This window comes from Triticum urartu, chromosome 7A (assembly GCF_056163025.1).
Source record: "Triticum urartu cultivar PI428250 chromosome 7A, HENAU_Tu73, whole genome shotgun sequence".
Lineage (NCBI taxonomy): Eukaryota > Viridiplantae > Streptophyta > Magnoliopsida > Poales > Poaceae > Triticum > Triticum urartu.
Window position 1 is genome coordinate 259601579 of NC_141879.1, and position 144179 is coordinate 259745757.

At 45.6% G+C, this 144179-nt stretch overlaps 3 protein-coding genes and 1 pseudogene across 20 annotated transcripts; 2 read left to right on the plus strand and 2 right to left on the minus strand.

The window, feature by feature from the left end:
- Window positions 1-14769: 14769 nt before the first annotated feature.
- Window positions 14770-57827, minus strand: LOC147959247 (uncharacterized; annotated as a pseudogene).
- LOC125521344 (uncharacterized) lies at window positions 43244-61373 on the minus strand. 13 transcript variants are annotated; one of them, XM_048686410.2, is made up of 10 exons: window positions 60892-61373; window positions 60542-60600; window positions 60391-60452; window positions 60146-60223; window positions 59938-59977; window positions 59681-59817; window positions 58426-58669; window positions 57748-57882; window positions 57344-57433; window positions 43244-43873 (listed from the first exon to the last, which is right to left on the minus strand). In XM_048686410.2, the coding sequence occupies exons 1-7, from the start codon at window positions 61048-61050 to the stop codon at window positions 58599-58601; spliced, it is 606 nt and encodes a 201-aa protein (XP_048542367.1). In that variant the 5' UTR covers window positions 61051-61373; the 3' UTR covers window positions 43244-43873; window positions 57344-57433; window positions 57748-57882; window positions 58426-58598. The 13 variants fall into 13 exon arrangements, with proteins under 13 accessions (XP_048542367.1, XP_048542368.1, XP_087394159.1 ...); XM_048686411.2 differs by having other exon boundaries at window positions 43248-43873; window positions 60563-60600; XM_087538033.1 differs by having other exon boundaries at window positions 43293-43873; window positions 58426-58676; window positions 60892-61369.
- A 44496-nt stretch (window positions 61374-105869) lies between these two features.
- On the plus strand, window positions 105870-115897 carry LOC125525855 (serrate RNA effector molecule). The gene is made up of 12 exons (XM_048690861.2): window positions 105870-106213; window positions 106771-106820; window positions 107621-107675; window positions 112657-112731; window positions 112880-112954; window positions 113055-113102; window positions 113215-113283; window positions 113358-114128; window positions 114215-114263; window positions 114359-114573; window positions 114644-114874; window positions 115454-115897. Exons 1-12 carry the CDS (start codon window positions 105981-105983, stop codon window positions 115512-115514), a joined length of 1932 nt encoding a protein of 643 aa, XP_048546818.1. The 5' UTR covers window positions 105870-105980; the 3' UTR covers window positions 115515-115897.
- A 1219-nt stretch (window positions 115898-117116) lies between these two features.
- On the plus strand, window positions 117117-131225 carry LOC125521048 (calcium-transporting ATPase 5, plasma membrane-type). Of its 6 annotated transcripts, none has more exons than XM_087536593.1 (35): window positions 117117-117367; window positions 117465-117734; window positions 118422-118538; window positions 118621-118663; window positions 119492-119607; window positions 119693-119824; window positions 120607-120696; window positions 120842-120911; window positions 121013-121083; window positions 121180-121263; window positions 121346-121423; window positions 121536-121607; window positions 121780-121863; window positions 121938-122020; window positions 122084-122192; window positions 122280-122335; window positions 122408-122450; window positions 122527-122610; window positions 122938-123075; window positions 124028-124093; window positions 124177-124272; window positions 124942-125052; window positions 125123-125287; window positions 126523-126582; window positions 127042-127206; window positions 127436-127552; window positions 127655-127753; window positions 128208-128345; window positions 128512-128616; window positions 128726-128767; window positions 128856-128990; window positions 130000-130107; window positions 130194-130285; window positions 130575-130666; window positions 130753-131225. In XM_087536593.1, exons 2-35 carry the CDS (start codon window positions 117561-117563, stop codon window positions 130776-130778), a joined length of 3261 nt encoding a protein of 1086 aa, XP_087392719.1. In that variant the 5' UTR covers window positions 117117-117367; window positions 117465-117560; the 3' UTR covers window positions 130779-131225. The 6 variants fall into 6 exon arrangements, 4 of the variants coding, with proteins under 4 accessions (XP_087392719.1, XP_087392721.1, XP_087392720.1 ...); XM_087536594.1 differs by having other exon boundaries at window positions 117180-117372; XR_015611465.1 differs by lacking the exons at window positions 130575-130666; window positions 130753-131225 and having other exon boundaries at window positions 128722-128767.
- The last annotated feature ends 12954 nt before the right edge of the window (window positions 131226-144179 follow it).

Consider the following 144179-nt stretch of genomic DNA (forward strand, 5'->3'; position numbering starts at 1 on the left):
CATAGGGGACGACACTCATCTTTTCTCTATCTTCTGCCATGGTCGGGCATTGAGCCGTGCTCAATCTCATACCTTGCAATACAGGCAAGAACCCCTTCTTGGACTGATCCATATTGAACTTCTTCAATATATTGTCAAGGTACGTACTTTCTGAAAGACCAATGAGGCGTCTCGATCTATCTCTATAGATCTTGATGCCTAATATATAAGCAGCTTCTCCAAGGTCCTTCATTGAAAAACACTTGTTCAAGTAGGCCTTTATGCTTTCCAAGAATTCTATATCATTTCCCATCAATAGTATGTCATCCACATACAATATGAGAAATGCTACAGAGCTCCCACTCACTTTCTTGTAAACGCAGGCTTCTCCATAAGTCTGCGTAAACCCAAACGCTTTGATCATCTCATCAAAAAGAATGTTCCAACTCCGAGATGCTTGCACCATCCCATAGATTGAGCGTTGGAGCTTGCACACCTTGTCAGCATTCTTAGGATCGACAAAACCTTCCGGCTGCATCATATACAATTCTTCCTTAAGGAAACCATTAAGGAATGCCGTTTTGACGTCCATTTTCCATATCTCATAATCATAGAATGCAGCAATTGCTAACATGATTCGAACAGACTTCAGCTTCGCTACGGGTGAGAAAGTCTCATCGTAGTCAACCCCTTGAACTTGTCGATAACCCTTAGCGACAAGCCGAGCCTTATAGATGGTCACATTACCATCCGCGTCTGTCTTCTTCTTAAAGATCCATTTATTTTCTATGGCTCGCCGATCATCGGGCAAGTCAGTCAAAGTCCATACTTCGTTTTCATACATGGATCCTATCTCAAATTTCATGGCTTCCAGCCATTTGTCGGAATCTAGGCCCGCCATCGCTTCTTCATAGTTCAAAGGTTCACCATTGTCTAACAACATGATTTCCAGGACAGGGTTGCCGTACCACTCTGGTGCGGAACGCGTCCTTGTGGACCTTCGAAGTTCAGTAGCAACTTGATCTGAAGTTTCATGATCATCATCATTAACTTCCTCCCTAGTCGGTGCAGACACCTCAGGAACAATTTCTTGAGCTGCGCCACTCTCCGGTTCAAGAGGCAATACTTCATCAAGTTCTACTTTCCTCCCACTTACTTCTTTCGAGAGAAACTCTTTCTCTAGAAAGGATCCATTCTTGGCAACAAAGGTCTTGCCTTCGGATCTAAGATAGAAGGTATACCCAATAGTTTCTTTAGGGTATCCTATGAAGACGCATTTTTCCGATTTGGGTTCGAGCTTTTCAGGTTGAAGTTTCTTGACATAAGCATCACATCCCCAAACTTTCAGAAACGACAGCTTAGGTTTCTTGCCAAACCACAATTCATACGGTGTCGTCTCAACGGATTTCGACGGAGCCCTATTTAAAGTGAATGCGGCAGTCTCTATAGCATAACCCCAAAATGATAGCGGTAGATCGGTAAGAGACATCATAGATCGTACCATATCCAATAGGGTGCGATTACGACGTTCGGACACACCATTAAGCTATGGTTTTCTAGGCGGAGTGAGTTGTGAAACTATTCCACATTTCCTTAAGTGTGTGCCAAATTCGTGACTCAAATATTCTCCCCCACGATCTGATCGTAAGAACTTGATTTTCCTGTCACGTTGATTCTCAACCTCACTCTAAAATTCCTTGAACTTTTCAAAGGTCTTAGACTTGTGTTTCATTAAGTAGACATACCCATATCTACTTAAGTCATCAGTGAGGGTGAGGACATAACGATAGCCACCGCGAGCCTCAACGCTCATTGGACTGCACACATCAGTATGTATGATTTCCAATAAGTTGGTTGCTCGCTCCATTGTTCCGGAGAATGGAGTCTTGGTCATTTTACCCATGAGGCATGGTTCGCATGTGTCAAATGATTCATAATCAAGAGAGTCCAAAAGTCCATCCGCATGGAGTTTCTTCATGCATTTGACACCAATGTGACCAAGGCGGCAGTGCCACAAGTATGTGGGACTATCATTATCAACCTTACATCTTTTGTCATTCACACTATGAATGTGTGTAAAATCACGTTCAAGATTAAATAAGAATAAACCATTGACCAGCGGGGCATGACCATAAAACATGTCTCTCATATAAATAGAACAACCATTATTCTCAGATTTAAATGAGTAGCCATCTCGCATTAAACGAGATCTAGATACAATGTTCATGCTCAAAGCTGGTACTAAATAACAATTATTGAGGTTTAAAACTAATCCCGTAGGTAAATGCAGAGGTAGCGTGCCGACGGCGATCACATCGACCTTGGAACCATTCCCGACGCGCATCGTCACCTCGTCCTTTGCCAGTCTCCGTTTATTCCGCAGTTCCTGTTTTGAGTTACAAATATGAGCAACTGCACCGGTATCAAATACCCAGGAGCTACTACAAGCGCTGGTAAGGTACACATCAATAACATGTATATCACATATACCTTTGGTATTGCCGGCCTTCTTTTCCGCTAAGTACTTGGGGCAGTTCCGCTTCCAATGACCGTTTCCCTTGCAATAAAAGCACTCAATCTCGGGCTTGGGTCCATTCTTCGACTTCTTCCCGGCAGCTTGCTTACCGGGCGCGGCAACTCCCTTGTCGTCCTTCTTGAAGTTCTTTTTACCCTTGCCTTTCTTGAACTTAGTGGTTTTATTCACCATCAACACTTGATGTTCCTTTTTGATTTCCACCTCCGCTGATTTCAGCATTGAATATACCTCGGGAATGGTCTTTTCCATCCCCTGCATATTGAAGTTCATCACAAAGCTCTTGTAGCTAGGTGGGAGCGACTGAAGGATTCTGTCAACGACCGCATCATCTGGGGGATTAACTCCTAGCTGAGACAAGCGGTTATGCAGCCCAGACATTTTGAGTATCTGCTCGCTGACAGAACTATTCTCCTCCATCTTACAACTGTAGAACTTGTCGGAGACTTCATATCTCTTGACCCGGGCGTGAGCTTGGAAAACCATTTTCAGCTCTTGGAACATCTCATATGCTCCATGTTGCTCAAAACGCTTTTGGAGCCCCGATTCTAAGATGTAAAGCATGCCGCACTGAACCAGGGAGTAATCATCACTACGTGTCTGCCAAGCGTTCATAACGTCTTGTTCTGCAGGGAAAACAGGTGCTTCACCTAGTGGTGCATCAAGGACGTATGCTTTCCTGGCAGCTATGAGGATAATCCTCAGGTTACGGACCCAGCCCGTGTAGTTGCTGCCATCGTCTTTCAGCTTGGTTTTCTCTAGGAACGCGTTGAAGTTGAGGCGCTCGAGGAAGTCGTGGACGGCATCGGCCCCATGGCAGAGGAAGAGGCTCGCGTCCTTTCTTCAGCTGCGCTGACACGCGTCTTCAGCCACCTCCATCTTCGCGATCCTGCCGCCCGCCTTGACAAGCTGCTGGAGCATGTGGATGACGAGCGCTACGCAGCTGCTGCCGCAGCCATGAAGGGTCGGGTGGAGGCCCTGATGCAGAAGTTCTGCGCCTTCGCCCCCGTGCCTTCGACCGGCGGTACAGGTGAAGGCATCGCCACCTAGGAGGGGGCGCCTCTTGCGGGCGCCGATAGCATCCAGGGATGACTTGCTTGCAGCTCCTTTCCTGTTTAAGCTCCTGCAGCATGTACTGTGCCTCGTGGAGGCGCTTAAACTTGTGTTTGATACTCAGAGAACAATATGTCTTGTAATATTTGCTTTGAGATTTTATGATTTCTTTCCCATTTGCTTTACGTTCTATGTTGGAGAGCCCGACCCCGCGCATACCTCAGCCGCCATTGGGCCGACCGGATCACCCAGGACGGACCAAGGAGTGAGGGGCTACGTGGTAAGTTAGGCTCCTGAGTCGCGATGCTCAGGAGTCCCCCTTAACGCGCAAACAACTTGTGGAAAGGAAATGCAAGGGTAGGTCTAGTGTTCGACGTCGGCAGGGCCCGACCCCGCGCATACCTCAGCTGCCATTGGGCCGACCGGATCACCAGGACGGACCAAGGAGTGAGGGGCTACGTGGTCAGTTAGGCTCCTGAATCGTGATGCTCAGGAGTCCCCCTTGACGTTCAAACGACCTTCGTATCTTAGCTCCGCTTGGGAGGGTGCACGACGACCAGGTCCGAGGGACCTGGCGGGGTGGCGTACGCTTGGGTGTGACCCGAGTGCAGCCCCCGTGCCCAGCCCCCTCGCGCGACTCTCCCGAGGGGAGGTGTTGTGATGAGGCCAAACACGGAGCCCGGAGGCTCCCTGAGGTTAGTACGGCCGTGAGGCCGCCCTAAGTTGTTTATCAGTAGGACGAACCATGGTGCTTCCACACTTGCATGGGCATAGCCGCTCCTCGGCAGTGTCGACTGCCAGCATGGAGCATGGTGCTTCCACTGGTACGTGGGAGGGGACTCCCTACTGCGGAGAGCCCTCGGGGCGTGTACAGCCCCGCCCTGACACGTGGCTTGCACGACAGGGCTGGAGGACGTGTCTCTGGGCACTCGTGAGCCAGCGCGGGACTCACGAGGCCCTACCACAAGGCGGGTTGTGCCTGGTCTTGATTCTTGTTCGTTTTGGTGGCCCTGCGAGGTGGTTAGACAACCTGCGCCAGACGAATCTCCTGAGGTTATCGCGTGAGAAGGCCAAGCACCGACAGCCCCAGGAGGTGACGTGAACGGGGCCGGCCCGCTAGATAGAGCTCAGCCATTGGATTTATCAACGCTGGAGGGACGGGCCCGAGCACAGACGCCGTGCCTAACCTTCTCACGCGAAGGGTCCTAAAGAAAGACGGCCGGCGTGCGGCTCCCGTGGTAGGTGACAATCAAGCAGGTGATAGTCATAGATAGATTAAGCATGGAAAGCAAACATGCCACTGGGTCAGGCCTGAGCGGCTTGGGGATGATGCAGCCCGAGGGGCGCCCCCAGCAAGGTAAGCTAAATACATAAACAAGAAGCGATACATGCCACAGGGATGGACCCACGCGGCCTGGGAATGATGCAGCCCTGAGGGCGCTCCCAGCTAAATAAACTTGGAAAATGTCACCTGATTCTGTTGATGAAGGAATGTTGGGGCAGCTGAAGGTACGCGACGAAGGGGTTGCTCCACACGAGCCACCGGGGCCCCGAACCTCGGGAGGCTCCATGGGCCCAGGCGGTTTGAGGGAGTCCTGGATTAGGGGGTGTTCGGGTAGCCGGACTATACCTTCAGCCGGACTCCTGGACTATGAAGATACAAGATTGAAGACTTCGTCCCGTGTCCGGATGGGACTTTCCTTGGCGTGGAAGGCAAGCTTGGCGATGCGGATATTCAAGATCTCCTACCATTGTAACCGACTCTATGTAACCCTAACCCTATCCGGTGTCTATATAAACCAGAGGGTTGTAGTCCATAGGCAGTCAACTCCATATACAACAATCATACCATAGGCTAGCTTCTAGGGTTTAGCCTCCTTGATCTCGTGGTAGATCTACTCTTGTACTACCCATATCATCAATATTAATCAAGCAGGACGTAGGGTTTTACCTCCATCAAGAGGGCTCGAACCTGGGTAAAACATCGTGTTCCCTGCCTCCTGTTACCATCCGGCCTAGACGCACAGTTCGGGACCCCCTACCCGAGATCCGCCGGTTTTGACACCGACATTGGTGCTTTCATTGAGAGTTCCTCTGTGTCGTCGCTTTTAGGCCCGATGGCTCCTTCGATCATCAACAACGATACGGTCCAGGGTGAGACGTTTCTCCCCGAACAGATCTTCGTCTTCGGCGGCTTCGCTCTGCGGGCCAATTCGCTTGGCCATCTGGAGCAGATCGAAAGCTATGCCCCTGGCCGTCAGGTCAGATTTGGAAGTTTAAACTACACGGCTGACATCCGCGGGGACTTGATCTTCGACGGATTCGAGCCACTGCTGAGCGCGCCGCATTGTCACGACGAGCATGATCTAGCTCTGCCGCCGAACAGTGCCCTGGAGGCCGCACCCGCATCGGCTCCGACCCTTAATTCGAAGCCAACTGCACCGATCGAGGATGGGTGGTTGGACGCCGCCTCGGGGGTTGCGATCCCAACGGCGATCGAGCCGAACACCAGCCCCACACTCTGCGAGACTCGTGACTCCAAGGAGCCGGACTCCTCTCCGGACTCCGAACCCCCCGCGCCCCTGCCAATCGAATCCGATTGGGCGCCGATAATGGATTTCACCGCCGCAAACATCTTTCAGCATTCGCCTTTCGGCGACATCCTGAATTCTCTTAAGTCTCTCTCTTTATCAGGAGAGCCCTGGCCGGACTACGGTCAGTGAAGGTGGGATACGGACGATGAAGAAATTCAAAACCCACCCACCACCCACTTTGTAGCCACTGTCGACGATCTAACCGACATGCTTAACTTCAGCTCCGAAGACATAGACGGCATGGACGACGATGTAGGAGACGAACAGGAACCAGCACCTGTAGGGCGCTGGAAGGCCACCTCGTCATATGACATATATATGGTGGATACTCCAAAAGATGGAGATGGCGATGGAACAGTGGGGGATGACGCCCCCAAGAAACAGCCAAAGCGCCGGCATCAGCGGCGCCGCTCTAAATCCCGCCAAAGCAAAAATGGTGATTCCAACACGGGAAATAATACTACCCCGGATAGCGCCGAAGAACACCCACCTCAGCAAGATTTGGCACAGGAAGATGGAGAAGCCAGCCCTCATGAAAGAGCGGCAGACCGAGAGGTCGAGGATGATAACTATACGCCTCCCTCCGAAGACGAGGTAAGCCTCGATGACGACGAATTCGTCATACCATCAGACCCCGCCGAACAAGAGCGTTTTAAACGCAGGCTTTTAGCCACGGCAAGTAGCCTCAAGAAAAAGCAGCAACAGCTTAGAGCTGCCCAAGATTTGCTAGCTGACAGATGGACTGAAGTCCTTGCGGCCGAAGTGTATGAACTCGAATGCCCCTCCAAGAGTTACCCGAAGTGCAGGCCGCTGCCCCGATCAGAGGAGGAAGCACCTACATCACCAACGCATGACATGGCAGACCGGCCACCTCGCGGCCGCGACAGAGAGGCCTCTCGGCCCTCCACCCAAGCCATGCCCCGACGCCGCTCAACTAAGGCACGGGAAAATGCGCCCGACCTGCGAGACATACTAGAGGATAAGGCAAGACAAACAAGATCGATCTACGGATCGCGCAGGCGCCCTACGGCATGTGACAACAATCTTCACTCCGGATACAACAAATCCGGCCGGGCTGAACACAACAGACATAGCTCTTCCGAGCTGCGTCGTGATATAGCCCAGTATAGAGGCGCCGCACACCCGCTATGCTTCACGAATGAAGTAATGGATCATAAAATCCCAGAGGGTTTCAAACCCGTAAACATCGAATCATACGATGGCACAACAGATCCGGCGGTATGGATTGAGGATTATCTCCTTCACATCCACATGGCACGCGGCGATGATCTACACGCCATCAAATACCTCCCGCTCAAACTTAAAGGACCGGCCCGGCATTGGCTTAACAGCTTGCCAGCAGACTCAATCGGTTCTTGGGAGGACCTGGAAGCCGCATTCCTCGACAACTTCCAGGGCACTTACGTGCAACCGCCGGATGCCGACGACTTAAGCCACATAATTCAGCAGCCAGAGGAATCGGCCAAACAATTCTGGACACGGTTCCTAACAAAGAAAAACCAGATAGTCGACTGTCCGGACACAGAGGCCCTAGCAGCCTTCAAGCATAACATCCGCAACGAGTGGCTTACCCGGCACCTGGGACAGGAAAAGCCGAAATCCATGGCAGCCCTCACAACACTCATGACCCACTTTTGCGCGGGAGAAGACAGCTGGCTAGCTCGCAGTAACAACTTATCAAAGAACCCTGGTAATTTGGATACCAAGGACAAAAGTGGCAGGACACATCGAAATAAGCAAAAACTCCGCGTTAACAACGACAGCAATGAAGACACGGCAGTCAATGCCGGATTCAAAGGCTATAAATCCGGTCAGCAGAAAAAGCCATTCAAAAAGAATACTCAGGGCCCGTCCAGTTTGGACCGAATACTCGATCGCTTGTGCCAGATACATGGCACCCCCGAAAGACCAGCCAATCACACTAACAGGGATTGTTGGGTGTTCAAGCAGGCAAGAAAGTTAAGGGCCGAAAACAGAGACAAGGGGCTGCACAGCGACGACGAGGAACCCAAGTCGCCGAACAACAATGGACAGAAGGGCTTTCCCCCACAAGTGCGGACGGTGAACATGATATACGCAACCCAAATTCCCAAGCGGGAGCGGAAGCGTGCGCTACGGGACGTATACGCGATAGAGCCAGTCGCCCCAAAGTTCAACCCATGGTCCTCCTGCCCGATCACTTTTGATCGAAGGGACCATCCCACTAGCATCCGTCATGGCGGCTTCGCCACATTGGTTCTCGACCCAATCATCGACGGATTTCATCTCACAAGAGTCCTCATGGACGGCGGCAGTAGCCTGAACCTGCTTTATCAGGATACAGTGCGGAAAATGGGCATAGATCCCTCAAGGATTAAGCCCACAAAAGCGACCTTTAAAGGCGTTATACCAGGTGTAGAAGCCAACTGTACAGGCTCAGTAACACTTGACGTGGCCTTTGGATCCCCGGACAATTTCCGAAGCGAAGAGTTAATCTTTGATGTAGTCCCGTTTCGCAGTGGCTATCACGCCCTGCTCGGACGAACCGCATTCGCAAAGTTAAATGCGGTGCCGCACTACGCATATCTCAAGCTCAAGATGCCAGGCCCTCGAGGAGTAATTACGGTCAATGGAAACACCGAACGCTCCCTCCATACGGAGGAGCATACGGCGGCTCTCACAGCGGAGGTACAAAGTAGCCTTCTCAGGCAATTCTCCAGTCCGGCCATTAAAAAGCCAGACACTACCAAGCGCGCCTGGAGTAGCCCACAGCAGGACCGCCTGGCACACTCTGAGCAAGCGTAGCAATGCGGCCCCAACCCCAGCTTTCGCGACATAGCGAAACCAGTACCTCGCGTACATAACTACGCCCTTGAAATACCATGGGCACAGGGGAAGGGGCACAGTAACGGCAGGCCCAAAATACGGCTTAAAACGTACTAGGGGCTACCGGATTCTTTTTTTAATTTTTTCTTACTTTCAAGACTCCATACTTCGGACGACCTGTTCGGCAATTCGACTGCCGCACAAACGATGCAAGCTCCAGGGAGGCAGACAAGCCATGCCGCATTATGGAACTCCCAGGTGGTCTCTGTTACGAGCGGTATACCTGTTTTAAATACAATTCCGCGGCCTGCCCCTGGTCAGGACATACTAACTAGTCCAATATCTTTTGCTTACCGCACTATTTGTATCATTCGGCTTTGATAAATAGCCTCTCTATAAACAATGCATAGCCTTTGTCTATTTTCTGCATTACTCTCTTTTATATATGTTCATTAATGACATGTTGCACCCGTACACGGTGGTACGGCAAATACGCCAGGGGCTTCAGTACCCTTCAATATGGCGTGAGAAGTCCGTACACTTTCACAAGTGCGGCACTCCGAACTTATAGCACTATATGCATCGGCTCCGAATCATGATTTGGGTCAATAGTTGGGTTTGCCCGGCTCCTATGTTTTGGTGCCTTACGTTCCGCTATATCGGCTAAGGTAGCACTAGGAGAACCACTGCGATTGTGCCCCGGTTGAGCTGGGTTAAGCACCTCAGTGGAGAAAGCTAAAACTGACTGTCATGATGAGGCGAGAGACCGGTCACTGTTCAAGAGGTTTTTCGAGTCCCTAAAGACTTATGCCGCTTCGAGCGAGGAGCCGGATTTGTCTGGCCAAGGCGTGGATAGCGCCCCGAACTCGGTCTTCCGAACTAGGGGCTTCGCCGAAATTTAAAATTATAAAGTTCTATGGCTAAGTGAGAGTGTTCAAGCATTATAGTCCGATTGACTGGTTCGTTATGCTGAGCGCCTCCCTCGAAGGACCCAACTATGGGAAAAAGAGCGCTTAGGTTTATCCCAAACACCCCAGCACTAGTGGCATGGGGGCAGAAGCTGACGACTGGCCATCTCTCAATTTTTGATAAACGGCCGCACAGAAAATAATATTTTAAATTCAACAAGCATTGCTTAGCGCCTATGAACAAGTTTTCAGCGCACAGGATAAACACGAGCGAGTTCATTCAAAAATTACATCCTTGGTACATTCATCTGCCACAAGGCGGGCATCCGCAAGAACATCCTTATAGTAGTTCTCGGGATTGCGATGCTCCTTCCCCGGCGGCGGCCCATCCCTCACAAGGTTCTCACCGTCCAGCTTACCCCAGTACACCTTTGCACGGGCAAGGGCCCTACGGGCTCCTTCGATGCAGACGGACCGCTTGATGACCTCGAGCCTTGGACAGGCCTCCACCAGCCGCCGCACCAGCCCGAAGTAGCTCCCAGGCAGGGCCTCTTCGGGCCACAGCCAAACTATGAAGCCCTTCATGGCCTGTTCGGCCGCCTTGTGGAGCTCGACCAGCTGTTTCAGCTGGTCGCTCAGGGGCACAGGGTGTCCGGCCTCAGCATACTGAGACCAGAACACCTTCTCCGTCGAGCTGCCCTCTTCGGCTCGGTAAAATGCGGCGGCGTCGGATACACTGCGGGGAAGATCTGCGAATGCCCCTGGACAGCTCCGGATTCGGGTAAGTAACAAGTAGTTTACTTTTATATTTCTGCTTTGCATGAAGAATGCCTTACCCGCTGCTATCTTCCTCATCTCCTCCAACTCTTGGAGGGCCTTTTGGGCTTCGGCCTTGGCAAACTTGGCAGTCTCAAGGGACGCCGCGAGCTCGGACGCTTGGGTCTTTGACTCAAGCTCCAAACTATCATGTTTTTTCATGAGAGCCTGAAGCTCTTGCTGCACCTCGCCGACCTGAGCCCCAAGTTTCTCTCGCTCGGTGCACTCCGCGGCCGTTTTCCTTTCGGCCTCGGATAGCGCCTGCTTGAGGGTCGCCACCTCAGTCGTGGCCCCTACAATAAGCAGTACAATCATGTTATTTTTTGCAATCACGCCTCTCTATAGGCACTTTTTCTATAAGGTACTTCTTACCTTCTTTTTCCTCGAGCTGCCGCTTGGCCAGGCCGAGCTCTTGCTCGGTCCGCTCGAGGTCCTGTTTCAGGACACCCACCTCCGCCGTCAGTGCGGCAGTGGATAGCAGCGAAGCCTGCATACGCATATTGACTCTTTATTGTTAGACTCCTGCGAAATTTCATAGATCCTCTATTCGGCTTTTCTTTCTGAACGCCAAACAGAGCATCAGGGGCTACTGTCTATGCGGTAATATTTTTACATATTTTTACTTACCTCGAAGCCTGTTAGAAGGCTAGCACAAGCTTCAGTTAGTCCGCTCTTGGCGGACTGAACCTTCTGGATCACCGTACTCATAATAGTACGGTGCTCCTCGTCGATGGAGGCGCCTTCAAGCACCTCCAGCAGATTGTCCGGTGCCTCCGGTTGGACGGAGGCTGCCGGCTTAGAAGGCTTGCTCCTCTTGGAAGGAGTTCGCCTGCCGCGGTCCGGAATTGTTGAAGATTCCGGCACGGTATCCGGCTCAAAGACGGACTTGGAGCCCTGGGGGGTCTTGTCCCCTTTACTCCTGGAGTCCGGGGGGTTGCCTTGCGGCTCCTCCAGGACCACCTCCTCCTGCCCCGGAGCTTGTCGCGATGCCACTTCGGCGTCGTCCACAGTGTGGGGGGAGACAGCGAGCGGAACGGAGTTCACGTCCGATGAATCCAGGGATCCGCTCGACGACTCGTTGAGTTCGGCCCGGAGCAGGCTGCATAATTATGATCGACATTAGGGAAAGCTGCGCGACAAAGGAACATCATGAGTTACTCTGATATCCGAACTTACGATTTCGCTGGACGCTTGGCCCTGTCTGGCCACTCCTCTTCGTCCTCTTCGGCGTCGGGGAGTAGTCCAGCGAAGGGGTCTTCCTCTTCCTAGACCCCTCGGCCTCCCCCGTTGGGGCGGCCTTCCTCTTCTTTCCTCCCCCCGCTGGAGGGGGAGAGGTTTCTTCTTCCTCCTCCTCGTTTTCATGGGAAGAGGGCGTCTCGGACTCGTCGGATGACGAGTCCGACACCACCATATTACGGATACTCTTTCGAGTCCCCGTGGCCTTCTTCTTCTTGGCCTTCTTCTCCGGCACCACATAAGGCGCCGGAACCAGCAGCTTCACTAGGAGAGCAGGGGCTGGGTCTTCTGGCAAGGGAGCCGGACAGTGAATCGATCCGGACTGCGCCTGCCAAGCCTGTCAAAGGTGAGGGAGTTTAGATCCTGCATAGAGTCAAACTATGAAAAAACTTAACATCCTGTAAAAGGTGAAAATAGCTTACCTCGCTAGCGTGACGCCGCGAGCTGTATCCGCGGTCCTCGGAAGCGGATGTGGGAGCCTTGGCGCCTTTGGTTAGCACCTTCCAGATGTCTTCATACGTCTTGTCGAAGAGCCTGTTAAGGGTTTGGTGCTACGCCGGGTCGAACTCCCACAGATTAAAGTCCCGTTGTTGACACGGGAGGATCCGGCGGACGAGCATAACCTGGACTACATTGACGAGCTTGATCGGCTTGCTCACCAGGGACTAGACGCATTTCTGCAGTCCGGTCACCTCTTTTTCGTCGCCCCACGACAGGCCCGTCTCTTTCCAGGACATAAGCCGTGTGGGGGGTCCGGATCGGAACTCGGGGGCTGCGATCCATTTCGGATCGCGTGGCTCGGTGATGTAAAACCACCACGATTGCCACCCCTTCAGGGTCTCCACGAAGGAGCCCTCAAGCCATAGGACGTTGGCCATCTTGCCCGCCATGGTGCCTCCGCACTCCGCCTGGCTGCCGCACACCACCTTGGGCTTGACGTTGAAGGTCTTGAGCCAGAGGCCGAAATGGGGGCGGATGCGGAGGAAAGCCTCGCACACGAGATAAACGTTGAGATGTTGAGGACGAAGTTTGGGGCTAGATCGTGGAAATCCAGGCCATAGTAAAACATGAGCCCCCGGACAAATGGGTGGAGTGGAAAACCCAGTCCACGGAGGAAGTGGGGAAGGAATACTACCCTCTCATGGGGCCTTGGGGTGGGGAGAAGCTGCCCCTCCTCGGGAAGCCGGTGCGCGATGTCTTTGGACAAGTATCCGGCCTTCCTTAGCTTTTTGACATGGCCCTCCGTGACGGAGGAGACCATCCACTTGCCTCCCACTCCGGACATTGCTGGAGAAGGTTGAGGTGGGAAGTGCGGGCTTGGGCGCTGGAGCTCGAGTGCGCAGGAGATGAATAGGCAAAGGAGGAAGAAGGCGTAGGTAAAAAGGTGGATCCTTATCCCCTTATATGGGCGGATGCGGTTGTGCGTCCCCACCAGCCTAGTAAAACTCGCTTGCCTCCCAAGCGCCGTGATAAATGGCGCGGTTGGGTTACCCACGTCCGTATTGATGAGAATCCCGTAAAGGGGGTACACGATCTCTGCTTTGACAAGACGTGCCAAGGAAACCGCCTCGCAAAACATGCTGAGGTGGAAAAGTAAAAACGATTCGAGTAAAGGACTTGGCCGTAGTGTGATGACGCGCTGCGGAATACGTCAGCAGATTTGATTTGTGTTAATATTATTCTCTCTATGGCAATATGTGGAAGCTTATTTTGCAGAGCCGGACACTACCCTTGGTGTTTACAATCTTCTATGAAGGACTTGGAGGAGGAACCCGCCTTGCAATGCCGAAGACAATTTGCGCGCCGGACTCGTCGTCATTGAAGCCTGGTTCAGGGGCTACTGAGGGAGTCCTGGATAAGGGGGTGTTTGGGTAGCCGGACTATACCTTCAGCCGAACTCCTGGACTATGAAGATACAAGATTGAAGACTTTGTCCCGTGTCCGGATGGGACTTTCCTTGGCGTGGAAGGCAAGCTTGGCGATGCGGATATTCAAGATCTCCTACCACTGTAACCGACTCTGTGTAACCCTAACCCTATCCGGTGTCTATATAAACTGGAGGGTTGTAGTCCATAGGCAATCAACTCCATATACAACAATCATACCATAGGCTAGCTTCTAGGGTTTAGCCTCCTTGATCTCGTGGTAGATCTACTCTTGTACTACCCATATCATCAATATTAATCAAGAAGGACGTAGGTTTTTACCTCCATCAAGAGGGCCCGAACCTGGGTAAAACATCGTGTTCCCTGCCTCCTGTTACCATCCGGCCTAGACGCACAGTTCGGAACCCCCTGCCCAAGATCCGCCGGTTTTGACACCGACACGGTTCCTTGAGGACTGTCGTCATCTCTGGCAGGACTGCATGGTGCCTGGCCTCCTGAGCCGCTAAGACGCGGTGCATATTGCGTTGGTAGGCGGATGTCATGCTCGGTAGGCCGAATGGAATGCGAACGTAGTTGTGTGGTGGGCCCTCGCAGCATCCCACGCGCGAAGGCCAGAAGAGCTCCCGAGACGCGGCCTTGTTGAGCCCTGGGACGTCGATGTAGAGGCGCAGCCCGGCATCCTCGCCTGGATGGGGAGCTGCTCCAGGTGAGCGGCGATCGCCGCGCATGGCCCTCGCATCCTGCAGTTCCTGAGTGGTCTTGGTAATGAACTCCTGAGCACTGGGCGCTCCTCGCCCTGTGTCCTCCCGAGGGAAATGCGCCACGAAGCATGCCTCCAAATGGTGCCCGAGCGCCTCCCTCATAATGTTAGCAAGGTCTGGGGCCCTCCAGAAGAGAGCCCCCGAGCCTTGCCCGAGGAGCGTGTCGGGCGCGCTTTCCTATGCAACAGAGGGAGGCGCCCCATGTGCGGGCGCTGATCCTGACGTGGCGCCACTTGCGGCGCCGTTCTCCTGAGGCCCAGCACGGAGTAACTGCTTCTTCTTCTTAGGGATGGCCTCAGGAGGGTACTTGCCCTTGCTCTCAGGGTCTTCGATTGCTGCAGCTGGGAAGGCACGCTCGAGGGAGCACACTGCGTCTCTTTCTTCATAGGGGATTGTGATGATCCCGCCGCTTCCTGGCATCTTGAGGACATTGTAGCCGTGGTGGGTCACCGCCATGAACTTAGCCAGGGCTAGATACCCGAGGATGGCATTGTACGACAGACGGATGTGGGCGACGTCGAAATTGATGAGCTCGGTGTGGTAGTTGTCACGCTGTCCGAAGTTGACTGGGAGGCGGACCTGTCCTATCGGGGTGGTGGAGCCATCGGTCACTCCTGATAAAGGCTTGGTAGGCTGAAGTTGATCATAGGGCACTTAAAGGTTGTCGAACATCTCGACGGACAGGACGTTAAGCCCTGCGCCCCCATCGATGTGAGTCTTGGTGACTTGCACGTTGCTGATGATGGGTGAATAGAGCATCGGGAGAGCGCCAGCGGTGGCCACGCACTTGAGTTGGTCTGCTGAGCTGAAGGTAATAGCGCACTTGGACCACCTGAGCGGGCGTGTAGCCTCGAGCTTGGGGAGGACCGCGTTCACCTCGCGAGCAAACTGCTTGAAGATACGATGTGAGAATGGGGCTTGAGCTCCGCCCAAGATGCAGGCGATAGCACGCGGCTCCTGGAAGCCCCCAGCCCCCTCATCTTGGTGGTGGTCGTCGTTCCTTCTTGGTGGTGGCGGCAGTGGAGGAAGCCCAGCATTTCCCTGAGGACGGTCCTCATGAGGCTGATCCCTCCAGGCACCTTCGCGAGGCTGATCCTGCCATCGGTCCTCACGAGGCTGGTCACGCCACTCCTAGCATGGGCCGCGGTCATCCCAGCGTCCTGCGCCACGTCCTCCTCCTCAGCCATAGCCTCGGTCGTTGCGCTCGGGGCGTCGACCGAAGCGTCCGTCGCGAATGGCCCTAAACTCTTGACAATCGTTGGTGTTGTGGATGTGCACGTTGTGGAAGGCACAGAACGGTCGACTGCTCTTGGATGACTCAGGCTGGTCCCTGCCGCGCTTCGTGTCTGGCTCTGCCGCGAGTACGGCCGCTCCCTTGTGCTTCACGTCCTTGGCCTTGGCTTTCTTCTCCTCCGGGTCGGTAGCTGGGAGCTCAAGAAGGGAAAGGCGCCCTTCCTCAGCCCTTGCGCATTTGGTCGCCAGGTTGAACAGCTCCAGGGATGTGCACAGCTCCTCGTGGATGGCGAGCTCCTCCTTCATCTTGACGTCGCGGACGCCATCGTAGAACGTAGAGATGATGGCCTCGTCCGTCACCTTGGGGATCTTGAGATGAACGTTGTTGAAGCGCTAGATGTACTTCTGGAGGGTCTCCCCTGGTTATTGTTTGACGCGGCACAGGTCACCCGCGGCCAGACGGCGGTCGCGAGTGCCCTGTAAGTTGGCGACGAAACGGTCGCGCATCTCATTCCAGGAAGAGATGGAGCCTGGAGGCAGGTTCAGGAGCCACGAGTGTGCGCCATCCTCGAGAGCCATGAGGAACCAGTTCGCCATGACTTTCTCGTCGCCGTTGGCCGCCTCGATGCTCAGCTCGTAGAGCTGCAGGAACTCCACGGGGTTGGGGTGCCGTCGTAGCACGGAGGCAGGTCTGGCTTGAACTTGCCTGCCAGGCGACACTATGCAGTTCAGGGGTGAAAGCGCGGCAGCCCGCGGTGGCCACCGGGACCCTTTGCTGATGCGGAGCCTGGCCTTGCGCCCTCGCACTGCCATCACAGGCGGCACACGTCTTGTCTCCATAGTTCTCGAACCCGTAGTGTCCGCACGCTTAACGTTCGATGATGATATGTATTATGAGTTATGTGATTTGATGTACCGAAGATAGTTCGGAGTCCCACATGTGATCACGGACATGACGAGGAGTCTCGAAATGGTCGAGACATAAAGATTGATATATTGGAAGGCTATGTTTGGACACCGGAAAGGTTTCGGATAAGTTCGGGCATTTTCCGGAGTACCAGGGGGTTACCGGAACCCCCCGGGGAGTTAATGGGCCTTAATGGGCCATGGTGGGAGAGACGAGGAGGCGGCCAAGTGAGAGGCGCGCGCGGCCCAGGCCCAATCCGAATTGGGAGGGGGGCCGGCCCCCCTTTCCTTCTCTCCCTCTCCCTCTTCCTTCTTCTCCTACTCCAACTAGGGAAGGGGGGAAACCTACTCCTACTAGGAGTAGGAATCCCCCCCTTAGGGTGCGCCATAGGAGGTCGGCCCTTGCTATGTCTTCAGCTTGCGTTGGTTTTCCCCGAAGAGGAAGGGATGATGCAGCAGAGTAGCGTAAGTATTTCCCTCAGTTTTTGAGAACCAAGGTATCAATCCAGTAGGAGGCCACGCTCAAGTCCGTTGTACCTGCACAAAGCGATAGCTACTCGCAACCAACGCGATTAGGGGTTGTCAATCCCTTCACGGTCACTTACGAGAGTGAGATCTGATAGATATAATATTTTTGGTATTTTTGGTATAAAGATGCAAAGTAAAAAGTAAAAGCAAAGTAAAAAAGCAAAGCAAGATTAAAGTGATGGAGATTGATATGATGAGAATAGACCCGGGGGCCATAGGTTTCACTAGTGGCTTCTCTCAAGAGCATAAGTATTCTACGGTGGGTGAACAAATTATTGTTGAGCAATTGACAGAATTGAGCATAGTTATGAGAATATCTAGGCATGATCATGTATATAGGCATCACGTCCGTGACAAGTAGATCGAAACGATTCTGCATCTACGACTATTACTCCACTCATCGACCGCTATCCAGCATGCATCTAGAGTATTAAGTTAAAAACAGAGTAACGCTTTAAGCAAGATGACATGATGTAGAGAGATAAATTCATGCAATATGAAATAAACCCCATCTTGTTATCCTCTATGGCAACGATACAATACGTGCCTTGCTGCCCCTTCTGTCACTGGGTAAGGACACCGCAAGATCGAACCCAAAGCTAAGCACTTCTCCCATGGCAAGAACTACCAATCTAGTTGGCCAAACCAAACGGATAATTCGAAGAGACTTGCAAAGATAACCAAGCATACATAAAAGAATTCAGAGAAGATTCAAATATTATTCATAGATAGACTTGATCATAAACCCACAATTCATCGGTCTCAACAAACACACCTCAAAAAGATGATTACATCGAATAGATCTCCACAAGAGAGGGGGAGAACTTTATATTGAGATTCAAAGAGAGAGAAGAAGCCATCTAGCTACTAACTATGGACCCGAAGGTCTGAGGTAAACTACTCACACTTCATCGGAGAGGCTAGGATGATGTAGAAGCCCTCCGTGATTACGGCCCTCTTCCGGTGGAGCTCCGGAACAGGCCCCAAGATGGGATATCATGGATACAGAAAGTTGTGGCGGTGGAATTAGGTTTTTGGCTCCTGTTCTGATCGTTTGGGGGTACATGTGTATATATAGGAGGAAGAAGTACGTCGGTGGAGCACCGAGGGGCCCACGAGGCAGGGGGCGCGCCCTAGGGGGGCGCCCCCCACCCTCGTAACCTCCTCTTTGATCCCCTGGAGTAGGATCCAAGTCTCCTGGATCACGTTCGGTGAGAAAATCACATTCCCGAAGATTTTATTCCGTTTGGACTCTGTTTGATATTCTATTTATCTGAAACACTGAAATAGGCAAAAACAGCAATTCTGGGCTGGGCCTCCGGTTAATAGGTTAGTCCCAAAAATAATATATAAGTGGAAAATAAAGCCCAATATAGTCCAAAACAGTAGAAAATATAGCATGGAGCAATCAAAAATTATAGATACGTTGGAGACGTATCAGGCATCCCCAAGCTTAATTCCTGCTCGTCCTCGAGTAGGTAAATGATAAAAAGAGAATTTTTGATGCAGAGTGCTACTTGGCATAATTTCAATGCAAATCTTCTTAGTTGTGGTATGAATATTCAGATTAGAAAGATTCAAGACAAAAGTTTATATTGACACAAAAATAATAATACTTCAAGCATACTAACAAAGCAATTATGTCTTCCCAAAATAACATGGCCAAAGGAAGTTATCCCTACAAAATCATATAGTCTGGCTATGCTCCATCTTCACCACACAAAGTATTTAAATCATGCACAACCCCGATGACAAGCCAAGCAAATGTTTCATACTCTAACTTTTTCAAAACTTTTTCAATCTTCATGCAATACATGAGCGTGAGCCATGGATATAGCACTATAGGTGGAATAGAAGGGTGGTTGTGGAGAAGGCAAAAAGGAGGAGAAGATAGTCTCACATCAACTAGGCGTATCAACGGGCTATGGAGATGCCCATCAATAGATATCAATGTGAGTGAGTAGGGATTTCCATGCAACGGATGCACTAGAGCTATAAATGTATGAAAGCTCAACAAAAGAAACTAAGTGGGTGTGCATCCAACTTGCTTGCTCACGAAGACCTAGGGCAATTTTGAGGAAGCCCATCATTGGAATATACAAGCCAAGGTCTATAATGAAAAATTCCCACTAGTATATGAAAGTGACAACATATGAGACTCTCTATATGAAGAACATGGTGCTACTTTGAAGCACAATATATGAGACTCGCTATATCATGGTGCTACTTTGAAGCACAAGTGTGGAAAAAAGGATAGTAGCATTGCCCCTTTTTATTTATTTTCTTTTTTTGGGCCTTCTTTTTTTCTTTGGCCTTTCTCTTTTTTATTTGGTACAATGCTCTATTGAATGATGATCATCACAGTTTTATTTATTTACAACTCGATTCTAAAACAAAGTATGACTCTATATGGATGCCTCTGGCGGTGTACCGGGATATGCAATGAATCAAGAGTGACAAGTATGAAAAAATTATGAACGGTGGCTTTGCCACAAATACTATGTCAACTACATCATCATGCTAAGCAATATGACAATGATGAATATGTCATGATGAACTAGATGGTGGAAAGTTGCATGGCAATATATCTCGGAATGGCTATTGAAATTCCATAATAGGTAGGTATGGTGGCTGTTTTGAGGAAGGTATATGGTAGGTGTATGATACCGGCGAAAGGTGCGCGGTATTAGAGAGGCTAGCAAAGGTGGAAGGGTGAGAGTGCGTACAATCCATGGACTCAAACATTAGTCATAAAGAACTCATATACTTATTGCAAAAATCTAGAAGTTATCAAAGCAAAGTATTACGTGCATGCTCCTAGGGGGATAGATTGGTAGGAAAAGACCATCGCTCGTCCCCGACCGCCACTCATAAGGAAGACAATCAATAAATAAATCATGCTCCGACTTCATCACATAATGGTTCATCATACGTGCATGCTACGGGAATCACAAACTTTAACACAAGTATTCTTTAAATTCACAACTACTCAACTAGCATGACTTTAATATTATCACCTCCATATCTCAAAACAATTATCATGCTTCAATCTTTTCTTAGTATTCAACACACTCAAAAGAAAGTTTCACAAATCTTGAATACCAAGCATATTATTATTAAGCAAATTACCATGCTATTAAGATATTCTCAAAATAATTTAAGTGAAGCATGAGATATCAATAGTTTCTTTAAAACAAATCCACCACCGTGCTCTAAAAGATCTAAGTGAAGCACATAGAGCAAAATTATAACACTCAAAAGATATAAGTGAAGCACATAGAGCAAAATTAACTAGCTGAAAAGATATAAGTGAAGCACATAGAGCAAAACTACTTAGCTCAGAATATATAAGTGAAGCACATAGAGCAAAATTATAACGCTCAAAAGATATAAGTGAAGCACATAGAGCAAAACTACTTAGCTCAAAAGATATAAGTGAAGCACATAGAGTATTCTATCAAATTTTAATTCATGTATGGCTCTCTAAAAAGGTGTGTACAGCAAGGATGATTGTGGCTACTAAGACACAAAGACACAAATAATACAAGACGCTCCAAGCAAAACACATATCATGTTGGTGAATAAAAATAGAGCTCCAAGTAAATTACCGATGGAAGTGGACGAAAGAAGGGGATGCCTTCCGGGCCATCCCCAAGCTTTGAATTTTTGGTGTACTTGGATTATCTTGGGGGTGCCATGGGCATCCCCAATCTTAGGCTCTTTCCACTCCTTGTTCCATCATCCATCAAAAGAATTCACCCAAAACTTGAAAACTTCACAACACAAAACTCAAAATAGAAAACTCGTGAGCTCCGTTAGCGAAAGAAAACAAAAGACCACTTCAAGGTACTGTAATGAACTCATTATTTATTTATATTGGTGTTAAACCTACTTTATTACAACTTCTCTATGGATTATAAACTATTTTACTAGCCATAGATTCATAAAAATAAGCAAACAACACACGAAAAACAGAATCTGTCAAAAACAGAACACTCTGTAGTAATCTGTAGCTAGCGCAAGATCTGGAACCCCAAAAATTCTAAAATAAATTGCTGGACGTGAGGAATTTATCTATTAATCATCTGAAAAAATAATTAACTAAATATCACTCTTCAAATCAAAATGACAGCAGTTCTCGTGAGCGCTAAAGTTTCTGTTTTTTACAGGAAGTTCAACAAGACTTTCCCCAAGTCTTCCCAATGGTTCTACTTGGCACAAACACTAATTAAACACAAAAAACACAACCAAAACAGAGGCTAAATAATTTATTTATTACTAAGCAGGAGTAAAAAGCAAGGAATAAAAATAAAATTGGGTTGCCTCCCAACAAGCGCTATCGTTTAACGCCCCTAGCTAGGCATAAAAGCGAGGATAGATCTGTTGGGGAACGTAGCAGAATTTTAAAATTTTATACGCATCACCAAGATCAATCTATGAAGTCATCTAGAAACGAGGGTGAGGTGAGTGCATCTACATACCATTGTAGATCGCGAGCGGAAGCGTTCAAGAGAACAGTGTTGATGGAGTCGTACTCGTCGTGATCCAAATCACCGATGACCGAGCGCCGAACGGACGGCACCTCCGCGTTCAACACACGTACGGTTGGGAGAGACGTCTCCTCTTTCTTGATCCAGCAAGGGGAGAGGATAGGTTGATGGAGATCCAGCAGCACGACGGCGTGGTGGTGGAAGCAGCGGGATCTCGGCAGGGCTTCGCCAAACACCAACGAGAGGGAGAGGTGTCACGGGGGGAGAGGGAGGCGCCAGGGACTTGGGTGCGGCTGCCCTCCTTCCCCTCCACTATATATAGGGGCCAAGGGGGCGCCGGCCCCTCTAGATCCCATCTAGATGGGGGCAGCGGCTAAGGGGGGGACTTGCCCCCCAAGTTTGGTAGGGCGCCCCCCACCCCCAGGGTTTCCAACCCTAGGCGCAGGAGGAGGCCCATGGGGGGCGCACCAGCCCACCAAGGGCTGGTTCCCTTCCCATTTCAGCCCATGGGTCCCTCCGGGATAGGTGGCCCCACCCGGTGGACCCCCCGGGACCCTTCCGATGGTCCCGATACAATATCGATGACCCCGGAACTTTCCCGGTGGCCGAAAGTGGACTTCCTATATACAAATCTTTACCTCCGGACCATTCCGGAACTCCTCGTGACGTCCAGGATCTCATTCGGGACTCCGAACAACTTTCGGGTTACCGCATACTAATATCTCTACAACCCTAGAATCACCAAACCTTAAGTGTGTAGACCCTATGGGTTCGGGAACCATGCAGACATGACCGAGACAACTCTCCGGCCAATAGCCAACAGTGGGATCTGGATACCCATGTTGGCTCCCACATATTCCATGATGATCTCATTGGATGAACCACGATGTCGAGGATTCAATCAATCTTGTATTCAATTCCCTTTGTCAATCGGTGCGTTACTTGCCCGAGATTCGATCGTCGGTATTCCAATACCTCGTTCAATCTCGTTACCGGCAAGTCACTTTACTCGTTCCGTAACACATCATCCCGTGACCAACCCTTAGTCACATTGAGCTCATTACGATGATGTTTTACCGAGTCGGCCCAGAGATACCTCTCCGTCATGCGGAGTGACAAATCCCAGTCTCGATTCGTGCCAACCCAACAGACACTTTCGGAGATACCCGTAGTGCACCTTTATAGTTACTCAGTTACGTTGTGACGTTTGGCACACCCAAAGTATTCCTACAGTATCCGGGAGTTGCACAATCTCATGGTCTAAGGAAAAGATACTTGACATTAGAAAAGCTCTAGCAGACGAACTACACGATCTTGTTCTATGCTTAAGATTGGGTCTTGTCCATCACATCATTCTTCTAATGATGTGATCCCGTTATCAATGACATCTAATGTCCATAGTCAGGAAACCATGACTATATGTTGATCAACAAGCTAGTCAACTAGAGGCTTACTAGGGACATGTTGTGGTCTATATATTCACACATGTATTACGATTTCCGGATAACACAATTATAGCATGAACAATAGACAATTATCATGAACAAGGAAATATAATAATAACCATTTTATTATTGCCTCTAGGGCATATTTCCAATAGTCTCCCACTTGCACTAGAGTCAATAATCTAGTTACATTGTGATGAATCGAACACCCATAGAGTTCTGGTGTTGATCATGTTTTGCTCGAGGAAGAGGTTTAGTCAACGGATCTGCGACATTCAGGTCCGTATGCACTTTGCAAATATCTATGTCTCCATTTTGAACATTTTCACGAATGGAGTTGAAGTGACGCTTGATATGCCTGGTCTTCCTGTGAAACCTGGGCTCCTTGGCAAGGGCAATAGCTCCAGTGTTGTCATAGAAGAGAGTCATCGGGCCCGACGCATTGGGAATAACTCCTAGGTCGGTAATGAACCCCTTCACCCAGATTGCTTCTTGTGCTGCCTCTGAGGCTGCCATGTACTCCGCTTCACATGTAGATCCCGCCACGATGCTTTGCTTGCAACTGCACCAGCTGACTGCCCCACCATTCAAAATATACACGTATCCGGTTTGTGACTTAGAGTCATCCAGATCTGTGTCGAAGCTAGCATCGACGTAACCCTTTACAATGAGCTCTTCATCACCTCCATAGACGAGAAACATATCCTTAGTCCTTTTCAGGTACTTCAGGATATTCTTGACCACTGTCCAGTGTTCCATGCCAGGATTACTTTGGTACCTTCCTACCAAACTTACGGCAAGGTTTACATCAGGCCTGGTACACAGCATGGCATACATGATAGACCCTATGGCCGAGGCATAGGGGACGACACTCATCTTTTCTCTATCTTCTGCCATGGTCGGGCATTGAGCCGTGCTCAATCTCATACCTTGCAATACAGGCAAGAACCCCTTCTTGGACTGATCCATATTGAACTTCTTCAATATATTGTCAAGGTACGTACTTTCTGAAAGACCAATGAGGCGTCTCGATCTATCTCTATAGATCTTGATGCCTAATATATAAGCAGCTTCTCCAAGGTCCTTCATTGAAAAACACTTGTTCAAGTAGGCCTTTATGCTTTCCAAGAATTCTATATCATTTCCCATCAATAGTATGTCATCCACATACAATATGAGAAATGCTACAGAGCTCCCACTCACTTTCTTGTAAACGCAGGCTTCTCCATAAGTCTGCGTAAACCCAAACGCTTTGATCATCTCATCAAAAAGAATGTTCCAACTCCGAGATGCTTGCACCATCCCATAGATTGAGCGTTGGAGCTTGCACACCTTGTCAGCATTCTTAGGATCGACAAAACCTTCCGGCTGCATCATATACAATTCTTCCTTAAGGAAACCATTAAGGAATGCCGTTTTGACGTCCATTTTCCATATCTCATAATCATAGAATGCAGCAATTGCTAACATGATTCGAACAGACTTCAGCTTCGCTACGGGTGAGAAAGTCTCATCGTAGTCAACCCCTTGAACTTGTCGATAACCCTTAGCGACAAGCCGAGCCTTATAGATGGTCACATTACCATCCGCGTCTGTCTTCTTCTTAAAGATCCATTTATTTTCTATGGCTCGCCGATCATCGGGCAAGTCAGTCAAAGTCCATACTTCGTTTTCATACATGGATCCTATCTCAAATTTCATGGCTTCCAGCCATTTGCCGGAATCTAGGCCCGCCATCGCTTCTTCATAGTTCAAAGGTTCACCATTGTCTAACAACATGATTTCCAGGACAGGGTTGCCGTACCACTCTGGTGCGGAACGCGTCCTTGTGGACCTTCGAAGTTCAGTAGCAACTTGATCTGAAGTTTCATGATCATCATCATTAACTTCCTCCCTAGTCGGTGCAGACACCTCAGGAACAATTTCTTGAGCTGCGCCACTCTCCGGTTCAAGAGGCAATACTTCATCAAGTTCTACTTTCCTCCCACTTACTTCTTTCGAGAGAAACTCTTTCTCTAGAAAGGATCCATTCTTGGCAACAAAGGTCTTGCCTTCGGATCTAAGATAGAAGGTATACCCAATAGTTTCTTTAGGGTATCCTATGAAGACGCATTTTTCCGATTTGGGTTCGAGCTTTTCAGGTTGAAGTTTCTTGACATAAGCATCACATCCCCAAACTTTCAGAAACGACAGCTTAGGTTTCTTGCCAAACCACAATTCATACGGTGTCGTCTCAACGGATTTCGACGGAGCCCTATTTAAAGTGAATGCGGCAGTCTCTATAGCATAACCCCAAAATGATAGCGGTAGATCGGTAAGAGACATCATAGATCGTACCATATCCAATAGGGTGCGATTACGACGTTCGGACACACCATTAAGCTATGGTTTTCTAGGCGGAGTGAGTTGTGAAACTATTCCACATTTCCTTAAGTGTGTGCCAAATTCGTGACTCAAATATTCTCCCCCACGATCTGATCGTAAGAACTTGATTTTCCTGTCACGTTGATTCTCAACCTCACTCTAAAATTCCTTGAACTTTTCAAAGGTCTTAGACTTGTGTTTCATTAAGTAGACATACCCATATCTACTTAAGTCATCAGTGAGGGTGAGGACATAACGATAGCCACCGCGAGCCTCAACGCTCATTGGACTGCACACATCAGTATGTATGATTTCCAATAAGTTGGTTGCTCGCTCCATTGTTCCGGAGAACGGAGTCTTGGTCATTTTACCCATGAGGCATGGTTCGCATGTGTCAAATGATTCATAATCAAGAGAGTCCAAAAGTCCATCCGCATGGAGTTTCTTCATGCATTTGACACCAATGTGACCAAGGCGGCAGTGCCACAAGTATGTGGGACTATCATTATCAACCTTACATCTTTTGTCATTCACACTATGAATGTGTGTAAAATCACGTTCAAGATTAAATAAGAATAAACCATTGACCAGCGGGGCATGACCATAAAACATGTCTCTCATATAAATAGAACAACCATTATTCTCAGATTTAAATGAGTAGCCATCTCGCATTAAACGAGATCTAGATACAATGTTCATGCTCAAAGTTGGTACTAAATAACAATTATTGAGGTTTAAAACTAATCCCGTAGGTAAATGCAGAGGTAGCGTGCCGACGGCGATCACATCGACCTTGGAACCATTCCCGACGCGCATCGTCACCTCGTCCTTTGCCAGTCTCCGTTTATTCCGCAGTTCCTGTTTTGAGTTACAAATATGAGCAACTGCACCGGTATCAAATACCCAGGAGCTACTACAAGCGCTGGTAAGGTACACATCAATAACATGTATATCACATATACCTTTGGTATTGCCGGCCTTCTTTTCCGCTAAGTACTTGGGGCAGTTCCGCTTCCAATGACCGTTTCCCTTGCAATAAAAGCACTCAATCTCGGGCTTGGGTCCATTCTTCGACTTCTTCCCGGCAGCTTGCTTACCGGGCGCGGCAACTCCCTTGTCGTCCTTCTTGAAGTTCTTTTTACCCTTGCCTTTCTTGAACTTAGTGGTTTTATTCACCATCAACACTTGATGTTCCTTTTTGATTTCCACCTCCGCTGATTTCAGCATTGAATATACCTCGGGAATGGTCTTTTCCATCCCCTGCATATTGAAGTTCATCACAAAGCTCTTGTAGCTAGGTGGGAGCGACTGAAGGATTCTGTCAACGACCGCATCATCTGGGGGATTAACTCCTAGCTGAGACAAGCGGTTATGCAGCCCAGACATTTTGAGTATCTGCTCGCTGACAGAACTATTCTCCTCCATCTTACAACTGTAGAACTTGTCGGAGACTTCATATCTCTTGACCCGGGCGTGAGCTTGGAAAACCATTTTCAGCTCTTGGAACATCTCATATGCTCCATGTTGCTCAAAACGCTTTTGGAGCCCCGGTTCTAAGATGTAAAGCATGCCGCACTGAACCAGGGAGTAATCATCACTACGTGTCTGCCAAGCGTTCATAACGTCTTGTTCTGCAGGGAAAACAGGTGCTTCACCTAGTGGTGCATCAAGGACGTATGCTTTCCTGGCAGCTATGAGGATAATCCTCAGGTTACGGACCCAGCCCGTGTAGTTGCTGCCATCGTCTTTCAGCTTGGTTTTCTCTAGGAACGCGTTGAAGTTGAGGGCAACATTAGCGTGGGCCATTTGATCTACAAGACATATTGCAAATATTTTAGACTATGTTCATGATAATTAAGTTCATCTAATCAAATTATTAATGAACTCCCACTCAGATAGACATCCCTCTAGTCATCTAAGTGATACATGATCCGAGTCAACTAGGCCGTGTCCGATCATCACGTGAGACGGACTAGTCATCATCGGTGAACATTTTCATGTTGATCGTATCTTCTATACGACTCATGTTCGACCTTTCGGTCTTCCGTGTTCCGAGGCCATGTCTGTACATGTTAGGCTCGTCAAGTCAACCTAAGTGTATTGCGTGTGTAAATCTGGCTTACACCCGTTGTATGCGAATGTTAGAACCTATCACACCCGATCATCACGTGGTGCTTCGGAACAACGGACCTTAGCAACGGTGCACAGTTAGGGGGAACACTTTCTTGAAATTATTGCGAGGAATCATCTTATTTATGCTGCCGTCGTTCTAAGCAAATAAGATGTAAAACATGATAAACATCACATGCAATCAAGTAGTGACATGATATGGCCAATATTATTTTGCTCCTTTTGATCTCCATCTTCGGGGCGCCATGATCATCGTCGTCACCGGCATGACACCATGATCTCCATCATCGTGTCTTCATGAAGTTGTCTCATCAACTATTACTTCTACTACTATGGCTAACGATAAAGTAAAGTAATTACATGACGTTTATGTTGACACGCGGGTCATAAATAAATTAAGACAACTCCTATGGCTCCTGCCGGTTGTCATACTCATCGACATGCAAGTCGTGACTCCTATTACAAGAACATGATCAATCTCATACATCACATATATCATTCATCACATCCTTTTGGCCATATCACATCACATGGCACATGCTGCAAAAACAAGTTAGACGTCCTCTAATTGTTGTTGCAAGTTTTTACGTGGCTGCTAAAGGTTTCTAGCAAGAACGTTTCTTACCTACACCAAAACCACAACGTGATATTCCAATTTCTATTTACCCTTCATAAGGACCCTTTTCATCGAATCCGATCCGACTAAAGTGGGAGAGACAGACACCCACTAGCCACCTTATGCAACTAGTGCATGTCAGTCGGTGGAACCAGTCTCACATAAGCGTACGTGTAAGGTCGGTCCGGGCCGCTTCATCCCACGATGCCGCCGAATCAAGATAAGACTAGTAACGGCAAGTAAATTGACAAAATCAACGCCCACAACAACTTGTGTTCTACTCGTGCATAGAAACTACGCATAGACCTAGCTCATGATGCCACTGTTGGGGAACGTAGCAGAATTTTAAAATTTTCTATGCATCACCAAGATCAATCTATGAAGTCATCTAGAAACGAGGGAGAGGGGGTGCATCTACATACCCTTGTAGATCGCGAGCGGAAGCGTTCAAGAGAACGGGGTTGATGGAGTAGTACTCGTCGTGATCCAAAACACCGATGACCGAGCGCCGAACGGACGACACCTCCGCGTTCAACACACGTATGGTTGGGAGAGATGTCTCCTCCTTCTTGATCCAGCAAGGGGAGAGGAGAGGTTGATGGAGATCCAGGAGCACGACGGCGTGGTGGTGGAAGCAGCGGGATCTCGGCAGGGCTTCGCCAAGCACCAACGAGAGGGAGAGGTGTCACGGGGGGAGAGGGAGGCACCAGGGACTTGGGTGCGGCTGCCCTCCCTCCCCTCCACTATATATAGGGGCCAGGGGGCGCCGGCCCCTCTAGATCCCATCTAGATGGGGGGCGGCGGCCAAGGGGGGGGGGGACTTGCCCCCCAAGTTTGGTGGGGCGCCCCCCACCCCCAGGGTTTCCAACCCTAGGCACAGGAGGAGGCCCATGGGGGCACACCATCCCACCAGGGGCTGGTTCCCTTCCCACTTCAGCCCATGGGGCCCTTCGGGATAGGTGGCCCCACCCGGTGGACCCCCCGGGACCCTTCCGGTGGTCCCGGTACAATACTGATGACCCCATAACTTTCTCGGTGGCCGAAACTGGACTTCCTATATACAAATCTTTACCTCCGGACCATTCCGGAACTCCTCGTGACGTCCAGGATCTCATCCGGGACTCTGAACAACTTTCGGGTTACCGCATACTAATATCTCTACAACCCTAGCGTCACCGAACCTTAAGTGTGTAGACCCTACGGGTTCGGGAACCATGTAGACATGACCGAGACAACTCTCCGGCCAATAGCCAACAGCGAGATCTGGATACCCATGTTGGCTCCCACATATTCCACGATGATCTCATCGGATGAACCACGATGTCGAGGATTCAATCAATCTCGTATTCAATTCCCTTTGTCAATCGGTACATTACTTGCCCGAGATTCGATCGTCGGTATTCCAATACCTCGTTCAATCTCGTTACCGGCAAGTCACTTTACTCGTTCCGTAACACATCATCCCGTGACCAACCCTTAGTCACATTGATCTCATTACGATGATGTTTTACCGAGTGGGCCCAGAGATACCTCTCCGTCATGCGCAGTGACAAATCCCAGTCTCGATTCATGCCAATCCAACAGACACTTTCGGAGATACCCGTAGTGCACCTTTATAGTCACCCAGTTACGTTGTGACGTTTGGCACACCCAAAGTATTCCTACATTATCCGGGAGTTGCACAATCTCATGGTCTAAGGAAAAGATACTTGACATTAGAAAAGCTCTAGCAGACGAACTACACGATCTTGCGCTATGCTTAAGATTGGGTCTTGTCCATCACATCATTCTTCTAATGATGTGATCCCGTTATCAATGACATCTAATGTCCATAGTCAGGAAACCATGACTATCTGTTGATCAACGAGCTAGTCAACTAGAGGCTTACTAGGGACATGTTGTGGTATATATATTCACTCATGTATTACGATTTCTGGATAACACAATTATAGCATGAACAATAGACAATTATCATGAACAAGGAAATATAATAATAACCATTTTATTATTGCCTCTAGGGAATATTTCCAACAAGATCTAGGTATTGCCATCTTTGGTAGGCAATTCTTCGATGAGGCATCTATTTCCCTTAGGAATCTCTTTCTTTCTAGTGATTATCAAACTTTTAGGCACAAGATCGAAAAATTCATTTGTAGCAATCGGTTCCTTAATGATAGCAAAAAGATTAGGATGAATACTTATAGATTTAAGATCCGCAGTTTCCTTACTAGACGATTCACCCTTATTTTTAGGAACATACATAAGCTTGGCAATTTTAGTAGGAGGACTTGGAGTATTCTTTATGGAAGAAAAAGTGGTTCCCAAGTTTGTAATGATACCCTCAAGTTTATCAATTCTAGTAGAATCTAAGTTTATCTTCTCATTAACTATGGGTCCCTTTTCCTTAATATTTTTCAGAGTCATTCCTACCTTAGATCCATATTGAGTAATTTGATTGTGGATCTTTTTATCTAGATTTTCAATTGATTCAATAGTAGCAACTTTATTTTCAATAATATCAAGTCTTTGCATAACATGCTCCAAAGTTAACGTGGTTCCATTAACCAAAAGAGGTGGTGAGCCAAATAAATTTAGCATAGCATTATAAGAATCAAAAGTATGGCTACCCAAGAAGTTCCCTCCGGTAATGGTATCGAGGATATATCTATACCAAGGATTAACACCTACATAAAAATTGCGGAGAAGAACTAAGGTAGACTGCTTCCTGGTAGATCTATTTTGAGCATTGCAAATTCTATACCAAGCATCTTTTAGATTTTCTCCCTCCCTTTGTTTAAAATTTAGAACTTCACTCTCGGGAAACAATGGGGAAGATATGAGACTAGCCATGATGACAAGCAAACAAACTAGCACGCGAGCAAACAAGAGGCAAATAGAGAGGGAGGATAGAGAGGGAGAGGGAGAATAAAACGGCAAGGGTGAATTGGGGGAGAGGAAAACGAGAGGCAAATGGCAAATAATGTAATGCGAGAGATAGGGATTGTGATGGGTACTTGGTATGTTGACTTTTTGCGTAGACTCCCCGCCAACGGCGCCAGAAATCCTTCTTGCTATGTCTTGAGCTTGCGTTCGTTTTCCCCGAAGAGGAAGGGATGATGCAGCAGAGTAGCGTAAGTATTTCCCTCAGTTTTTGAGAACCAAGGTATCAATCCAGTAGGAGGCCACGCTCAAGTCCCTTGTACCTGCACAAAGCGATAGCTACTCGCAACCAACGCGATTAGGGGTTGTCAATCCCTTCACGGTCACTTACAAGAGTGAGATCTGATAGATATAATATTTTTGGTATTTTTGGTATAAAGATGCAAAGTAAAAAGTAAAAGCAAAGTAAAAAAGCAAAGCAAGATTAAAGTGATGGAGATTGATATGATGAGAATAGACCCGGGGGCCATAGGTTTCACTAGTGTCTTCTCTCAAGAGCATAAGTATTCTACGGTGGGTGAACAAATTACTGTTGAGCAATTGACAGAATTGAGCATAGTTATGAGAATATCTAGGCATGATCATGTATATAGGCATCACGTCCGTGACAAGTAGATCGAAACGATTCTGCATCTACTACTATTACTCCACTCATCGACCGCTATCCAGCATGCATCTAGAGTATTAAGTTAAAAACAGAGTAACGCCTTAAGCAAGATGACATGATGTAGAGAGATAAATTCATGCAATATGAAATAAACACCATCTTGTTATCATCGATGGCAACGATACAATACGTGCCTTGCTGCCCCTTCTGTCACTGGGTAAGGACACCGCAAGATCGAACCCAAAGCTAAGCACTTCTCCCATGGCAAGAACTACCAATCTAGTTGGCCAAACCAAACGGATAATTCGAAGAGACTTGCAAAGATAACCAATCATACATAAAAGAATTCAGAGAAGATTCAAATATTATTCATAGATAGACTTGATCATAAACCCACAATTCATCGGTCTCAACAAACACACCGCAAAAAGAAGATTACATCGAATAGATCTCCACAAGAGAGGGGGAGAACTTTGTATTGAGATTCAAAGAGAGAGAAGAAGCCATCTAGCTACTAACTATGGACCCGAAGGTCTGAGGTAAACTACTCACACTTCATCGGAGAGGCTAGGATGATGTAGAAGCCCTCCGTGATGACGGCCCTCTTCCGGCGGAGCTTCGGAACAGGCCCCAAGATGGGATCTCGTGGATACAGAAAGTTGCAGCGGTGGAATTAGGTTTTTGGCTCCTGTTCTGATCGTTTGGGGGTACGTGTGTATATATAGGAGGAAGAAGTACATCGGTGGAGCACCGAGGGGCCCACGAGGCAGGGGGGCGCGCCCTAGGGGGGCGCCCCCCACCCTCGTGACCTCCTCTTTGATCCCCTGGAGTAGGGTCCAAGTCTCCTGGATCACGTTCGGTGAGAAAATCATGTTCCCGAAGATTTTATTCCGTTTGGACTCCGTTCGATATTCTGTTTATCCGAAACACTAAAATAGGCAAAAAAACAGCAATTCTGGGCTGGGCCTCCAGTTAATAGGTTAGTCCCAAAAATAATATAAAAGTGAAAAATAAAGCCCAATATAGTCCAAAACTGTAGATAATATAGCATGGAGCAATCAAAAAATTATAGATACGTTGGAGACGTATCAGCCCTCCCCTCCTCCACTCCTTTATATACGAGGGAGGGGGCACCCCATAGACACACAAGTTGATCTCTTAGCTGTGTGCGGTGCCCCCTCCACAGATTTCCACCTCGGTCATATTGTCGTAGTGCTTAGGCGAAGCCCTGCGGCGGTAACTTCATCATCACCGTCAACATGCCGTCGTGCTGACGAAACTCTCCCTCGGCCTCAGCTGGATCTAGAGTTCGAGGGACATCACCGAGTTGAATGTGTGCAGTTCGCGGAGGTGTCGTGCTTTCGGTACTTGATCCGTTGGATCGCGAAGACGCTTGACTACATCAACCGCGTTACTTAACGCTTCCGCTTTCGGTCTACGAGGGTACGTAGACACACTCTTCTCTCTCGTTGATATGCATCTCCTAGATAGATCTTGCGTGATCGTAGGATTTTTTTTTAAATATTGCGTTCCCCAATAGTGGCATCCGAGCCAGGTCTATGCGTAGATGTTATATGCACGAGTAGAACACAAAGGAGTTGTGGGCGTGGGTATATACATATTGCTTGCCGTCACTAGTTGTTTCTTGATTCGGCGGTATTGTTGGATGAAGCGGCCCGGACCGACATTACATGACCGCGTTCATGGGACTAGTTCTACCGACGTGCTTTGCACACAGGTGGCTGGTGGGTGTCAGTTTCTCCAACTTTATTTGAATCGGATACAATGAACAGGGTTCTTTCTGAAGATCAAAAAGCAATCACTATACCGCGTTGTGGTTTTTGATGCGTAGGTAAGAACGGTTCTTGTTAAGCCCGTAGCAGCCACGTAAAACTTGCAACAACAAAGTATAGGATGTCTAACTTGTTTTTCCAGGGCATGTTGTGATGTGATATGGTCAAGACGTGATTATATAAATTATTGTATGAGATGATCATTTTTTGTAACACAGTTATCGGCAACTGGCAGGAGCCATATGGTTGTCGCTTTATTGTATGAAATGCAATCGCCATGTAATTGCTTTACTTTATCACTAAGCGGTAGCGATAGTCGTAGAAGCAATAGTTGGCAAGACGACAACAATGCTACGATGGAGATCAAGGTGTCAAGCCGGTGACAATGGTGATCCTGACAGTGCTTTGGAGATGGAGATCAAAGGCACAAGATGATGATGGTCATATCATATCACTTATATTGATTGCATGTGATGTTTATCCTTTATGCATCTTATTTTTCTTAGTACGGTGGTAGCATTATAAGATGATCTTTCACTAAATTTCAAGGTATAAGTGTTCTCCCTGAGTATGCACCGTTGCTACAGTTCATCGTGCCGAGACACCACGTAATGATCGGGTGTGATAAGCTCTACGTTCACATACAACAGGTGTAAGCCAGTTTTGCACAAGTAGAATACTCGGGTTAAACTTGACGAGCCTAGCATACGTAGATATGGCCTCGGAACACTGAGACCGAAAGGTCGAGCGTGAATCATATAGTAGATATGATCAACATGGTGATGTTCACCATTGAAAACTACTCCATCTCACGTGATGATCGGACATGGTTTAGTTGATATGGATCACGTGATCACTTAGATGATTAGAGGGATGTCTATCTAAGTGGTAGTTCTTAAGTAATATGATTAATTGAACATTAATTTATCATGAACTTATTACCTGATAGTATTTTGCATGTCTATGTTGTTGTAGATAAATGGCCCGTGTTGTTGTTCCGTTGAATTTTAATGCGTTCCTAGAGAAAGCTAAGTTGAAAGATGATGGTAGCAACTACACGGACTGGGTCCGTAACTTGAGGATTATCCTCATTGGTACACAGAAGAATTACGTCCTAGAAGCACTGCTAGGTGCTAGGCCTGTTGCAGATGCCACTGATGACGTTAAGAACATCTGGTAGAGCAAACATGATGACTACTTGATAGTTCAGTGTGCCATGCTTTATGGCTTAGAACCGGGACTTCAATGATGTTTTGAACGTCATGGAGCATATGAGATGTTCCAGGAGTTGAATTTAATATTTCAAGAAAATGCCCGGAATGAGAGATATGAAGTGTCCAGTAAGTTCTACACCTGCAAAATGGAGGAGAATAGTTCTGTCAGTGAACACATACTCAGAATGTCTGGGTACCATAATCACTTGACTCAGCTGGGAGTTAATCTTCCGGTTGATAGTGTCATTGACAGAGTTCTTCAATCACTGCCACCAAGCTACAAAAGCTTCATGATGAACTATAATATGCAAGGGATGGATAAGACAATTCCTGAGCTCTTCGCGATGCTAAAAGTTGCGGAGGTAGAAATCAAGAAGGAGCATCAAGTGTTGATGGTCAATAAGACCACCAGTTTCAAGAAGAAGGGCAAAGGGAAGAAGGGGAACTTCAAGAAGAATGGCAAGCAAGTTGTTGCTCAAGTGAAGAAGCCCAAGTCCGGACCTAAGCCTCGGACTAAGTGCTTCTACTGCAAATGGACTGGTCACTGGAAGCGGAACTGCGCCAAGTATTTGGCGGATAAGAAGGATGGCAAAGTGAAAGGTATATTTGATATACATGTTATTGATGTGTACCTTACGAATGCTCATAGTAGCGCCTGGGTATTTGATACTAGTTGTGTTGCTAATATTTGCAACTCGAAATAGGGGCTACGGATTAAGCAAAGATTGGCTAAGGACGAGGTGATGATGCGTGTGGGAAATGGTTCCAAAGTCGATGTCATTGCCGTCGGCACGCTACATCTACATCTACCTTCAGGGTTAGTTTTAGACCTGAATAATTGTTATTTGGTGCCAGCGTTAAGCATGAACATTATATCTGGATCTTGTTTGATGCGAGATGGTTATTCATTTAAATCGGAGAATAATGGTTGTTCTATTTATATGAGTAATATCTTTTATGGTCATGCACCCTTGATGAGTGGTCTGTTTTTACTAAATGTTGATAGTAGTGATACACATATTCATAGTATTGAAGCCAAAAGATATATGTTTAATAATGATAGTGCAACTTATTTGTGGCACTGCCGTTTAGGTCATATTGGTGTAAAGTGCATGAAGAAACTCCATGCTGATGGGCTTTTGGAATCACTTGATTATGAATCACTTTATGCTTGCGAACCATGCCTCATGGGCAAGATGACTAAAACTCCGTTCTCAGGAACAATAGAACGAGCAACAGACTTATTGGAATAATACATACTGATGTATGCGGTCCGATGGGTATTGATGCTCGTGGTGGGTATCGTTATTTTCTGACCTTCACATATGATTTGAGCAGATATGGGTATGTCTACTTGATGAAACATAAGTCTGAAACATTTGAATAGTTCAAAGAATTTCAGAGTGAAGTGGAAAATCATCATAACAAGAAAATAAAGTTTCTATGATCTGATCGTGGAGGAGAATATTTGAGTTACGAGTTTGTATTCATTTGAAACAATGCAGAATAGTTTCGCAACTCAGGCCACCTGGAACACCACAGCGTAATGGTGTGTCCGAACATCGTAACCGCACTTTATTAGATATGGTGCAATCTATGATGTCTCTTACTGATTTACCGCTATTGTTTTGGGGTTGTGCTTTAGAGACGGCTACATTCACATTAAATAGGGCACCATCGAAATCCATTGAGATGACACCATATGAAATGTGGTTTGGCAAGAAACCCAAGTTGTCGTTTCTTAAAGTTTGGGGCTGCGTTGCTTATGTGAAAAGACTTCTACCTGATAAGCTCGAACCCAAATCGGAGAAATGTGCCTTCATAGGATACCCAAAGGAGACTGTTGGGTACACCTTCTATCACAGATCCGAAGGCAAGATATTCGTTGCTAAGAATGGATCCTTTCTAGAGAAGGAGTTTCTCTCGAAAGAAGTGAGTGGGAGGAAAGTAGAACTTGATGAGGTAACTGTACCTGCTCCCATATTGGAAAGTAGTTCATCACAGAAATCAGTTCCAGTGATTCATACACCAATTAGTGAGGAAGCTAATGATGATGATCATGAAACTTCTGATCAAGTTACTACCGAACCTCGTAGGTCAACCAGAGTAAGATCCGCACCAGAGTGGTACAGTAATCCTGTTCTGGAGGTCATGTTACTTGACCATGACGAACCTACGATCTATGAGGAAGCGATGATGAGCCCAGATTCCGAGAAATGGCTTGAGGCCATGAAATCTGAGATGGGATCCATGTATGAGAACAAAGTGTGGACTTTGGTTGAGTTGCCCAATGATCGGCAAGCCATAGAGAATGGATCTTCAAGAAGAAGACTGACACTAACGGTAATGTTACTGTCTACAAAGCTTGACTTGTTGCAAAAGGTTTTCGTCAAGTTCAAGGAGTTGACTATGATGAGACCTTCTCACCTGTAGCGGTGCTTAAGTCCGTCTGAATCATGTTAGCAATTGCCGCATTTTATGATTATGAAATTTGGCAAATGGATGTCAAAACTGCATTCCTTGATGGATATCTTAAAGAATAGTTGTATATGATGCAACCAGAAGGTTTTTTCGATCCAAAAGGTGCTAACAAAGTGTGTAAGCTCCAGCTATCGATTTATGGACTGGTGGAAGCATCTCGGAGTTGGAATATACGCTTTGATAGTGTGATCAAAGCATATGGTTTTATACAGACTTTTGGAGAAGCATGTATTTACAAGAAAGTTTGTGGGAGCTCTGTAGCATTTCTGATATTATATGTGGATGACATATTGTTGATTGGAAATGATACTGAATTTCTGAATAGCATAAAAGGATACTTGAATAAGAATTTTTCAATGAAAGACCTCGGTGAAGATGCTTATATATTGGGCATCAAGATCTATAGAGATAGATCAAGACACTTAATTGGACTTTCACAAAACACATACCTTGATAAAGTTTTGAAGAAGTTCAAAATGGATCAAGCAAAGAAAGGGTTCTTGCATGTGTTACAAGGTGTGAAGTTGAGTCAGACTCACTGCCCGACCACTGCAGAAGATAGAGAGAAAATGAAAGTCATTCCCGATGCCTCAGCCATAGGTTCTATCATGTATGCAATGATGTGTACCAGACCTGATGTGTGCCTTGCTATTAGTTTAGCAGGGAGGTACCAAAGTAATCCAGGAGTGGATCACTAGACAACGGTCAAGAACATCCTGAAATACCTGAAAAGGACTAAGGATATGTTTCTCGTTTATGGAGGTGACAAAGAGCTCGTCGTAAACGGTTACGTTGATGCGAGCTTTGACACTGATCTAGATGAATCTAAGTCACAAACCGGATACATATTTTTATTGAATGCTGGAGCTGTCAGTTGGTGCAGTTCTAAGCAAAGCGTCGTGGCGAGATCTACGTGTGAAGCAGAATACATAGCTGCTTCAGAAGCAGCAAATGAAGGAGTCTGGATGAAGGAGTTCATATCCGATCTAGGTGTCATACCTAGTGCATCGGGTCTAATGAAAATCTTTTGTGACAATACTGGTGCAATTGCCTTGGCAAAGGAATCCAGATTTCACAAGAGAACCAAGCACATCAAGAGACGCTTCAATTCCATCCGCGATCAAGTCAAGGAGGGAGACATAGAGATTTGCAAGATACATACGGATTTGAATGTTGCAGACCCGTTGACTAAGCCTCTCTCACGACAAAACATGATCAGCACCAAGACTCCATGGGTGTTAGAATCATTACAATGTAATCTAGATTATTAACTCTAGTGCAAGTGGGAGATTGAAGGAAATATGCCCTAGAGGCAATAATAAAGTTGTTATTTATATTTCCTTATATCATGATAAATGTTTATTATTCATGCTAGAATTGTATTAACCGGAAACTTAGTACATGTGTGAATACATAGACAAACAGAGTGTCACTAGTATGCCTCTACTTGACTAGCTCATTAATCAAAGATGGTTAAGTTTCCTAGCCATAGACATGAGTTGTCATTTGATGAACGGGATCACATCATTAGAGAATTATATGATTGACTTGACCCATCCGCTAGCTTAACACTATGATCGTTTAGTTTATTGCTATTGCTTTCTCCATGACTTATATATGTTCCTATGACTATGAGATTATGCAACTCCCGAATACCGGAGGAACACTTAGTGTGCTATCAAACGTCACAACGTAACAGGGTGACTATAAAGATGCTCTACAGGTGTCTCCGATGGTGTTTGTTGAGTTGGCATAGATCGAGATTAGGATTTGTCACTCCGACTATCGGAGAGTTATCTCTGGTCCCTCTCGGTAATGCACATCACTATAGGCCTTGCAAGCGATGTGACTAATGAGTTAGTTGTGGGACGTTGCATTACGGAACGAGTAAAGGGACTTCTCGGTAACGAGATTGAACTAGGTATAATCATACCGACAATCGAATCTCGGGCAAGTAACCGAAGGAAATATGCCCTAGAGGCAATAATAAAGCTGTTATTTATATTTCCTTATATCATGATAAATGTTTATTATTCATGCTAGAATTGTATTAACCGGAAACTTAGTACATGTGTGAATACATAGACAAACAGAGTGTCACTAGTATGCCTCTAGTTGACTAGGTCATTAATCAAAGATGGTTAAGTTTCCTAACCATAGACATGAGTGGTCATTTGATGAACGGGATCACATCATTAGAGAATGATGTGATTGACTTGACCCATCTGTTAGCTTAGCACTATGATCGTTTAGTTTATTGTTATTGCTTTCTCCATGACTTATACATGTTCCTATGACTATGAGATTATGCAACTCCCGAATATCGAAGGAACACTTAGTGTGCTATTAAACATCACAATGTAACTGGGTGACTATAAAGATGCTCTACAGGTGTCTCCGATGGTGTTTGTTGAGTTGGCATAGATCGAGATTAGGATTTGTCACTCCGATTGTCGGAGAGGTGTCTCTAGGCCCTCTCAGTAATGCACATCACTATAAGCCTTGAAAGCAATGTGACTAATGAGTTATTTGCGGGGTGTTGCATTACGGAACGATTAAAGAGACTTGCCAGTAACGAGATTGAACTAGGTATTGAGATACCGATGATCGAATCTCGGGCAAGTAACATACCGATGACAAAGGGAACAACGTATGTTGTTATGCGGTTTGATCGATAAAGATCTTCGTAGAATATGTAGGAACCAATATGAGCATCCAGGTTCCGCTATTGGTTATTGACCGGAAGTGAGTCTCGGTCATGTCTACATAGTTCTCGAACCCGTAGGGTCCGCACGGTTAACGTTCGATGACTATTGGTATCATGTGTTTATGTGTTTTGATGTACGAAGGTAGTTCGGAGTCCCGGATGTGATCAAGGACATGACGAGGAGTCTCAAAATGGTCGAGACATAAAGATCGATATATTGGAAGGCTATATTTGGACATCGGAATGGTTCCGGATGAGTTCGGGCATTTACCGGAGTTCCGAGGGGTTACCGGAACCCCCGGGGAGTCAATGGGCCTTATTGGGCCTTAGTGGGAGAGAGGAGGAGGCGGCCAGGTGGAGGACGCCCCCCCCCAAGCCCAATCCGAATTGGGTGGGGGCCGCCCCCCCCCCTTTCCTTCCCTCTCTCTCCCTCTTCCTTCTTCTCCTACTCCTACTAGCTAGGAACGGGGTAAACCTACTCCTACTGGGAGTAGGACTCCCCCCTTGGGCGCGCCCAATGAGGGCCGGCCCTCCCCTCCTCCGCTCATTTGTATACTAGGGAGGGGGCACCCCATAGATACACAAGTTGATTGTTTTGCCGTGTGCGGTGCCCCCCTCCATAGAATTCCACCTAGGTCATATCGTTGTAGTGCTTAGGCGAACCCCTGCGTCGGTAACTTCATCATCACCGTCATCACGCCATCGTGCTAACGAAACTCTCCCTCATTCTCAACTAGATCAATAGTATGAGGGACGTCACTCAGCTGAACGTGTGCAGATCGCGGAGATGTCATGTGTTCGGTACTTGATCGGTTGGATCGCGAAGACATTCGACTACATCAACTGCGTTTCATAACGCTTCCACTTTTGTTCTACGAGGGTACGTAGACATACTCTCCCCCTATCGTTGTTATACATCTCCTAGATAGATCTTGCATGATCGTAGGAATTTTTTTTAAATATTGTGTTCCCCAATAGTGGCATCCGAGCCAGGTCTATGCGTAGATGTTATATGCACGAGTAGAACACAAAGGAGTTGTGGGCGTGGGTATATACATATTGCTTGTCATCACTAGTTGATTCTTGATTCAGCAGTATTGTTGGATGAAGCGGCTCAGACCGACATTACGCGTCGCTTACGCGAGACTGGTTCTACCGACGTGCTTCGCACACAGGTGGCTAGTGGGTGTCTGTTTCTTCAACTTTAGTTGAATCGGATTCAATGAATAGGGTTCTTTCTAAAGATCAAAAAGCAATCACTATACCACGTTGTGGTTTTTGATGCGTAGGTAAGAACGGTTCTTGCTAAGCCCGTAGCAGCCACGTAAAACTTGCAACAACAAAGTAGAGGACGTCTAACTTGTTTTTGCAGGGCATGTTGTGATGTGATATGGTCAACGCGTGATTATATAAATTATTGTATGAGATGATCATGTTTTAGAACACAGTTATCGGCAACTGGCAGGAGCCATATGGTTGTCGCTTTTATTGTATGAAATGCAATCGCCATGTAATTGCTTTACTTTATCACTAAGCGGTAGCGATAGTCGTAGAAGCAATAGTTGGTGAGACGACAACGATGCTACGATGGAGATCAAGGTGTCAAGCCGGTGACGATGGTGATCCTGGCAGTGCTTTGGAGATGGAGATCAAAGGCACAAGATGATGATGGCCATATCATATCACTTATATTGATTGCATGTGATGTTTATCCTTTATGCATCTTATTTTGCTTAGTACGGCGGTAGCATTATAAGATGATCTCTCACTGAAATTTCAAGGTATAAGTGTTCTCCCTGAGTATGCACCGTTGCTACAGTTCATCGTGCCGAGACACCATGTAATGATCGGGTGTGATAAGCTCTACGTTCACATACAACAGGTGTAAGCCAGTTTTGCACAAGTAGAATACTCGGGTTAAACTTGACGAGCCTAGCATACGTAGATATGGCCTCGGAACACTGAGACCGAAAGGTCGAGCGTGAATCATATAGTAGATATGATCAACATAGTGATGTTCACTATTGAAAACTACTCCAGCTCACGTGATGATCGGACATGGTTTAGTTGATATGGATCACGTGATCACTTAGATGATTAGAGGGATGTCTATCTAAGTGGGAGTTCTTAAGTAATATGATTAAATTGAATTTTAATTTATCATGAACTTAGTACCTGATAGTATTTTTACATGTCTATGTTGTTGTAGATACTAGTTGACCCATTGCGCCAAATGGCGCAGAGACCTGCTAAAGACATGTTGTCGATGAAAATAGTTTCATGCTGCAAGAACCTTCAACTAAATCATGCTATTTTTAAACATGTTTATTACGTTGTTAAATAATAGTCTGGGAAAAGGGAAACTTTGCATAATATGAATATGTTCAGTTTGAAAATATGACCACTATGATGAGAGAGTAAAGTTGGCATGGTTGTATTTTTTTAGCAAGTTTGAAAACATGGTTATCATGATGAGAAACCTGACCGTGCATCTTTTTCCTGCAAAAAAAGAAGGAAAAAGATAAGAAACCTAAGAAAAAAACATGTCTTTGTTGTGCATATACGGAGATATAGGGATCAGGAGGTATTATGATAGTCCATACCTGAAAAAAAGAAGGAAAAAGATAAGAAACCTAAGGGAAAAAACATGTCTTTGTTGTGCACATACAGAGATATAGGGATCAGGAGGTATTAGGATAGCTCATATGTTATTTAGCCCAACCCACATAGAGCGATGCATGTGGACCGAGTTGAATATGAAGCGGCAGGGGACGGATCCAGCGGAGAATGTCTATCCCCTTCCTTTCTTTCTCAGTTCCTCAGCTGGGTGACAAAGGCGTTTCCTCAACCACGGACCAGTGCAATTTCTTATCCGTTGCGCCAAATGGTGCAGAGACCCGCTAAAGCCATGTTGTGGATGAAAATAGTTTCTTTTGCAAGGACATATTCAGTACTCGTTGTAGAAAGCCCATATATTAAACCATACTCTTTTGAAAATGTTTATCACATTGTGAAATCCAAGTTTGAAAAAAAGTGTATAACTGTTGCACCAAAAAAATATTTCTATAACACTGCCCATCGCGCTAAATGGCACCGAGTCCCATTTAAAACCATGTACTTGCTAAAAATATTTGAAATTTTTCAGTAATTGTGTTTGAGCAAATACATACGGTAAGAACTTAGTAAAAGTTTAATTGATTGTTTGCTTAAGCTCACATAAAATGCAAGATGGCAACAACAGAGCACAATTGTATCATGTGCACCAGCAGCCAAAATTAGTTAGCTAATAAATTGTCTGAAGGGAACCAACCATTTTAGAGTAGTTTATTCCACATCTCATTCTCCTCGAAAATGAGCCCAAGTGGCCATCAACAAAAATACAATTGTTTTGATACAACAACGGTAAGAGAAGTGAGTAACCACCAAAGAAACAAAACATTTAAATTAGTTTTTTCTAACCATGGAGGAGAGTTGCATGTGAACTTTATAAAAGAAGGCCAACATCAAGGAACATCATGTTGACATACTCATCTTGCTCTCCGTTCTTGTCATCAGTCCCGACAATCAGCTCCTGACCAACACCTTAAGCAACAACCACGACAATGCCCCTTCTTCTTTATCCTTGCATATACAGGAACTCAATCAGGTCAAGAAAAAAAAGATATGAATCAACTCTCAAGATCAAGTGAGATGGGTGCCTTCCCTGTCTACTACCGCCAGGCTCAACACCAACTCCACGTATCAAGCACATGTTGCCTTTCCACAACATGACAACACTCTTCAAAGCAACAAACAAAAAGATTGGGCCTACACTGACGCCTCATTACCTGAGAAGAATAAAAAAGGGAGCTCACCTTGATGAGTTGGAATCAGACACACTCGTTGTAGCTCGACCAATTGTAATAAAAACTAAAGATACGAGCACAACAATTTCTATCGCAATTGCAAACTATTAAAGATGCCTTCAAGGGCCAAAAGAAAAAATGCATACAAACATGAATTGCCCAAAACAATTCTAAAATGCCAGACCACCATCATATAGGGCATATTTTCAGTATATCTTAACATTTCATATGATATGATAATTTATCATATTTATGGAGAAAAAACCAACCAACAGTTCATCCAGAAAAATGTGCTTGCCATAAGAGTGCTCCATAAAGAAGTAAAATATTATCTTATCAGACAAACAATTGAATATCTCTGGACCAAATATATGCTGGTGTAAAACAAAAACACATCAGGAGAAGCAATTACGATACAATGACAATATAAAGATGCATTTTGAAATATTTAACATCTGGTTGGGTAAGTAGCAGAACTCAATGTTTTTGGATAAGTAAGGGACAGTCACCAACATGCTACAGTATCGATAAATACATAGAAGGACATAAAATATCTTACACTTTGAGCCGCATCCCCAAATCTTGTAGATAAGTGCAATATGATTTCCGAAGGTAAGTCTCTTTCTTTAAATCAATGGCATCCCTCTTAGATAGAGAATTCTCTTCTATTTCCTTTCTACTGAAATAACATGAAGCACTAAGTTTGCCAGCTTCCTTATTCTCGCTCTTTGTAATTCCGTAGGGGCTATTTTCTACAATTCTGTAAATTAATAGCTAGAGCTACATTTCACTACAACAACCAGTGGACAATGTATTTGACTAAAGTAGTACTAATATTGTAACATCCCAAAATCCTAAATTTTGGAATGTTATATAAATAGATAGATTTGATTAATTGTTTGAGTTGATTCTTTTTGCAAATCGAAGCTCCTGACCTAAACTTTCTGATAAGGCCAAATTCACTTAATTTTGGTACTGTTAGAAATTGTTTTATGTTGCAAGAGTGATTTGCTTGGTTTTGATGTTTTCCGAATTGTCTTCTTCGTTCTTTATGATCTTTTGAGTGATTGCTTATGTGTGGTTACTATTGCTTGCTTACGATAGATTGACCGGAGTGTGACAAGTAGAACCATCAGGAGTTTTGAGTGCGAATCATCTTCATCAACATTGCAGGCAAGTTCACACTTTGATCATATTCCTTTCATACCTAGTTTTTATGCATTAGTTTCAACCTCAAACATTGCATGAGTAGGATTGATAACATGTGGGTAGTGGGAAGTAGTTGATGAGGTAGGAACCTATTGCCCTGCATTCAAACCTTGGGAGTTACTATTACGTTATGCTTATACTGCTATGCTATGCTCATAAACGTGGATTGGGTTTGAGAGTATTCATGACAGATGTGAGATTGTTAATTAATGGTTTACTTAAGGTGACAACTTTAACACACATCTGGGTGGATTGAGGCACCTGGGTATTCCAGCGATTGCCTGTTTAGGCACCTGGGTATTCCAGCGATTGCCTGTTTTTTTATGAACCGCCACCCAGTCTCAAAGGGATCATGAGATTATTCATACTAGAAACTTCCGTGTGCATCCACAAGCTATTATGGGCTCTAGCATAGTTCATTAAGTCGTGTGAACTCTTACAGTGGTAGACTAGCAGATGTAGGGGTAGTAGGTGGTACGGTCTACCCATCGTAAGGTGCAAACGCTTCTGAAAGACTATGTCTTGGTCATCCGTTTCTCAAACACCATGTAGTGCGAGAAATCCAACGGAGGAGATCGAGTCTTGTGGGGAAAAGTGAGCAAACCTCTGCAGAGTGTATAAACTAATCATGATTAGTCGTGCCCCCGGTTATGGACGTCTTGAGTATCTAGTACTTGGATTATCATGTGAATCTCATCATGTGACTTTAATTAATCTTGTTGGGTTTTAATGATGATGCTTAATTGGGATTGAGAGGGTGTCTACACTCTCAATGTTAACAACAACCATGATATTTAAATAAAATTTATTCCTCTGCAGTAGGGAAAAATTGGCTTTTCGCAAAAACCTTATATCCATAGAGCTTTTCCACCAGCCATATATGCATGTAGTGATAGCCATTGTTCATCATTTCTCTATGGTGTGAATTTGCCAGTACATTCAATGTACTGACCCTTTGTGGCTGCAACGTCTCATGTTGCAGGACTTCTTACGACGAGTAAGTGATACGTTAGGGTTACTATTTCTACACTCAACTTTGCCGTTGGTGTTGATGGAAATCCACAACCTTGTTACTTCCGCTATTTGGATTGAGGTAATAGTATTTTATGTTACTTTATACATGTGATTTACCTCTATTATAAATCCTTGAGTACTCTGTGTGTCAGCATACCGATCCAGGGATGACACTTAAGCACAGAGACTTGACCGTCTAAGGTCGGGTCGCTACAAGATGGTATCAGAGCACATGTTGACTGTAGGACATGACCCTAGAAATTGGCAAGCCCATAGGAAAGATTTTCTCTACAACTTTCTTTTCAAAAGGATCTTTTACCTCTCTTCTCTTCTGAGCTTATTCAAATATTCCCTTTTAGTGAGACCATACCCTTTTCCCCTTTTTGACCACACCAAGAATCGGCTGATGAGACCACTCCAAGAAGTACAAGATATTGGACAACTAAGACCACTTTGGAATGAAGAGGACTTTTACCGTGTATTATAATAATGGAGACTACAACGGTTGAAGACTCCGAAGACTAGGAGAATTTGAAGGCCCTGTAGAATTTTCCAGATTTGTATGACCTAGGAAGGCACCCCTTATGGAACTTGGCAGACTAAGGAAGCTGTCAATACCCAAGATCAAGGTGTATCGGAGAAAGACTGGAACATTGAGAGTTAAAAACTCAAAGTTTTGTCAAGAAAACCCTAAGGCAGGAGATATCAATTATAGAAGATAGCTCATGGCAATGACAAGGGCAGAAACACGGCTATCCCTGATGATACCGCCCGTTGACGCTATTGTCACCGTGCTGAGTTAAGGATGCATGTCTTCAGAATGGATTGGATGGAAGAAGGCTGATGGAGCACCTATCAGCAAAAGATGAAGTTTTAACCTAGGCCGGTGTATCACCAGGATCTGGAGTAATACATCAAGAAGTTTAAGATGGACTTGCAGGAAGTCATATTTGACAAGGAAGCATTTCGTGAAGAACTCAGGACCCTAGAAGCTGAAAGTAGCCAAGCTGGAGGAGCTACAACCTCGAGATACCAGAGATTTGTCAGGAACTGAAGGACAGTAGGACCATGGTTCATGTCAGGGATGTGAAACCCAGAAGTTTGGAAATGCAACTCCAGAATATTAAAGGACGTCACAAGAGACTTCACGTCAACAGAGATGATCTGGCAAAAGAACTTAAGAAAAACAAGCATGATCGGAAAAAACCATTAGAGGCATGAACAAGACTTGAAGGGTTAGACAACCTTGAAGATTTATTGACCTTTAGAAGACCCAACCCCTGTTATATGCCTACGTTAGATGCGACGTTTGTGAGCTGTCATTTGTTTGATGTTTTTCGACAGCCACAATAAAATCTGTCTTTTCAAAACCATTGTTTGTATTGTGTGCGTCCCTCCCCCTCTCCCTTATCTTACCCCAAACCCACATGGACCCAATAGAGGATGAATGGAGATGAGCTTGTATTTTCTGGACCGATGAGTCAGTTGTTGACGGACCAATGGATTCAGAACATGGAGGATAACATGAAGAATAACCCTATAGTCGGAAAGGATATGACCCAGCATGCTCTTAAGTGCTTTGAAAGAGGTGCTGCTACTTGGTGGAGGATGTACCAAACCATCAATGGATGGCAAGGAGTAACCACTTGGAAAGAATTTAAGTTGACTCTGCCAAAGTCTCGGCTGGTGTCCCAGAAGTTGAAGCCTTATGGAAAGGATATGAAGAAACCTTGTGCATGCAAGATTTGTGGAGAAATAGGACACACCCATAAAGAACACAAGGATGAATGCCCTAATTGTGAAGAAAGTCACCCAGTTGAAAAATGCCCAACTAGGTAGATTACTTGTTTCTTGTGTGAAGGAACTACCCACTATCCTGCTCAGTGCCACATTTACCCCATGGTACAACGAACCATCCAGCAGAGGAAAGAAGTAATGAAAGGAGCCCTCATGGAAATTTTAGAAGAAACTGTGATGAAGGAAGAGATGGAGGACACATCTAAAGAAGATCCGAGTAAACCCTGCACTAAGTCTTGCTATTCATGTGGAGAAGAAGGACACATCTCCCAAAATTGTTTGAATGGGGATCTAGTAGAACTCCTGACAGAGGAAGTAGAATACGACCCATAGGAAATAGAAGCCCTGATTGGAATGGAAAAGTCCAGGAAGAGAAACCGATTGGAGCCCAAGAGGAACCTGAGTCATATCACCTGTTACAGGTGCAAGGAGTCAGGGCACTACCTCAGCAATTGCCCAAAAAGGAAACCTCGAGACTTTTCAGAGGTAATATGTTTTCGTTGTAATGGAGCAGGGCACTTTGCCAGAGAATGCCCCAAGGAGAAGGAAACTAGTGCTAGATAGTTGAGTTTGCAACAAAAGAAATGGAGTAGTAGAAGTGAGAACATTTTCTTTTATATTGAGGTGTTGAGTTGAGACATGTAATGGAAAAGCGAGAGATTGTAATCATTTGAGAATAAATAAAGTTAGCATCGTTGGTACTGATATGGATTTTATGAGTTTTTACTTTATGAAGAAGGATTTTGGCCATTTTAAGGATATGAGAAATATGGTCTATGGAAAATTTGTGCATTTTAAGGGTGGTAGTACCCTGTAAGAACCGTTGACCCCAGGAAAAGATAGGGATACTCCACTGAGTGGATTTCAGACAAAATGAATACGAATTTTGTCTCGATATGTGTGATACCCCCAAGAGTAGGTGGGGTGAAGTTGGAGACCGTCAGTTGTTTGGACCAAATGTGATCAAGGAGTCAGAAGAGAATGTTAAGTTGATTCGAGATAGACTGAAGGTAGCTCAGTCCAGGCAGAAGAGTTATGCAGACTCAAAAACGCAAGGAGGTAGTCTATGAGATTGGAGACAGAGCATGTCTTCGTGCGTCCCCTCTGCGAGGAGTTAAACGATTTGGACTTAAGGGAAAGTTATCCCCGAGATTTGTAGGACCATACCAAGTTTTGGAGCTTATGAGAGAAGTGGCCAGCAAGTTGGAGTCACCGGAAGGACTGTCAGGAGTTCATGATGTGTTTCACATTTCCCAGTTGAAGAAGTGCCATACAGAGATGGCCAATATTCCCCTATAAGGACGCTTGACCCTGGAAAGGATAATGATGTTCCACGAAGTGGAGTATGGACTTCATAAGTATAAGTTTTTTTATCTCGGTATGTGGGATAATCCACGAATATGAAGAGACGAATTACTATTGGATATAAAGGAGGTACGATGTTGGTATTATGGAACGATTTTAACTCCATGATAAGTCTGAGTGATCATGTCCTAGTTTGATGCCAATAGAAGGAAGGAAGACAGTACAATTGGATGAATTTAAGTATGCTAGGAAGTTGGAAGTTGGATGTTGGAATAATGATAAGTTGCCCAGAAGATAAGTTCAAGGTTTACAAATGATGAGATGGGCCATAACTCACAGGCCCCAGGACCTGCCAAGAAGCAAGCACATTCTTGCTGAAGGAAAACTCTGGAAGAAGTTACGATTTTATCGACAGACTATCTTATAGGAGTTACGCAAAACCTGAGAGTTGTGAAGAAACAATAGTTGTTTGTTTGGCTTGCAGAATCTATGGATCCATCCGAACTTTGGTTCGTCGACAACAGAAATTCTGCAATGCTTGTGAGGATGACCGAGTGTTAGAATGCGAGATTCACTAAACCGTATACAGGGTAATGATTTGGGTGCGAGATGGATTAATCACCATACCGACTTACTCTTATTATTCGCCTTGCTATATGTGATGGTAAATCTGAGAGACTTACCTATAGTAGAGAAACGACGATCAAACCTTGTTTAAACCCTAGAATGGTATAAGAATTTTCCCTTGTACACGGCAGCTTTTGTGAAAGTGCAACTATCTCTAGGTGGTTTTGGTAATTCATAACAACATATAGCTCATTGAGCTAATGCTATTTCAAGATGACTATTTCAGAAAAGCTCAATGATTGGCATGGCATGGATGTGAAAGTGAAACCCTTAAAATGCTAAGGACAAAGGATTGGCTCAAGCTCAAAAGCTCAAGACTCTTCATTTTATATTTTAGTGATCCAAGATTACATTGAGTCTTTAGGAAAAGCCAATACTATCAAGAAGGGATGAGATGTTGCTTAATGAGTCTTTTGCTTCATGTGCTTAGTGATATGCTCCAAAATCCTCGGCTACTTTCCCACTTCCACAAATGACCTAAACCCTAAGCCAAACTCGGTCATACCGATTCTTTATATCCGGCGCCACCGAGTTTCACTTGTCATAAGCCACTGCCAAACCCTAGCAATTCGATTCTACCGATAGGGATCTCGGTCTCACCGAGATGGGATTGCAAACTCTCTGTTTCCCTTTCGTAACTTTTCGTCTCACCGAAAGAGCAAATCGATCCCACCGAGATTGCAATGTAAACTCTTTGTTTCCCTTTTGTAACTTTTCGGTCTCACCGAAAGAGCAAATCGGTCCCACCGAGTTTGCCTGACCAACTCTCTGGTTAGCTTATTACCAAACTCGGTGTAATCGGTCTCACCGAGATTACGTTATGCCTAAACCCTAACCATATCGGTCCTACCGAGTTGCATGTCAGTCCCACCGAAAATCTCTAACGGTCACTAGGTTTACCTTTTCGGTCCGACCGAGTTTGTTGATTCGGTCCCACCGAGATTGGAAAACTATGTGTAACGATTGGATTTTGTGTGGAGGCTATATATACCCCTCCACCTCCTCTTCATTCGGGGAGAGAGCCATCAGAACACATACATAATTCCAACTCATATGTTCTGAGAGAGAACCACCTACTCATGTGTTGAGACCAAGATATTCTATTCCTACCATATGAATCTTGATCTCTAGCCTTCCCCAAGTTGCTTTCCACTCAAATCTTCTTTCCACAAAATCCAAATCCTATGAGAGAGAGTTGAGTGTTGGGGAGACTATCATTTGAAGCACAAGAGCAAGGAGTTCATCATCAACACACCATTTGTTACTTGGAGAGTGGTGTCTCCTAGATTGGCTAGGTGTCACTTGGGAGCCTCCGACAAGATTGTGGAGTTGAACCAAGGAGTTTGTAAGGGCAAGGAGATCGCCTACTTCGTGAAGATCTACCGCTAGTGAGGCAAGTCCTTCGTGGGCGATGGCCATGGTGGGATAGACAAGGTTGCTACTTCGTGGACCCTTCGTGGGTGGAGCCCTTCGTGGACTCGCGCGACTGTTACCCTTCGTGGGTTGAAGTCTCCATCAACGTGGATGTAGGATAGCACCACCTATCCGAACCACGGGAAAAACATCTGTGTCTCCAATTGCGTTTGAATTCTCCAAACCCTTCCCTTTACATTCTTGCAAGTTGCATGATTTACTTTCCGCTGCCAATATACTCTTTGCATGCTTGCTTGAATTGTGTGATGATTGCTTGACTTGTCCTACAATAGCTAAAATCTGCCAAGAACTAAAATTGAGAAAAGGTTAAGTTTTTATTTGGTCAAATAGTCTAATCACCCCTCCCCCCCTCTAGACATACTTTCGATCCTACAAGTGGTATCAGAGCTTTGGTCTCCATTTGCTTTGATCTCCATAGCTTTTGGTGGTCATAGCCTTGGTTTCACAACCTAGGAGAGTATGGCGTCTAGCGAGGGAAATTATCACCGTAGAGGTCCTTACTTTGATGGTACTAATTTTGCTAGTTGGAAGCATAAAATGAAAATGCATATTCTTGGACATAACCCCGCTGTTTGGGCTATTGTGTGTGTTGGTTTGCAAGGTGACTTCTTTGATGGGAAAGAACCAAACCGTGAAGCTACCGCGGATGAGTTGAAGATGTTGCAATACAATGCTCAAGCTTGTGATATTCTCTTCAACGGATTATGCCCCGAAGAATTCAACAAAATCAGCCGTCTTGAGAATGCAAAGGAAATTTGGGACACTTTGATTGGTATGCACGAAGGTACCGACTCCATCAAGGAATCCAAGTTGGATGTGCTTCAAAGTCAACTTGACAAGTTCAAAATGAAGGATGGTGAAGGTGTCGCTGAAATGTACTCTAGGCTTGCTCTCATCACAAATGAGATTGCCGACTTAGGAAGTGAAGAGATGACCGATAGATTCATCATCAAGAAGATTCTAAGAGCCTTGGATGGAAAATATGATACCGTGTGTACATTGATCCAAATGATACCCAATTACAAAGATCTCAAGCTAACGGAGGTGATTGGAAGAATTGTTGCTCATGAGATGTCACTTAAGGATAAAGAGGAACTTCACAACAAATCAAGTGGTGCCTACAAAGCCTCATGTGAAGCCCCTACATCATCAAGTGAGAAACAAAACTTCAATGAAGAATTGAGCTTAATGATGAAGAACTTCAACAAGTTCTGCAAGAGTAGAAGCAAAGATAGAAGTTTCAAGTCAAGGTCCTACAATGACAAAAGATCTTCTAGTCGAGAGCGAAACTGCTATAGTTGTGAAAGACCCGAACACTATTCCAATGAGTGTACGGCTCCCTACAAGAGAAGAGAAGATTCTCCAAAAAGAAGAAGCAAAGAATCACCACCAAGAGAGAGAAGGAGTAGAGATGATCGTTATGAACGAAGATACTCACGGAGAAGTAAGGATTCGGAAAGGAAGGAAGAATCATCAAGGAGCTACACAAAACGAAGACATCAAGCTCATGTTGGTGAATGGGTATCCGGCTCCGACTCCGACAGCCACTCCGAGAGAAGTTATCACTCTGACTCCGAAGATACTCAAGATGAAGGTGTTGCCGGTCTAGCACTTGTGTCAACTAACTCCTACGACATATTTGACTCACCAAATGAAGGAATTGGAAGATGCTTCATGGCCAAAAGTCCTAAGGTAACACACCCCAAGTATGTTGATTTCAATAATGATGAAGATGACTTGTTAGGTGATGATTTGCTTGTTGACAACTCTAGTGATGAATACTATGCTGAAACGTCAATTAATCATGCTAATCAAGATAAAACGAATGACAATGATAAGGAGAAGATTGAGGTTCTAACTAAAGAACTAAACACTCTTAAGTTAGCTCATGAAACTATCTTCGAAAATCATCAAGAACTTTTAAGAGCTCATGAGAAATTACGCTTTGAAAAGCTCAATCTTGAGCAAGAGCATGAGTTCTTAAAAGCAATCAATAATAATCTCCGCAAAAAAAGTTCTTCTTACATTGCCAAGCGTTTACTCTTATCCACTTACATGCCTCAAGTCAAGTCTAGTAATAAGAACAAGAAAGATTCTTCCTCTAGTAGTAACAATGATCATGCTAAATCCAATATTGTTGCTTCCAGTAGTTCTCTTGATTCCACTAATGATTTTCTTAGCCAAGTTACACTTGAGCAAGAAAATAACTTATTGAAGGAAATTACAAAGAAAGGTGTTTACAAGAGCGTTGCCGGGAGAAAGCAATTCGAGGAAATTGTACACAAGCAAGGAAGGCACCGGAAGAATCAAGGTGTTGGTTTTGAACGAAAGTTCAATGCCAATGGAGTTGAGTGGGAAGAAGATCAATACCCCAAGACGAAGTTTGTTCCTCAACAAGAGAAGTATGATACTTCTTTCAAGGGGACACAAGCTCAAGATGATCTTCCACCATAATACTACAAGCAAAAAAGCAAGGACAAGCTTCAAGAGGAAATTGATGCATTTGAAGAACCTCCTAAGACCTTAGTCAAGTGAATTCCCAAGACTACTTCAAGTTCCACTTCATCAAGTACGACTACAACTCCAAAAATTCCCATCAAGATGGTGTGAATTCAAAAAAAGAAGAACTAGAGAGTTCTTGAAGGTGACTCCGCCAACATACTTCACTCTTATCATTTTGGCAAGAACAAATGCAATCAACTTCCACATCTTGCACTAGTTCAAGGAGTCACAAACCCTCTTGTTGGTAAGACAAGGGACAAGGTAACCTAAAAGTTTTCATGGACATCATCTTATGTGTGCATCACTCTATGTCTATGGATATCCTTGTTTGTTTCTTGTGGGACTAACCCATGTAGGTATTGAAAGTGCAATTCACTCAAATGGATAGCTCCAAGTGATCTGCATCAACATTGAGCATCCACATCTTCAACATCTACATGAAGTCATCATCGACAAAACCCGAGGTTAGTTCATCCCTCTAAGGGGGGATATCACATCTAGAGGGAGCTTTACTCTAAGACTTGAGCTAAAGCAACTCTAAAGATGTGAACACAACAATGCTTTATGTAAAAGTGATAACCCCACTTGAGCTTAAACGATGAGTATGACCTATGATCAAGTGTTCTCACTTGACTCCTAAGTCAATATACTCATATATAGATGACCTTGTCATTGCAAATTGCTTGATAGATGCTAGAATTGGTTGTGCATGCCTTGTCACATATTTCATTTGCCATCTTATTGTGTGAGCATGCTGGTTGCATATTTTACTCATTCGAGGACATCCACTTGTTGTTTTGATTGTTTGGTTTTATTTCCTTTTGCCAAGTGGATAGACAAGAATGCCTAAGAACCTCCTCTAGCTATCTATGCTTTTCTCGTCTCAAACTCTATTCATGCTACATCACAAAATTTGATCAAGTCAGATTCGAACCACTCTGTGTGAGGAGCGCTCGGAATCCCCGATTCGTCATAGACTTAAACTTCCAAAACCTCTTTATGATTCTCGGTCTGACCGATACCCTACTTTCGGTCCTACCGAGATCATTAAGTTGATCTAGGTTTTCGATCTCGGTGCAACCGATTTGAACCATTCGGTCACACCGAGTTGCAACAACTATATACAGTTTTGCATCTCGGTGCCACCGAGTTATTCCACTCGGTCACACCGACAGGGTCGGGCTATATATAGTCACGGGCAAAAATTTGAAAATTTCTCCGAACCCCTTCGCCCGCGCGATAGCCTGCTCTGCCAACTTGGTCTCCGGATCGTCTCCTCGCCGCCAGCCGCCTCCAGTCGCTGGTCTCCGTCGCCGTCAACGGAAATTGAACCCCGCCATTGCCGCCGTAGCGAGTCTCCGCCGAACTAGGGTATGGACTCGATCTTTGTGCTATTCACCAATCCGATTCTTAGCACATTGTGATCATCATGATTTTTGCCACGTTTGTTAAACTTCTATCCAGTCAATGAACTCGTAGATTAGGTTTAATTCAAAAAATTTAGGTTTCCACCGAAACCATTTCGGACCCACCGAGTTGAAAAACTCGGTCCCACCGATTTGGCTTATGCCATTGCACAAGTGAGACTCGGTCTGACCGAGAATTACTTATCGGTGTGACCGATTTTGGAACTCTGTGAAACCCTAGCAGTCTCGGTGCCACCGAACTGTGACTCGGTCTGACCGAGTTCACTAGTTTAGGTGCCAAACTGCTTCGGTATCACCGAGTTTAGAAATCGGTAGATCCGAGATGCTTTCAGTGGGAAACTAAAACTAAGTTTTTGAATTATTCTTTTGCAAAAATCTCTGCATTTTGTGATGCTTATCCATTCTATCTCATCTATAACCTATTCACAGGGTCAGCAGTCAGAGTTTGCATCATGTCAGACCAAAGTGATAGCCAGAACTTGTCAGAGCAGCAAGTGCAGATGAGTGAGGGCACTAGTCCCTCAAGTTCCTCAGATGATGGCAGTAGGAGCACCCCTAGCAATCTGCCTAAAGCTGCCACAAGACAGAGAAAGAAGAGAACCTCAGACATGACAGATGTGAGATTGTTAATTAATGGTTTACTTAAGGTGACAACTTTAACACACATCTGGGTGGATTGAGGCATCTGGGTATTCCAGCGATTGCCTGTTTAGGCACCTGGGTATTCCAGCGATTGCCTGTTTTTTTATGAACCGCCACCCAGTCTCAAAGGGATCATGAGATTATTCATACTAGAAACTTCCGTGTGCATCCACAAGCTATTATGGGCTCTAGCATAGTTGATTAAGTCGTGTGAACTCTTATAGTGGTACACTAGCAGATGTAGGGGTAGTAGGTGATACGGTCTACCCATCATAAGATGCAAACGCTTCTGAAAGACTATGTCTCGGTCATCCATTTCTCAAACACCATGTAGTGCGAGAAATCCAACAAAGAAGATCGAGTCTTGTGGGGAAAAGTGCGCAAACCTCTGCAGAGTGTATAAACTAATCATGATTAGCCGTGTCCCCGGTTATGGACGTCTTGAGTATCTAGTACTTGAATTATCATGTGAATCTCATCATGTGACTTCAATTAATCTTGTTGCGTTTTAATGGTGATGCTTAATTGGGATTGATAGGGTGTCTACACTCTCAATGTTAACAACCACCATGATAGTTAAATAAAATTTATTCATTTGCAGTAGGAAAAAATTGGCTTTTCACAAAAACCTTATAACCATAGAGCTTTTCCACCAGCCATATATGCATATAGTAATAGCCATTGTTCATCATTTCTCTATGATGTGAATTTGCCAGTACATTCAATGTACTGATCCTTTGTGGCTGCAACGTCTCATGTTACAGGACTTCTTATGACGAGTAAGTGATACATTAGGGTTACAATTTCTACACTCAACTTTGCCGTTGGTGTTGATGGGAATCCACAACCATGTTACTTCCGCTATTTGGATTGAGGTAATAGTATTTTACGTTACTTTATACATGTGATTTACCTCTATTATAAATCCTCGAGTACCGTGTGTGTCAGCATACCGATCCAGGGATGACACTTAAGCACAGAGACTTGACCGTCTGAGGTCAGATCGCTACAAATATAGTGTCTCTATTGTATCTCAAGAATTAACTTGATGTTTGTACAACAAATACTACTCATGAGCGTGACTTTAGCTCTAATTCTTAACCAACTTATCAATGATTATTCTAAAAACTGAAGCGATAAATCTTGTTATTGTACATATGAGATAGCTTAAGTCCAAAGACTACCTTAGGCAGTGGTGTCTTTGGCATGTCATTGTCTAATGAAAGCGACATTTATATAAGTTCTACCAACTCGTCACCAACTTCCTGAAGATTATTCCAAAACCCCAAAGCGAATAGTTTCTTTTACTGGAAATATGAGATAACTGAATGAAATACAAATATAGACTATCCTAGGTGGCAAAGTGTTTGGCATGTCGTCATGTAATGCTAGATGGCGCAACCCATTTATTTTAACTAGGTTATTTGCATATCAAGGCGTTTTATGTATAGCTATAGGTTTTATATAGCATTAAGTAGCACCGGGCACAACATACCTTAAACACAGCAACGGCCGATCAACAGCAGAAACAAACCACACAGATACATGTTATTTCCTTGATCACGGTAGCTAACCTTGACATCACCTGCAAGAGAACCATTAAAATATGGGTCCAGAAATCAAACGGGTGGACGGCCTAAAGAAAGAAAAATACGCATGTAACTTTGCACAAGATATTGAATGAAAGATATGATAACATCAACCTACAAATACGGCTATGTATGGATTAACAACACTAACCACTATATGTTTGAGTGAAAAAACAAAACTGCAGTAATAAGATAAAAAAATGTTCTCAAGGTCACAGCAACACATATTTTAACCAACAAAGATCAACAAGAACCTGTATAGGAGAGCTACCTAGGCATGTCTCTGAAGCTGGTTGTATCTATAGCATACCTTTGGCAAGAAATTACTTGAGGACACATGTCGCTGCTAACTCTGTCTTCCCGACCATTTTCACATCCTTGGAGCCCCATTCCCATACCATTACCCATCTCGACGGTAATTGGTGTATGACACGACCACAAAAACCTAAATCAACATCACCCAGAAGAATCATTTTTAGAACAAGTAGGAAAAGAAGCACAAAGTGATCATCACCACCTTGGCCCTTGGGGAACCAATTTTAACATTATTACCTTTCATTGACATGTTTGAAACAACAACTAACATGCATGTGCCTAGTAAATCTTAAAATAGAGGAAGGATACAACACATGATAGAAGTGAACCCAAATGGTCAAATACTTCAGACTCTGACACACAAGGGAGAATTCCGAACCTGCATCTTACTCAATTGCAAGCTAAAATCAACAGGGAAAGTAACAGAATATGGGACAAGTGTGACCTGAAAAACTAAATCCCATATATGTTCCTCTAAATCCTGTATCATAGAACCATATACTATCCTAAATCAAGTAGCGGAATTATAATCTACCAACAAATTTATAGGGAAAGTATCACCACTATAAGCATTCAAACTAATCATTACATGGTAAATAAAGACTACACAGAACTAAAAGAAAGACAAAAATATAAGTAAAAATATATTCTGATCTCTGTTAGCTTTTGTTACCTCTATCGAGCACCTAATACAGAATCTGCATGATAAATAGGACACAGCCTAGCATACTGAATATAACAATCGTTTGTCGATACATGTCACTATAAAGCCAAATAAGCTGCAACACTTGTAACTTCTTTTGTGCCTCTCAAACTCAAACCCTTTGTAGGAAACATACATCTTCCCTAGAACTTGTGGTTACTGGAATCGAAATGCCTGAAGGAATCACTGCTGCTACCAAGCACCAGTCCCACGCCTGGTCTCTGCACGAGACAAAACCCATGAGCAACCGTTCAAACTATAACATCATGAAAGGAAAGTGGTGCATCAGCTAACACCAACATTTCCTTATTTTCACATATGGTAGGGACCTTAGTATGTTTACAGCAACCAAACCAGAAGCTTGCACTGGCTAGCTCTATGTATCCCTGTGTTATTGAGATCAACACGGTTGTTTTAAATAGCACAACAAAAGTCATTCTAGCATGAAAGTGAAAAAAATAAATGTCCTATAAATGAGAACGCTACGCTTGTTATTTCACATACAGGTGCTAAAAGGTTGTTCTAAGACACATGAGCAAACCAAATGTTTATAAGTTGATAAGTAGCGGCTGCAGTGGCCAGGAACATTTAAATATAGTACCATATGAAGGGAAGACACATGAATACATCAGCTGTGGCTGTGTTCTTCATAAGCAATGCACACATCAATAATGTATGAACCTAGGTCTAAAAAAATCACAGCGAAGAACCAATTTTATTTCAAAAAATGCATTACAAATAAGCATCACAAACAATTAACTTCAGAGCATCTTCTAAAAAAGCATAGAAATATCCATCTCCATCGCTCATCTATTTAGATTGACCATGCTGAATACAAACTTTTTTCCAGCAGTTGGTAACGATGCATTTACCTATATATTGGCCAAAAGACCAATAATATATATCCATGACGACATAAATCCGGTGCTGGAGAAATTATTTATTTCAGAGCATAAAAATTCAATCGGAACCATTTAAATAGTAGGGCTATATACTAATATGAAAATGGATCCCACCTATGGATGTCATCTGATGCCAAGAATGAGAGGAAACTAACTAAGCCTGAATGCCACCCATATTGAAAATATCCATACTATGATTGGGAGGCCAATTGAACATTATACATCACATAATGTACTATGTATGTACATTAAATTCTTTGCCAACTGTATACATTTTGTTTAGACAGTACCCTCAAGTCTCGACTAATACAATATTACATTACCTCTGCTCATTTTGCATAAAATGCCATGCCCGTTGGCTTGTTCTTGTCGCTTGAAAATGCCATGCCCATTGGCTTGTTCTTGTCGCTTGCTTATAATCATCCTTTCTATGGTGCTCACTTTCGTTTTGCTCCTGCTTCTTTTTTGCTTTTCGAAAAAGAGGGGAGAAGTCAAAGAAGGAAAGGTGTCTGCACGCGCCGATGAATCAGGGCCGAAGGGAGGAGGCGGCATGGGGAGAGAAAGAACGGGTGAATCTCACCTTGGTGTGTTGGCGTCGGATGTGCTCACCGTCGCTCGACCTGTGTGCAGAATAAGAACAAAGGTGAATCTATTTTGAACTCAAGGACACCAAAGTGTGACAAAATAAAGGGGAAGCACCAATCCTCCACAAGAAATGGTGCCGATAGGTAGAACATATTCCTTTTCATGTACTGTGGTGGAAGAATTGCAGAAGAAATCAGGCTCACCTATCTTGGAAGGGTCTGACTGCTCCAGGGACATCAAGCCACAATATCTCCAACCACTCATAACCAAAACAATATGCCCTGTCATCAGTTTCAGACTTCCAGTCACCGGAAACTGTATGGGCCAAAATTAATCTTCAGAGAACATAGGAAATACTAAATAAGCAAAAGGATAATCCCTGGAAATGCAATACATGTTGCAAAACAGCAAGATCATCTGTAAAAATATGAAAAAATACACATCTTACCCTTCTGCTTGCACTCCTCGACGACCTGCTCCTTCTCCCTGTCATTGGCCGCCTCCCCTCTCCTGCAGCCACACCCCAGATCCAGAACATTAAAATGATCAGCAGACGAAGTACCATGATAGCACCCCCATAAACGATAATACACGTGTACCTAGGAAATAGAGCAGCTAACCTTAACGAGAAGAAAAGATATGCAACAGATCGTAGAACCTGCAAAACAAATGGGAACGATCTGGTCAGAGCACAACCATGGTACGGTACATAGAAGCAAAAGAACACTACACAAATAAGAAGTTAGATTCTGGCACAAGAGAGGGATTTCATCGCCTCCAGCTTGAGCTTGCCTGCGGGCTCTCTTACATTGCGTCGGACTCAAAGGCAAGGTGAGGAGGCAGGGGAGGGGGAGCAAAAGGGATGGGAGGAGGACCTGCGAGGGCGACGACGTCGTCCTTGCCTGCCTTGTAGGAGAGGACGCTTCTGGAAACGCATGCTTGCACTCACCGGCGCTTGCTGTCGCCCAGCCGACGAGTCTTCCCCAACCTCTGACCCTTCCCACATCCGCCGCTCCTTCAACCCATGCTGCTTCCGCCCGCAGCCGCCATGCCCTTCATGGCCTGCGGCCCTGCCCCCTCTTCCTCGGCCAGCTCTCATGGCTTCCATGGCGTCGTCGATCTGGGATGTCTAATGCATCATGGTCGTCATCGCGCCGTCCTCCTCGATCTATGGCGGCAACGAAGTGGAGACGAGCGGCACAAGAGGGGTCGCGTGGGGCGAGGAGGAAGATAGGGAGAAGAGGAGGCGGTTGCGACAGGAGGAAGAGTGAGAAGAGAAGGGATGGTGGTGGAGGAGGAGGAGGCGGAGCCCGGGCACGCTCGGGGTGGAGCACGGGAGGATGGAGGCGGTCGTGGGATTGGGGAAAGGGGTCTAGGGTTCCACGACCCACTGGAAGCACGCTGCGCGCGAGGAGAGGATTGTCCAAAATCCTTTCGCACCTGCGCGACGTTTCACCCAGTCGATAGATGTCAGAAATGAACCCACCAGTCATACTCTAAAGAAACTTACCAACGGGTGAATATTAAATTTACAAGGTAAAGATCTGACGGCCCAGGCTCAGAACGAGGATGATCCGACGGTCGCGAATGCATGACATCGTGGGATCACCGTGGGAGCGAGTTGGCTAGCTCCTGATTTGTTTTAAATATGGCCCGTGCTGTTGTTCCGTTGAATTTTAATGCGTTCCTAGAGAAATCTAAGTTGAAAAATGATGGTAACAATTACACGGACTGGGTCCATAACTTAAGGATTATCCTCATTGCTATACAGAAGAATTACGTTCTGGAAGCACCGCTGGGTGACAAGCCTGCTGCAGATGCTGCTGACAACGTTAAGAACGTCTGACAGAGCAAAGCTGACGACTACTCGATAGTTCAGTGTGCCATGCTTTACGGTTTAGAACCGGGACTTCAATGATGTTTTGAACGTCATGGAGCATATGAGATGTTCTAGGAGTTGAAGCTAATATTTCAAGAAAATGCTCGGATTGAGAGATATGAAGTCTCCAATAAGTTCTACAACTGCAAAATGGAGGAGAGTAGTTCTGTCAGTTAACATATACTCAGAATGTCTGGGTACCACAACCACTTGACTCAGCTGGGAGTTAATCTTCCTGATGATAGTGCCATGGACAAAGTTTTTCAATCATTGCCACCAAGCTACAAGAGCTTCATGATAAACTATAATATGCAAGACATGGATAAGACAATTCCCGAGATCTTCGCAATGCTAAAGGCTGCGGAGGTAGAAATCAAGAAGGAGCATCAAGTGTTGATGGTCAACAAGACCACCAGTTTCAAGAAGAAGGGCAAAGGGAAGAAGGGTAACTTCAAAAAGAACAGCAAGCAAGTTGCTGCTCAAGTGAAGAAGCCCAAGTCTGGACCTAAGCCTGAGACTGAGTGCTTCTACTGTAAAGGGACTGGTCATTGGAAGCGGAACTGCCCCAAGTATTTGACGGATAAGAAGGATGGCAAAGTGAAAGGTATATTTGATATACATGTTATTGATGTGTACATTACTAATTCTCGCAGTAGCGCCTGGGTATTTGATACCAGTTCTGTTGCTAATATTTGCAACTCGAAACAGGGGTTGCGGATTAAGCGAAGATTGGCTAAGGACGAGGTGACAATGCGCGTGGGAAATAGTTCCAAAGTCGATGTGATCGCCGTCGGCATGCTACCTCTACATCTACCTTCGGGGTTAGTTTCAGACCTGAATAATTGTTATTTGGTGCCAGCATTGAGTATGAACATTATATCTGGATCTTGTTTGATGCGAGATGGCTATTCATTTAAATCGGAGAATAATGGTTGTTTTTATTTATATGAGTAATATCTTTTATGGTGATGCACCCTTGATGAGTGGTCTATTTTACCAAATCTTGATAGTAGTCATACACATATTCATAGTATTGAAACCAAAAGATATAAGTTTAATAATGATAGTGCAACTTATTTGTGACACTGCCGTTTAGGTTATATTGGTGTAAAGCGCATGAAGAAACTCCATGTTGATGGGCTTTTGGAATCACTTTATTATGAATCACTTTATGCTTGCGAACCATGCCTCATGGGCAAGATGACTAGGACTCTGTTCTCCGGAACAATGGAACGAGCAACAGACTTATTGGAAATTATACATACTGATGTATGCGGTCAGATGAGTGTTAATGCTCGTGGCGGGTATCGTTATTTTCTGACCTTCATAGATGATTTGAGCAGATATGGGTATATCTACTTGATGAAACATAAGTTTGAAATATTTGAAAAGTTCAAAGAATTTCAGAGTGAAGTGGAAAATCAACGTAATAAGAAAATTAAGTTTCTACGTTCTGATCATGGAGGAGAATATTTGAGATACAAGTTTGGTCTTCATTTGAAACAATGCGGAATAGTTTCGCAACTCACGCCACCTGGAATACCACAGCGTAATGGTGTGTCCAAACATCGTAACCGCACTTTATTAGATATGGTGCGATCTATGATGTCTCTTACTGATTTACCGCTATCGTTTTGGGGTTATGCTTTAGAGACGGCTGCATTCACGTTAAATAGGGCACCATCGAAATCCGTTGAGACGACACCTTGTGAACTGTGGTTTGGCAAGAAACCCAAGTTGTCGTTTCTTAAAGTTTGGGGCTGCGATACTTATGTGAAAAAGTTTCAACCTGATAAGCTCGAACTCAAATCGAAGAAATGTGTCTTCATAGGATACCCAAAAGAGACTGTTCGGTACACCTTCTATCACAAATCCGAAGGCAAGATATTTGTTGCTAAGAATGGATCCTTTCTAGAGAAGGAGTTTTTCTCGAAAGAAGTAAGTGGGAGGAAAGTATAACTTGATGAGGTAACTGTACCTGCTCCCTTATTGGAAAGTAGTTTATCACAAAAATCAGTTCCGGTGATCCCTACACAAGTAAGTGAGGAAGCTAATGATGATGATCATGAAAGTTTTGATCAAGTTACTACCGAACCTCGTAGGTCAACCAGAGTAAGATCCACACCAGAGTGGTACGTAATCATGTTCTGGAAGTCATGTTACTTGACCATGATGAACCTATGAACTATGAGGAAGCGATAATGAGCCCATATTCCGCAAAATGGCTTGAGGCCATGAAATCTGAGATGGGATCCATGTATGAGAACAAAGTGTCGGCTTTGGTTGACTTGCCCGATGATTGGCAAGCCATAGAGAATAAATGGACTTCGAGAAGAAGACTGACGCTGACAGTAATATTACTATCTACAAAGCTCGACTTGTTGCGAAAGGTTTTCGACAAGTTCAAGGAATTGACTACGATGAGACCTTCTCACCCGTAGCGATGCTTAAGTCCGTCCGAATCATGTTAGCAATTACCGCATTTTATGATTATGAAATTTGGCAAATGATGTCAAAACTGCATTCCTTAATGGATATCTTAAAGAAGAGTTGTATATGATGCAACCAGAAGGTTTTGTCGATCCAAAAGGTGCTAACAAAGTGTGCAAGCTCCAGCGATCCGTTTATGGACTGGTGCAAACCTCTCGGAGTTGAAATATACGCTTTGATAGTGTAATCAAATGTAGCGACCCGACCTCAAACGGTGAAGCCTCTGTGTATCTGTGACATCCCTGGATCGGTATGCTGACACACACAGTACATCAATGTATATATCAAAGTGCAATCACATGTATAAATAACATAAAACTGATATATACCTCATAAGTCTCAGCGGAAACAAACAGGATGTGGAGTCCCATCAACGCCAACGGCAAGTTGAGTATAGACCGTAACCCTACAACGTAACTCTTGCTCGTCGAAGAAAATTCCTGCAACATAAGACGTTGCAGCCCTATAGGTCAGTACATTTAATGTACTGGCAAGTCACATCATAAGAATAATGAACCTATTTGTACATGCAATATGGCTGGTGGAAAGCTCTAAGTTTAGTTTTTGCATAAAGCTAGTTTTTTCGTAGAATAAAAAATATTATTCTACAACTACTGTATAGCATAGGATGAGTTGGCAAACCCAACTCAATCCATTCCCAACGTTTCATTTAAAACCCAACTGCTTAATTAAGAGTGATGAGATCTCCCAACATTTCCACTACTAGATGCTCAAGTTGTCCGTAACCGGGGACACGGCTAATCGATTAGGTTTTAACACTCTGCAAAGGTTTGCGCACTTTTCCCCACAAGACTCGATCGCCTCCCATGAAATTCTCGCACTGCCTGGTGTTTGAGAACAGGATGACCGAGACATAGTCTTTCGAAAGTATTCCCCCTTAACCCACGGATAGGCCGGTACACCTACTCATTCTACATCTGCTAGCCCATCCCGGAAGGGGTCACACTAACTACTCTACTAAGTCAGAGCCCATATTGGCTTGTGGCTGCACACGTAAGCTTCTAGACATGAGAATACGATTGATCTCTTTGAGCCTGGGCGGTCGACCACTAGTGGTGCACCACCATGGATTAACCATGCATGCTCCCACTGTACTTCGCCACCATTCAAACCAAATACCGCCCAGGTAGTTCATTTACAAGTCTTGGTCCTGATTACTAATTTGTCACTCATGTCTCACCATGTTCGCTTCCCAAACCACGTATACATTTAGCGAGGCAAAAATAAACTTACACGACGGTGACAAGGATGTATAGATCAGACCTACCTCAAATGAACTACTAGGTAACGGCACAGCCATCTGGCAACAATAAATCCTACCATGCAATCCTACCACAAAAGGACTAAGTGCATAATATAAACATAGGTAATTGGAAGAATGGTCAAATGTGAACTTGCCTGGTAATAGTTGATGAAGATGATATCGCTCTGAGAAAATTACTTAATAGAACTATTCGTCACTCTCCGATGAAAATCTATAAAGTCAAACATTGCACTCGCATAAGAAATCATTTTAGAGAACCAAGAAGAACATGCAAAGCAAAAAGTCTTGGAAAAACCAAATGAACATTCAACACACTTAGCTAGCATGGAAATATCCTAAGTGCAAAACAACATGTGACATAGGGTGCAAAGATGTGATGTGTACTAAAGTGCATACATGGTATAATAGTAAAACTATCATAGATAGACCATTTTTGTGTGGAAAATGTGTGACAATGGTCCAAGTGGTAGGGTTTGGCTACGGTGACATGGTGCAAAAAGAATCACATCAATCGGAGCTACGGTTTAGGAGATATGGCCAGTTGAAGTTTGAATTCAAACTTGAATAAATTCAAATTTGAAATTGGCCAAAAGTTTTCAAAGCTGGTTCTTTGGATAATGCTATTCGAGACAAACATTTTGCCGCTGGTTTCGTCGAATTTGGAGTTACGGTTAAAAAGATACAACCATTCAAAGTTTAGGGGCTAAACTGAAAACTTAGGGACTTGACTGTGAAAGTTTTATTCAAGACCAGGTCCCTGGCTATGTGGCGGCTTCCGGGTGGCTGAGCAGCGTTCGCGGCTTAGGCTAAACGGCGAACATCCACTAAATAAGCAAAACAGAGGCAGTGGCTAACTACAAGAAAAACTGGCTTCGGTTTAAATAAAAACCGTTCGGTTTAACTACAACCAAGGTTAACCGGTCTAATACTAACAACACACGAAAAAATGTAACGAACGAGGCGGGCGAGCAACTCGGCTTACAGCGAGCGACGATGATGAACAGGGGGCGGCGGCTTTGGCGTCAGGCGGCGGACGGGCGGTGGCGACGGTGCTCCTCGGCGGCGGGGGAGATGACGGACGGGACGGGCGCGAGGTGGGCGGTCTGGTGGTGGAGGCAGCTCGCGTCGGGGACATCAGGGTCATGTTGTGCGGGGACGGCGACTCCGTGCTCCAGCGAGGACGCAGGTCGTCGGGGCAGCGTCTCCGGCGAAACCTAGGGGCAACAAACATGTCAAACGGATGTGTCTCGAGTACGGTAGTAGGTTGACGGAAGAAGACAGAGTCGAGGTCGTTTACGAGCGTCGGAGAGGACCGGCGAGGTAGCTCCGGTGGGCGAGATCCAAAGGACGAAGGCGGTGGCTGTGAGCGACGTGGGACGATGCGAAGTGGCAGAATGGAGAGAGGGGACGAGGGGCTTTTATAGGCGCGGGGAGGGGTGCTCGGGGCTACGGATATGCGTTATCCGGGCGCAAGGCGGGCGGCTGTTGCGGGCGGTGAGCTCGCAAGCTCTATCCGAGCAAAGCGAGCGGGAGGTTGGGGGTGACCTGGGTGGGCCCATCTGGCAGCGGGCGCTGCGTGCGAGCGAGGGGAAGGCAACGGGCGTGCGAGGCGGTGGCCTCCGGGCGCTGGGAGTAGGCCGCGATGCTGGCGCAGCTTGCTGTGGCCATGGGCCGGCTCTGGGCGCGGGCCTCCTGGCGCTTGTCTGGCTAGCTGGGCCGGTGGCCTAGCCGGCTAGAGTTTTTTTTAATAAAAGGTTTTTCTCTTTTTTTAACATTCAGAAAAACAAACAAACTGAGTAATAATAATAAAACTATATAAGCATATTATATACCAAAATGCTCAGAAAAATAGCAGCAATAAGATGAACTATTTTTCAAGTTCAACTAAATTCCATAAAAATTCCTAAAAGTCAAAGAGCGCTACTGTTGCATTTAAAATCAATAAAAACATTTTTTTAATAGCAAAATGATTTCAAATTTATTTTCTCCTAATTTTCTATTGAAGGGAATCATTTTAACCTTATTTCCATTTATTTATTTTTAGGAAAAAAATAATTTGAATATAAAACTAAATAACTCCCAAGAGGACTTGAATTTGAAATTTCAAACAACTTCGAATGGAAAATGAGTTTCAAATAACTTCAAATTGACTTCCAATTTATTTCTTTGAAACTCCCAACTCTCTTTCTTCAAATATGAAGAAGTCATTTTATCTTCCCTCATGAACTCATTGAGTTGCTTAAAATTTCTAAATTTGAAATATTTCAAATGGAATTCAAATCATTTTCGTACCCCTTTTCACTTCTTTAAATGGAAGAAGTCATATTATCTTCACTCTAGGGTTTTGTACTGAAATGAATTTGAACTCAAGGAGATCAAAATGCAAGATGAAAAGTTTTGGGGAAGTCCTTTTATTCCCTCTCATTCAACTTTCAAAAAGTTTTTCAATTTCCAATCATTTTCACACAATCAATCACACAACAATAAAACAAACAATCATAATAATTTATTTAATATAACATTCCAAAATTTAGAATTTTGGGATGTTACATCAAAGCATATGGTTTTATACAAACTTTTGGAGAAGCCTATATTTACAAGAAAGTGAGTGGGAGCTCTGTAGCATTTCTGATATTATATGTGGATGACATATTGCTGATCGGAAATGATACTGAATTTCTGAATAGCATAAAAGGATACTTGAATAAGAATTTTTCAATGAAAGACCTCGATGAAGCTGCTTATTTATTGGGCATCAAGATCTATAGAGATAGATCAATATGCTTAATTGGACTTTGACAAAGCACATACACTGATAACATTTTGAAGAAGTTCAAAATGGATCAAGTAAAGAAAGGGTTCTTGCATGTGTTACAAGGTGTGAAGTTGAGTCATACTCAATGCCGACCACTGCAGAAGATAGAGAGAAAATGAAAGTCATTCCCTATGCTTCAGCCATAGGCTCTATCATGTATGCAATGATGTGTACCAGACCTGATGTGTGCCTTGTTATTAGTTTAGTAGGGAGGTACCAAAGTAATCCAGGAGTGGATCACTAGACGACAGTCAAGAATATCCTGAAATACCTGAAAAGGACTAAGGATATGTTTCTCGTTTATGGAGGTGACAAAGAGCTCGTCGTAAATGGTTACGTCGATACAAGCTTTGACATTGATCCGGATGGCTCTAAGTCACAAACCGGGTACGTATTTGTATTGAATGGTGGAGTTGTCTGTTGGTGCAGTTCCAAACAGAGCATCGTGGCGGGATCTATGTGTGAAGCGGAGTACATAGCTGCTTCAGAAGCAGCAAATGAAGGAGTCTAGATGCAGGAGTTCATATCCGATCTAGGTGTCATACCTACTGCATCGGGTCCAATGAAAATCTTTTGTGACAATACTGGTGCAATTGCCTTGGCAAAGGAATCCAGATTTTACAAGAGAACCAAGCACATCAAGAGATGCTTCAATTCCATCCGCGATCAAGTCAAGGAGGGAGACATGGAGATTTGCAAGATACATACAGATCTAAATGTTCCAGACCCATTGACTAAGCCTCTCTCACGAGCAAAACATGATCAACACCAAGACTCCATGGGTGTTAGAATCATTACAATGTAATCTAGATTATTGACTCTAGTGCAAGTGGGAGACTGAAGGAAATATGCCCTAGAGGCAATAATAAAGTTGTTATTTATATTTCCTTATATCAAGATAAATGTTTATTATTCATGATAGAATTGTATTAACCGGAAACTTAGTACATGTGTGAATACATAGACAAATAGAGTGTCACTAGTATGCCTCTACTTGACTAGCTCGTTAATCAAAGATGGTTAAGTTTCCTAACCATAGACATGAGTTGTCATTTGGTGAATGGGATCACATCATTAGAGAATGATGTGATTTACTTGACCCATCGGTTAGCTTAGCACTATGATCGTTTAGTTTATTGCTATTGCTTTCTCCATGACTTATATATGTTCCTATGACTATGAGATTATGCAACTCCCGAATACCGGAGGAACACTTAGTGTGCTATCAAACGTCACAACGTAACTAGGTGACTATAAAGATGCTCTACAGGTGTCTCAGATGGTGTTTGTTGATTTGGCATAGATCGAGATTAGGATTTGTCACTCCGATTGTTGGAGAGGCATCTCTGGGCCCTCTCCGTAATGCACATCACTATAAGCCTTGCAAGCAATGTGAGTAATGAGTTAGTTGCGGGATGTTGCATTACAGAACGAGTAAAGAGACTTTCCAGTAACGAGATTGAACTAGGTATTGAGATACCGACGATCGAATCTCGGGCAAGTAACATCCGATGACAAAGGGAACAACTTATGTTGTTATGCGGTTTGACCGATAAAGATCTTCGTAGAATATGTAGGAACCAATATGAGCATCCAGGTTCCGCTATTAGTTATTGACCGGAAGTGAGTCTCGGTCATGTCTACATAGTTCTCGAACCCGTAGGGTCCGCACGGTTAACGTTCAATTACGATTGGTATTATGAGTTTATGTGTTTTGATGTACCGAAGGTAGTTCAGAGTCCCGAATGTGATCCCGGACATGACGAGGAGTCTCGAAATGGTCGAGACATAAAGATCGATATATTGTAAGGCTATGTTTGGACATCGAAATGGTTCCGGATGAGTTCGGGCATTTACTGGAGTACCGGGGGGTTACCGGAACCCCTGGGGAGTTAATGGGCCTTATTGGGCCTTAGTGGGAGAGAGGAGGAGGCGGCCAGGTGGAGGGCGCACCCCCTAAGCCCAATCCGAATTGGGTGGGGTCGGGCCCCCCTTTCCTTCCCTCTCTCTCGCTCTTCCTTCTTCTCCTACTCCTACTAGGAAGGGGGAAACCTACTCCTGCTGGGAGTAGGACTCCCCCCTTGGGCGCGCCCTATGAGGGCCGGCCCTTCCCTCCTCCACTCCTTTATATACGGGGGAGGGGGCACCCCATAGACACACAAGTTGATTGTTTAGCCGTGTGCGGTGCCCCCCTCCACAGAATTGCACCTCGGTCATATCGTTGTAGTGCTTAGGCGAAGCCCTACGTCAGTAACTTCATCATCACTGTCATCACGCCGTCATGCTGACGGAACTCTCCCTCGGCCTCAACCGGATCAAGAGTACGTGGGACGTCACCCAGCTGAAGGTGTGCAGATCGCGGAGGTGTCGTGCGTTCGGTACTTGATCGGTTGGATCGCGAAGACGTTCGACTACATCAACTGCGTTTCATAACGCTTCCGCTTTCGGTCTACGAGGGTACATAGACATACTCTCCCCCTCTTGTTTCTATGCATCTCCTAGATAGATCTTGCGTGATCGTAGGAATTTTTTTGAAATATTGTGTTCCCCAACAGTAACATACCGATGACAAAGGGAACAAACATATGTTGTTATGCGGTTTGACCGATAAAGATCTTTGTAGAATATGTAGGAACCAATATGAGCATCCAGGTTCCGCTATTGGTTATTGACCGGAGATGAGTCTCGGTCATGTCTACATAGTTCTCTGACCCGTAGGGTCTGCACGCTTTAATGTTCGATGATGATATGTATTATGAGTTATGTGATTTGATGTACCGAAGATAGTTCGGAGTCCCGGATGTGATCATGGACATGACGAGGAGTCTCGAAATGGTCGAGACATAAAGATTGATATATTGGAAGGCTATGTTTGGACACCGAAAAGGTTTCGGATAAGTTCGGGCATTTTCCGGAGTACTAGGGGTTACCGGACCCCCCCAGGGAGTAAATGGGCCTTAATGGGCCATGGTGGGAGAGAGGAGGAGGCAGCCAAGTGGGAGGCGTGCGCCCCCCAAGCCCAGTCCGAATTGGGAGGGGGGTCGGCCCCCCTTTCCTTCTCTCTCTCCCCTCTTCCTTCTTCTCCTACTCCAACTAGGGAAGGGGGGGAAACCTACTCCTACTAGGAGTAGGAATCCCCCCTTAGGGCGCGCCATAGGAGGCCAGCCCTCCCCTCCTCCACTCCTTTATATACGGGGGAGGGGGCACCCCATGGACATACAAGTTGATCTCTTAGCCGTGTGTGGTGCCCCCCTCCACAGATTCCCACCTCGGTCATATTGTCGTAGTGCTTAGGCGAAGCCCTACATCGGTAACTTCATCATCACCGTCAACACGCGATCGTGCTGACGAAACTCTCCCTCGGCCTCAGCTAGATCTAGAGTTCGAGGGACATCACCAAGCTGAATGTGTGCAGTTTGCGGAGGTGTCATGCGTTCAGTACTTGATCGGTTGGATCGCAGAGACGTTCGACTACATCAACCGCGTTACTTACCGCTTCCGCTTTCGGTCTACGAGGGTACGTAGACACACTCTTCCCTCTCATTGCTATGCATCTCCTAGATAGATCTTGCATGATCGTAGGAATTTTTTTGAAATACTACGCTCCCAACAGCCTATGCATGTTACATGTCTTTCCAAAGCTTTACTTGTTATTCTTCATATGTTTATCTAAAGCTTTGATGTATGTTGTCATCAATTACCAAAAGGGGGGAGATTTAAAGCACAAGTGCTCCATGGGTGATTTTGATAATTAATGTCAACATATCTCTTGTTGGACTAATACTTTTATCTAGTATATTTCAGAAAGTTCAACAAAGGTGTGGCATGGACAAGAGGATGTGGAACCCCTTCAAGAAGCTAAGGACAAGGATTGGCAAAAGTTCAAGACTCTACATTTTCATTTTAGTGATCCAAGATCACATTGAGTCCATAGGAAAGCCAATACTATTAAAAGGGGATGAGGTGTTGCTTAATAGCTTGCTTGCTCAAAGTGCTTAGTGATATGCTCCAAAGCCCTCAACCACTTTCTCATTTCCACATATGTCCCAAACCTAAAGTCAAACTCGGCCCCACCGGTTTGATCTATCCGGCGCCACCGAGTTCACTTGACATAGCCACCGCCAGAAACCCTAATCAATCTGGTCTCACCGATGGGATCTCGGTCTCACCGAGATGGGCTTGCAAACTCTCTGTTGCTTGTTGCAATCATCTCGGTCTCACCGAGATATACAATCGGTCCCACCGAGTTTGCTTGACCAACTCTCTGTTTTGCTTATTACCAAAATCGGTCTCACCAAGTTTGTGTAATTGGTCGAACCGAGTTGAGGTTTTACCCTAACCCTAGCACATCGGTCCCACCGAGTTGATCATATCGGTCCCACCAAAAACTCTAACGTTCACATTTTGAACCAGATCGGTCTGATCGAGTTTCTCGATTCGGTGCCACCAAATTTGGTGAATTGTGTGTAACGGCTAGATTTTGTGTGGAGGCTATATATATACCCCTCCACCCATCCTCTATTCATGGAGAGAGCCATCAGAACGTGCCTACACTTCCAGTACTCATTTTTTGAGAGAGAACCACATACTCATGTGTTGAGACCAAGACATTTCAATCCAACCACAAGAATCTTGATCTCTAGCCTTCCCCAAGTTGCTTTCCACTCAAATCATCTTTCCACCAAATCCAAATTTGTGAGAGAGAGTTGAGTGCTGGGGAGACTATCATTTGAAGCACAAGAGCAAGGAGTTCATCATTAACACACCATCTATTACCTTTTGGAGAGTGGTGTCTCCTAGCTAGATTGGTTAGGTGTCACTTGGGAGCCTCCGTCAAGATTTTGGAGTTGAACCAAGGAGTTTTTAAGGGCAAGGAGATCGCCTACTTCATGAAGATCTACCCAAGTGAGGCAAGTCCTTCGTGGGCGATGGCCATGGTGTGATAGACAAGGTTGCTTCTTCGTGGACCCTTCGTGGGTGGAGTCCTCCGTGGACTCACGCAACCGTTACCTGTTGGAGATATGCCCTAGAGGCAATCATGTGATGATGAAATTTCCATATGTATTCATGAGTCCTCTGTATTGTCCTCGAACATCATCAATGATATGTATCAATAAGTATGTGACTTGTTTGTGGAACTATGTATTGTATGATGATTGTTCTAATGGTCCCTAGTTGATAAGGTTGTGCGGACACATATCCTTGACTAGTATACGACTCGGTTGATGACTATGTTTCACAAGTCATGTGCATGGAGATGCTAAATCGATAGTATGGGCTCGGGGATGGAGATCACCGAGCCGGACAGACCCACTTTGAGACGCAGCGAGATATAGTCATGTGTTAGTCTCAAGTGCAATGTCTATGCCATGTCCTAGACCTAAGGTCCTCGCATGTTCCCGGGATGAGGATCGACTCACTTAGGGTCTATCAAACGCTACTCCGTAACTGGATAGTTATAAAGGTAGCTTTCGGGTGAGTCGTGAGACATGCCGCGAGACATGGTTGACCAAGATGAGATTTGCCCCTCCTATTTGGAGAGATATTCTCTCGGCCCTCTCGAGTGATCAGATTCGGAAAGCATGGCCGTGCGACTTGGGTTAAGTCTTAACCCAGTTCGGGAATCTGTATCGTGGTTTCGAGAAGAGAGGTCGAGCTATCACAAGGGTGACAAGTACTCGCCTTGAGCTCGACAACAAATATCGTGAGGCAAAAGGAATGTTGCATATGCCACATTGTTGAGGTTCGTCAAACGACTTTACGCCCACATGGGAGTTGGCACGTTCTTCTAGGAGTCGCTACCAACTATCAACTCTGGTCGTGTCCATGTGTACGTGAACCTATAGGGTCGCACACGTAAGGGGTTGCAGCCCATTCAGATTGGATCCGAGTGGAAAATGGATGTGGACTCCTAGTGGGCTCAAGTGTTGAGCCCATCTCGGAGGTCTATATGAAGGGGAGTGGGCACACCACTTAGGGTTGATCGATAGGGAACCCGGGTTAGCCACCGCCACTCCCCACGCCCATGCCGCGCGACCGGACCTAGCAGTCCGCCGCTCGACGCTGCTCCCCGTACGTGTGGATACCTTGGAGGCATCGCATCTGCGGTGCTTGGACGAACCGTTCGAGGGAACCACGAGGTGCCATTCGCGGGAGATCACCGTTCACGGGTCTTCGCTGTTCGCTGGAGATCAGCAACGCGAGGAGACGGCCCGGGAGATCGGCTACACACATCACCAACTCTACTTCCGCTGTGGTGACTGCGCGTCTAGTGGTAAACCCGATCCCGTGAAATATTTCCAGCAGCATGATCTTGGGTGCGCGATAGAAAATTTTATTTGGTGCTAGCGTAGCATACCGCGTGTTCCAACAGTGGTATCAGAGCCTCCGCTGTGTGGTGATAGATTCGATGATATGCATATGAGATATGTAGATCGGTTCAGGTGCGGGTCGATGAGATCGGTTGCGCATGTCAGTGTTGAAGATTGGTTTCGTGATCTTGTTTCCGTGATCGTGACGCAGAGGTCGTGACACGACTTACCCCTACCGGTCGGTTTCCTCCATCGGGGTAGACAGTGGAACGTAAATCCGAATGCAGCACGTTAAGATCAATGAGATTGGTCGAATCGAAACATAGATCAACACCTTGGAAATGTGATTTCCACGGTGCTGAAATCTGTTGGAGCGGTCTGGGTAAAACGGATGTAACTTTTGCATACGAACTCCGATTTTGCTCCACGACCTGTCAAACTGAAGCTAACGAAAAGTTGGATTAGCGGTGAAATCCTATGATTTCAGCACTTTTGGCTAGGCCAAAATCCGCTTGGAAGATAGAGTTTCAGGAGGTTTTATCTTCGGCGGTAGAACATCTGACTCGTTTTTGCAGGGAATGACTGTGATTTGGTATAGCCCATGTATGTTGCTTGTATATTATTGTTTCATGACCTGCGTGTCATGAATGCGCCAACCGGCAGGAGCCATATGGTTGTCCCATTATTATATTAATGACCTGCGTGTCAACATGAGAAGCCATGTAATGTAATTTCTTTCAGTAGCTATTAGTTTTTAATAGCATAGTACCTTACGTAACACTTGGCGGTTGACACCATGGCGTGGAGATGGAGATCACCATGAGGACAATCATGCATGGGCAGACCGCGCACGTGGAGATGGAGATCACCACGCGCTGTGAAAAGGGGCTATACCATATCACACATACATAAACTGCCTGTGAAAGTTTATCCCTTTTATGCACCCTTCTTTTTGCATGGTAGATGTTTTAAGTAGGGTGATCCCTCAAATAATGTCAAGTACAAATGCCTCTCCAATTGCTGCACCTTCACATGTCAAGTATATTTTGTGGCGGTCCTATACAATTAGGGTGCCACTAGATCTCCTTGAAGTGATGGGTTTGTGTCGGACACTTACAAGCGAAGCATTGGTTGACTTGTCGTGGCTATCAAAATAGTTTTGGGCTACAAGGCATAGGAGTTGGCGAGGCATGAGATGTCCCCAACAACAAGAGTCGTATGGAGATACGATTAGCAAGAGTTGCTTACCGAGTGATCTTGTCCTCTAGCGGTGATGCAAAAGCTCACTAGTTGACATGTTGATCTTGGATCTTGAATCACTAAGTATCAACCGAGGGATGTTGATTTTAGTGGGAGTAATGATCTTATTAAAATATTTAATATGAATTACCCTTCATGAATACATGTCTTAGTGTTTTGCATATTTCTGTTGTAGATTAATGGCACCACCTGCTCAAGTTATCCCTTTTTGTGTTGAAATCAATCTTGGAAAAAGATAAATTGAATGGAACAAACTTTACCACCTGGTATAGAAACCTGAGAATTGTTCTTAGGCATGAGAAAAAGGAACAAGTTGTAGAGAATCCGCTTCTAGAGGAACCTGCCGATAATGCTAATGCCACAGCCAGAAATGCCTACCAGAAACTTGTTGATGAATCAAACAAGATCAGCTGTCTCATGCTGGCTTCTATGAAGCCCGATCTGCAGCAGCAATTCGAAAATATTGAGGCTTTTGATATGATCGAGAACCTTAAGAGCATGTTTCAAATGCAGGCTAGGACCGAAAGGTTCAACGTCTGGCGATCCTTGATGGGTTGTAAGCTGAAAGAGGGTGATCCACTGAGCCCGCATGTGATCAAGATGATTGGGTACATGCAAGCTCTGGATAGGCTGGGCTTCCCACTTGGGGATGAGTTGTCCACAGATACAATTCTGGGTTCTCTTCCGGATAGCTATGGGCCGTTCATCTCGAACTACCATATGCATGGGATGAGAAAGAAGCTCACTGAATTGCATGGGATGCTCAAAGTGGCAGAGCATGATATCAAGAAAGGTACACATCGTCAAGTGTTGATGGTGCAGAACTCGGCTAAGTTCAAGAAGAGCTGGTCCAAGAAAAAGGCTAAGGCAAAGGGCAAAGAGAAGGAGGCAACTCCAACTGCAGCCGTTGCGCCTAAGTCAGGGACGGCTTCGGGGAGTATTTGCTTTCATTGCAAGGAACCCGGACACTGGAAAAGGAACTGCAACAAGTGGCTTGCCGAGAAGGGCAAAAAGACTGGAAGTATGACTTCTTCAGGTACACTTGTTGTATATGTTATGGACATTTATCTTGCTGATGTTTCTAGTAGCTCTTGGGTATATGATACCGGATCGGTTGTTCACATATGCAACTCGATGCAGGGGCTAAGCAGAACTAGGAATGTCGCAAGAGGAGAAGTTGACATTCGCATCGAGAATAAAGCAAGAGTTGCTGCATTGGCCGTCGGCACTATGCAACTTAATTTACCTTCAGGATTTGTAATGGAACTTGATAATTGTTATTATGTTCCTGCTTTGAGTCAAAACATTATTTCTGCCTCATGTTTGATGAGACAAGGTTATGAATTCAGTATTAAGAACAATGGTTGTTCAATTTACTTGAATAATATGTTTCATGGCTTTGCACCCGTTGTGAATGGGTTATTTATCCTAGATCTTGAAGGTGAATCAATCTATAACATAGATGTCAAGAGGCATAAGCCTAATGAGATAAATCTGACTTACATTTGGCATTGTCGACTAGGACACATTAGTCAAAAGCGCATGAAGAAGCTCCATGATGATGGAATCCTAACTTCATTTGATTTTGAATCATTTGAGACATGTGAGTCTTGCCTACTCGGCAAGATGACTAAGACTCCTTTTGCAAAGAGTTGCGAGAGGGCGTCCGAGCTGTTGGAACTTATACATCGTGATGTATGTGGACCAATGAGCACGACAGCCAGAGGTGGTTTCCAATACTTCGTGACTTTTACTGACGACTTGAGTAGATATGGATATGTCTACTTGATGAGGCACAAGGTGGAAACTTTTGAAAAGTTCAAGGAGTTTCAGAACGAAGTGGAAAATCAACTCGGCAAGAAAATCAAACTTCTACGATCTGATCATGGCGGTGAGTATATGAGCCAGGAGTTTGATGATCATCTTAAGAGTCGTGGAATAGTTCCACAGCTGACTCCCCCGGGTACGCCACAGAGAAATGGCGTGTCAGAACGGAGGAATCGGACTCTGTTGGACATGGTCCGATCAATGATGAGTCAGACAGATTTACCCTTGTCATTTTGGGGATACGCTCTAGAAACTGCAGCTTTCACACTAAACAGGGTACCATCTAAGTCTGTAGATAAGACACCATACGAGATATGGACTGTGAAGAGTCACAGTTTGTCTTTTCTAAAAATTTGGGGATGTGAAGCATATGTCAAACGACTCCAGTCGGACAAGTGCATATTCGTGGGATATCCAAGGGAAACCTTGGGGTATTACTTCTACAACCGTGAGGAGGGCAAAGTGTTTGTCGCTCGACATGGAGTTTTCCTTGAGAAAGAGTTTCTTAATCGGAAGGCTAGTGGGAGGACGGTCCGACTCGAAGAAATTTGAGAACCACACGGGGACGTTCCGGTAGGTGATTCTATCACAAAGGAATTAGTCAGGGAACCCGTGGTGGAGCCGACGCTGGTTCCACAGAGGTCGGAAAGGTTACGCAATTTGCATGGCTGCATTGTGTTGTTCTTGGAGAATAACGAGCCGACTACGTATGCGGAAGCAATGGAGAGCCCTGATTCCGAGTTATGGCTTGAGGCCATGAGATCCAAATTAAAGTCCATGGATGACAATCAAGTTTGGAACTTGGTTGATCTGCCAGATGGCGTACGAGCCATTGAGTGCAAGTGGATCTTTAAGAAGAAAACTGATATGGACGGAAATGTCACAGTCCATAAGGCTCTACTTGTTTCTAAAGGTTATCGACAAGTTCAAGGAGTTGACTACGATGAGACTTACTCACCGGTGGCGATGCCTAAATCAATTCGGATCATTCTTGCTATAGCGGCATATTTCGACTATGAAATATGGTAGATGGATGTCAAAACGGCTTTCCTTAATGGAAATTTAACCGAGGATGTGTATATGACACAACCCGAGGGTTTTGTCGATCCAAAGAAGTCTAGCATGGTATGCAAGCTTCAGAGATCCATTTATGGATTAAGGCAAGCATCTCGGAATTGGAACATTCATTTTAATGAAGCCGTCAAAGAGTTTGGCTTCATCAAGAATGATTGTGATCATTGTGTATTCAAGAAGGTCAGTGGGAGCTCAGTTGCATTTCTGATCTTATATGTGGATGACATATTATTGATTGGAAATGATGTTCAAATGTTTGAATCTGTCAAGGACTCATTGAAAAATAGTTTTTCTATGAAGAACTTGGGAGAAGCAGCTTACATTTTGGGAATCAAGATCTATAGAGATAGACCGAGAAGGCTTATTGGATTAAGCCAGAGTGCATATATTGACAAGGTGTTGAAGTGGTTCAACATGCAAGATGCCAAGAAAGGTTTCTTGCCCATGTCACATGGCATTAGTCTTAGCAAGACTCAGAGTCCTATGACTCCTGATGAGCAAAGACGCATGGATGGGATTCCGTATGCTTCGGCTGTTGGGTCCATCATGTATGCTATGGTATGTACTCGTCCCGATGTCAGTTTTGCTCTTAGCGTGGTGGGCAGATACGAGGCTGATCCAGGTGAGAGTCATTGGACAGCGGTTAAGAATATCCTTAAGTACTTGAGAAGGACTAAGGATATGTTCCTGGTTTATGGAGGTGAGGATGAGCTCGTTGTAAAGAGTTACATCGATGCTAGTTTCCAAACAGATAGGGATGATAGTCGATTGCAATCTGGGTTTGTGTTCATTCTGAACGGAGGAGCAATGAGTTGGAGGAGCTCCAAGCAAGATACTGTAGCTGATTCTACAACAGAGGTTGAGTACATTGCGGCTGTCGCAACTGCAAAAGAGGGTGTTTGGGTGAAGAATTTCATTTCTGGTTTTGGTGTGGTTGAGGGCGCGCCTAAGCCATTGGACCTCTATTGTGATAATAGTGGTGCCATTGCGCATGTCAAGGAACCATGAAACCATCATAAAACCCAGCACATACTCAGGCGTTTTAACCTTATTCGCGATATTGTCGAAAGAGGTGATGTAAACATATGCAAGGTACACACAGATGCAAATGTTGCCGATCCATTGACAAAGCCTCTCCCACGGCCGAAGCATGAAGCGCACATGAGCTCCATGCGCATACGATGCCTAAATGATTGACTCTAGTACAAGTGGGAGACTGTTGGAGATATGCCCTAGAGGCAATCATGTGATGATGACATTTCCATATGTATTCATGAGTCCTTTGCATTGTCCTCGAACATCATCAATGATATGTATCAATAAGTATGTGACTTGTTTGTGGAACTATGTATTGTATGATGATTGTTCTAATGGTCCCTAGTTGATAAGGTTGTGCGGACACATATCCTTGACTAGTATACGACTCGGTTGATGACTATGTTTCACAAGTCATGTGCATGGAGATGCTAAACCGATAGTATGGGCTCGGGGATGGAGATCACCGAGCCGGACAGACCCACTTTGAGACGCAGCGAGATATAGTCATGTGTTAGTCTCAAGTGCAATGTCTATGCCATGTCCTAGACCTGAGGTCCTCGCATGTTCCCGGGATGAGGATCGACTCACTTAGGGTCTATCAAACGCTACTCTGTAACTGGGTAGTTATAAAGGTAGCTTTCGGGTGAGTCGTGGGAGATATTCTCTGGGCCCTCTCGAGTGATCAGATTCGGAAAGCATGGCCATGCGACTTGGGTTAAGTCTTAACCCAGTTCGGGAATCTGTATCGTGGTTTCGAGAAGAGAGGTCGAGCTATCACAAGGGTGACAAGTACTCGCCTTGAGCTCGACAACAAATATCGTGAGGCAAAAGGAATGTTGCATATGCCACATTGTTGAGGTTCGTCAAACGACTTTACGCCCACATGGGAGTTGGCACGTTCTGCTAGGAGCCGCTACCAACTATCGACTCTGGTCGTGTCCATGTGTACGTGAACCTATAGGGTTGAACACTTAAGGGGTTGCAGCCCATTCAGATTGGATCCGAGTGGAAAATGGATGTGGACTCCTAGTGGGCTCAAGTGTTGAGCCCATCTCAGAGGTCTATATAAAGGGGAGTGGGCACACCACTTAGGGTTGATCGATAGGGAACCCGGGTTAGCCACCGCCACTCCCCACGCCCATGCCGCGCGACCGGACCTAGCAGTCCGCCGCTCGACGCTGCTCCCCGTACGTGTGGATACCTTGGAGGCATCGCATATGCGGTGCTTGGACGAACCGTTTGAGGGAACCGCGAGGTGCCGTTCGCAGGAGATCACCGTTCACAGGTCTTCGCTGTTCGCGGGAGATCGGCAATGCGAGGAGACGGCCCGGGAGATCGGCTACACGCATCACCAACTCTACTTCCACTGCGGTCACTGCGCGTCTAGTGGTAAACCTGATCCCGTGATCTAGTTCCAGCAGCATGATCTTGGGTGCGCGGTAGAAAATTTTATTTGGCGCTAGCGTAGCGTACCGCATGTTCCTACATTACCCGTTGTGGGTTGAAGTCTCCATCAACGTGGATGTACGATAGCACCACCTATCGGAACCATGCCAAAAATCTTTATTTCTCCAATTGCGTTTGCACACTCCAATCCCATCCCTTTCTTTCTTGCAACTTGCATGCTTTACTTTCCGCTACTCATATACTCTTGTCGTGCTTGCTTTAAATGTATTGTGAATGTTTAAACTTGTGCTAAAACTCCATCTTAACTCAAAGAAATTAAAAACTGCTACTTTTCCTTGTTCAGGGTCTAATCACCCCCTCTAGACACCTCTTCTCGATCCTTTCAGAGACTTCATATCTCTCAACTCGTGCATTTGCTTGAAATATTAACTTCAACTCCTAGAACATCTCATATGCTCCATGACGTCCAAAACATCTTTGAAGTCCCGATTCTAAGTCGTAAAGCATGGCACACTGAACTATTGAGTAGTCATCAGATCGAGCTTGCCAGACATTCAAAACATCAGCATCTGCTCCTGCAGCAGGCCTTTCACCTAGCGGTGCATCAAGGACATAATTCTTTTGTGCAGCAATGATGATAATCCTCAAGTTACGGACCCAGTCCATGTAGTTTCTACCATCATCTTTCAACTTAGCTTTCTCTAGGAACGCATTAAAATTCAGGGGAACGGTAGCATGGGCCATTAATCTACAACATAGACATGCAAATACTATCACGACTAAGTTCATTATAAATTAAGTTCAATTAATCAAATTACATAAGAACTCCCACTTAGATAGACATCCCTCAAGTCATCTAAATGATACGTGATCCAAATCAACTAACCCATGTCCGATCATCACGTGAGATGGGGTAGTCATCAATGGTGAATATCTCTATGTCGATAATATCTACTATATGATTCACGTTCGACCTTTCGGTCTCCAGTGTTCTGAGGCCATGTCTGTACATGCTAGGCTCGTCAAGTTTAACCCAAGTATTCCACATCTGTAAAAGTGTCTTGCACCCGTTGTATGTGAACACAGAGTCTATCACACCCAATCATCACATGGTGTGTCAACACGACGAACTGTAGCAACAGTGCATACTTAGGGAGAACACTTTTACCTTGAAATTTAGTTAAGGGATCATCTTATAATGCTACAGCCGTTGTCGGTGTCAAAACCGGCGGATCTCGGGTAGGGGGTCCCGAACTATGCGTCTAGGCCGGATGGTAACAGGAGGCAAGGGACACGAAGTTTTACCCAGGTTCGGGCCCTCTCGATGGAGGTAAAACCCTACGTCCTGCTTGATTAATATTGATGATATGGGTAGTACAAGAGTAGATCTACCACGAGATCGGAGAGGCCAAACCCTAGAAGCTAGCCTATGGTATGATTGTTGATGTGTATGTTGTCCTACGGACTAAAACCCTCCGGTTTATATAGACACCTAATAGGGTTAGGGTTACATAGAGTCGGTTACAATGGTAGGAGATCTAAATATCCGTAGCGCCAAGCTTGCCTTCCATGCCAAGGAAAGTCCCTTCCGGACACGGGACGAAGTCTTCAATCTTGTATCTTCATAGTCCAGGAGTCCGGCTGAAGGTATAGTCCGGCTATCCGAACACCCCCTAATACAGGACTCCCTCAGTAGCCCCTGAACCAGGCTTCAATGACGACGAGTCCGGCGCGCAGATTGTCTTCGGCATTGCAAGGCGGGTTCCTCCTCCAAGTACTTCATAGAAGATTTTGAACACAAAGATAGTGTCCGGCTCTGCAAAATAAGTTTTCCACATATTGCCATAGAGAGAATAATATTTACACAAATCTAATCTGCTGACGTATTCCGTAGTGTGACACACCACGACCAAGCCTTTATCCAAGTCGTTTCATTATCCCACCTCAGCGCGTCATGCGAGGCGGTTTCCTTGGCACGTCTTGTCAAAGCAGAGATCGTGTCCCCTTATCCTGGGATTCTCATCAATACGGGTGTGGGTAACCCAACCGCGCCATTGATTACGGCGCTTTGGAGATAAGCGAGTTTTACCAGGCTGGTGGGGACACGTAGTTGTGTCCACCCATATAAGGGGATAAGGATCCACCTTTTCACCTACGCCTTCTTCCTCCTTTGCCTATCCATCCTTGCGCACTCGAGCTCCAGTGCCCAAGTCCGCACTCCCACCTCAACCTTCTCCAGTCATGTCCGGAGCGGGAGGCAAGTGGATGGTCTCCTCCGTCACGGAGGGACACATCAAAAAGCTGAGGAAGGCCGGATACCTGTCTAACGACATTGGGCACCGGCTTCCCGAAAAGGGGCAGCTCATCCCCACCCCTAGGCCCCATGAGAGGGTGGTGTTCCTCCCCCATTTCCTCCGCGGACTGGGCTTCCCTCTCCACCCATTTGTCCGAGGGCTCATGTTCTACTATGGCCTGGATTTCCATGATCTGGCCCCAAACTTCGTCCTCAACATCTCGGCGTTTATCGTCGTGTGCGAGGCTTTCCTCCGCATCTGCTTCCATTTCGGCTTATGGCTCAAGACTTTCAACGTCAAGCCGAAGGTGGTGCGCGGCAACCAGGCGGAGTGTGGAGGTGCCATGGTGGGCAAGATGGCCAACGTCCTATGGCTCGAGGGCTCTTTTGTGGAGACCCTGAAGGGGTGGCAATCATGGTGGTTTTATATCACCGAGTTGTGCGACCCCGCATGGGTCGCAGCCCCCGAGTTTCGATCCGGACCCCCTACGCGGCTCACCTCCTGGAAGGAGACAGGCCTATCATGGGGTAAAAAAGGAGAGCTGACCGGACTCCAAACATGCATCCAAACCCTGGTGGACAAGAAGCTCATACTTGTCAACGTAGTCCAGGTTATGCTCATCCGCCTGATCCTCCCGTGTCAACAACGGGCTTTCAACCTGTGGGAGTTCGACCCGGCGCAGCACCGAACTCTGAACAGGCTCTTCGACACGACGTACGAAGATGCCTGGAGGGTTCTTTTCAAGGGTGCCGAGGCCCCCGCATCCGCTACCGAGGATCGCGGATTTAGTGCGCAGCGTCACGCTCTCGAGGTAAGCTGTTTTTTCCTTTTACAGGGTATCAGTTTTTCATAGTTTGACTCCATGCGGGATCTAAGCTCCCTTACCTTTGACAGGATTGGCAGGTGAGATCCGGACAGATCAACTGTCCGGCTCCTTTGCCCGAAGGCCCAGCGGACACTCGCTTAGCGAAGCTGCTGGTTCCGGCACCCTATGTGGTGCCGGAGAAGAAGGCCGCGAAAAGGGCCACGGGGACTCAAAAGAGTGCCTGGCGCCAGGAGGTGTCGGATTCATCATCCGGCGGTTCCGAAGCACATTCCTCTCGTGAAAACAAGGAGGAAGAAGAAGAAACCTCTCCCCCTCCTGCGGGAGGAGAGAAGAAAAGGAAGGCCGCCCTCTCTGGGGAGGCCGGAGGGTCCAAGAAGGGAAAAACCCTTCCTCCGGACTGCTCCACCGACATCTACGACGGCGGAGAGGAGTGGCAGCCCAGGGCCAAGCCCCTGGCGAAATCGTAAGTATCCGAATACCAGAGTAATTCATAGTATTCGTCTATTGCACAGCTTTCCTTCATGTTGAATATGTTTATGCAGTCCACCCAAAGACCGGCTCGACGCATCGTCAAGCGGCTCACTGGACTCGTCGGATGTGAACTCGCTTCCGACGGCTTCCTCCCCCCGCCCTACGGACGACACTGAGGTGTTGTCCCAACAGGTTCCAAGCAGGGAGGAGGTGGTCCTGGAGGCACCGCAAGGCGACCTCCCAGACTCCAGGAGTAAAGGGGATGAAACCCCCCAGGGCTCCAAGTCCGGCTCCAGGCCGGACACTGCTCCAGAACCTTCAAAGGTTCCAGAGTCCGGCGGGCGACCTCCTTCCAAGAGGAGCAAGCCTACCGTGCCGGTGACCCCTGTCCAACCGGGGGCGCCGGACAATCTGTTGGAGGTGCTCGAAGGCGCCTCCATCGACGAGGGGCACCGCACTATTATGAGTGCGGTGGTCCAGAAGGTTCAGTCCACCAAGAGCGGACTGACTGAAGCTTGTATTAGCCTTTTGACAGGCTTTGAGGTAAGTAAATAATGTGTAAATAATATTACCGCATAGACAGTAGCCCCTGATGCTATGTTGGGCGTTCGGGAAGAAAAGCCGAATAGAGGATCAAAGAATTCGCAGGAGTCTAACAAAAGGAGTCGATATGCGTATGCAGGCTTCTCTGCTGGCGTCTGCCGTACTGACTGCGGAAGTGGACACGCTGAAGCAGAGCCTCGAGAAGTCCGAGCAAGAGCTTGGGCATGCCAGGAAGCAGCTCGAGGAGAAGGAAGGTAAGAAATACCTTGTTTGAATATGTATAAAAAGGCGCAATTGCAAAAAATGACAGGATTAATATGGCTATTGTAGGGGCCACGTCTGAGGTGGCGACCCTTAAGCAAGCGCTGCTCGAGGCCGAGAAGAGTGCGGCCGCGGAGCGCACCGAGCGGGAGAAGTATGAGGCCGAGGTTGGCAAGGTGCGGCAAGAGCTCCAGGTTCTCATGAGGAAACATGAGAGTTTGGAGCTTGACTCGAAGACGCGAGCGTCCGAGCTCGCTGCGGCTATTGAAAATGCCAAGTCTGCCAAGACCGAATCCCAGAAGACCCTCCAGGAGTTGGATGAGGTGAAGAAGATAGCGGCGGGTAAGGCATTCTTTATGCAAAGTAAACACATAAACGTGAGTTACTTGATACTTACCCGAATCCGGAGCTCTCCAGGAGCGTTTGCAGATCTTCCCCGGAGTGTATCCGATGCCGCCGCCTTCTATCGAGCCACGGAGGGTAGCTCGTCAGAAAAGGTGTTCTGGTCTCAGTACGCTGAGGCCGGACACCCCGTGCCCCTGAGCGACCAGCTGAAGCAACTGGTCGAGCTCCACAAGGCGGCCGAACAGGCCATGAAGGGCCTCCTAGTTCGGCTGTGGCCTGGAGAGGCTCTGCCTGGGAGCTATTTCGGGCTGGTGCGGCGGCTGGTGGAGACCTATCCAAGGCTCGAAGTCATCAAGCGCTCTGCCTGCATTGAAGGTGCCCGTAGGGCCTTTGCCCGTGCTAAGGTGCACTGGGGCAGGCTGGATGCTGAGAAGCTTGTGAAGGACGGGCCACCGTCGGGGAAAGAGCATCGCAAGCCCGAAAATTACTATAAGGATGTTCTGAAGGGTGCCCGCCTTGTGGCGGATGAATGTTCTAGGGATGTAATTTTCGAGTAAAACTTGCTCGTTTTTGTCCTGTGCGCTGAAAACTTGTTCATATGCGCTGAGAAATGTTGTTTGAATTTAAAATATTACCTTCTGTGCGGCTATTTATCAATTCCGAGAGATGGCGAGTCGTCGGCTTCTGACCCCATGCCGCTAGTGCTGGGGTGTTCGGGGATAAACCTGAGCGCTCTTTTCCCCATGTTTGGGTCCTTCGAGGGAGGCGCTCAGCCCAACGAACAAGGCAATCGGACTATAACGCGTGAACACTCTCACTTAGCCATAGAATTCTATAATTTTAAATTTCGGCGAAGCCCTGGTATTCGGAAGACCGGGTTCGGGGCGCTATCCACGCCTTGGCCGGACAGAGCCGACTCCTCGCCCTAAGCGACATAAGTCTTTAGGGACTTGAAAAAACCTCTCGAACAGCGACCAGCTCTTGCTTCATCATGACAGTCAGTTTTAGCTTTCTCCACTGAGGTGCTCGACCCAGCTCAACTGGGGCACAATCGCAGTAGTTCTCCTAGTGCTACCTTAGCCGATATAGCGGAACGTAAGGCACCAAAACATAGGAGCCAGGCAAACCCAACTATTGACCCAAGACATGATTCGGAGCCGATGCATATAATGCTATGAGTTCGGGGTGCCGCACTTGTGAAAGTGTTCGGACTTCTCACACCATATTGAGGGGTACTGAAGCCCCTGGCGTATTTTGGCCGTACCAAATTGTACGGGAGCAACATGTCGTTAAGGAACATATATTTATAAAAAAAGGTAATGCAAAAATAGACAAAAGCTATGCATAGTTTATTAAAAATAGCTGCGATCAGAGCAGAACAATACATATAATGTGATAAACAAAAGGCTGGACTATTTAACATGTCTGCTCCAGGGGCAAGTTGCGGACTAGTATGCGAAACAGGTATACTGCTCGTGATAGAGACCACCTGTGAGTTCCGTAATGCGGCATGGCTTGTCTGCCTCCCTGGTTCTTGCATCGTTTGTGCGGAGATTGAACTGCCGAACAGGCCTTCCGAAGAATGGAGTCCTGAAAGTAAGAGAAAATTAAAAAATCGGTAGCCCCTTGTGCGGTTCAAGCCGCGTTTCGGGCATGCCGTGATGGTGCCCCTCCCCCTGTACCCATGGTATTTTTAGAGCGTAGTTATGTACGCGAAGCACTGATGTCGCATTGTTGCGAGGGCTGGGGTTGGGGCCGCATTGCTACGCCTGCTCGGAACGTGCCAGGCGGTCTTGTTGTAGGTTACTCCGGGCGCACTTGATGGTGTCCGGCCGTTTAATGGCCGGACTGGAGAACTGCCTGGAGAGGCTGTTTTGTACTTCCGCTGCAAGGGCCGCCGTGTGCTCCTCCGTTCGGAGGGAGCGTTCGGTGTTTCCATTGACCGTAATTACTCCTTGAGGGCCTGGCATCTTGAGCTTAAGGTATGTGTAGTGCGGTACCGCATTGAACTTAGCGAATGCGGTTCGCCCGAGCAGTGCGTGATAGCCACTGAGGATTAACTCCTCGCTTCGGAAATCATCCGGGGATCCGAAGACCACTTCAAGTGTGACTGAGCCTGTACAGTTGGCCTCTACACCTGGTATTACGCCTTTAAAGGTCGTTTTGGTGGGCTTAATCCTCGAGGGATCTATGCCCATTTTCCGCACTGTATCCTGGTAAAGCAGGTTCAGGCTGCTGCCGCCGTCCATAAGGACTCTAGTGAGATGAAATCCGTCAATGATTGGGTCTAGAACCAATGTGGCGAATCCGCCATGACGGATGCTAGTGGGATGGTCCCTTCGATCATAGGTGATCGGGCAGGAGGACCATGGGTTGAACTTTGGGGCGACTGGCTCTACCGCGTATACATCCCTTAACGCGCGCTTCCGCTCCCCTTTGGGGACGTGGGTTGCGTATATCATGTTCACCGTCCGCACTTGTGGGGGAAAACCCTTCTGTACACTGTTGTTCGGCGGCCAGGGCTCCTCGTCGTCGTCGCTATGTGGCCCCTTGTCTTCATTTTCGGCATTTAACTTGCCTGCCTGCTTGAACACCCAACAATCCCTGTTGGTGTGATTGGCCAGCTTATCGGGGGTGCCATGTATCTGGCACAAGCGGTCGAGTATTCGGTCCAAACTGGACGGGCCCCTAGGGTTCCTTTTGAATGGATTTTTCCGCTGACCGGATTTAGAGCCTCTGAATCCAGCATTAACTGCCGTATCCTCAGCATTGTCGCCGTTAATGCGGCGCTTCTGCTTGTTGTGACGCGACCTGCCGCTACTGTCCCTGGCATCCGAATTACCAGGGTTCTTGGTCATATTGTTGCTACTAGCAAGCCAGCTGTCTTCTCCCGTGCAAAAGCGGGTCATGAGTGTCGTGAGTGCTGCCATAGATTTCGGCTTTTCCTATCCAAGGTGCCGGGCCAGCCACTCGTCACGGATATTGTGCTTGAAGGCTGCTAGGGCCTCTGCATCCAGACAGTTGACTATTTGATTTTTCTTTGTTAGGAACCGTGTCCAGAATTGCCTGGCCGATTCATATGGCTGCTGAATTACGTGGCTTAGGTCATCGGCGTCTGGGGGTCGCACATAAGTTCCCTGGAAATTGTCAAGGAATGCGGCTTCCAGGACCTCCCAACAACTGATTGATCCTGTTGGCAAGCTGTTAAGCCAATGCCGAGCTGGTCCTTTAAGCTTGAGTGGGAGGTATTTGATGGCATGGAAACCGTCGCCGCGGGCCATATGAATATGAAGGAGGTAATCCTCGATCCATACCGCAGGATCTGTTGTGCCATCATATGATTCGATGTTTACGAGTTTGAAACCCTCGGGGATTTGATGACCCATTATTTCGTCTGTGAAGCATAGTGGGTGTGCGGCGCCTCTATACTGTGCTATATCATGACGTAGCTACAATGAGCTTTGTCTACTGTGTTCGGCCCTGCCGAATTTGTGACCGGCGTGACGGTTACCGTCTCGAGCCGTGGGGCGCCCACGCGATCCGTAGATCAATCTTGTTTGCCTTGCCTTGTCCTCCAACATATCTCGTAAGTCCGGCGCATATTCCCGTGCCTTGGTACGGGGTGCGGCTTGTGTGGAGGGCCGAGAGGCCTCTCTGTCGCGGCCACGAGGTGGCCGGTCGGCCGCATCAAGTGCTTCCTCCTCTAATCGGGGTAGCAACCTGCGCTTTGGGTAGCCCTTGGAGGGGCGTTCGAGTTTATGCTCTTCGGCCGCCAGGACTTTAGTCCATCTGTCGACTAGCAAATCTTGATCAGCTTTAAGCTGTTGCTGTTTTTTCTTGAGGCTTCTTGCCGTGGCCATAAGACTGCGTTGAAAATGCTTTTGTTCAACGGGATCCTCTGGCACGACGAATTCGTCGTCGTCGAGGCTTGCCTCGTCTTCGGAGGGAGGCATGTAATTATCGTCCTCGACCTCTCTGTCAGCCGCTCTCTCATGAGGGCTGGTTTCTCCATCCTCATGTGCTAAATCTTGCTGGAGGGGATTTTCTTCGGCACTTTCCGGGGTATTATTATCTCCCGTGCTGGAATTGCCGTGTTTGTTTTGGCAAGATTTTGAGCGGCGTCGCTGACGCCGGCGCTTAGGATGTTTCTTGGAGGGGTCATCCTCCGCTGTTCCATCGCCATCTCCTTCTTTTGGGGTGTCCACCATGTATATGGCATATGACGAGGTGGCTTTCCAGGGCCTAGTAGGTGCTGGTTCTTCATCATCTCCTTCATCGGCGTCCATACCGTCGATGTCTTCGGAGTCGAAGTCGAGCATGTCGGTTAAGTCATCGACAGTGGCTACAAAGTGGGTGGTGGGTGGGCTTTGAATTTCTTCATCGTCCGTACCCCAACCTTGCTGACCGTAGTCCGGCCAGGGCTCTCCTGATAAAGAGAGAGACTTCAGCGACTTCAGGATATCGCCGAAAGGCGAGTGCTGAAAGATGTCTGCGGCAGTAAACTCCATGATCAGTGCCCAATCAGATTCGATCGGTAGGGGCGCGGGGGGGTCGGAGTCCGGAGAGGAGTCCGGCTCCTTGGAGTCACGAGTCTCGTAGAGTACGGGGCTAGTGTTCGACTCAATCGCTGTTGGGATCGCAGCCCCCGAGGTGGCGTCCAACCGCCCATCCTCGATCGGTGCAGTTGGCTCCGAATTAAGGGTCGGGGCTGATGCGGGTGCGGCCTCCAGGGCACTGTTCGGCGGTAGAGCTAGATCGTGCTCGTCGAGACAGTGCGGCGCGCTCGGCAGTGGCTCGAATCCGTCGAAGATCAAGTCTCCACGGATGTCAGCCGTGTAGTTTAAACTTCCGAATCTGACCTGACGGCCAGGGGCGTAGCTTTCGATCTGCTCCAGACGGCCAAGTGAATTGGCCCACAGTGCGAAGCCGCCGAAGACGAAGATCTGTCCGGGGAGGAAGGTCTCACCCTGGACTGCATCACTATTGACGATCGTAGGAGCCATCGAGCCTGACGGCGACAACACAGAGGAACTCTCAATAAAAGCACCAATGTCGGTGTCAAAACCGGCGGATCTCGGGTAGGGGGTCCCGAACTGTGCGTCTAGGCCGGATGGTAACAGGAGGCAAGGGACACGAAGTTTTACCCAGGTTCGGGCCCTCTCGATGGAGGTAAAACCCTACGTCCTGCTTGATTAATATTGATGATATGGGTAGTACAAGAGTAGATCTACCACGAGATCGGAGAGGCTAAACCCTAGAAGCTAACCTATGGTATGATTGTTGATGTGTATGTTGTCCTACGGACTAAAACCCTCCGGTTTATATAGACACCGGATAGGGTTAGGGTTACATAGAGTCGGTTACAATGGTAGGAGATCTGAATATCCGTATCGCCAAGCTTGCCTTCCACGCCAAGGAAAGTCCCTTCCGGACACGGGACGAAGTCTTCAATCTTGTATCTTCATAGTCCAGGAGTCCGGCTGAAGGTATAGTCCGGCTATCCGAACACCCCCTAATCCAGGACTCCCTCAGCCGTACTAAGCAAAATAAGATGCATAAAAGATAAAGATCACATGCAATCAAAATATGTGACATGATATGGCCATCATCATCTTGTGATTTTGATCTCCATCTCCAAAGCATCGCCATGATCTCCATCGTCACCTGCTCGACACCTTGATCTCCATCATTGCGTCATGGTCGTCTCACCAACTATTGCTTCTACAACTATCGCTAACGCATAGTGATAAAGTAAAGCAATTATATGGCATTTGCATTTCATACAATAAAGAGACAACCATAAGGCTCCTGCCAGTTGCCGATAACTTTTACAAAACATGATCATCTCATAAAATAATGTATATCACATCATGTCTTGACCATATCACATCACAACATGCCCTGCAAAAACAAGTTAGACGTCCCCTACTTTGTTGTTGCAAGTTTTACGTGGCTGCTACGGGCTTCTAGCAAGAACCGTTCTTACCTACGCATCAAAACCACAATGGTGTTTCGTCAAGTTTGTTGTTTTAACCTTCTTCAAGGACTGGCTGTAGTCAAATTCGATTCAACTAAAGTATGAGAAACAAACACCCACCAGCCACCTTCATGCAAAACTAGTTGCATGTCTATCGGTGGAACCAGTCTCATGTGCGTGGACATGTAAGGTTGGTCCGGGCAGCTTCATTCCACAATACTGCCGAATCAAAATAAGACGTTGGTGGTAAACAATATGACTATCACCGCCCAGAACTCTTTGTGTTCTACTCATGCATATCATCTATGCATAGACCTGACTCTGATGCCACTATTGGGAATCGTTGCATGAAAAAAAATCTACGCACACACAATGATCTATCCATGGATACGCATAGCAACGAGGGGAGAGTGTGTCTACGTACCCTCGTAGACCATAAGCGGAAGCGTTTGACAACGCGGTTGATGTAGTCGAACTTCTTCTAGCTCCAACCGATCAAGTACCGAACGTACAGCACCTCCGAGTTTTGCACACGTTCAGCTCGGTGACGTTCCTCGTCTTCTTGATCCGGCAAGACGTCGAGGTAGTAGATGAGTTCTATCAGCACGACGGCATGGTGACGATGATGGTGAAGTGATCCTTGCAGGGCTTCGCCTAAGCACCACGAGAATATGACCAGGGTGTAAATCTTGGAGGGGGGCACCGCACACGACTAGGCAATTGTCTGGGGTGTGCTAGGGGCGCCCCCACATATATATAGGTGGGAGGGAGAGGGGAGGCAGCTAGGGTGTGCCCCAAGTAGGATCCGAATCCTACTTGGGGTTTTCCCAAGTGGCGCCCCCTTCCTTATTTCACCGGAGAAGAAAGGGAAGGGGGAAAAGAGAAAGGAAAGGGGGGGACCCCTTTTTCCTTCTCCCAATTCGGCCTCCTGCCATAGGGGGGCTCCACCCCTTGTGGGTTGGTGTGCTCCCCTCTCATGGCCCATATGGCCCATATATTCCCCCGAGGGTTCCGGTAACCCCTCCAGTACTCCAATAAATACTCGATACACTCCGGAACACTTCCAGTGTCCGAATACTATCGTCTGATAACCTACAAATATAAGGGATCACAACAGTTTTCGAGGGTAGAGTATTCAACCCAAATTTATTGATTCGACATAAGGGGAGCCAAAGAATATTCTTGAGTATTAGCAGACGAGTTGTCAATTCAACCAGACCTGAAAGACTTAATATCTGCAGCAAAGTATTTAGTAGCGAAGTAGTATGGAAGTAGCGGTAACGGTGGCAAAAGTAACAGTAACAGTTTTGTAGCAATCGGAACAGTGGCAACGGAAAAGTAATGAAGCAAAGATCAATATGTGAAAAGCTCGTAGGCAATGGATCAATGATGGATAATTATGTCGGATGGCATTCATCATGCAACAGTTATAATATAGGGTGACACAGAACTAGCTCCAATTCACCAATATAATGTAGGCATGTATTCCGAATATAGTTATACGTGCCTATGGAAAAGAACTTGCATGGCATCTTTTGTCCTACCCTCCCGTGGCCGCGGGGTCCTAATGGAAACTAAGGGATATTAAGGCCTCCTTTTAATAGAGAACCGGACCAAAGCATTAGCACTTAGTGAATACATGAACTCCACAAACTACGGTCATCACCGGGAGTGGTCCCGACTATTGTCACTCCGGGGTTGCCGGATCATAACACGTAGTAGGTGACTATAACTTACAATATCGGATCAAGAACACAAATATATTCATGAAAACATAATAGGTTCACATCTGAAATCATGGCACTCGGGCCCTAGTGACAAGCATTAGGCATAGCAAAGTCATAGCAACATCAATCTTAGAACATAGTGGATACTAGGGATCAAACCCTAACAAAACTAACTCGAGTACATGTTAAATCTCATCCAACCCATCACGGTCCAGCAAGCCTACGATGGAATTACTCATGCATGGTGGTGAGCATCATGAAATTGGTGATGGAGGATGGTTGTTGATGACGATGGCGGCGGATTCCCCTCTCCGGAGCCCAAAACGGACTCCAGATCTACCCTCCCGAGGAAGAACAGGGCTTGGCAGCGGCCTCGTATCGTAAAACGCGATGAATCCTTCTCTTTGGTTTTTTCTCCCCGAAAGAGAATACATGGAGTTGGCATTGAGGTCGGTGGAGGTCCAGGGGGTAGAAGGTCGGAGGGCGCGCCCCCACCCTTGTGGCTAGGGTGTGGGCCCCCTACTGTTGATTATTTCACCAATTTTTTATTAATTCCAAAACTTGGCTCCGTGAAGTTTCAGGTCATTCTGAGAACTTCTTATTCTGCACAAAAATGACACCATGGCAATTCTGCTGAAAACAACATCAATCCGGGTTAGTTCCATTCAAATCATGCAAGTTAGAGTCCAAAACAAGGGCAAAAGAGTTTGGAAAAGTAGATATGACGGTGACATATCATCATCCTATATATCAATCTTTACCTCTCGACCATTTCGAGACTCCTCGTCACGTCCATGATCACATCCGGGACTCCGAACAACATTCAGTCACCAAATCATATAACTCATATAACACTATATCATCAACGAACGTTAAGCGTGCGGACCCTATGGGTTCGAGAACTATGTAGACATGACTGAGACACCTCTCTGGTCAATAACCAATAGCGGCACCTGGATGCTCATATTGGCTCCTACATATTCTATGAAGATCTTTATCAGTCGAACCGTTATGACAACATACGCAATTCCCTTTGTCTATCGGTATGTTACTTGCCCGAGATTCGATCGTCGGTATCTTCATACCTAGTTCAATATCATTACTGGCAAGTCTCTTTACTTGTTCCATAATACATCATTCTGTAACTAACTCATTAGTCACTTTGCTTGCAAGGCTTCTTATGATGTGTATTACCGAGAGGGCCCAGAGATACCTCTCCGAAACTCGGAGTGACAAATCCTAATCTCGATCTATGCCAACTCAACAAACACCTTCAGAGATACCTGTAGAGCATCTTTATAATCATCCAGTTAGTTGTGACGTTTGATAGCACACAAGGCATTCTTCCAGTATCCGGGCGTTGCATAATCTCATAGTCGAAGGAATATGTATTTGACATGGAGAAAGCGATAGCAATAGAACTGATCGATCAATATACTAAGCTAACGGATGGGTCTTGTCCATCACATCATTCTGCTAATGATGTGATCCCGTTATCAAATAACAACTCATGTCCATGGTTAGGAAACCTTAACCATCTTTGATCAACGAGCTAGTCAAGTAGAGGCTCACTAGGGACATAGTGTTTGTCTATGTATTCACACATGTATTTAGGTTTCCGATCAATACAATTCTAGCATGAATAATAAACATTTATCATGAATAAGGAAATATAAAATAACAACTTTATTATTGCCTCTAGGGCATATTTCCTTCACCACCCGCTCATCCTCTATGGCCTCGAGGATGGCACGATTTCAGCAATGAGGTCCGGGTCGGCAAGGATGATAACGTCTGCGCGCTTCGCCTTAAGATGTACCTTCACGGTGAGGTGATCCTCCTCCATCAATACGCAAAACTGATTCGGTGCCTCCTCCACCGAGGGGTGGAGGATGACGTCGACCCCACCGAGGGAGTCCTGGATTGGGGGGTCTCCGGACAGCCGGACTATATCCTTTAGCCGGACTGTTGGACTATGAAGATACAAGATTGAAGACTTCATCCCGTGTCCGGATGGGACTCTCCTTGGCGTGGAAGGCAAGCTTGGCAATATGGATATGTAGATCTCCTCCCTTGTAACCGACTCTGTGTAACCCTAGCCCCCTCCGGTGTCTATATAAACCGGAGGGTTTAGTCCGTAGGACAACAACAATCATACCATAGGCTAGCTTCTAGGGTTTAGCCTCTATGATCTCGTGGTAGATCAACTCTTGTAATACTCATATCATCAAGATCAATCAAGCAGGAAGTAGGGTATTACCTCCATCGAGAGGGCCTGAACCTGGGTAAACATCGTGTCCCCCGCCTCCTGTTACCATCTGCCTTAGACGCACAGTTCGGGACCCCCTACCCGAGATCCGCCAGTTTTGACACCGACATTGGTGCTTTCATTGAGAGTTCCACTGTGCCGTCACCGTAAGGCTTGATGGCTCCTTCGATCATCGTGACGATGCAGTCCAGGGTGAGGTTTTCCTCCCCGGACAGATCTTCGTATTCGGCGGCTTCGCACTACGGGCCAACTCGCTTGGCCATCTGGAGCAGATCGAGAGCTACGCCCATGGCCATCAGGTCAGGTTCGGAAACTCGAACTACACTATCGACATCTGTGGAGACTTGATCTTCGACGGATTCGAGCCTATACCAGGTGTGCCGCACAATCACGACGAGCATGATTTAGCTCTGCCGTCGGACAGTGTTCGGAGATCACACCTGCAACTACTCCGGCCTTCAATCTGGAGAAAATTGCGCCATCCGAGGACGGGTGGATAGACCCCGCCATGGAGGCCGCACTCTCAGTGGCGATAGAGTCGGATACTGACTTCACCCCTTACGAGAGTCGTGTTGCTGAACCACTGGATTCGTCTCCGGCCACGGACTCCGAGCCGCCTATGTCCATGCCTATCGAATCCGATTGGGCGCCGATCATGGAGTTCACCTCCGCGGATATCTTTCAGCACTCACCTTTTGGCGACGTGCTAAATTCATTAAGGTCTCTCTCCTTGTCGGGAGAACCTCTGGCTAGAATGGGATGCAGACGACGAAGAAATTCGCTCCCCGCCCACCACCCACTTAGTAGCCACTGTCGACGATTTAACCGACATGCTCAACTTCAACTCCGAAGACATCGACGGTATGGACGACGATGTAGGAGACGAACAGGAACCACCGCCCACAGGGCACTGGACCGCCACCTCATCATATGATATATACATGGTGGACACCCCCAAAGAAGGCAATGGCGACGAGACAACGGAGGATGACCCCTCCAAGAAGCAACCCAAGCGCCGACGTCAGCGGCGCCGCTCTAAGTCCCGCTATAGCAATAGTAGTGATACCGGCACAAGAGACAATAACACTTCGGATAGTGCCGAAGACGACAACAATCCCCTCCAGCACGATTTAGAGCGGGAGGGTGAACAAGCTAGCCCTCCAGAGCGGGCAGCAGATGGAGAATCGGAGGAGGACAATTACATGCCTCTCTCCGAAGATGAGGTGAGCCTCGGCGATGAAGAATTTATCGTGCTTGAGGATCCCGTCGAGCAGGAGCGCTTCAAGCGCCGGCTTATGGCCACAGCAAATAGCTTGAAGAAAAAGCAACAACAGCTTCAAGCTGATCAAGATTTGCTAGCAGACAGATGGACTGAAGTCCTTGCGGCCGAGGAATACGAACTCAAGCGCCCCTCCAAGAGTTACCCAAAGCGCAGGTTGCTACCTCACCTCAAGGAGGAAGCATTAAAACCTACATCACCAGCGTATGATGCGGCTGACGGGCCACCTCGTGGCCGAGACAGAGAGGCATTTCAGCCCAAAGTCCAGCCCGCACCCCGACGCCAATCAAACAAAAATGCCAAGGCCTGGGGCAACATGCGGGACCTGTGAGACGTATTGGAAAACAAGGCAAAACATGCAAAATTGATCTACGGATCACGGGGGCGCGCACCAACATGCGACGATGATCGTCACGCCGGATACACTAAAAGCAAATCCGGACGAGCCGAACACGGCAAACAATACTCGTATGAACCGCATCATGATATAGCCCGGCAAAGAGGCGCCGCACACCCCTTATGCTTCACTGATGAAGTAATGGATCACGAATTCCCAGAAGGGTTTAAACCCGTAAACATTGAATCGTACGATGGTACTACAAAGCCCGCAGTATGGATAGAAGACTTCTTCCTCCACATTCACATGGCCCGCGGGGATGACCTACATGCCATCAAGTATCTCCCGCTAAAACTCAAAGGTCCGGCTCGGCATTGGCTCAATAGCTTGCCAGCAAAATCCATCGGAAGTTGGGAGAACCTGGCAGAGGCATTCCTGAACAATTTCTAGGGCACTTATGTGCGACCGCCGGACGCTGACGACTTAAGTCATATAACTCAGCAGCCAGGGGAATCGGCCAGGAAATTCTGGACCCGGTTCCTAACCAAGAAGAACCAAATTGTCGACTGTCCGGATGCAGAGGCCTTAGCGGCATTTAAGCATAATATCCATGACGAATGGCTCGCCCGGCACCTCGGCCAAGAGAAGCCAAAATCCATGGCAGCCCTCACGACACTTATGACCCGCTTTTGTGCGGGCGAAGATAGCTGGTTGGCTCGTAGTACCAATACGGCAAGCAAACCTGGCATATCAGAAGCCAGGGATAGCAACGACAAACCACGACGCAACAAACACAAGCGCCGCAAATATGGTAAAAATGCCAAAAATACGGCAGTTAATGCCGGGTTCAGGGGCTCAAAGTCCGGTCAGCGGAAAGGGTCACCCAAAAATAAAAATCCGGGTCCATCCAGTCTGGACCGCATACTCGATCGCCAATGCCAAAATCATGGCACCATAGAAATGCCAGCCACCCATACCAACACAGGATGCTGGGTCTTCAAACAAGCCGGCAAGGCAGGCGCCAAAGACGAAGAGGGGTCTCAAAGAGACGATAGCGATGAAGAGCCCAGATCACCGAACACAGGAGGGCAAAAGAAACCCCCCCATATTCAATCGGTGAATGTGGTAAATACCACCCAAATTGCCAACTCAGACCAGATATGCACCTTTAGGGATGGCGACTCAACGGAACTAGCCGTCCCACAATATAAACTAGGGCCGGTCACCTTCAACCGCACGGATCGTTCGGTTAACGCCAATCAGGGCAATCCAGCCGCACTAATCCTCGACCCAATAGTAGACGGGTTCCACCTCACTCGAGTCCTTATGGACGGAGGTAGCAGTTTAAATCTGCTTTACCAGGACACAGTGCGCAAGATGGGCATCGATCATTCGGCGACCAAACCCACTAAAGCCACTTTTAGAGGCATCATACTAGTGATTATCAAGCACTGCTCGGACGAACCACGTTCGCTTGATTCAACACGGTGCCACATTATGCCTACCGTAAGCTTAAGATGCCCGGTCCACGCGACGTAATCACGGTTCATGGCAAGGCCGAACCTTCCTTCGGCACCAACAAATACACCACTGCCTTAGCAGCAAAAACAACGAGCAGCACCTTGTAGCCGAACCTTGAGTCGACGTCCAGGCTCCCGGACACCGTCAAGGGGCTCCGAACTACTTCACGGAAGGATACCTCGGCTCGTCCAGAGCTCAGCTAAACACTCCGGCGAAGGCCATGACAGACCGAACTCAGCGGTTCAACCGCCCTCCGGCACGCAAACATTTCTTATATTTCCTTCGCATGTTCACCTTTGCACCGACCAGGACGGACTACACGGAGGCAGCTTGAACGCGTTAGGGAATCCTTAGATATTCCCCGCAGTGACTGTCCGACTATATTACGGATCCGCACTCAACCTCTTCCCCCTGGTCACGGCAGGTTCGGCTATCACAACCCCTTTTTATCACATTACTTGTACCCATACGCATAGGCGTATTATTCAAATACAACATGTGGATTTATATGACGTTTACCTGCTGATTATTTCTTATCGAAATCATTTTATCAAGTGGCATTCGTACACAGCAATATGCCTTAAATATGCCAGGGGCTTCGTTTTTCCCGTAACACGGCAATAAAAGTCTGAACACCTTCATGGAAGTTCGGCACCCTGAACCTATAGCATTATATGCATCAACTCCGAATCATGTCTTGGGTCAATAGTTGGGTTTGCCCGGCTCCCATGTTTTGGTACCTTACGTTCCGCTATATCGGCTAAGGTAGCACTGGGAGAACTACTTCGATTGTGTCCCGGTTCTTCCGGATGAGCACCTCAGTAGAGAAAGCCGAAAACTAATTGTCATGATACGGCGAGAGTTGGTCAGGTGTTCGAGCGGTTACAAAATCTTTAAGGATTTATCCCGCATAATGCCATAACCAATGCAGCGTGTGATGGATCGGTTTTTTCTCCGATCAGGCGCTTATAGAGCCCCTAGTACGGTCTTCCAAACACAAGGGGCTGCGCCGACCATACTAAAGCTCCTATGGCTAAGTGAGAGTGATAAAGCCCTATAGTCCGATTGCCTGGTTCGTTGTGTTGAGCACCTCCTTCGAAGGACCCAAAACTGGGATAAAGAGTGCTCAAGTTTATCCCGAACACCCCCGTACTTCTTATGTGGGGCAGAAGCCGACGACTGGCCAACTCTCAGGTTTAATATAAAAACGGCCGCACAGGAGGGTAAACTTTTATATAACAGGCGACAAATAAATGACCTTGTTCAAACATTACAAAGGACAACATGATTGGCATTCATGGAAATATAATGTCCTTGGTGCATAGCTCCGCTGCAAGGTAGGATCCTTTCAGGACACTCTCATAATACAATTCGGGCTTGCGGTGCTCCTTCCCCTCTGGCAGTCCTCTGGTCATCAGCTTTTCGGCATCCATCTTCCCCCAGTGCACCTTTGCGCGGGCGAAGGTCATTCGCGCTCCTTCTATACAGACCGACCGCTTGATGACGTCAAGTCGAGAGCAAGCGCTTACAAGCCACCTCACGAGCTCGAAGTAGCTGCTTGGAATCGGCTCAGCAGGCCATAGCCGGATAACCATATCTTTCATGGCTAGTTCTGCCACCTTATGCAGTTCGATCAGCTGTTTCAGTTGATCGGCAAAAGGCACTGGATAATTCGGCGCCAAATACTACGACCAGAAGAGCTTATCTGCGGTGTTCCTTTCTTCGGCTCGGTAGAATTGGGCGGCATCTGATATGCTGCAAGGTAGCTCGGCAAATACACCTGAGAAATCTGGATTCAAAATCAAAAACACAGTTTTCCCTTCAAATACTTGCTTTACATGGGAAAAGCCTTACCCGCCGCGATCTTTCTCGTCTCTTGGATCCACTGCAGGGCGCTTTGGGTTCCCCCCGGGCATCGCTCGTGGCTTGACGTGCCTTGGTGAGTTCGGACTCTTTCTCCGTTAAACTCTGCTCCAAGGTCTCGCATTTACTTACGGCCTCTTGCAGCTCCTGCTCAGCTTTAATAACTCTAGCCTTGTGTTTCTCACGAAGAGTCCGCTCTGTGGCCGCCTTTTTCTCGGCCTCAGCAATGACCCTTTTGAGGGCCTCGACTTCGGTCATAACCCCTAGCGCAAATTATGCGACTTATTTCATACTGAACATTTATTTCACAATAAATGCGCGCAACACTTGTGCATACCTTGTTTATCCCTCAACTGCATTTTAAATTGGCCAAGTTCTTCTATGGCCCACTCCAGACTTTGATTCAGTTCGGAGATCTCTGCAGTACGAGAGGCAGCAGCCGCTACAGGTACCTGCTTAAAACAGAAGAGAAATCAATGTCATTCAATGAGTCTTCCTGCGATCATCAATTCGATCCCCTGTCCGGTTCTTTCTTTCACCGAACAGTGTATCAGGGGCTACTATCTATACTATGACACTCTTCGACAACTCATAAAACATACCTCAAAGCCTCTTATAAGGCTGATACAGGCTTCGTTCAGTCCACTCTCAGTTGACTGAATCTTCTCAATCACCGCACCCATAAGGGCACGGTGTTCATCAACGATGGAGGCATCTTGCAACGCCACCAACAAAGCATCCGACACTTCTGGATGGACAGAGGTCGCCGGCGGAACAGGCACGCCCCCTCCAGCCGAAGGAGGCTGCCTTCTTGATTCTGGAGCTGTATAGGTCTCTGGAATCGCATCCGGTGGGGAGCCGCACTCAGGATCGCCCCCGCCGTCAGACCCCATGGGAATCTTTTCCCCCACGTGTCCGGCCCCTGCGGTTTGACCTTCAGGCGCCGCCTTCACGGTTTCTTCCTTTCCTCCTTGGTCGGGGTCCTTCTGGGACGAAGCCTCGGTGTTATGCACCTGTTTGGAGGAAGGGGTCTTTGGGGGCGTCCCGCTCTCCATAGCATTTGAGCTCAGCAGGTCCTCTGATGAGGATTGTTTGGTACGGGACCTCGCCGAACTACAAAAAATATATGCTCAGGTTAAAATACTAAGCCACGATGAGTCTGGACGCTTAAACATACTCGGATTTTATATACTTACGAGTTCACCAGGGGCTGGGCCCTGGGGTCCCATGCCGGGCCGCTGTCGGCGGCGGAAGTGGACTCCTCCGGAAGAGGAGCCTTTCCCCTTTTGGGCAGTTCGGCCTCGAAGGGTGCGGAGGCTGTCCTCTTCCTTCCCCCCCCCCCCCCCCGCAGGGGATTCATCTTCCTCCTCCTCTTCGTCCTCCTCGGAGGTGGAATGGGCATCAGAACCTTCGGATATTGTGTCCGAAGTGCCGCGGCACGAAGGCCGCCCCGGGTCTTTTTGGCATCCTTCTCGGTCGTCTTCTTTGGCACCTTGTAAGGCGCCGGGACCATCATCTTCGTCAGAAGTGGGATGGCCGGGTCTTCGGGTAGCGGGGCCGGACAATGGATCCGCTCCGCCTTCTTCGTCCAGCCCTGGGAGAGTTGAATAACATGCGTTAAGCGCTTCCTTTGGGTCATGCGGATAGAAAAGTTGGATAAACTCATCGAACTTGCAGGGCGGGACAGTTGGTACCCGCGGTCCTCGGCGGAGTCCGGCCATGATTTGCTAGACTTGAAAAGCACCTTCCAAATGTCCTTGTGCGAGGAGCCGAAGAACCCTCGCAAGGTTTGGTGCCTGGCCGGATCGAATTCCCATAGATTGCAAGTCTGGTGTTAACAAGGCAGTACCCGGCAGACTAACATCACCTGGACTACGTTGACAAGTTCAATGTTCTTATCTCCCATATCTTTAACGCGCGTCCGGAGCACCGACAGTTCATCGGACGAGGACCAGTGCAGGCCTTTCTTAACCCAGGATGTAAGCCGTAGAGGGGTGCCGGATCGAAAATCGGGAGAGGCAGCCCATTCCTTGCCGCACGGCTCAGTGATGTAAAACCACTGCTGTTGCCACACCTTGACAGAATCATTAAAGGTTCTCGTTGGCCATATGACGTTGGGCGTCTTGCTCACCATAGCGCCCCCGCACTCGGCGTGCTCGCCGCCCACCACCTTAGGCTTCACATTAAAAACCTTCAGCCATAAACCGAAGTGCGGCGAAATGCGGAGAAAAGCCTCGCACACGACAATGAATGTCGAGATGTTGAGGAAGGAATTAGGGGACATATCGTGAATATCGATCCCATAATAATACATGATGTCGCGAATGAACGGGTGGAGGGGAAACCCTAGCCCGCGGACAAAGTGAGGGAGGAATACAACCCTCTCGTGGGGTTCCGGAGTGGGGACGATCTGTCCCGCCGTCAGAGACGGTGGCTGATTTTCTTGGCCAGATACCCGGCTTCCCAAAGCTTTTTGATATCCTTCTCTCGGACGGTAAAGGCCATCCATTTGCCTCCTGCTCCGGATCCGGGCATCTTTGGAAGACCTTTTGTGGGGCAGAGAAGGTGAACGCTTGGGCGCTGGAGCCTGAGCAGAAGGGAATGAATCGGGAAGAAGGCGTGGGTGAAAAGAGTGAATTCTTGTCCCCTTATAAGGGCGGAAGAGGCGATGCGCCTCCCCACTCACCTGGTAAAACCTCTCATTCCCCAAGCGTTGTAATTGATGGCGCAGTTGGGTTACCCACATCCGTATTGTTGGGAATCCCGTGATAAGGGGACACGATCTCTGCTTCGACAAGACGTGCCAAGGAAACCACCTCACGATATGTGCAGTAGCTGGTTGGAAAAAACGGTTCGAATAATGACCGGGCCATGGTATGATGTCATGCTGTCAAACGTGTCAGCAGATTAGATTTGTGGAAATATTATTCTCTCTACGGTGGTATGTAGAACTTGTTTTGCAGAGCCGGACACTATCCCTGTGTTCAAAATCTTCTATGGAGTATTCGGAGGAAGAACCCGCCTTGCAATGCCAAAGACAAATTTGCGCGCCGGACTCATCGTCATTGAAGCCTAGTTCAGGGGCTACTAAGGGAGTCCTGGATTAGGGGGTCTCCGGACAGCCGAACTGTTGGACTATGAAGATACAAGATTGAAGACTTCGTCCCGTGTCCAGATGGGACTCTCCTTGGCGTGGGAGGCAAGCTTGGCAATACGGATATGTAGATCTCCTCCCTTGTAACCGACTCTGTGTAACCCTAGCCCCTCTGGTGTCTATATAAACCGAAGGGTTTAGTCCGTAGGACAACAACAATCATACCATAGGCTAGCTTCTAGGGTTTAGCCTCTACGATCTCGTGGTAGATCAACTCTTGTAATACTCATATCATCAAGATCAATCAAGCAGGAAGTAGGGTATTACCTCCATCAAGAGGGCCTGAACCTGGTTAAACACCGTGTCCCCCGCCTCCTGTTACCATCCGCCTTAGACGCACAGTTCGGGACCCCCTACCCGAGATCCGCCGGTTTTGATACCGACACCCACCGACGGCGGCACCCGCCATCTCCAACCCAAAGCCGGTTGGATCAACCGCCAAGATTGCCTCCTTTGAGTGTGTGGCTCCCCCTCCTCGTCAGAGGTCAGAGGAAGGTCGGTCATAATGCGGGGCACGAGCCTGGTCTCCACGGTGCGACCTTTGGGCACGACACTCCGACGTCAAAAGCTTGTAGTACGCGATCTTCGTGCGCCCCAGGCTCATGCGAGGAGGATGGCTCGTAGGGGGAGTCTGGATGGAACTGCACACACGCACTCATGCAGTGGAGTGAGTCTCCGCAACATCGGTAGGTGGCCAAACATCTAGAACAGGAGTAGAAAAATCCAAGGGATCACGGGATGAATCTGAACAGTCTTCACGGGCTAGAGCGGACAAACCTCAGTCACTAGCAATCGAGAATTTGATCTCTCACTGGCGAGAGGGATTGTGCTTATCTTTCGGTTGCCTCGACTTCGCACACGTGCTTTGAAGGATCTGATCTTTTATCGCGAGCAAGTCTCGCTCTGTGATTGCCTTGAGCTCAGCCATGTTTGCAGCAATTTGGTGCCACTTGAATCTCTCCCGAAGGGCAGCCACCGTATTTGATTCCCGTAGCATGTCCAAACGTGTAATTGTGGAGCGTGAGTTTCCCATCGAGCATCGAGGTGCCGTCCATCGTCTTCTTGCCATGATCTCTTTCGCACGTTCCGCCGTGGTCTCCGCCCACGGGGCCAACGGGTGCGACACCAATATGGATGCACCCGATGGCGGCGTTGGAGACTGCTCTCCGATGCGCCTCCACCACCGCCAAGATCCCATCTTCGGGCTCACGCTTGAACTGGATCTGGAGTCCTCCTCTGCTTCGCATGCATGCTTCCTTTTTCTCTCAACGCCAAGGCGAGGAGTGGGCACAAAGCATAGGGGCGGGATGGAAGATCCCAATCCGGAGGCGACGACAGTGGCGGTGGGCGGGGGCAGCGGGGAGTAGTGGTTCGACGGCGCAATAGAGAGGAAAGGCGAGCATGAGCGGCATTCCACAAACGTCTCCTGTTCTGGAAACACCATTTTTCATAAAGAAGAAGTGATCTATAGAGAAAAAATATATGGTATGCAATCAATATTTGGTAGAAGTACAAATCCTTTGTGAGTACTTCATCACTCTTATACAATCACAGTATTTTTCATGGCTTTTTTCTGTAAAAAAAACATACATCCGCATGACAGGTCAAACCGGTCCCACACATCACACATTTTCTTCGTTTCCCTTGACGTTTCCTCTTTTCACCCAACCATCTCTCCTCCCTCCTCGCGCACCTTCCCCTTCCCGACCCGACACGACCCGAACCGGGAGATCCTCCAGATCAAGCCGCCTAGCCTAGGGCCACGCTGCCACCCACCCACCACCCATGGCCGAGGTCGCCGATGCGCCCCGCCGCGCGGCGCCTGGGGCCTCCTCCTCCCCTCCCCCTCCCCCCTCCTCCGCCGGCGGCAGCGGCGACCGCAAGCGCGGCCGCTCCTCGCCCGTGCTCCCGCCGCCTCCCCCCGGCCCCCCTCCGCCGGCGGCGCAAAACAAGCGGCACCGGACAGAAGGAGGTGGGTTCGACCGGCGCCGTCTTGGTGGCGGGCAGGACGACAGGAGGTGAGAGCCTTTCGAAAGTTTGGTGCGGGGTTGGGGCAGGGATGGAGGGAGTTCAGCGAGCTTGGTAGCCGGACCAAACAAATCAGAGCTTGCTTGGACCCTTGCTTTGTTGCTGTCACTGAGATCGTTCGTTGCTGATTAGAGATCGCGGTCTTAGATTGGTGTCGCCGTATTGGTTAGAACTATTTAGGTGTAGCGTTCTGGATTTGCAGTGCGCAACAAGCCTGTCCAAGGCATGCTGCTGTATTTCTTCTAACTGTGGTTTTCCAAGTGAGTGAAGACGTCGAGGTTGGTTATGGTCTCGCAATTGCTTCTTAGTTCCTGAATCCCAGTAACACCATAAAAATCCTGAGCTACTCATACACTGACTGAGCTTATTAAGTGGCTTTAGGTGCTGCACTTTGTTTTGACCCCGGAGTTGCTATTTGTTAAAATAACGAACATAAAGGATGCATTTATCTGATTGTTTGGGTGTCTACCAGTGTCTGGTTTTTGTGCTTACAAGTTTGGTTGAGCGCTGCTGCAGATTCTAAAATTTCTGTGCTTCTATTTCCTAGGTTTGGGAATGATCATGGTGGCCAAGGTCGACACAACAATCGTGCACCAGGTATGCATTAGTGGAGGAGGGTCATGCAGTATTCAATAATTATTCATATGGTACGGTCGCTATCATATTTAAAACTAGTAGCTTTAAGTTCCAGATAGATCGAAAGTCTGGCTTGAGTTCATTTGCCTCGTGAGTTACGTCAAGACTTATGAGCGAGCCATACTTAATGTAGTCATCATACTGGACCATGAATCAAAGCAAAGAAAGGGCATATTTTTTTTAACCTTATTAGGATCTACTCCCTCTGTCCGGGTTTATTAGGCTGGAGGGCAACACAGCGACGTCCTTCATTCTAAGGCCACTCGAGGAAATGGCTCGAAATTTGGCCGCTGTTGTCTCGATCATCTCTCTTCATTTCGTTTTCGATGCTATTAATTAGGTAACGGTTAGCATGCACAAAGATTAAAACAGAGGCGTGCATGATATGGAAACTGCCAGCCAACACATGCGTGCACCCTCCCTTCTGATTGTTCATGCAGTTTCCGAGTGCACGAGGCGTGGGCCTGGGGTGGCATTAGCTAGCCCAATAGTTTTGGGGTAAATGAACGTCATTAAATTACTTTCCTTCCAAAGCAATTACTGATATCTGTAAAGCGTGTGGGTGCCTTGGTCCTGCCAATCCGGTCGATGGGCCTAATAAAAAACCAGACGGGGAGGGAGTAGCAGAGTATGAAGAGAAGTCATTTAAAAAATGAATGGCATATGGGCACATAAATTATTTCTTGTCTACTTTAGTATCTTATGGATGTAATTGTTTGTTAATGGCGTGCATTTTGGTTTGCGTCCAACATATTCTATAGATTGGCATGATTCTGGACATGGTGGATGGAATGAAGGATCAGGGAACTCCCGTAGGTATGCATGTTCTCCCTCCATTGAAAAATGTAACGTGCCTGAACATCCCAAGATTCAAGTTCGACCAAACGATTTGGTCAATAAAATGTGGTTCATTGTAACAGAAAACATATCATTGCTTTTGTATTTGAATGTATTTTCTAATGATAGAACTTTTGTGTCACATAATATGCCTTACATTCTGCAATGGAGGGCGTAATTCCGAACAACCTTCATTCATTTTGGTGATGCATGTTGGACGTTATTAAGTCACTAATTATACCTGCTAAGATGAAATCAGTGACTAATTATACCTGCTAAATGAAATGATTATGAGTGCATGCTTTGCATTCTGTTTTGAGTTTTTGTGGGGGTCCATTTACAAACTTGAGAGCATTCAAGCTTGTCGTATTTCCAAGTACTTGCTGTTTTCTTGTGCAAGCATTGTAACTGAAAAGATTATTGTACTATACAGGACCTGAACTAAGTGCTCAATGTTGAGGGATAAAAGAACAACCATTGTTGCAAACCACTTGAAGTAATACACTTATGATTTTCTTCTTAAATCAATGTGAGGATTAAATAATTGAAAATGATGCAATCATCCTGGATCTCCTGGGCAATTATGTACAATATGTAAAAGGATATGGTTACTTTGCTTGATTAGCATATAAATAAATGCTTCCACAGATAAGAGATAGAAAACAAGTGCACACCATCCAATGATTACGAGTCTAAACTGTGACTTGTCTAGTAGTCTCGGTCTGATTGTCGACTAGCTTCTTCGTGTAGACTAGCTTGTTGAGTCGAGCGGTGGAGCGACTAGTCATCAACTAGTCTAGACTAGTCTGGTTGTTTGAGTCCATCGACTCAATTTGGGAGGCATAAGTGAGCAGAGCTCAGCCCGTGGGAGGGAAAAAATTGCAACCCTAGCTTTCTAGGCTTGCTCCACAACGAGCCGCCTCACCTGGGACCAGGCCGCCGCCACTGCCGCTGCTACCCACCACTGCTGCCGCCGCGGCGGCGGCCAGGAGCATTACGATGCTCTCCCTTTGTTGGTTCTGCTCCTCCCTGGATCCACCCCTCTGCTGTTGAGCTCCTCCCTTGATGCTCTCCTATGCTGATATGATCCTCCTCTGGATCAACTCAATTTTTATTGTATAATATATACTCCCTCCGTCCCAAAATAAGTGTCTCAAGCTTAGTACTAGAGTTAGAGGGAGTTGTATATACTCGCGCGTTGCCACACCCGTTCATACTAAACAAAATATATAGAAATATTAAGAAAATTTGGATAATAAATACATTTGATTAAATATTGACCGATTCAAACTACAATCTTTTAATATAAGTGGTGCAGCATAACTGTCAACTGTTAATTAGAATCAATCCACTAATCACAAAAATCCTTCTGTGTTCACATTTTCCCTATAGCACGTTCATCCGAAGAGATGATCGAGAAATACACATAACAAAAAATTGTACAACATTTTATCTTCCGGAGGCTAGCCTTGTCTGATCTTTGCACATAATTCAACTCTCCCAGAGGAGTTCGACAGTGGAATGGCTCCATAGAGTTGGTTATCTTCTCAAATAAAATGGGCATGCTGCAGCAGACCACAAACAGTACTCAAGATCAGGACCCTTGGGCATGTTCCATGCGTCCAGCAGACTTCGTACATAAAGATAGCACTTCAAGAGGCAGTCGTTGTGCCTTTTTTTTTCTCAATCTAGTAAATACTAGCAAATATGCCCGTGCGTTGCAACGGAAAAAAAGAATAAGCATATGTAATATGGTCAGTGAGTTCAACCGTCTTTAATCATTGATGGAACTTCCACAATGTGAGTTGATTCTAATTAAATCCATATGAACCCATTAAAACTTTGCACATTATGGATCAGACCAGAAGCGCATTTTGAACTGGGTCATTTCTTGTCATCCTGGTGAAAAAATTATTATGGGAAATTAATGAATAAAGGCTAACTTTTTTTACTGATAAATAGCACAAACTAATAAAAATATTAACACAAATGTTAGTTATCCATCATCTCTTAACATAGATGCATATTTTCAATCAAAGTATGTTTCAGAACAGAAGCAAGGGTTCCCATCAACTAAAATAAATTTATCATAATAAAATCATTGTTATAAAGGATGCAAGTATGATGAAAATATGCATCTATGTTACTTCCCTTATATCATCAGAAGTCATTACCCCTAAAAAAATCATCAGAAGTTCAGAACAAAACAGTAATGCATGGCCCAACTAAATCAGCCACACATGGGGCAGCCCTTTATTTTAGGTCCATGGGGCATCCGTTACACATGGGGCAGCCTTTTTTTTACGTGCATGGGGCAGCCTTTTTTTTACGTGCATGGGGTAGCCATTGTGCGGAGATTAGTATTTTGCATTTAAAGTGAGCAGCGGTCCGGTCTGCCTTTCAATTTATTTATTTATTGAAAATCCGCTCATCCTATAATATAGAGGCAGTTTCCTTTGTTCAAGCAAAGTTGTTGGTTTGTGGAGTTGGTTAGCCTGCTAGGCTCAATTCCCGGCCACCATGGTTCAGGCCTCATTAGCACAGTTTTTTTTCCTTTTTAAACAAAAACGGAAACACGTCATAAATGGACGATGTACGAAAAACAAAAAACTTGATGACAAAAAATAGTGGAGAAACAATCGTCCCTTTAATATTAGGTAGAGATGTACCAGATCCCTCTTCACCGGCGTAATCCTCAAATGGTCAATAATCCAAGCAGTTATACTTCTTGTAACTTGCAGTTTATTAGCAACATGATATATTAAGTGACAAGCACAAAGAGCTTACACTACAGGCTGGAATGCACCAGAGATTCCCAAATCCTCGCCACATGATCAACTCATCCTCACCTAAACTCTGAAATTGCAGCATGAATTTTCATTAAGTAATAAATAAATATTCCAATTCAGAAAGAGATAAAACAATTTACTGTGGCAATAAAAGGTATTCACTATAGTTTATAAATTTGTTCTGTAACTGCTTGATGGTATATGTTTTTTTGCATGGAAACAAAGTGATTGGGTGAATAATGACAGAAATCATAAATTCTAAATTAATCAAAGTCAGAAAAAATGACGGAACCATTCATATATTTCAAAGATATACAAATGTAAATTACAGTTTTACTTAATTGTATAACCTGTCATCTGGTTCTAGTTTAAATGGAGCTAGTACAGATATGGGAAATGCACACGTAGCTTACCATTCATTCCTTTGCGAAACAGTTAGTTTCCATGATTATGTCCCTTGAATGGCTTTTTTCATTCAGAATTCCAACTAATTCAAGAAACAGGAGAACAAACTTTCGATTCCCTTCCTAGTTTCATTATCCAATCTTGTAAGTAAGAATCTGTAGAATAAAATGAACAATGTAAACAACATACCATCTTTACAGAGAAAATTATATTATTAAGCGTCTCCTGAAACCTGCAAAAAGGCGCATTTGAAGATCCAAGAGGGGACTGAGATAATACAAGAAAAAGCTCAATGGGCAGTGAAGCAATGGAGAAGAACCAACATAAGAAAATAAAATAAGGGAGGGAAGTCAAGTGGACATGTCACTCACCGCTTTGCTGCTCGTTGTTTCATCACCAAGGCACTCCCAGCTCCTAGACGACAGAGTATACATGGAAGAATTCATCTCGTATTTTGTATGACAGCACACAGCAGGGGCCACCAAGGGAACGAAAAACAAGTAGATAAGACAACGAGCAATCATGCTTAACACGAAACTATTTGTCATCACATAAGTGGTTCATTAATCGAAACAATCATGCTTAACACGAACCAGCAGTGGTCCACACACAGACGACTATTGACATACTTGTTCTTTTTGGTAACCTAATCGAATTGAACAAATCAAGTGGTTCCTTAATCCTTACCCTCATGCTTACCACGAAACTAAGCAGGAAACATGGCTGATGAACTGGATATTGGAGATGAGACGGAAGATAGAGAGGAAGATAATTGTGTGCAACATAATGCATGTGAGCAATGGGACGAGGGACGAGGAAGTAACGCCGTGATGGCGAAATTAATCACAATTGTTGCAAGAGGGAGACGGTCGACCCCACCATGATTACGGCAATGACGGCAGTTTCAGGTCGCTCATTATGGCCTTCAAGCAAGCAAGGGGCAGGAGAGGGAACGAAATGGAGGCCCGACGACGCTGACGGCACGTGCCCCTACCGAAGGGATGAAACTAAGCAGCGTGGAAGCGTTGAAGCGGAAGTAGGACTGCCACATTGCACGCCACGGCGGCGGCGGTGAGGAACCCACGACGGATGCAAGAGAGGCAGGGGATGCACAGTACGGGCCAGAAACCATGGGCCTGTATACGGCTATCATGGTTCGTTGGTCCGATTAATAAGCGGATCCCTAGGTCGGCCTGTGGAGTAGCGGCCCGGATCCAGGCGGGCCTCGCAGGTGATGAGGTGAAAAACGGGCAGAGGCTATTCATGGTACGGTGGATAGATCGTGGAACGTCCAATATTGTGATCGAACGGCCGAGAACGTTAAATCGCTGTGGAGGCTTGTAGGTCGCTTAGTTATACTGTTTTTTAATTACTTACTAGGTATTAGTAGTTGATTACTGTAAGTTGAGTACTACAGTACCATGTCGACTAGTCCAGCAGTGGTCTAGACTAGTCACGATTAGTCTACGAGTCTCAACCTCGGCTCGACTCATTGACTCCTCGACTCGTAATTCTTGACACCATCTCCTTTCAAGTATAAGCAGCACTATGTTGTGCTTAATTTGTCCGTATCCATCTTTCTTTGAAGAGTACCAACTGTGAGCAGTTTTGAAATTATAGGAACCAACTTGAACATTATAAAGCAGAGGGGCGAAACGAGCCCATTGGTAAACTACAGGGATGATTACATTTTTCCTTAGATATATTTGGCCGTACTTGTGTTTCCTTTTCCTTGTATTGACATGACCAACATTGATGCTTCACAGGGAAGGTCTGATGTCTTACAAGCAGTTCATGCAGGAGCTTGAAGATGACGTTTCTCCTGTTGAAGCTCAAAGCAGGTCTGCTATGCTGAACCGCTCTTCGTGGTGTCAGACTTATAATTCAACTACAACTAGTCTATCTCCTTTATAGTGATAGAACTTCAATTTTGTTGTGCAGTATACTTTCAGTAGGGTTTATCTGATATAATTCTGTTCATTTTACTAGATATGAGGAGTACAAGTCAGAGTACATCACAACTCAGAAGAAAGCTTACTTTGACCTTCATAAGAATGAAGATTGGTATTACTTTTTTTTTTCCATTGCATCCTTTTGATGTGCCCTCTAGTGACCATTTTTTTTTCCAGACATTTTACTGGCCCATTTCTTCATTCTGTTGTAGGTTGAGAAACAAGTACCATCCTACTAACCTTGAATCTGTTATGGAAAGGTTAGCTAGTTTCTTAATATACTTCCACAATTATGTAGTGAACTATCTCCTTTGTTACTATTTATTGGGAATCCATTTAGGTGATAGTTATTATCTTTCTTTGCACAAGCAGACGGAATGAACTTGCGAGAGCTACTGCAAATGAATTCTTCCAAGATTTGCAGAGCGGAAATTTTGACACGTAAGACCCCCCAACCCCATGCCCTCCTCCCTTTGAAAGTATGTGTTTTACCTTCTGTTTCTCCCATCGTGCAGTGGTCCAGGATTAACGAGTTCGGCAGCGAACAAATCTGGAAATAATGACGTGAATGTAAATGGAAAAAAGGGGAAACTTGGAAAGGACCCTGATGATTTATATTATTCTGCTCCCAAGGCTCATCCAGTCAGTTCTGAGCCTCGGCGAATTAGCATTGACATTGAACAAGCTCAAGCTCTCATCTGTAAACTTGATTCTGAGAAGGGTATTGAGAACAATGTTCTATCTAGTAGTGATGATGACAAAGCAGGCAGCGGATCACATGGTTCAATGGGCCCAATTGTAATAATACGGGGTGCATCTACTGTGAAGGGTCTTGAAGGTGTTGAGTTGCTGGACACTCTTGTCACTTATTTGTGGCGTATCCATGGTGTGGATTATTATGGCATGTCTGAGACAAATGAGCCAAAAGGCCTAAGGCATGTGAAAGCAGACTCAAGGACATATGATGGGCCTAGCTCAAATACAGCTGAATGGGAGGAGAAACTTGATTCATTCTGGCAAGACAGGATTCAAGGTCAGGATCCATTGGAAATATTGAAAGCAAAGGACAAGATTGATGCAGCTGCTAGTGAAGTGTTGGATCCACATGTCAGGAAAATAAGGGATGAGAAGTATGGATGGAAATATGGTTGTGGAGCTAAGGGGTGCACAAAGCTTTTCCATGCTTCTGAGTTCGTCACGAAGCATCTCAAACTCAAGCATACTGATTTTGTGGTGGAGCTGACTTCAAAAGTGAGAGAGGATATTTATTTTGAGAACTACATGAAGTACGTTTTCTGCATCTTGGTTCTTTTTTAGCAAAATAATGTTTCACATTGCAATTAGATTATGGAGTGTTTTATCTTGGATGCAGTGATCCCAAGGCGCCTGGGGGGACACCGATCATGCAACAATCTGCTCCAGTAAGCCTCATTGCCTGGTTTATATTCACTTGCAAATCGGCAGCAAGCCAGCAATTAAGCTCATGTCTTTTTGTTTGTATTGGTCAATTTTACAGAGGGAAAAGGGCAGACAGCGGCCACCAATTGAGAGTCGGCTGAGAGATGAACGTGGCCGTAGATTTGACAGAAATGCTGATTCATCAAACCCTGATGGATCCAGTGAAAACCCTGATGATCCAATGTATGATTCTTATGGTGATCCGTCTGTACATGGTGCCTTTCCTCCAGATATTCCTGCTCCTCCAATGCTGATGCCTGTGCCTGGTGCTGGGTAAGTAGTCTACAATTTCTGTTTATTTTGCATAATGTTGTTCTTATTGTTGTTTCATTTGTTATTGCAGCCCACTTGGGCCGTTTATTCCTGCACCACGGGAAGTTGCAATGCGTATGTTGAGGGAGCAAGGTGGGCCACCACCTTTTGAGCCGAATGCTGGTCCGCGTCCTAGGAAAGCAGGAAGGGGTGGTGGTCCCCCATTGGGTGGTCCATCACCAATCCTTAATGCTCCACTTCCTATAATGCATGATCCACGTATGCAAGATCCACGCATGCAGGATCCCCGTAAAATACGAAGGTAAAGTTTTGAATCTCAATCTCGTTGCGTTTTTGTTCCCTAATGGTTCTCGCCATGGAATATGTAGCAGTTTATTTTCGACGTTCTGAAAAGCTGTCGACAGAGTAAATGCTTGTTGTTAAATAATACTCAATGATCTTGGTGAGAAACAGTAGGAATTTGTACTGCATATTTTTAAAAATATTAGATTTACATATGTACGTGGAAATAAAAAAAAGGATTATGATATATCTTAAACAATAATGGTCACTGCTATTTATCTCTGGATTTCTCTTCCACGTCATTATGTTTCATTGTCTTGATGTGCATGTTCTGATATCTTGTTCTCGGAAGTTCAGTATGGAATTATTCTGATTTTTTTAGCACAGTTGAGCTGATCAACAAAGTTCACACGTTTATCTAACTTCAGATCAGTTCAGAGTTTGTAACTTTGCATACCTTAAGAATTATGACGAAGGTCACCAAGGGTTACATTAAATTAAGCATCTACAGTTTGAAACATTGTAAACCATGTTCCTAGTACTAGTTCCGTCCCTTTTGCCTGCCCATTGCCTCATTATTTCAGTCATTCACCTGCAGCTATCAAGATCTCGACGCTCCTGGAGATGAAGTGACCGTTTTGGACTACCGGAGCCTGTAGGCGTGTGCTGTACGACCTTTTAATCTTTGAAGCCGTGGACGATACCACCACCGCAACGGGACCTTGCTCATCTCCATTAGTTTTGACCGTGGCGGAGGAACACGGCTGCGGTGCTCCGTCCCGTGAGCTATGTTATACTGATTGGTGCTTCTAAAACTGAACCACATGAAATCAAAGCAACTGGCGCACTGAAAGCACGGTTGTGGAGTGTGTATTTCCAACAGAATTTTTTAGCTTTTCAAAAATTTCACCATCTAGAGAGAGAGAGTAGAGGTCTCTGCTGCCGTATCCAGAATTCCAGACCAGATATTCCTCACCGTGTATGCAATCTGTAATTTATATACAGGAAAACTGTTGGTAGATGGAACCCTGATTGGTCAAAACTGCTCACAAGCTGTGTTTCCTGGAACTCCGGACCGTTCCAGTCTGTACGCTTTGGCCTGAATCTGGAAAACCATGTGCAGCTCTCTGGACATGCGCGAGAGAGCTACTGGCTTCTGCAGGGTCGTTGAATCCACGGTAAACTCAGGTAATATATCCGCAGTCGTCGACGTGCAAGATCGACGGCCGCTGCGCTACGGGCTAGTAACACTGGCCGGCTCATCATCAGGGCTTCTGACCAAGAGTGTTTTTTTAGCGTAGGGCCGAGATTTTGGGAGCGTTGTTGGTAACAAAGCGACGTGGACTGCGTCGTATGCAACAGAAAACGTGCGATGTGGACTTGGGCGTACGAACAAACAATACAGTACAGTACGCTTTTTTTTCTGAGGGAAAATACTACTACTACATACAGTACGGCCGTCGCGTCAGTGTCCGACCCTCTGTACTCGCCAGGCCCCGGTCTCTATTGTTGACCGGCAACGAATCTATCGGGGAAAGGGTAACAAATTCCACGTTCCCGCCGGCCAACTCTCCTGTTGGGAAGGTGACAAGCTGCCCGTGACCCACGCTGGCCACTTGACCACAGATCCATCGTATCCCGCGGCATGTTTCGTTTGTGAGCGCCTAGTGGCCAACTAGCAGTGTGGCGACTATGCATGGAGCTTAAGGAATAAGGAAGAAGAACATGCCCCCTTTCAAAAAGAAAGAAAAGGAAGAACATGCCACCTACTCCTACATTGGGAAGTCATTAGGGGCGATGCAAGGGTGTCGTGTCGTCTCTTTGATTTCATATCTGTTTTGAACTCAGAACCATCTTATCAATAACCAAGATACAAAATCATACAAAAATGATTGTGTCTTAATTTGTGCCACTCGGAGATGCAAGAGGCAACAATCATCTCTAACTTTTCCCTTGGACTCAACACACCGCAACCAAGGCATAAAATCATCACATCTTTCTCCCACTCTCACGTGTCAAGCAAGTTGTTGACACGCACGAAGGCTCGTCACATCCTGGCCGTCTATCGGCTCGATCCAACGGCTCCCGGTGACCCCTCCCCTTCTCATTTCAAACCGGCCGGCCCACGCCCCGCCGCGCCCGCGCCAAACCCCGCCTTCCTCCTCCGATCCGAGCCTCCCGCGCCGAGCCGCGGCTCTCACTGACAGCCGGGCTCCCACCACGTTACCCCGCCAGGCCGGTACGAGCTCGGCCGCTCTGAGGTTTCTTCCGGGCCCACGTGGAAGCGAGAGAGAGACCTCGCGGGGCGGCCGCAGCTTCGTGGAAGCTTCCCCCGAACAATCTCCTCGAGAACGAGTCCCCATTCGCGACCGAAATCCGGGCCGCAGAGGGAGAAAAAACAAAACAAATCACCAAGCTCCGCTCCGCACCGCACCACAGTGGCGAAGCCGCAACGTACTTGCGCCGGCCTCGCCCGTGGAACCTTCTAGAGTCTTGACGGCTGGGGCGGCAGGTGAGGCGAGTGACCCCTGAGGTGTTCGATCGATCCATCCCGTGGTGATTTGGTTGTCTGAGTGCTCCTGTGTGTGTGTGTGTGTGTGTGCCTGCAGGGTTTCTGGTCGTCGTCGTCGTCGTCGGTGTCGGTGTCATCTCTCCTGCGAGCGCTGCCGCGGACGCGGCGGCTGGCTGGTGTCTGATTGTCGGGCATGGCGGTCGGGAGCTCGCCGACGCCGCCTGAGATCCGCTCGCCGGAGCGGGACAGGCCGGAGGATGCGGCGGGCGCGGAGGGGGAGGAGGAGGAGGAGGAGGAGGAGGAGTTCGGTGACGCCTTCGATATACCCCATAAGAACGCATCCCACGACAGCTTGCTCCGATGGAGGGTACGGGATCCTTCCTCCACTCACCCTTTCCCGTCAGACCGTGATCTAGGCAGGGCTCTGCTGGTTCGCAGAATGCCCAAAATATCGCCATTCTGGTGTTGATTCCGTCCTGGCTGGAGTCGGGACGTGCTAGGAAGAAGAGGGGGTAGAAGAGGAATAATCAAACACTAATGTTTTTGGTCTAGTGGATACACTGCACTGAGGTTTACTGACATGTCATTGACCCGATGGTTTACATATTACCTTCATTTTTTGTCCGCGTTTCCTCTAAGTCAAGGCATTGGAGTCTGTTTGGCGACACTACCTTTTTTACTGCCGTGCACATGCACAGAGCGGCAGACAACTTCTCATAATAAAACTGAAAACACATGCAAAGTGCTGAAACCAGAGGTCTGTCATTCATTCATTCAAACAATACTGGTCTTTGTGGTATTCACAGGTTTGGGTAGTTCATGTATCCTTCATGTATTGGGGGACATTACAGAAAGAAGCAAACAGTAATACTTTTACTACAGCTATAAAACCACACTTATACTTCAGCTAACCAGGCACTTGTTTTGCATAATAGTTGTGAGTTGGGTTCATTACAGTTTGCTGTGGCTACAGGTGAAGGACCCTTCGGGGTAGACAAATATAAGCCTTACTTATTATTTAGTTCTGATAAATATGGTTATTCTCTCCTTTCAGCAAGCTGCTCTTGTGCTGAATGCTTCACGTCGTTTTAGATACACTCTAGACCTTAAAAAGGAGGAAGAGAAAGAGATAATAAGAAGAACGATCCGATCACATGCACAAGTGATACGGGTAACGTGTCGTTTTGCACCTTATGCACCCTATTTCTCTTTCGGCTGTCTTCTTTTGTTCATTCTAATTTTGAATTCTCCAGGCAGTATTTCTTTTCAAAGAAGCCGGAGAAAATGATCCCAGAGGTACTCATTCATACCATTAACCCAAGTGCTTCTTTTATGCCATGTTTACCAAAAAAAGGCTTTCGCCCTGCTTTATATATAAAGCAAACCACCACAGCCACAAGGTTCAACATGAGTCCACACACACACACATGGTAGCACAACAAAGTACGGGAGGGTTCTGCTGAGGGCACAGCTCAACAAGCCCTGCAATTAAAAAATAAAGGCGGTAGCACCGCAAGTGAAGACTCTAATCCGGCTCAGGTGGTGGAGGAGGGAGCGGCGGCGCCAAGCGAAGAGCCATCGTCCGAAGATCAGCAACGATGATGTTGATGGCGTCCCGGTCCTGGTGGCGGCTAAGCGGCCGCCAAAGCTGCAAATAGCCACACATTGTATCTGTGTTTTGGTAGAATAACTTTGGTTTTCTACATTTCCTTCCTAGACTGCATATGTGCCTCTTAGCCACAATGTACCAAATGGTGGGGTTATATGCAAACATTATGAAACAAAGCAGTTCCCAAATTTCATTGGTAGCCGTAGTCATTCATGTCTCTGATTTGCCTTCTTTAAATTGATCACTACTTCTGAATGTGCAATATTACAGCAAAATTTCCAGCTCATTTATTTTGTGCAATGCAGCTGCTATCTTTTATTTGTCTTACCAGCCTATTCTCCACATTTTCCCTGCTCATTTTGCTTGTCTTATTGTTGCCTTTTCAGTTGTATTTTTTTAAAGGGCTGTCTTTTCAGTTTATACTTGCAATTAATCTATCTATTGTATCCGTGCTTATTTTGCATACAATGTAATTTATATTCTTGTGCTATTTTCAATGTTCCTCATCTGAGCAGAAGCTTATACTGGTATACAACTTCCAACTGCCTCTCGAAGTTTTCCAATTGAAATGGAAAAGCTTAAAACTTTAAACAGAGATCATGATAGTGTTCTTCTTCAGGAAATTAGAGGAGTAAGTTAACACTGAGCTAGAATTTATTTTTTAACCTTGTCACCTGCTGCTATTCATTTGTGTGTAATGACACTATTCTTTTCAGGTTAAGGGGCTGTCAGATTTATTAAAGAGTAATTTGGAAATGGGAATTAATCCAACTGAGGATGAATTGTTACAAAGGAGGGATGTTTTCGGTGCAAATACATATCCACGCAAGAAAAGAAAAAACATACTGGTATAGCTTTTTTTATGTTACTAGATGATTCTCCGCATGTTGTTGCGGGAATATTTTGCAACATATTTCAATGGGATTCATTGTATGAAACATAAATATTTGAAGTAATAATATGAAAAACTGAAACTAAAATACATATAATTTATTATGTTTGGTCACTATATAGTTGTATAATATGTTAACTATATATATATATATAGTATAATAGAATGAAAATTCTCATGTATGTTTGCATGTTGAGATGAGTTTTTTTTTTCATGCATGTCACGATGAAGTGGCATGCTTGCATGTTGGCAGACATGGTAGTGGGGGTGGGCCTATTCTCATGCATGTTGTGCGATGATGTGTCATGCTTGCATGTTGAGAGAAATAGTTAGTGGGGGCTAGCTATTTAGATATAGAAGATTTCTGTAAGTAAATTGCACAAGGTCAATCTTGCAAGTTTCTAGCCACTTGCAATTTCAGTTTCCTTATGGGACATCTGTTCTCTTCATTATCTAGTATCTACATATCTCTTCACCGTTCCTTCTTTAGTGTATGCTTTTTGTGTGTCCGAGCAGGGTTAAGCTTTCCAATTACATAAAACTTGTATTTTGGCATAAGCTCCTTACAAAATTCTAAGGTCACTATTGGAAAATTTAAAGTGCATTTATGCTGCATATTAGAAGAGTTGATTACGAAGTAGTCCTATGAGACTTTCTTTCAGTACAACATCAAATCAATTTCAATGCTTCAACATATTTGGTATCAAATTTTAACCATACTGAGTTTTGGTATTGCAGCGTTTTATATTTGATGCATGCAAAGATTTAACTCTCATCATTCTAATGGTAGCTGCTGCCATATCTCTTACGTTGGGCATGGCCACAGAGGTATTTTCTACCTCTTCACTAGTTGTTTCCTTGGAATTAGCCTTTCATTATGTCATCTTCCTTAGCCATGGTAGTTTTGAACTTGAATAATTGTCATGCTTTAAGGATAACTATAACTGCATTTGTTTTTTTTTCTCTTATCTAGGGTGTCGAGGAAGGATGGTATGAGGGGGGAAGTATTTTTTTAGCTGTTTTTCTTGTGATACTTGTCACCGGTAATTGATTGAGTTTGCACATTTCCTATTATATTTGTTTTGTTTTTGGCTTCACCTTTAGCTTGCTGCGATCTAATTGTTTTGTTTTTTGATCTATCTAGCAACCAGTGATTACAGGCAATCACTTCAGTTTCAACATCTGAATGAGGAGAAACAGAACATACAAGTGGAGGTGAGTATGATCATGTGTAACTATATTTTGGTGCACTTCCAAATATGAATTCCCATTCATTGCTTACATTCCTGATTTACTATATCTTTTAATTAGGTTCTTAGAGGTGGTAAAAGATTTCGAACTTCAATATTTGACCTTGTTGTCGGTGATGTGGTTCCACTGAATATTGGTGACCAAGTAAGATGGTATATTATTTGTCAACTCTGTTTATTTTTTCATCCTAGAATAATTTGCTTACATTCATTATTTCACATTTTAGGTTCCTGCTGATGGCATCCTGATATCTGGCCATTCTCTTGCAATAGACGAATCAAGTATGACTGGGGAATCAAAAACTGTGAGTTCCGGTGCAAAACTTCTTTCTTGTGGCGATTCAAACACACTTCTTTTTTTGCGGCGAGACTCAAGCACACCTCTTCGGATTTTCATGACGCCATATTATTTTTTAGGTTCACAAGGATCAAAAGGCTCCGTTCTTGATGTCTGGTTGCAAGGTTGCAGATGGCTATGGTTCTATGTTGGTGAGTACCACTATCTTAAGTGTTAAGCAACATGTTAGGTTAACTTACTGTTTTCGGTGTCACAACACATAGCATTTTTCTCTCCCTTATTTGTGCTTTTCTATATTTTGGTTCTTAATGGTTAGACTTTATATATCATAATATTTATCCACTTTGCCTATCAAATACAAAGGTAACAGGTGTGGGTATCAACACTGAATGGGGCCAGTTGATGGCTAACCTTTCTGAAGATAATGGTGAAGAAACCCCATTGCAGGTTAATCTCTGTTCAGGCTCATCTATATTCTTGCATGAATGAATACTGATGAGACCCTTTCAACCATGGAGTAGGTGCGTTTGAATGGTGTTGCTACTTTTATTGGCATGGTGGGTCTGTCAGTAGCTGGTGTTGTACTTGGCGTGCTTGCGATAAGGTATTTTGCATGATAATGCAGCACAAACAAATATACTCTTTATAACCACTTACTGAACTACAGATATTTTACTGGACATACCAAGAATCCGGATGGGACTGTTCAATTTCGGGCTGGAACTACTGGTCTCAAACAAGGATTTATGGGTGCAATCAGAATTTTGACAATCGCCGTATGTATTTTTTGTACAAGTATACAGCTAATATCTTGAATCATTTTCATCTTTTGGTGACCTGATTTTGTGTAATACTATCTATAGGTAACCATCGTAGTTGTTGCTGTGCCTGAGGGACTTCCACTGGCAGTAACATTGACGTATGGATCTCCTTACTGTGCAAATTACATGAAAATTTCAGTCACATGACTATCTATATTTTGTGGTTTCAGACTTGCGTATTCAATGCGAAAGATGATGCGAGACAAGGCGCTGGTAAAAAAACAATCCTATTTCTGTATAAAACATTCACATGATAGGAAACTTTATCATCCTTATTTCCTTTATTTAGGTGAGGCGGCTCTCATCTTGTGAAACAATGGGATCAGCAACTACTATATGCAGTGATAAGACAGGAACTCTCACCTTGAATAAGGTTTGTAGAATCAATCTGGTGCTTGTGCTATGAAACACCGTTTGAAGATCTGTCATGATGCTATCCCAAGTCCCAATACGCTGCCCTGACAAGAGGCTAATTCTTTTCATTTACTTTAAGTCTTGGAATATACCTGTCAGCACCGCAGAACCAAAATTAACACAAAAACAGCACCAATTTGATGCCAGGATCTTTGGGTGTTGATAATACATTTCTTTATTGTTGTCAGTTACGAGCACATCTTCTGCTAATTCTGTCTTTATTTGTGGCCTTTTAAAGACTGTCATCGTGGTTCGTTTTGTAATCTTTATATTATTGATTATGTAGATGACAGTTGTGGAGGCACACTTTATCGGGACAAGGTTGGATCCTTGTGATGATGTTAGGGCAATCTCAAGCAGTTCAGCGGCACTGCTTATTGAAGGAATTGCACAAAACACTACAGGAACTGTATTTTTGCCAGAGGTAATATCAACTTTATTTCTTCCTTCTTTTAATAATATTAGAGGTACCTGAATTATCTATTATATTAGAGGTACCTGAATTATCTATTATATTATCCATTGTCCAGAAAAGCAATAGCATACAGGTCACCAATCTGTAATGTATAACCCAGCTAGCCTAGATTTAATTGAAAAGATCAGCAATTTTGATTAAGTTATGACTGGTTACAGCCACTTTGTAAAGATTTGTTTTTTTACTTTTTATGTAAAACATGGTGGTCCATAATGCTATTTGAGGAACATTGAAGATGGTAATAGCTCAGTTTTCACCATCCGATCTTTATTTTTAATGTTTTTTCAGGATTTTTTACTTTTATTATAGGAGTTCAACTTAGTGTTCTCTTCTGTACTAATCGCCTGGGAGTGAGTGAACTTTGCACGTGATCCTGCTATATTTGAAATATAAGTGGTCAACAGTGGACTCCAAGCAACTGGCCTCCACTTGCAGCTAGAAACATGCACGTTCTCTAGTTTCTCTGCAGTACTCCTATTCACTTGCTTGTGCATGTCGATAAACTGGGAAAGCATCAGGCTGGAGATTACTAACTACTTTCTGAAACTGGCAACCGGAGATTGAATCACATTCCAAATGAGATCCAGTGGAGTCCAGAATAATGTATCAGCTGTCAACACTTTGTCAGTTCCACCAAATCCATGAAAATTATGCTCACTTGAGGTTCTTAGCAGTGTGGAAATTGGGTGGTAACGAGCTGGTTACCTGTAAAGGCACTGTCTGAGTTTAAGATATGATCTCATAAAATTACCCCAATTTTATTATTTCCTGCCATTAACCAGACAGAAATCAGAACTGGGCAGATGCTTGGAGGCAGTCTAGGGAGAATGCTATGCTAACTGTCATCTACATATATCAGTTGCTTCCACAAAATTTCATCCGTCTTTTTTTCAATGTATAGGATGGGGGAGCAGCTGATGTTACAGGTTCACCAACTGAAAAAGCCATTCTTTCTTGGGGCCTTAAGGTACGACTGATTTTGCTTCATACAGAGTGTCTCCTTTAAGCTTCTTTTGTTGGCTTGGCCTAACACAGTTGCACCTTGCACAGATAGGGATGGATTTCAACAATGTTCGGTCAAAATCTTCAGTTCTTCATGTATTTCCATTTAACTCAGAGAAGAAGCGAGGTGGTGTTGCAGTGCAGGTAGTAAGGCACATATGTATCTAGAACCATTGGTATATCTAAATTCGTGAGTTAGACGAGTGTATCCATGAAGAATTTAACCACTTTTCAGGCTTATTTATATTTGGGTGCTTCATTATTCCGATCCCTTGTAATTTACCACATGTAGTTGGCAATAGATGTTTTGGTTATCAGTGCTTGTGAGTTGTGAGAGTTAACGCTATCAAGTTTAACAGCTTCAGGACTATTGGCTCCTGGTAGGCTGATGTTTGTTTTCCTGCTGGATATCTCCCGGGCTTGGCTTAAAGGACCAGCCAAATTTCTCATTTGAAGTACTCAAGTAGGGTTATCTACCAGTGGCAAACAGTTTCTCAAACTTGTTTAAGTCTAATATTATACCAACCAGAAGGGTTTTGAGAGTCCCCTTCGTAATGACCAGTTACTTTTGATGGCACAGATGACTGTTATTGGCAAGTAGTTCTCGATATGAGCATTGGATGCCATTGAGCATTTGTTCTGATTATAGCATCAGGAGAGTGTTCCTTGGACCTTATGTCTTTTAGTATGCACAGATCTATGATTTGAATTACGCAGTGTGTACGATGTTTTGATAAAAACTCCTGTTTTCTATTGTTTCGTATCCCAGTTTTTGTTCATGTTACCTCAAGGATGTTTGGTTACTGATTGCAGTCAGATACCGAGGTCCACATCCATTGGAAAGGTGCAGCTGAGTTAGTGCTATCATCTTGCAAAAGTTGGCTTTCTCTGGATGGTTCAGTTCAGCCAATGGGTGCACAGAAGGTAACTGCCATGCATAATTTGCCACCTGCTCAATTTCTTATGCACTGTTACAATGTTGAAATGTTTACAGCGTAATGAGTACAAGAAATCAATTGAAGACATGGCAAAGAGTTCACTACGATGTGTTGCTTTTGCATATTGTCTATGTGATATTGAAAAAATTCCGAAGGAAGACATAGCTGATTGGAAGTTACCTGAGGAAGATCTGACTCTGCTTGGTATTGTGGGCATAAAGGTTGGTCCTTATTGTTAGATTCACTTTCAGATTGATTGTGTTCTCTTAATTTTGAGTTTGACACAAATAACTAGGGTTGCTTCCGATACCCAAAGGATAGCCCTGTGTACAGTGTCCTATTCCATGCTCTATAGTGCCTGTGCTGGGAACATAGGGTATTCAGTTAATCAAACATATGTTTCACTGATGCATCAGCTTGCAGCTATATGTCTGCTCAGATAGACAGATAGTATATGGCTGATCTGATTCATCGTCTTATGATTCACAATCTATCGAGAGAAGTGCATATTTCAACCCTGAACTTTTGCCCTAGTCTAATTTACAACCCCGAACTCCAATACCGTCTAAATTACAACCCCCAACTCTCAAAACCGGTCAGGATTCAACCCTTCTCTCTCTGTTGATCAGTTTTGACCCGTTGACTAGTGAACAGTAAATTAAAAATAAAGTTGAAAAAAATAAAATCAAAATCAAAATAATTTCGTTTTTTCCACAAGGTGAACAATAAATTAAAAAAAATCATAAGTGGAACAAAAGTAAAATTTCAAAAAATAATTTTGATTTTTTCACTGGCTAAACAGTAAAAAAAATCATAATATTTTTTACATGGAAGATGTATCAATGCGTGAGGTCCGTGCCAATTTTCATCGCGTTCGGACATCTGAGTAGCTCTCAGCCAAAAAAACAAAATCAGCCTGACCAGTGCATGAACAGTTAAATGTTTCAGACCCCACATTTGTCTTTTTTGCTGAGTGCTACTCTATCATCCAAACAAGCTAAAAAAATTGCAACTTCTTTTAAATTACTGGTCACCAGGTGAAATAATAATAATAGTAATAATTTTTTAATTTACTGTTCAACCAGTCAACGGGTCAAAACCGGTCAACTTGGTCAAAACCGGTCATGAGGTAGAGAAGGGTTGAATCCTGACCGGTTTTGAGAGTTGGGGGTTGTAGTTTAGACGGTATTGAAGTTCGGGGTTGTAAATTAGACTAGGGCAAGAGTTCGGGGTTGAAATATGCACTTCTCTCCAATCTATCCATGCTTTCTGGCTTTTGCTAAAACATGAAATATACCAGTATGCATCATACTTATCTCTAAATGATTCATCGCCTTTTGTATTTATATGAGGCATCATAATTTGCAAGCATAATTTCTTCTGGTTAGTCATACTGCATTACTTGATGACAATATCCATCTATTACTCCTGCTATAAAGAGTTTCTTCACCTGTAGGATCCATGTCGCCCAGGAGTGAGGAATGCTGTACAATTATGCAAAAATGCTGGTGTAAAGGTATATCCTACTTGTGTTCTTATTTTTCTTGTTCTCATTGGAAATGTTTCACCTCTAATCTACATTAGTCATCGACGGAATGAACTGTGAAGCTAAATCCTCCACGGTATTCCTCATGTTCTCAATTAGGTCTAGTCTTTTACTTCTCACAGGATTGGCTCGTCATGTTTGTAGCTGGGCAAGGTTTCTAGCCATTTTCAGTTTCTTTACTTCCTATGCCATGATGCTATTCATATAATTTATTTTGTATCTTGGGACATTCAATTGTTTGTGTCCTATCCATAAAACATGACTCTTTGTAAACTTTGACCTTGTTGGTTAGTTTCTCAATCGTTACAAAACATGTTAGTTTCTTGAAGTTTTTGTTTTCCTTAAAATGGATTTTTTTCATCATTTCCTCATTTTGAATGTCACTGCTTCTTTTGTTGGCTTTAATATTTGTTACATTTGTACATGTAGGTGCGCATGGTCACAGGAGATAATATTGAAACAGCCAAGGCAATAGCGTTGGAGTGCGGAATACTAGATGCAAATGGTGTTATTTCAGAGCCATTTGTAATAGAGGGAAGAGCGTTCCGCGAGATGTCTGAAATTGCAAGAGGAGAGATTGCTGACAAGATAACTGTAACTCTCTCCATTCTTAAGTCCCTTGTGTATATATGTTATACTGTGTTGAAGTAACAACCTTTATCTGTACTAAACACAATGATTCTTATGACTTACTTGAAGTCATTTGAAGTGGTGAATTCTTTTGTATAACTTCTAGTTTTTCTATCCTTCTCAGGAAGTCATTTTCTTTGAAGTTTCTGACATTCTTTTGATTGTTCTACAACTAATTAACTTTGAATTTCAGGTCATGGGAAGATCATCTCCAAATGACAAACTTTTGCTTGTCCAAGCTTTGAAAAGGAAAGGCCATGTTGTGGCTGTCACTGGTGATGGCACAAATGATGCCCCTGCATTGCATGAGGTGTCATGTGTAACTTATGATAAGCTATTAGTGGCCATTTATCTTTGATATTGCAGAAGCTTCTGATTTATTCTTATATCTAATGCTTGATCTGTTGTATAGGCTGATATAGGTCTTGCAATGGGCATGTCAGGGACAGAAGTTGCTAAAGAAAGCTCTGACATTATAATCTTGGATGATGACTTCACATCTGTTGTGAAGGTTAGTGTTTTCTATGTTTTTTTTGGAAGAGATCTTTCTTATGAAGGATAACTGTTCTTAGCAATTGTGGAGTTTTTTTTATGTGATGTCCCTGAAGGGACATCATGATGGACTTTTTCTTCTGTAACAAACTGGCATGGTGCTTTGACGGCAATATACCATCAAAGTAACCTGTGAGTGATATCATGTTTTGTGCTAATTGCTATCAGCTTCATCATTGCCAAAAGAGAGAAAAAATGCTATTGGTTGACAGTGTGTAGAGAGTACAGTTCATGGAGAAGCACATATAAGCCCGTAATGTTCTGATATGCTGCTGAATAGCTATGGCATGTTAAGACTTAAACATAGTGTATATGCAAGATCCTTTGTAGTTTGTGCTTAGGCACAAATTCTGGCTGCTCAACCTTCTTGTGATTTTGTGCACTTACACCTCTTATCTCTCTTTCTTTTTTAGGTTGTTCGCTGGGGACGCTCTGTCTATGCAAATATTCAGAAATTCATCCAGTTCCAGCTTACTGTTAATGTTGCCGCACTTGTGATTAATGTTATTGCAGCTGTGTCATCTGGTGATGTGCCTCTAAATGCTGTTGAGGTCGGGACCTCTCCTTTTTTCTTCCAACTATTTTTCAATCTCTAATATTTTCATTACTGCCATTGCCACTTTTGTTGTGCATGAAAGATGTGCTGAAATCTTAATTGTAAGTACAAACACTTGTATGCCAAGGTTGGCTCTCATGCACTATGTTCCTAATTTGCAGCTTCTCTGGGTAAACCTTATCATGGATACACTGGGAGCTCTTGCTTTAGCAACTGAACCACCAACAGACAACCTTATGAAGAGACAGCCTGTTGGTCGAAGGCATGTAATATCACCCTACCTATCTAGAGTATCGCATTATATGTTTCATGAAATGAGTTGAACTGTTTTCTACATAATTTACAATATTTCTCCCTGTTTTCTACTTCAGGGAGCCACTTGTGACCAATATTATGTGGAGAAACTTGTTTGTCCAGGTTGAATTTGCGTGACTCATTTGTATTCTTAGAGCATACAATTGTTGTTTCATATTCTTCTGTTCTGATTTACATGGAATTTTTGCAGGCCATTTACCAAATAGCAATCCTTCTTATCTTTAATTTCTCTGGAAAAAAGATTCTACGGCTGCAGAATGAAAGTCCAGATAACGCCGAGAAAATGAAGAACACATTTATCTTCAATACATTTGTATTTTGCCAGGTTGGTTGGATATTTTCTGATTCTACAACTGTAACAGGGTGTTACTTAAATTCTACGTTGTTCTTTAGATAGACTAATATTGGTATTTGATTTATCTAATAAATGTTCATGTTAAGGGTAGTATAGTGGCAGTGGTTGCCATCTTAAATAAACTGACCTACCATGTAAACTTAAGTTACTCCTTATAATAGTGTAAACTGCATTCTGTAAATATTAGACTTGCTGTGGAGCTGACACCATGAATAGTGACTGGCTAGCTTGTATCTGACCTAACATGGTAACAAAAGCATTGCTACTTATGCTCCATGGTGTAACTCTGAGTTGTGACTGCGAGAGCGTATGCTATTCTAGGGCTTGTGTCAAGGGTCCGAGGTCTTATGAAATAAAATTCCTCCAGTCGTTCAAAAAGTCTTCATGATGTGAAAAGGGGCATATGTCCTTATTGTCAATTACCGTGTGGTTTTTTCTTAAACCAGCCACTTCAGTTGCTTGGTCTTAAGGTTTCAATACATGTATAATTTAAGTTAGCCCTAGTTAAGTACCACCGGTAGTTGCCTAGTTATGTATGTTTCTCTCCTGAAACCAGAGAAAGCAGGATGCCCAGAACATTGCTCGGGTAAATGCTGAAATATCATTGATTAATTATCAACAAGTGCTAATGTCCTATGAAACATCGTGTAGGCCGCAAATGTATCGTTAGTTTGTCACTCCTGATAGTTGATTGGGAATCAGCCTATAAGCAGTCTGATGCCATTTTGGAACCTTGGCCATACATACTACTAGACACTATTATTAGCTTGGTCCCAGTTTGGGAATCAACAAGTGCGATCTTGTCAAATGCAGTGGCGGTCCCAGTTTGAGGTAAATCACCCGAGTGCATTATGATCTATGTAAACTTATCATTACCAAAAAAAAGAATCAAGAAATTGCCTCACACTGTACTTACTAATATTAGCTTTATGTAGTTCTGAACAAAGATTTCTTAAACTTGATTTGCGTTTTATACCAGATCTTCAATGAGTTCAATGCGCGTAAGCCTGAGGAAAGGAATGTCTTCAAAGGAGTAACAAAGAACCACCTCTTCATGGGAATAGTTTGTGTAACTACCGTGTTTCAGGTAACAGGACATGCATGGTTGTTGCACTGAATGTCCTATCATTCTTGTCCATGAAGTGCTGATAAAGTTGCTGTCTCCTTTGCCAGATACTAATAGTTGAATTCCTGGGAAAGTTCTTTAAAATTGTGAGACTTAACTGGAGTCTATGGTTAGTTTCAGTTGCCATTGGCGTCGTAAGGTACACACTTCAAAATTTATCATTTATGCAAGGTTTGCAATTAGTACACTATCCGACGTTTTAAGGTTATGTAATCAATGTGTCATACAGTTATTTTACGAATTCAGATGCCGTTTGTCCCCCATTTTCTGTGCGACTAGGTTAAGGTTCATATTAACTTGCACTCGAGACATTCCCAGGGTGTTCTAACATCTTTTTTTTGCTTTCATTTATCATGTACTTTCCGACTGTAATCTCATCATGGTCATTTTGTAAAGTTTTGACCTCCCTTTTCTCTGTGATGTTCCAGCTGGCCTTTGGCTTATCTAGGGAAATTCATTCCTGTTCCTGTAAGACCTCTCCAGGCCTATTTCAAGCCTTGTTGGAAATCATCACGCCGAGGTAAGTCTCCGCTCTATAGTTACTGGATAATGTTCTGCATCAACGTTGATCTAACAAGCTTACAATTAACACGTACTGTAACGCAGACGAAGAGGAAGGCAGGCAGGGCTAAAAAGGCTGCAGATCACCTAGTGTAAATAGACATGGGTCAGGCGAAGAACAGGAACCCGTACCGCCTCTCCCAGTGGAACAGAGCTGCGGATTATCTCTACTACAAGGAGATGCATTGAACTAGAAGCTTTCCATGCAGGGACAGGTCAAGTGCAACCGTTGCTGTTAATCATTATGGTTATGGGGCTTCGTCGTGATGCAGGTTAATATAAATGAAAATCCTACCTGGGAAGACAATCAGTAACATTGCCACGGAAGTGACTGTTTTGTGAATGTTCGTTGACTACGGAAAGGTGACATTTTTTATGCAAATAAGTTGTGGTAGCTAGGACACACATCGTAGGCTTAGTACAGTCCTAGGTGCCTTGGGGGTGTCAGACCTTCATTTTGTTCAGGTTGAGTAAACTAGCAAGCAATAAGAAAGAATTAGCCGAAATTTCCTGGTAAATTTCCATTGCAGTTCTATCTCAAATGCTCAAAAGATGAGGCTGTTTCCGACTTATCTTCAACAGCCGGATTCAAAATATGATGCTCCCAAGTTTTGGGCAGCCCTAAAATTTACCCCCAAGTGCTGCAAATTTGTAGCAGCCGGCCTGTTGCCGTAAAACAATTTCCTAGCCGGAGCCAACTGAGAGCATCTCTAGCCGCGTCCCTAACAGGTCCTTCCCAGATGTTTTTCCGCGTTGGCGCCCAAAAATTGGCCCAGTCAAGTCCTTAGAAGCCTGTTTTTTGCCGGTTTGGGTCGAAATTGGCCCCGGCGGACCCAGACCAAACCCGGCGTGCTAGGGGTGCCAGGGCGAGACGTTTTGGCGTGAAAATGGATGGGCTCGCTGAGTTAGCAACACGCCGCTTCGTCGGCCTCATCGCCTCGGTTCCTGTAGGAATTAATGTGAAGGCTGCCACGCTGTCGCGTCGGTCAACCTCCATTGATGCCTCACGGGCGGCGCAGTGAACGCGCCGCGACGCGCGTCCAACCACGCGTCGCTGGGTATGCAGCCCATCGCCGCCCAGCTACGGCTATAAAAAGCGACCTCCCCGCCGGTGGATGTCACAGCTCTCATTTCCCCCCTCTCTGGCGTAGAAAGCAGCACTCTCCCTTCTTCCCGCCGACGAGAAAGTTGGTCGAGAGGTACCCAGGCGACGACGCGGCGGCGAACGTCTTCGGTCGCCGCCACCTCCAAGAGGCAAAGGCGCGGCTGCTGTACGAGGCGGAGTACCCAGCGCCCTTGGACATGCAGGTGCCGGAAACGTGGAAGCTGAGCACCGACGGCGTCCCGGTGCCATCGGTGCCCGAAGGGGCGGCGCGGCGGGCCGAGATCGCCTGCATTCGCTCGTCCCTAACGGTGGAAAAGCGGAATGAGCCGCGCTACGCCGCCGATAGCCACGGCCTCTAGACCATGTACTTCCAGCGCCGCTGCGAGGGGCAGATCGCCTCCACCAACGGCGTCATCCCGCGGGGCCGCCACAACGCCGACGGGCGGCGCGAGTGCTGGGGCGTTTCGGGCTGCACCCTCGAGGCCGTCCTCGACCACATCGAGATCGGCAACGCGCCGCGGCTCGAGTACCCGCCGCGACCGTCCTTCTCTCGCCGCCGTGGTAGCTCCTGGACATCGCGGCGGATGGAGTCGGGGTCGTCCTCGTCGTCGAGCTCCGGCTCGCCGGCCGCGCTCTGCCCCGTCAAACCTGAGCTGGAGGAGATGCCGCTTGGGCGCCGCACCCGCAGCGGCTCCCTCGTCATCAACGAGGGTGCCCGGTCCTCCCCACGCGGATCCTACCGTCTCCGGCCGAAGCCGGAGCCGGGGCTGCTCACGGTGAAGTCTGAGCACGTCGAGATGGCGGCCCCCGACGACGATTCCGCCCTCAAGTGGGCGAAGGAGGACTACGTCCGGGAGCAGGTGCGCCGCCAGCGCTGGGCGTACGCGGAGCTCCAGTTCCGGCGCCGCGGTCGCGAGGAGGGCGGCGTCATCGTCCTCAACAGCGACGAGGAGGGCGAGGCCGGGCCGTCCAGCGCACCACCGCGCCTTGGCGACCCGGGCCAGGGCTGCAGCAGGGACGGGGCCGGCCCAAGCCAGTCACGCGACGACGACGGCGGCGGCGGCGGCGACTACACCCGCTTCTATAGGCTCTTCGGCATGTAGACGACGGCGACGGCGATGGCGGTGGCGGCTAGACGTAGTTTGGCATAGTTTAGGCGTTGTTCAGGCGTAGTTTGCATGTGTTCGTGTTTTTTTACAAATTTCGATAAAGTTTCGGCTTGGTCCCCGGCTATCCCCTTTGACGGCGGCGGAGGAGCAGGAGCTGAAGAGGGCGTCGGCAGGATAGGGGAGAGAGCAGAGGAGTCATCCTCGCAAGGCTTGGCTCGGTCGCCGGCGATGTCCTTGGACGACGGCCTCTTCGAGAAACACGACGGCGACGGCGGCTCCATGGGATTGGAAGCGGGAGGTGGTGCCGCACCACTGGTGCGGTGGAGATGGCGGCGACGACGCCCTAGCCTAGGGCATGACGTGACTGGGGAAGGACGCGAAGGGGGGGTTGTGGACTGCCACTGGCTCGATGGGCTTTTCTGGGCTATCCACTTGCGCCGTTTAATTTTTCTGGGTGTCCACGAATGCCACATAACGTTTTTTTGGTGGATGGCATATGTGGGACTAATGAGACCCAGCGCCACTTACATCCTGACCGATGACTGGGAGCTAGGTCGCCCCAGAGGCCAATCTAGCGCCGGCTCGTCCTAGACGGCTCTTTTTCGACGCCCTAAGAGACCGAACGGTTGGAGATGCTCTGACATGATGAAACTTCATCCCGTAGTGCCGTGCCTATCCCCTCGACCGCCGCTGGCTTGATCTTGTCCGCCAATGCGACCGTTGTCAGTTCGCAGTACGCCCTCGGCGCTGATTCGAGGCTATTTCGGCCAAGCCGTCGCCGCCCCTTTGATGATGGATGTAGACGTGGACTAGTGGCCGCCAAAGTGTCGCTGTTGACCATGATGGCGTCAATGGCACATGATCACCATTTTTGGCTGCAAGCTCGACCTCCGTGGCGTCAACAAGGTCCTCTCAAGCCATTTCTACCCTTCACGGCGACCACCTCAACTCCCATGAGCTGCCAGCCGGATTCCTCCTCCTTGTAGGCTAGGTGTTCGAGGAATTGCCTAGAAGGTAATTTTTTTTCATTTCTTATTTTGTTGTTCTGCACAAAGGAGTAGATTGTAATGGAAATTATTGTATAGTAGATGAGTTCATTTGAACCCTCTTTGTGGGATGATTCCTCGTTCGAAGAGGAATATGACATGAACGAAGAGGAGGACATTGCTTTAGTTTTGATGGTGCACAAGAAAGTAAGAGCCTCAAGCATGGTGGTTCCGTTTTCGGCTGTGAGGTGATTCCTAGGATTAGGCAAGATGGGCACAATAGATTGATGCTCAACAATTTTGTTTCAAATGCGGTGTATCCAAAGTGATACTTCGACGCAAGCATAGGTTGTCTTGGGATTTGTTCCTTCACATTGCTAATTGTGTGAAGCAGTATGATCGGTTCTTTGAGCAGAGGAGGAATTGCATCGGAGATCTTGGCCATAACACTATCCATAAGGTGAATGCCACATTGTGCATGATGGCATATGGTGTCACGGCCGATTTCATTGACAATAACTTACAATGGGAGAGAGCACTTCAATCTTGTGCGTCAATTTTTTTGCAAAGGCGTCGGTTGAAGTGTTCGGAGCAGAGAATTTGAGAGCATCGAATGCTCAGGATACTCAGAGAACACGTGGTTTTCCAAGCTTGGATCAATTGATTGCATGCACCAGAGGTTGAAGAACTGCATGCATTTTTTGGGATGCCTAGATCTTGCAATGACATCAATGTGTTTCGATGGTCACCACTCTTTGCACAATTAGCCAATGACGAATCACCATCGGTGGAGTTTCAACCAGATGGCCACACATACAACATGGGCTACTATCTTGCGGATGAGATATATCCGAAGTGGGCTACCTTTGGAAGCCAATTTCAAGCCCAAGGTAAGAAAGAACTTTACTTCCATAATGCTCATGCGGCTGCTAGAAAGATGTGGAGAGGGCCTTTTGGGATTTTGCAATCCCAATTTGCAATTGTGCAAGGACTGGCTAGGTAGGTTTTGGGATAAGAGATCCTTTGGTACATCATCACAACCAGCGTGATCTTGCATAACACGATCATTGAGAATGAGGGTGGGGAAGATTTGGATTACACCTTCTATAGACTCATGGGACAACCGGTGTCGCCGCGTAGAAGGGAAGACCGAAACCGACACTGAGTGTAACATGACATTCGAGATTCTGATAAGCACAAATATCTTCAAAAAGATTTCATGGAGAAGTTGTGGGCATGGCATGGGCAACAAGCCCACTAGTTTCATATCCATGTTTCATGTATGCGTGATGATGAACAATTTGTGTTGAATTTAATGTTGTGGATTGATGAACTACTCCCTTCGTTCTGTGAAGAGTGTACATCTAGAAATTTTAGGACAAATTATGGAGTTAAGTAAAAAATGCATTGGAAAGGTGCAAGACACCATCTTTCTCCTCTTTAATTACCCAACCCCCAATGAGCTAAGTGCATGTAGAAATTAAGAAGACCATGTGTAGATTGCTATTGGTCTTGATTACCGTGTGATGAGAGAGAAGTATTTTTTCTACTTTAAAGTTCATTGGGAAGATAGAGAATAAATGGATCTTCAAGAAGAAGACTGACGCTGACAGTAATGTTACTGTCTACAAAGCTCGACTTGTTGCGAAAGGTTTTCGACAAGTTCAAGGAGTTGACTACGATGGGACTTTTTCACCCGTAGCGATGCTTAAGTCTGTCTGAATCATGTTAGCAATTACCGCATTTTATGATTATGAAATTTGGCAAATGGATGTCAAAACCGCGTTCCTTAATGGATTTCTTAAAGTAGAGTTGTATATGATGCAACCAGAAGGTTTTGTCGATCCTAAAGGTGCTAACAAAGTGTGCAAGCTCCAGCGATCCATTTATGGACTAGTACAAGCCTCTCAGAGTTGGAATATACGCTTTGATAGTGTGATCAAGGCATATGGTTTTATATAGACTTTTGGAGAAGCATGTATTTACAAGAAAGTGAGTGGGAGCTATGTAGCATTTCTAATATTATATGTGGATTACATATTGTTGATTGGAAATAATATAGAATTTCTGGATAGCATAAAAGGATACTTGAATAAGAATTTTTCAATGAAAGACCTTGGTGAAGCTGCTTATATATTGAGTATCAAGATCTGTAGAGATAGATCAAGACGCTTAATTGGACTTTCACAAAGCACATACCTTGATAAAGTTTTGAAGAAGTTCAAAATAGATCAGTCAAAGAAAGGGTTCTTGCCTGTGTTACAAGGTGTGAAGTTGAGTCAGACTCAAAACCCGACCACGTCAGAAGATAAAGAGAGAATGAAAGTCATTCCCTATGCCTCAGCCATAGGTTCTATAAAGTATGCCATGCTGTATACCAGACCTATTGTGTACCTTGCCACGAAGTCTGGCAAAGGTGTACAGTAGTGATCCAGGAGTAGATCACTGGACAACGGTCAAAATTATCCTTAGAGGACTAAGGAAATATTTCTTGGTTATGGGGGTGATAAAGAGTTCATCATAAAGAGTTACGTCGATGCAGGCTTTAACACCAATCTGGATGACTTTGAGTCTCAATCTAGATACATATTGACAGTATGAGAAATTAGCTAGAGTAGCTCCATGCAGAGCATTGCAAACATAGAAATTTGCAAAATACATATAGATCTGAATGTGGCACACCCGTTGACTAAACTTCTCTCACAAGCAAAACATGATCACACCTTAGTACTCTTTGGGTGTTAATCACATGGCTATGTCAACTAGATTATTGACTCTAGTAAACCCTTTGGGTGTTGGTCACATGGAGATGTGAACTATGAGTGTTAATTACATGGTGATGAAAATTGTTGGTGTTAAATCACATGGCGATGTGAACTAGATTATGGACTCTAGTGCAAGTGGGAGACTGAAGGAAATATGCCCTATATCAATGATAAATGTTTATTATTCATGCTAGAATTGTATTAACCGGAAACTTGATACATGTGTGGATACATAGACAAAACACCATGTCCGTAGTAAGCCTCTACTAGACTAGCTCGTTAATCAAAGATGGTTAAGTTTCCTAACCATGGACATGTGTTGTCATTTGATGAACGGGATCACATCATTAGGAGAATGATGTGATGGACAAGACCCATCCGTTAGCTTAGCATAATGATCGTTAAGTTTTATTGCTATTGCTTTCTTCATGACTTATACATATTCCTCTGACTATGAGATTATGCAACTCCCGAATACCAGAGGAACACCTTGTATGTTATCAAATGTCACAACGTAACTGGGTGATTATAAAGATGCTCTATAGGTGTCTCCGAAGGTGTATGTTGGGTTGGCATAGATCAAGATTAGGATTTGTCACTCCGAGTATCGGAGAGGTATCTCTGGGCCCTCTCGGTAATGCACATCACTATAAGCCTTGCAAGCAATGTGACTAATGAGTTAGTTATGGGATGATGCATTACAGAATGAGTAAAGAGACTTGCCGGTAACGAGATTGAACTAGGTATGAGGATACCGATGATTGAAACTCGGGCAAGTAACATACCGATGACAAAGGGAATAACGTATGTTGTTATTGCGGTTTGACTGATAAAGATCTTCATAGAATACGTAGGAACCAATATGAGCATCCAGGTTCCGCTGTTGGTTATTGATCGAAGATGTGTCTCGGTCATGTCTACATAGTTCTCGAACCCGTAGGGTCCGCACGCTTAACGTTCGATGACGATTTGTATTATGAGTTATGTGTTTTGGTGACCGAAGCGGAGTCCCGGATGAGATCATGGACATGACGAGGAGTCTCGAAATGGTTGAGAGGTAAATATTGATATATTGGATGATAGTATTTGGACACCGGATTGGTTTTGGGACGTTTTTGTTGGGGAACGTAGCATAAATTCAAAATTTTCCTACGTGTCACCAAGATCTATCTATGGAGTCATCTAGCAACGAGGGAGGAGTGGATCTACATACCCTTGTAGATCGCGCGCGGAAGCGTTCAAGAGAACGGGGTTGATGGAGTCGTACTCGTCGTGATCCAAATCACCGATGATCCTAGCGCCGAACGGACGACACCTCCGCGTTCAACACACGTATGGAGCAGAGACGTCTCCTCCTTCTTGATCCAGCAAGGGGGAAAGAGAGGTTGATGGAGATCCAGCAGCACGACGGCGTGGTGGTGGAAGTAGCGGGATTCCAACAGGGCTTCGCCAAGCGCTGCGGGAGGAGGGAGATGTGTCATGGGAGGGAGAGGGAGGCGCCAGGGCTTAGGTATGGTTGCCCTCCCTTCCCCCCACTATATATAGGGCCAAGGGAGAGGGGGGGGGGGCGCAGCCTTGGCCCTTCCTCCAAGGAAGGGTGCGGCCAAGGGAGGAGTCCCTCCTCCCCAAGGCACCTCGGAGGTGCCTTCCCCCTTTAGGACTCTTCCTTTCCCTCTTCTCTTGGCGCATGGGCCTCTTGGGGCTGGTGCCCTTGGCCCATATAGGCCAAGGCGCACCCCCTACAGCCCATGTGGCCCCCGGGGCAGGTGGCCCCACCCGGTGGACCCCCGGGACCCTTCCGGTGGTCCCGGTACAATACCGGTGACCCCGAAACTTGTCCCGATGGCCGAAATAGCACTTCCTATATATAATTCTTTACCTCCGGACCATTCCGGAACTCCTCGTGACGTCCGGGATCTCATTCGGGACTCCGAACAACTTTCGGGTTACCGCATACTAATATCTCTATAACCCTAGCGTCACCGAACCTTAAGTGTGTAGACCCTACGGGCTCGGGAGACATGCAGACATGACCGAGATGACTCTCCGGTCAATAACCAACAGCGGGATCTGGATACCCATGTTGGCTCCCACATGTTCCACGATGATCTCATCGGATGAACCACGATGTCAAGGACTTAATCAATCCCGTATACAATTCCCTTTGTCTAGCGGTACGATACTTTCCCGAGATTCGATCGTCGGTATCCCGATACCTTGTTCAATCTCGTTACCGGCAAGTCTCTTTACTCGTTTCGTAACACATCATCCCGCGATCAACTCCTTGATCACATTGTGCACATTATGATGATGTCCTACTGAGTGGGCCTAGAGATACCTCTCCGTTTACACGGAGTGACAAATCCCAGTCTCGATTCGTGCCAACCCAACAGACACTTTCGGAGATACCTATAGTGTACCTTTATAGCCACCCAGTTACGTTGTGACGTTTGGCACACCCAAAGCACTCCTACGGTATCCGGGAGTTGCACAATCTCATGGTCTAAGGAAATGATACTTGACATTAGAAAAGCTTTAGCATACGAACTACATGATCTTGTGCTAGGCTTAGGATTGGGTCTTTGTCCATCACATCATTCTCCTAATGATGTGATCCCGTTATCAATGACATCCAATGTCCATGGTCAGGAAACCGTAACCATCTATTGATCAACGAGCTAGTCAACTAGAGGCTTACTAGGGACATGGCGTTGTCTATGTATCCACACATGTATCTGAGTTTCCTATCAATACAATTCTAGCATGGATAATAAACGATTATCATGAACAAGGAAATATAATAATAACTAATTTATTATTGCCTCTAGGGCATATTTCCAACAGTCTCCCACTCGCACTAGAGTCAATAATCCAGTTCACATCGATATGCGATTAACACTCAAGGTCACATCCCCATGTGACTAACACCCAAAGAGTTTACTAGAGTCAATAATCTAGTTCACATTACCATGTGATTAACACTCAATGAGTTCTGGGTTTGAACATGTTATGCTTGTGAGAGATGTTATAGTCAACGGGTCTGAATCTTTCAGATCCGTATGTACTTCGCAAATCTCTATGTCATCTTGTAGATGCAGCTACTACGCTATATTTGGAGCCATTTCAAATAACTGTTCTACTTGGAGCTATTCTAAATTGTTGCTCCATTATATGTATCCGGTATCTCTATTCAGAGCTATCCGGATAGGTGTTAAGCTTGCATCGATGTAACTCTTTACGTCGAACTCTTTATCACCTCCATAACCGAGAAACATATCCTTATTCCTCTAAGGATAATTTAGACCGCTATCTGGTGATCTACTCCTAGATTACCTTTGTACCCTCTTGCCAGATATGTGGCAAGGCACACATCAGGTGCGGTACTCAGCATGGCATACCGTATAGAGCCTATGACAAAAGCATAGGGGACGACATTCGTCCTTTCTCTTTCTTCTGCCGTGGTCGAGCTTTAAGTCTTAACTTCATACCTTACAACTCAGGCAAGTACTCCTTCTTTGACTGATCCATCTTGAACCCCTTCAAGATCATGTCAAGGTATGTGCTCATTTGAAAGTACCATTAAGCGTTTTGATCCATCCTTATAGATCTTGATGCTCAATGTTTAAGTAGCTTAATCCAGGCTTTCCTTTGAAAAACACTTTCCAAATAACCCTATATGCTTTCTAGAAATTCTACATCATTTCTGATCCATAATATGTCAACAACATATACTCATCAGAAATTCTATAGTGCTCCCACTCACTTCTTTGGAAATACAAGTTTCTCATAAACTTTGTATACACCCAAAACTTTGATCATCTTATCAAAGCATACATTCCAACTCCGAGATGCTTACTCCAGTCCCTAGAAGGATTGCTGGAGCTTTGCATACTTATTAGCATCTTTCAGGATTGACAAAACCTTCCGGTTTGTATCACATACAACCTTTCCTCAAAAAACGTCGAGGAAACAATGCTTTGACATCCTATCTGCAAGATTTCATAAATAATGCAGTAATTGCTAATATAATTCCAACAGACTCTTAGCATTGCTACGAGTGAGAAAGTCTCATCGTAGTCAACTCCTTGAACTTGTCGGAAAACATCTTAACGACAAGTCGAGCTTTCTTAATGGTGACATTTACCATCATTGTCCGTCTTCCTTTTAAAATCCATCTGCACTCAACAGCCTTACGACCATCGAGCTGTTCTGCCAAAGTCTACACTTTGTTTTCATACATGGATCCTCTCTCGGATTTTATGGCCTCGAGCCATTTATCGGAATCCGGGCCCACCATCGCTTCTCCATGGCTCGTAGGTTCATTGTTGTCTAGCAACATGACTTCCAAGACAGGATTACGTACCACTCTGAAGTAGTACGCATCCTTGTCATCCCACGAGGTTTAGTAGTGACTTGATCTGAAGTTTCATGATCACTATCATAAGCTTCCACTTCAATTGGTGTAGGTGTCACAGGAACAACTCCTGTGCCCTGCCACACACTAGTTGAAGAGACGGTTCAATAACCTCATCAAGTCTCCACCATCCTCCCACTCAATTCTTTCGAGAGAAACTTTTCCTCGAGAAAGGACCCGATTCTAGAAACAATCCCTTATTGTTTTCGGATCTGAGATAGGAGGTATACCCAACTGTTTTGGGTGTCCTATGAAGATGCATTTATCCGCTTTGGGTTCGAGCTTATCAGCCTGAAACTTTTTCACATAAGCGTCGCAGCCCCAAACCTTTAAGAAATGACAGCTTAGGTTTCTCTAAACCATAGTTCATACGGTGTCATCTCATCGGAATTACGTGGTGCCCTATTTAAAGTGAATGTGGTTGTCTCTAATGCCTAACCCATAAACTATTGTGGTAATTCGATAAGAGACATCATGGTATGCATCATATCCAATAGGGTGTAGTTATGATGTTCGGACACACCATCACACTATGGTGTTCCAGGCTGTATTAGTTGTGAAACAATTTCCACAATGTCTTAATTCTGTGCCAAACTCATAATTCAGATATTCATCTCTATGATCATATCATAGATCTTTTATCCTCTTCTCACGACGATCTTTCAACTTCACCCTGAAATTACTTGAACCTTTCAATAATTCAGACTCGTGATTCATCAAGTAAATGTACTCAACATCTACTCAAACCATCTGTGAAGTAAGAACATAACGATGTCCACTACACGCCTCAGCACTTATTGGACTGCACACATCAAAATGTATTACTTCCAACAAGTTGCTTTCTAGTTCCATTTTACTGAAAACGAGGCTTTCAGTCATCTTGCCCATGTGGTATGATTTGCATGTCTCAAGTGATTCAAAATCAAATGAGTCAAAACGGTCCATTTGCATGGAGTTTCTTCATGCATATACACCAATAGACATGGTACGCATGTCTCAATCCTTTCAAAAATGAGTGAGTCCAAAGATCCATCAACATGGAGCTTCTTCATGCGTTTTATACCGATATGACTTAAGTGGCAGTGCCACAAGTAGGTGGTACTATCATTACTATCCTATATCTTTTGGCATGAACATGTGTATCACTACGATCAAGATTCAATAAACCATTCATTTCAGGTGTAAGACCATTGAATGTATTATTCAAATAAACAGAGTAACCATTATTCTCCTTAAATGAATAACCGTATCACGATAGACATAATCCAATCATGTCTATGCTCAACGCAAACACCAATCTCGATGGTAGAGGGAGCGTGCGATGCTTGATCATATCAACATTGGAAACACTTCCAACACATATCGTCAGCTCACCTTTAGCTAGTCTCCGTTTATTCCGTAGCTTTTATTTCGAGTTACTAACACTTAGCAACCGAACCGGTATCTAATACCCTGGTGCTACTAGGAGTACTAGTAAAGTACACATCAACATAATGTATATCCAATATACTTCTATCGACCTTGCCAGCCTTCTCATCTACCAAGTATCTAGGGTAATTCTGCTCCAGTGGCTGTTCCCCTTATTACAGAAGCACTTAGTCTCGGGTTTGGGTTCAACCTTGGGTTTCTTCACCAGAGCAGCAGCTGAATTGCCGTTTCATGAAGTATCCCTTCTTGCCCTTGCCCTTCTTGAAACTAGTGGTTTCACCAACCATCAACAATTGATGCTCCTTCTTGATTTCTACTTTGGTGTCAAACATCGCGAATATCTCAAGGATCATCATATATGTCCCTGATATATTATAGTTCATCACGAAGCTCTAGCAGCTTGGTGGTAATGAGTTCGGAGAAACATCACTGTCTCATCTGGAAGATCAACTCCCACTCGATTCAAATGATAGTTGTACTCAGACAATCTGAGCACAAGCTCAACAATTGAGCTTTTCTCCCTTAGTTTGCAGGCTAAGAAAATCGTCGGAGGTCTTATACCTCTTGACGTGGGCACGAGCCTGAAATCCCAATTTCAGCCCTCGAAACATCTCATATGTTTCGCGATGTTTCAAAAAACATCTTTGGTGCCTCAATTCTAAACCATTTAGCATTACGCACTGAACTATCATGTAGTCATCAAAACGTGTATGTCAGATGTTCGCAACATCCACAGACGATGTTCGAGGTTTAGCACACTGAGCGGTGCATTAAGGACATAAGCCTTCTATGAAGCAATGAGGACAAACCTCAGTTTACGGACCTAGTCTGCATAATTACTACTATCAACTTTCAACTAAATTTTCTCTAGGAACATATCTAAACAGTAGAACTGAAGCGCGAGCTACGACATAATTTGCGAAGACCTTTTGACTATGTTCAGGATAATTAAGTTCATCTTATGAACTCCCACTCAGATAGACATCCCTCTAGTCATCTAAGTGATTACATGATCCGAGTCAACTAGGCCGTGTCCGATCATCACGTGAGACGGACTAGTCATCATCGGTGAACATCTTCATGTTGATCGTATCTACCATACGACTCATGCTCGACCTTTCGGTCTCTTGTGTTCCGAGGCCATGTCTGTACATGCTAGGCTCGTCAAGTTAACCCTAAGTGTTTTGCATGTGTAAAACTGTCTTACACCCGTTGTATGTGAACGTAAGGATCTATCACACCCGATCATCACGTGGTGCTTCGAAACGACGAACTTTAGCAACAGTGCACAGTTAGGGGAGAACACTTCTTGAAATTTTAATGAGGGATCATCTTATTTACTACCGTCGTTCTAAGCAAATAAGATGTATAAACATGATAAACATCACATGCAATCAAATAGTGACATGATATGGCCATCATCACTTTGCTCCTTTTGATCTCCATCTTCGGGGCTCCATGATCATCATCGTCACCGGCATGACACCATGATCTCCATCATCGTGTCTTCATGAAGTTGTCTCGCCAACTATTACTTCTACTACTACAGCTAACGGTTAGCAATAAAGTAAAGTAATTACATGACGTTTATGTTGACACGCAGGTCATAAATAAATTAAGACAACTCCTATGGCTCCTGCCGGTTGTCATACTCATCGACATGCA

What these genes read in the sequence shown, in the direction of transcription:
- LOC125521344 (XM_048686402.2), bottom strand. Translation starts at nt 61,050, where the DNA reads ATGGAAGCCATGAGAGCTGGCCGAGGAAGAGGGGGCAGGGCCGCAGGC. An exon ending in CGAGGAGTGCAAGCAGAAGG is followed by an intron (nt 60,258 to 60,390) that starts GTAAGATGTGTA and finishes TGGCCCATACAG; the next exon opens with TTTCCGGTGACTGGAAGTCT. An exon ending in TCCGACGCCAACACACCAAG is followed by an intron (nt 59,818 to 59,937) that starts GTGAGATTCACC and finishes AAAGCAAAAAAG; the next exon opens with AAGCAGGAGCAAAACGAAAG.
- LOC125525855 (XM_048690861.2), top strand. Translation starts at nt 105,981, where the DNA reads ATGGCCGAGGTCGCCGATGCGCCCCGCCGCGCGGCGCCTGGGGCCTCC. An exon ending in GGATCAGGGAACTCCCGTAG is followed by an intron (nt 107,676 to 112,656) that starts GTATGCATGTTC and finishes GATGCTTCACAG; the next exon opens with GGAAGGTCTGATGTCTTACA. An exon ending in TCATGCAACAATCTGCTCCA is followed by an intron (nt 114,264 to 114,358) that starts GTAAGCCTCATT and finishes TCAATTTTACAG; the next exon opens with AGGGAAAAGGGCAGACAGCG.
- LOC125521048 (XM_087536593.1), top strand. Translation starts at nt 117,561, where the DNA reads ATGGCGGTCGGGAGCTCGCCGACGCCGCCTGAGATCCGCTCGCCGGAG. An exon ending in ATGGCTATGGTTCTATGTTG is followed by an intron (nt 121,608 to 121,779) that starts GTGAGTACCACT and finishes TCAAATACAAAG; the next exon opens with GTAACAGGTGTGGGTATCAA. An exon ending in TTCTTTCTTGGGGCCTTAAG is followed by an intron (nt 124,094 to 124,176) that starts GTACGACTGATT and finishes CACCTTGCACAG; the next exon opens with ATAGGGATGGATTTCAACAA.